This window comes from Bubalus kerabau, chromosome 7, assembly GCF_029407905.1.
Source record: "Bubalus kerabau isolate K-KA32 ecotype Philippines breed swamp buffalo chromosome 7, PCC_UOA_SB_1v2, whole genome shotgun sequence".
Taxonomy (NCBI): Eukaryota; Metazoa; Chordata; class Mammalia; order Artiodactyla; family Bovidae; genus Bubalus; species Bubalus kerabau.
The window spans coordinates 69,161,148-69,305,326 of record NC_073630.1 but is presented as its reverse complement, the minus strand read 5'-3'; positions in this window follow the sequence as shown (position 1 = coordinate 69,305,326).

The following is a 144,179-nucleotide window of genomic DNA, read 5'->3' as shown; positions in this document are numbered from 1 at the left end:
ACTGAAAACCACAATCACAGAAAACTAACCAATCTGATCACATGGACCACAGCCTAGTCTAACTCAATGAAATTATGAGCCATGCTGTGTAGGGCCACCCAAGACGAACCGGTCATGGTGGAGAATTCGGACAAAATGTGGTCCACTGGAGAAGGGAATGACAAACCACTTCAATAATCTTGCCTTGAGAACCCCATGAACAGTATGAAAAGTCAATTAGATAGAACACTAAAAGATGAACTCCCCAGGTCAGTAGGTGCCCAATATGCTACTGGAGATAAGTGGAGAAATAACTCCAGAAAGAATGAAGAGACAGAGCCAAAGCAAAAACAACACCCAGTTGTGGATGGGACTGGTGATAGAAGCAAAGTCTAATGCTGTAAAGAGCAATATGGCATAGGAACCTGGAATGTTAGGTCCATGAATCAAACCAAATTGGAAGTGGTCAAACAGAAGATGGCAAGAGTGAATGTCGATGTTTTGGCGAACTAAAATGGACTGGTATGGGTAAATTTAACTCAGATGACCATTATATCTACTACTGTGGGCAAGAATCCCTTAGAAGAAATGGAGTAGCCCTCATAGTCAACAAAAGAGTCCAAAATGCAGTACTTGAATGCTATCTCAAAAACAACAGCTTGATCTCTGTTCATTTCTGTGGCAAACCATTCAATATTGCAGTAATCCAAGTCTATGCCCAGACCAGTAATGCTGAAGAAGCTGAAGTTGAACAATTCTATGAAGACCTACAAGACCTTCTAGAACTAACAACCACAAAAGATGTCCTTTTCATTACAGGGGACTGGAATGCAAAAGCGGAAAGTCAAGAAACACCTGGAGTAACAGGCAAATTTGGCCTTGGAGTACAAAATGAAGCAGATCAAAGGCTAATACAGTTTAGCCAACAGAACACACTGGTCATAGCAAACACTCTCTTCCAAAAACATAAGAGAAGACTCTACATGTGGACATCACCAGATGGTCAATACCAAAATCAGATTGATTATATTCTTTGCAGCCAAATATGGAGAAGCTCTATACAGTCAGCAAAACAAGACTGGGAGCTGACTGTGGCTCAGATCATGAGCTCCTTATTGCCAAATTCAGACTTAAATTGAAGAAAGTAGGGAAAACCACTAGACCATTCAGGTATGACCTAAATCAAATCCCTTTTTATTACACAGTGGAAATGAGAAATAGATTTAAGGGATTACATCTGATAGACAGAGTGCCTGATGAACTATGAATGGAGGTTCATGACCTTGTACAGGAGACAGGGATCCTGTAGACCATCCCCAAGAAAAAGAAATGCAAAAAAGCGAAATAGCTATCTGAGGAGGCCTTACAAATTGCTGTGAAAAGAAGAGAAGCAAAAAGCAAAGGAGAAAAGGAAAGATGTAACTATTTGAATGCACAGTTCCAAAGAATAGCAAGGAGAGATATGAAAGCCTTCCTCAATGATCAATGCAAAGAAATAGAGGAAAAACACAGAATGGGAAAGACTAGAGATCTCTTCAAGAAAATTAGAGATACCAAGGGAATATTTCATGCAAAGATGGGCAAAAAAAGGACAGAAATCGTATGGACCTAACAGAAGCAGAAGATATTAAGAAGAGGTGGTAAGAATACACAGAAGAACTATACAAAAAAGATCTTCATAACCCAGATAATCATAATGGTGTGATCACTCACCTAGTGTCAGACATCCTGAAAGTGAAGTCAAGTGGGCCTTAGGAAGCATCACTGCGATCAAAGCTAGTGGAAGTGATGAAATTCAAGTTGAGCTATTCAGTTCAGTTCAGTTCAGTCGCTCAGTCATGTCTGACTCTTTGTGACCCCATGAACCACAGCACTCCAGGCCTCCCTATCCATCACCAACTTCCGGAGTCCACCCAAACCCATGTCCATCTAGTTGGTGATGCCATCCAACCATCTCATCCTTTGTCGTCCCCTTCTCCTCCTGCCCTCAATCTTGCCCAGCATCAGGGTCTTTTCAAATGAGTCAGCTCTTCGCATCAGGTGGCCAAAGTATTGAGCTATTTCAAAGACTGAAAATGATGCTGTGAAAGTGCTGCAATCAATATGCCAGCAAATTTGGAAAACTCAAAAGTGGCTACAGGACTGGAAAAGGTCAGTTTTCATTCCAATCCCAAAGAAAGGCAGTGCCAAAGAATGCTCAAACTATTGCACAGTTGCATTCAAGTAACATGCTATCAGTGTAATGCTCAAAATTCTCCAGGCCAGGCTTCAACAATATGTGAACCGAGAACTTCCAAATGTTCAAGCTGGATTTAGAGAAAGCAAAAGAACCAGAGATAAAATTGCCAATATCTGTTGGATTATTAAAAAAGCAAAAGTGTTCCAGAAAAACATCTATTTCTGATTTATTGACTATGCCAAAGCCTTAGACTGTGTGGATCACCACAAACCATGGAAAATTCTGAAAGAGATGGGAATACCAGACCACCTGACCTGCCTCTTGAGAAATCTGTATGCAGGTCAGGAAGCAACAGTTAGAACTGTACTTGGAACCACAGACTGGCTCCAAATAGGGAAAGGCTGTATATTGTATGTCAAGGCTGTATATTGTCACCCTGCTTATTTAACTTATATGCAGAGTACATCATGAGAAATGCTGGATGCAGCACAATATGGATCAAGATTGCTGGGAGAAATATCAATAACCTCAGATATGCAGATGTCATCACCCTTATGGCAGAAAGCTAAAAAAAATTAAAGAGCCTCTTATGAAAGTGAAAGACGAGAGTGAAAAAGTTGGCTTAAAGCTCAACATTCAGAAAATGAAAATCATGGCATCTGGTCCCATCACTTCATGGGAAATAGATGGGGAAACAGTGTCAGACTTTATTTTGGGGGGCTTCAAAATCACTGCAGATGGTGATTGCAGCCATGAAATTAAAAGACGCTTAGTCCTTGGAAGGAAAGTTATGCCTAACATAGACATCATGTTAAAAAGCAGAGACATTACACTGTCCACAAAGGTCCATCTAGTCAAGGCTATGGTTTTTCCAGCAGTCATGTATAGATTGAGAGTTGGACTATAAAGAAAGCTGAGTGTGAAAGAATTGATGCTTTTGATCTGTGGTGTTGGAGAAGTCTCTTGAGAGTCCCTTGGACATGAGGAGATCCAACCAGTCCATCCTAAAGGACATCAGTCCTGGGTGTTCATTGGAAGGACTGATGTTGAAGCTGAAACTCCAATACTTTGGCCAGCTGATGCAAAGAACTGACTCATTTGAAAAGACTCTGATGCTGAGAATGATTGAATGTAGTAGGAGAAAGGATGAGATGGTTGTTTGGTTGGATGGTATCACTGACTCAATGGTCATGAGTTTGCGTAAACTCCGGGAATTGGTGATGGACAGGGAGGTCTGCTGTGCTGCAGTCTGTGGGGTCACAAAGAGTCAGACACGACTGAGCGGCTGAACTGAATTGATGTATGGATATGTTAGTTGGACCATTAAGAGAGTTGAGTGCTGAAGAATTGATGCTTTTGAACTGTGGTGTTGGAGAAGCTACTGAGAGTCCATTGGACTTCACAGACATTAAACCAGTCAATCCTAAAGGAAATGAATCCTGAATATTCATTGGTAGTACTGATGCTGAAGCTGAAGCTCCAGTAATTTGGCCAGCTTATGTGAAGAGATGACTCTTTGGAAAAGACCCTGATGCTGGGAAAAATAGAAGGCAGGGTGAGAAGCGGGCAACAGGATGAGATGGTTGGATGGCATCTCTGACTCAATGGACATGAGTTTGAGCAAGCTCTGGTGGATGGTAAACGGGGAAGCCTGGTGTGCTGCAGTCCATGGGATCACAAAGAGTCGGACACCACTGGGAGACTCAACACCAAAAAAAAGTGATGAAAAGAAAAAAAAAATTCTGGACACCAGTGATCTATTTTATGATGATAGAATTTGAAATCATGTATGTGTTTTGTCCCGGAAAATCACTTTCTATTTCCACCTATAGATTTTTCAATTGTACCCCTAAATTATGTTGCAATTATATTCTCCTGGTTTATATATTTATTCAAAAATATTTATTGAGCGCCTAATGTAGTGTTTTTATGGTAGGCAATGACAATGTATTGGTAAATAAAACAAAATCAATCACTGCCGTCTTGGAGTTTATGGTAATTTAAGAAGAAAGAGACCATTAACCTGTATGTAAGTAAATAATTATGTACTTATCAGTGTGGTAAGACAGATAAAATGCAGAAATATTTACTATTAGTGGGTCTTATGAGGTAAGACAGTAAAGGATCACCTCCAAGATCTGAATAATGGGGAGATCAGTCATGTACAAAATGTTTGGGGAATATAGTGTTGTTAGGGAATATTCCTGCCACAACCCTTGAGACATTTGAGAAAGTAAACTGTATAACATCTTTTCCTTTTAAATATTAAAAAATAAAACTAAATAATTTATGTGTGCTGAAAAAGATTGGAAATTAATTTTTAAATATTATGGAATAAAACTCAAACACGTATGATCATACCAGTATGATACTACTGTTAAAAGGGTTTCTATTTATTTCTACTTTTCCCCCATGTTAATTCTAATCAAATACTTGTTGGTCTGATTACTCATCTCTCTCCTTTTCCTCTTCTTGCTTTTTATTCTTATACATTTAGTATTTATTTAATTTACCTTTAAATTTTTTCTCATTTATGCTACTCTTGTATGCTTTAAGTTTTTGTTGTGAGCAACATTTCATCTCCATATTTACTTTTCATAATTTTTGCAATTACTTAGTCTAAATGTTTAACTGTGGAGAAATTTAAAAATAGAGAAAATTCTAAAGAAGGAAAAATCAGTCCAGGTTCGATGCACGATACTGGATGCTTGGGGCTGGTGCACTGGGACGACCCAGAGGGATGGTATGGGGAGGGAGGAGGGAGGAGGGTTCAGAATGGGGAACACATGTATACCTGTGGCGGATTCATTTTGATATTTGGCAAAACTAATACAATTATGTAAAGTTTAAAAATAAAATAAAACTAAAAAAAAAAAGAAAAATCACACAAAATGTGATATCTGGTTGATGTTTTCAGTGTAATTTTCCAGGTCTATGACTACATATATAAAATAACATTGTTTTGTTGAGCATATGTAGAATATATTGTGTAATTGTTGTTTACTTATATAAAAGAAAGTACGAACTTATCTGTATGTAGCTTGCATATGACATTATCTTATTGTAGTTAATCACTAAGATTTTATAATCAAATGCTTTATCTTATTTATTGAAATAACTGGGCTTCCCTGGTAGCTCAGTAGGTAAAGAATCCACCTGCAATGCGGGAGACCTAGGTTCCATCCCTGGGTTGGGAAGATATCCTGGAGGAGGACGTGGCAACACACTCCAGTGTTCTGGCCTGGAGAATCCACTGGATGGAAAAGTCTGGCAGGCTGTAGTCTACAGGGTCGTAAAGAGGCAGACATGACTGAGTGACTAAGCACAGCACACCATTAAAATGTTCATTATTTTTATGTTCTGTGTCGTGCTTTAGTCACTCAGTCATGACTGACTCTTTGTGACCCCATGGACTGTAGCCCCCCAGGCTCCTCTGTCTATGAATTCTCCAGGCAAGAATACTGGAGTGTGTTGACATGCTCTCCTACCAGTTGATTAATACAAGAGTAGATTTATAGATTTTCTTGAAATAGAAATGGCTTTGGGGGTTGGGGATTGAATGTATTTATTCTTAGTAGGTTATTTCTATTTAATTTGTATAAATTTACATAGATATTTAAAATTTACAGTTCAGTTCATTTCAATCACTCAGTCATGTCCAACTCTTTGCGACCCCATGGACTGCAGCACGCCAGGCCTCCCTGTCCATCACCAACTCCTGGAGTTTACCCAAACTCATGTCCATTGAATTGGTGATGCCATCCAACCATCTCATCCTCTGCCATCCCCTTCTCCTCTTGCCCTCAATCGTTCCCAGCATCAGGGTCTTTTCAAATGAGTCAGCTCTTCACATTAGGTGGCCTAAGTATTGGAGTTTCAGCTTCAACATCAGTCCTTCCAATGAACACCCAGGACTGATCTCCATTAGGATGGACTGGTGGGATCTCCTTGCAGTCCAAGAGACTCTCAGGAGTCTTCTTCAACACCACAGTTCAAAAGCATCAATTCTTCACCACTCAGCTTTCTTTGTAGTCCAACTCTCACATCCATACATGACTACTGGAAAAGCCAGAGCCTTGACTAGATGGACTTTTGTGGACAAAGTAATGTCTCTCTTTTTTAATATGCTGTCTATGTTGGTCATAACTTTCCTTCCAAGGAGTAACTGTCTTTTAATTTCATGGCTGCAGTCACCATCTGCAGTGATTTTGGAGCCCCCAAAAATAAAGTCAGCCACTGTTTCCACTGTTTCCCCTGTTTCCCCATCTATTTGCCATGTTGCAGATTCCATATACATTTTATGGCAAAATACTGTTTATCTTTATGAGAATCTTCTGGTAGAACCTAGTAATTCCTCCATTTTTATTATTTTCATTCAAAGACTGTTATTTCTTTGACCTTTTGACATCTTACTCCAAAGTACATTTATTTAAAATTGAAAGCAATTTTATATTTTTGGCTACATTAATGGGCTTCCCTGGTGGCTCAGTGGTAAAGAATCCACCTGCCAATGCAGGAGGCATAGGTTCCATTACTGGGTCAGGAAGACTCCCCAGAGAAGAAAGTGGCAATCCACTCCAGTATTCTTGCCTGGAAAATCCCATGGACAGAGGAGCCTGGTGGGCTACAGTGCATGGGGTGACAATAGGGTCAAACACGACTTAGCAACTCAATGACAACAAACTACATTAATAGTGAAATTGTATAGAATTTACTATACACGGTGATGTGCTGGTAAATGTTTATCAATCAACTCTCCAGAAAGTGGAGGGGGGGAAGCCTTGTTTTATTGCATTAGCTCATTTCCATGGAGTAAATACTCTCACTGTGGCTGTTTTCAAACTACCAGTGTGACATCACTGAACATGCACTTGAGAAGTGATGCACGTAATTGACTTTTATGAACTTGTAGGATTCAGTTCCAGTGCAGTACTGAAACTGGTGATGCAGGAATTAGTCACTGAGAGGCTGAATGTAAGAAAAGTCTTAATATCTATAAATGGAAATGGCCTTATGCAATCAGATAGGATTGTCCATATTTCATATGAATAATTCAAGAAGCTTTTGAAGGCTTCCTCACCAAACACATTGCAGTAAAAAAGTACTGAAACAGAAGCAGGAGACCTAGACAGCAATTTCAGCTTTACTACTGACTGGTTGTTCAGTACCTGAACAGGCAACCTCTGTACTAGAGAGAAGGGGAAGTGGCCAGGGAGATTGTGTATGTATATATTCTTAACTCCAAGCTTCTGTGAGTGAGTCACAGAGAAATTTACCCCTTCATAAAGTATACAAATCCACCTTTCCTCAGCTGTTTTTTTAGAAACTATAACTACCTTTCAAGATCATAATTGAATTCCTAGTTCTTTTATCAAGCTTTCCCTGACTATATTAAATTTTCATCTTCACCCATTTCTTTATTAATTCCTGTACATTCATTCTCTCTACCACACAGTGCCACACGTATATGTCTGTGATTTACATTATTCACACCTTCATGTGTCCTGATTATTTCCCTTTCAGATAGATCCAAACCCCTCAATGATTGGAATTGCGATGTACTAAAAAATGTAGCTTAAAGAATATTGCCACATAGAGAAGCTGTCCAAGTAATAACTGTTCACTAAATAAAACATAAAATGTTACTGTGAACTTTAAAAATGAAGAAAATAAAAACAAATCCTGTGCAATGATAATTTAGACCTGTGTGGTATTTTTGAACTTGAATAGTTGCCATGTTTATTGTTGATTGCTTAATATAAGTGTCTGACAAATGATTATACCTATCATTTATTAGGGGCTTTCTACATGCCAAGAACCCTACTAGAAACTTGTATTATCTTTTTTTTTCATCCTTATAATAGCTCTAACTAGAAGGTCACTTCATTTCTTATTTTTGAAACAAAGAAAATGTGCCTTAGAGATATTAACACTGTCAAGATTATGAAATGATATTAAATGATAGATCCAGAAATCATATCCAGGTGTGCCTGACTCCAAAGTCCATGTCTTAAAGTACAGCATTACAAATGCTAAAAGTATTTGCAGAAGTTCACCTAGAAAGTAAGAGCATATTCAAATATATGGAAAAGAGAAATGAAATTATGTGGGTCTAAATAATACTAATGGTTAGTCATATAGGAAATCACAAGACAGCTCCTTAAATTTAACCTTACCCTAGAAAGAACTCTAATTCTAGCCAGCAAAATTGAATCAGCCATTAATAATGCAAGATGACGTGCAGAGAAAGACTCTATGCCCATAGAAGTGATTCATTCACCCTCCTTCCGGAAACAACGTTCCATTGGGGCAAATCAATGCCGCAAGCTGCTACTGAACACACTATCTACACAAGCCCAACTCACTGAAGTTCACTTTTATTCTTTGATTGTGATTCTAAAAGGTACTTGGCAAATACTGCAGGATGTTCTGTACAAGAAGGCAAATGGTAGTAACTGGAGAAAACTGGGTGTTGTACATGAGTGGACTTCTGAAGGATCTCTGGCATTAATTTTTTTTTATTCTCTTTTATAAGTTTTAATTGAAGATTAGCAATAAAACAATTTTTTGGAAAAATAAGTTATGTTGCCTTATATTCTAAACACAATACCTGGAGGAAAGATAAAATAAGAATTATAATAAAATATATATATACACATATATATATCTACCTTAATATATTAGTTCTATATTAATGCTATATTATACTTCCCCGGTAGTTCATATGGTAAAGAATCTGCCCACAATGTGGGAGACCTGGGTTTGATCCCTGGGACAGGAAGAGTCCCCTGAAGAAGGGCATGGCAACCCACTCCAGTATTCTTGCCTGGAGAACTCCATCATCAAAGGAGTCTGGTGGGCCACAGTCCATAGGTCACAAAGAGTTAGACACAATTGAGCAACTAACACTTTCACTTTCATATCAATGCTTAATTCCTTTGCATAAACAAAGATTTCTGTTACGCATAAGATTAGCATCAAGATTTGTTGGTCCAAATTTTTGATAAATTTTGGGCTAACAGAAAGGATGGAGTCAGTTTCACATTTGAAAGTCACTCATCTTGCCTACATGTATCCATTATTTAATACGTATTTGTTAAATGAGTAAATGTACTTCTGTTTGTGAATATATGCAATCAATTACACTGAGTAATTTTCTTGTATGGTTAAAGTGGGTGGGGAGAAGAAAAGGAAAATGAAGTTTTTTTTTTTACTTTTCTGTATCAGACACTCTGCTAGGCTTATCTGCTGCATTCATCTCAACAAATCTGTAAAGGTAGGCAACGATGTGAACTGACAGACAACTGGCACTTAGAAAAAGATGAACTGCCGGAGGTTAGATTGGATAACAGTAGAACTAGGATTCAAAGCTGTGTGTGTTTGCCTAAAAAGTTTGTTCTTCCCCTATAGCAAAGAGTACACAACAGGCAAGTATTTAGAATATTTCTAACTTAGGTTCTATATTTTAATAACAGGTGCATACAGATATGTATTTATGTCTGTGTATATATCTATTTCTATGTCTCTCTATCTATATATATAGAGAGGGTGTACACCCTCTGTGAGAATATGTGTTATTATAACTCTTCCTGTGAAAATATACACATGGAAGAGTTATAATATATAATATATCACAGTTATAATATATCCTGTGAAAATATATACATACATAGATGTATATATATGTGTGTGCACACATATGCACACATTCATGGTTATTTCAACCATTAGATTAGGGTCTGACTCCTGAACTTGACAATTTAGCACACATTCCTAGGACAATGTCTGCTGTCAGCAAAATACGTGCCATATGGGAAAAATTCAGTACGTTATCAATTTTATTTTTGACAATCCTTGGCAAATAACCTACAGTCAGCATTTATCTTTCCTTTTGTCATGACAACAGAATTTCAAACATGAAGTATAAAAGAATCCAGATGACCTCAACATTTTAATGTTATGTGCTTTGCATCTTTCAAGAATGTCATGGTGTTGTGTGGTTCTTCCTATAATGGTATTTTTGATGAAACAAATATAGTATCATGATGACATGAAAAAGTCAAGTCTTGAATACACCAATATAACTGAAATGTTATCTTCACTTTAGAATCTCAAACATAGATTATCACTTTATGGCCTAGATTTATATTGTTTATTTTAAGATACATAAACTCACTTTCTTGCTTCTTTGGTTTGCACACAACGCAGTTAAGTTCAGAAGTAATTTCCTTTTTTAATATTCATGAATTAAGTTGTTTTTATGCTAGAGTTTATGCTGTTTTTATTTTACTTTATAATACTGTGTGATTCCAGACATTCTATTAAATTAAATGGATTTGAAGAGAAATCAAATGTATAATTCAATGGGAAAACAAATATTTAAAGATAATTTAAAAGATCTTATAATTTTATGAATAAGTAGCACCCACTCCAATATTCTTGCCTAGAGAATTCCACGGACAGAGGAGCCTGACAGGCTACAGTCCATAGGGGCGGAAAGAGTCAGACAGGGATGAAGCAACTTATCACAGTACAACATAGCAGAAATTTAGAACAAATACTTACATCCTATGATTTCCATTATATAAAATTGGAAATAATATAAAAACTAACTTTAATTTTTAATTGGACAATACAATTTTTCTTAATTAATCTTTTATTATGAATAACTGTAGCATTTGTTAAGTTGGTGCAAAAGTACTTGTGTTTTCAGACCTTGAACTTTAAATCATTATAACTAGGTACAAACACATTTTTATTAGTCAAAATAGAAACCACTACAATCAACACACTTTTGCTAACAAGAAATAAGTTTGTTTATTCCTGTAGGATAAAAATCCATGCTTTGGGATTTGATGAACTCTTGGAAAAGAATTTCTGCATCATGTTGGCTGTGGAAGCATTTTTCCCAGCAAAAAGTTGTCAAGATGCTTGAAGAAGTGGGAGTCATTTGGTGAGACGCCAGGTGAGTATGGCAGATGAGGCAAAACTTTGTAGCCCAATTCATTCAACTTTTGAAGTGTTGGTTGTGTGACATGTGGTCAGGCATTGTTGTGGATAAAAATTGGGCCCATTCTGTTGACCAATATAGCTGCAGACTTTTCAGTTTTCAGTGAATCTCATAGATTTGCTGAGCATACTTCTCAGATGTAATGGTTTCACCAGGATTCAGAAAGCTGTAGTGGGTCAGACAGGCAGCAGACCACTAAATAGTGACCATGACCTTTTTGGGTGCAAGTTTGGCTGTGGGAAGTCTTTGGAGCGTTTTCTCAATCCAGTCATTGAGCTGGTCATACCCAGTTGTATAAAATCCACTTTTCATCCCATGTCACAATCTGATTGAGAAATGATTTGTTGTTGCAAAGAATAATTGACGATGAGAGTTCAGAATGCCATTTTTTTGTTTGGTCAGCTCAGGAGGTACCCGCTTATAGAGGTTTTTCACCTTTCCAATTTGCTTACTCCTTGGAAGGAAAGTTATGACCATCCTAGATAGCATATTCAAAAGCAGAGACTTGACTTTGCCAACAAAGGTCCGTCTAGTCAAGGTGATGGTTTTTCCAGTGGTCATGTATGGATGTGAGAGTTGGACTGTGAAGAAGGCTGAGCGCCGAAGAATTGATGCTTTTGAACTGTGGAGTTGGAGAAGACTCTTGAGAGTCCCTTGGACTGCAAGGAGATCCAACCAGTCCATTCTGAAGGAGATCAGCCCTGGGATTTCTTTGGAAGGAATGATGCTAAAGCTGAAACTCCAGTACTTGGCCACCTCATGCGAAGAGTTGATTCATTGGAAAAGACTCTGATGCTGGGAGGGATTGGGGGCAGGAGGAGAAGGGGACGACATTGGATGAGATGGCTGGATGGCATCACCGACTTAATAGATGTGAGTCTGAGTGAACTCTGGGAGTTGGTGATGGACAGGGATGCCTGGCGTGCTGCAATTCATGGAGTTGCAAAGAGTTGAACACGACTGAGTGACTAAACTGAACTGAACTGAACTGAATTTGCTTCAAATGCTGAATGACCATAGAATGGTTGACACTGAGTTCTTCAGCAACTTCCTGTGTAGTTGAAAAAGGATCAGTTTTGATGATGGCTCTCAGTTAGTCATTGTCACCATCTGATGGCTGGCCATCACAGTCCTTAACTTCAAGGCTCTTCTTTCCTTTGCCAAACTTCTTGAACCACAACTGCACTATATGTTCATTAGCAGTTCCTGAGCCAAATGTATTGTTGAGGCTGCAAGCTGTCTCCTTTAAGACCCATTTTAAACTTGAATAAGAAAATCGCTCCAATTTGCTTTTTGTCTACATCATTTCCATGGGCTAAAATAAATATAAAATAAACTGCAAGTATCAAGTCATTAGCAAAAACAAAACAAAATAAAAAAAAACAACAAACCATGAAGCAAGAAATGAGCATTAAAATAATGTATAATACAATTCAGTTGAGTTCATTCGTACAGTCGTGTCCTACTCTTTGCAACCCCATGGACTGCAGCACTACAGGCCTCCCTGTCCATCACCAACTCTCAGAGTTTACTCAAACACATGTCCATTGAGTCAGTGATGCCATCCAGCCATCTCATCCTCTGTTGACCCATTCTCCTCCTGCCTTCAATTTTTCCCATCTTCAGGGTCTTTTCAAATAAGTTAATTCTTTGCATCAGGTGGCCAAAGTATTGGAGTTTCAGCTTCAGCATCAGTCATTCCAATGAATATTCAGGACTTATTTCCTTTTGGCTCTCCTTGCTGTCCAAGGGATTCTGAAAAGTCTTCTCCAACATCACAGTTCAAAAGCATCAATTCTTCAGCACTCAGCTTTCTTTATAGTCCAACTCTCACATCCATACATGACTACTGGGAAAACCATAGCTTTTAATAGATGGAACTTTGTTAGAAAAGTAATGTTTCTGCTTTTTTAATATGCAGTCTAGGTTAGTCCTAACTTTTCTTCCAAGCAGTAAGCATCTTTTAATTTCATGGCTGCAGTCACCATCTGCAGTGATTTTTGGATCCCCCCCAAAAATAAAGTCTGTCACTGTTTCCATTGTTTCCCCACCTTTTGCCATGAAGTGATGGGATTAGATGCCATGATCTTAGTTTTCTGAATGTTGAGTTTTAAGTCAACATTTTTACTCTCCTTTTTCACTTTCATCAAGAAGCTCTTTAGTTCTTCTTCACATTCTGCCATAAGGGTAGTGTTATATGCATATCTGAGGTTATTGATATTTCTCTTGGAAATCTTGATTCCAGCTTGTGCTTCATCCAGCCTAGCATTTCTCATGATGTACAATGCACATAAGTTAAATAGGCAGGGTAACAATATACAGCCTTGAGATACTCCTTTCCCGATTTGGAACCAGTCTGTTGTTCCATGTCTAGTTCTAACTGTTGCTTCCTGACCTGCATACAGTTTCTCAAGAGGCAGGTCAGGTGGTCTGGTATTCCCATCTCTTTCAGAATTTTCCACAGTTTATTGTGACCCACACAGTCAAAGGCTTTGGCATAGTCAAGAAAGAGAAGTAGATGTTTTTCTGGAACTCTCTTGCTTTTTTGATGATCCAGCGGATGTTGGCAATTCAATCTCTGGTTCCTCTGCCTTTTCTAAAGCCAGCTTGAACATCTGGAATTTCATGGTTCATGTATTGCTGAAGTCTAGCTTGGAGAATTATGAGCATTACATTGCTAGTGTGCGAGATGAATGCAATTGCACAGTAGTTTGAACATTCTTTGATTTTGTCTTTCTTTAGGATTGGAATGAAAACTTACCTTTTCCAGTCCTGTGGCCACTGCTGAGTTTTCCAGATTTGCTGGCGTATTGAGTGCAGCATTTCAAAGCATCATCTTTGGGGATTTGAAATAGCTCCACTGGAATTCCATCACCTCCACTAGCTTTGTTCCTACTGACGCTTCCTAAGGCTCACTTGACTTCACATTCCAGATATCTGGCTCTAGGTGAGTGATCACATCATTGTGATTATCTGGGTTGTGAAGATCATTTTTGTGTAGTTCTTCTGTGTATTCTTGCCACCTCTTCTTAATATCTTCTGCTTCTGTTAGGTCCATACCATGTTTGTCCTTTATTGTGCCCATCTTTCCATGAAATATTCCCTTAGTATCTCTAATTTTCTTAAAGAGATCTCTAGTCGTAACCATTTTATTTTTTTCCTCTATGTCTTTGCATTGATCACTGAGGAAGGCTTTCTTATCTCTCCTTTCTATTCTTTGGAACTCTGCGTTCAAATGGGTATATCTTTCCTTTTCTCATTTGCCTTAAGCTTCTCCTCTTTTCACAGCTATTTTTAAGACCTCCTCAGACAACCATTTTGCCTTTTTACATTTCTTTTTCTTGGAGATAGTCTTGATCCCTGCCTCCTGTACAATGTTGCAAACCTCCGCCCATAGTTCTTCAGGCACTCTGTCTATCAGATCTAATCTCTTCAATCTATTTCTCACTTCCAGTGTATAATCATAAGGGATTTGATTTAGGTCATACCTGAATGGTCTAGTGGTTTTTCCCTACTTTCTTCAATTTCAGTCTGAATTTGGCAATAAGGAGTTCATGATCTGAGCCACAGTCAGCTCCAGGTCTTATTTTTGCTGACTGTATAGAACTTCTCCATACTTGGCTGCAAAGAATATAATCAATCTGATTTCTGTATTGACCATCTGCTGACGTCCATATGTAGAGTCTTCTCTTGTGTTGTTGGAAGAGTGTGTTTGCTATGACCAGTGCATTCTCTTGGCAAAACTGTGTTAGCCTTTGACCTGCTTTATTTTGTACTCCAAGGCCAAATTTGCCTGTTACTCCAGGTATATCTTGACTTCCTACTTTTGCATTCCAGTCCCTTGTAATGAAAAGGACATCTTTTTTGGGTGTTAGTTTTAGAAGGTCTTGTTCAGTTCAGTTCGCTTCAGTTGCTCAGTCGTGTCCAAGTCTTTGCGACCCCATGAATTGCAGCACGCCAGGCCTCCCTGTCCTCCTGGAGAACACTCAGACTCACATCCAGGAGGAACTCCTGGAGTTCACTCAAACTCACATCCATCGAGTCCGTGATGCCATCCAGCCATCTCATCCTCTGTCGTCCCCTTCTCCTCCTACCCCCAATCCCTCCCAGCATCAGAGTCTTTTCCAATGAGTCAACTCTTCGCATGAGGTGACCAAAGTACTGGAGTTTCAGATTAAGCATTATTCCTTCCAAAGAACACTCAGGACTGCTCTCCTTTAGAATGGACTGGTTGGATCTCCTTGCAGTCCAAAGGACTCTCAAGAGAAGGTCTTGTAGATCTTCATAGAACCATTCACTTTCAGCTTCTTCAGCATTACTGGTCTGGGCATAAACTTGAATTACAGTGATATTGAATGGTTTGCCCTGGAAACGAACAGAGATCATTTTGTCATTTTTGAGATTGCAACCAAGTACTGCATTTCAGACTCTTTTGTTGACTATGAGGGCTACTCCATTTCTTCTAAGGAATTCTTGCTCACGGTAGTAGATATAATGGTCATCTGAGTTAAATTCACCCATTCCAGTCCATTTTAGTTCACTGATTCTTAAACTGTCAATGTTCACTCTTGCCATCTTCTATTTGACCACTTCCAATTTGCCTTGATTCGTGGTTATGTATTATACAACCACACTTATTTAGGAATGTATTTCTATGTCATATGGCAAAGTTCAACAATGCAAAAACTAAAATTATGTTTGCACCAAACTAATGTAAAGCTCTTATTCTCATCATATTTTATGAATCTTTTCCAGGTTTATGTATAGTTTTCTTTAAATTTCTAATTCCAGAGTAGTAGCACTCATGCTACATCCCACCCCCATGTCTGTCAAACTTGGAAACAGTAGCATTATTATAAATATAATTAAGTGTATATCACACTGAAAGTAAGACAAAGGAAATATCAAGAAACTGAAATGAATCCTCCACAAAAGAGTAAAATACAAGGGAATAGCACCTGTACTTCTTGACTACCATTAGAAAAAGACAGCCTCTACAGGTAACTGATGTCACCTGGTTCTGCTACAAAAAGGTGCAGTTCAAAAATTTCAGACGATACTACAAAATATGTTGCAATAAACTTAATCACCATATACTTAAGAAAATCCAGGTTTATGAAAGAAGAATAAATTAAACAAGTAGAATTTGCACTTGAAGAAACAGAATAGAATAATTAGACTCTGCCTTTACAATTAGTACATTTAATGTGTTAGAGAAGCAACATGAGGACTTATACTCTTGGAAATAAAAAAAAGTGTGTTAAACATCAAAAAGATGAATCTGCCAAACAGATCAAGTCAATGCATGTAATTTTAAAAATTAATTCTTATTAGTTTTGAAGGAAATATCACAGGAAATGGTGGTCACTGGGCTTCATTCTCTTTCTTTTTATCCTTTTTCTTCTAAATTCCAAGTGTCTTTTTGTTGTTTTGGTTTTCATTATTATTTTTGCCTGAAATTTAAATCCTTTTTATTCATTCATTAGGGAATTCCATAAATTCAGATGATTACCTTGTCTCTGAGAGCTATACAGATATTGGCCCTGTTACTCTGAATTCTGAATGCATAATAAGCAAAGGTTAAATATAGCAAATTAGACTCAAATGCTTTAGGTTGAACATTCTACTTCTTATGACTACAATACAATTATCTAAATCTTTGATGTGAGCCTCAATTTTAGTAGTCATTAAAGTTCTCCATTTCTTATACTTTGCTTCTTCTGCAGTCCCCTTAAGCAGGTAAGTTATGAGAAAACAGACTCCACTTCAGACTAATTCTCACCTATGGGCTTGGGAAATCTCTATTTTCCTAGCTCAACTGCCCTGCATGCCTTCTTCTGGATAGTATTAACTCATCTTGTGGAATCAACATATTCAGTACAGACTTTGGTGCCTGGTCCTCTGGATCCTCCATTCCTACTGCATCTTAGTGCAAATGATATCTTCTTCAGTATCACTCATCCATTTAATCCTACTCTCATACAGTCACCTGTAGGCCTAGCAGTTACCCCAACTCACTCCTTTCCAAAAAAGTATTCATTGACACTTCCCCTTTTCCAGCCCCTACTGTTTGCCTTTCCAGGCTATTCATTTAATCATTTCCACAAAAACTTTTTTTTCTTTGACCTTATTGGAAATTTAAACTCTGACTTCTCATTTTTGTAATTTGCCATCATTGCTTCCCTTCTTTACTTCCTTCTGTTTCATTTAGATTGCATATTCCTCTATCTGGTTCATGCTCCTCCAAACCTGGAACTTTCCTACATCCTACAACAATTCCAACCATTCTCTGCATCTCCACCTGGGCAAATGAGCATTGCCAAAGGAATTTATACATCTAGATTGAAATGATACTATTGTCAATTTTTTTCACCGATACAAACACTGCTTAAACTTCAAAGAGTAGTCTCCTATTCAGCCAATTGTCTTACATTCCACAATAACAATTTCAGATCTTTCTATTCCACCCAGACTTCCAGTCTCTTTTGCTTCACCACAATCAGCAGAGTTATAGAAGTCTCTTACTTCCTATAGAAAATAAAAGTCAGAATTTTGGAACTCCTTCAACCTCCCACCACTAAACATAAATACCTCCCTGAATCCTCAGCCATCCTCCTTTTTCCTATGTTTAAAATAGAGGAAACATTTTTTCTCAAGAGCAACCTAGAACTTTCATTTTCTTTATATTTCCTGATTCTTTAACCCACTCCAGTCCAATGTGTTGAATTGAAAGTGATAGAGACACCTGTGTAAAACTATGCTGCCTAAGGAAACCTGTGGGATCCCAATTCACTACGCTAATTTTTCAGCAGTATGAGCCTTTGCTGTATTATATTCTAACATCTCTTTACTACTCAGCCTTGTTGCTTGGCCCGTTTTTCCTTTAAGACCTAAGTATTTCCCTCTCCTTTCCTCAGTCTGCATGCATGCTAAGTTGCTCCAGTCATGTCTGATTCTTTGTGACGCTATGGACTGTAGCCGACCAGGCTCCTCTGTCCATAGGTTTCTCCATACAAGAATACTGGAATGGGTTGCCATCTCCTTCTCCAAGGGATCTTCAAGACCCAGGGATCAAACATGCAAATCTTACATCTCCTGTATTGGCAGGCAGATTCTTTACCACTAGCACCACCTAACTGCCTCATGTGACCTCATATATTTCTAAGACTTCAATCAATATCCTCAAAAAGAACATTTCGTATTTATATGTCCAGCCAAGACCTTTTTCTGAGTTATAGATACATACAATTATTTGCTTATTTGACATTTACACTTAGATTTTTCAGAAACACTTCAAGTTTCATGTGATCAAAAGTGAACTCAAAGCTTCTTACTTTTCACATTCTCCTGTTACCTCCAAACAGGTCCTCAAGTCAGAACTGTAGAAGTCTTTATTGATACTGTTTCCTAAAAGAAAATTATCATGTCCAATCTGTTTTACTTCCCTTTTCACTGGAAGTCATCATGTCTCCCCATTTCCACATTTCTCATGAATCCTCTGAATTATCTCAACAGCCTTTCAACTAGTCTACCTTCATTCACATATTTGTTCAATTAATGAGCTAATAATTGAAAGAATGAATGAGTTCCAATTATCCCTGTTGAAACAGTTTACTCCCTACCTAGAAATTAACTCCTATTCTATGATCTGGGACCAATTAATTTTTTTGGATGCTTAACAGATATTATCACCTTCGGTCCTCCTTTTCCCGATACTATGTATCTCTTGGGACTCCTTCTGGATTGTTTCATGAATTTCTCTCTCGTAACTTCACACAGTGTTACAGTATGAGACATAGGCAATGAAATCTCTATAGTACTAGGATGGGGGCATTCAGTACTTGTCCAGGTCCACCACTCTAAGCTTTAGGATACAGTCCATAGGGTCACAAAGAGTAGGTCTCTACTGAAGTGACTTAGCACACACGCATGCCTTCTTATTTCAGAGAAATGAGTTTCAACACCAAGATTAGAGAACAGGTCCAGTGGAAACTGTTTAAGCAAATAATATCCTCTACATAAGTGTCATTTTCTCATCACTTCCAGGAATTTTCTACATAGGTATATGGAACTGATAACTTACTTGCCTTTTCTATGGAGATAACTGATACTCTTGGCAGAACATGATTCTGCAATTTGGGGATGTGGGATTTGTGTATCTCTGACAATTTGGAATTTATAAAAAATCTTCTCCTTATCCATGCCTAGCTTCTATAACTGTCTGATTTTTTTTTTCCATCTTGATTGGAGTATGCTGTCCTGAGGCAATTCTTGAAACAAGGGACCTGCTTACCCAGTCCTTCCCCTCTCTGATCAATGGAGTCATCTCTGAGGCCCACTGTGGTGTTGTGTCTGTGACACCTGCTGGACATTTCGTCCACTAAACTCCTGGCAGGCTGCCTTTATATTCCACTGTTCTGCTTGAGTTGTCTGCCTTTATTTACTGCTGGAAGCTTGCTTCGGACATTTTTTCTGGACCCAAGGATGTTAACATTATTCCTTTCATACTGAGCCTAGGTGCCAACATGAAGAGCCAATGCATTTTGCCTTTGTTTATTTCAATCTGATTAAAAAGATAGTACTTATCCAATACAGAAAACCGTAAGATCTAGAAAAGCACTCAATCACAAGTCACACAACATGAATGTACACATAAACTCACAGTCGCTTGTTAAAGGACTATCAAAATATTAAAATCTTGAATTTAGAGAAGATTTTTGAATCACCTGATGCTTTGCTATGCTTTGAATATACTGACATGCAGTCTGACATCTTTATTATAGCTGTATATTAATCAAATGAATACTATGGAAGTAATTAAATCAGCAGAGGGGAAAAAAGGGACTCACTTGGTAAACTAGTTAATAGATGGTTTATAAAATTATCACAAATATTACTCATGTTTTATCTTATTTAAATATTTTTCAACTTTGTGTTCTTTCATTTTTCACTAAATACAAAAAAAAATCTATATCTTACAAAGATGGGCTTAATAGAATACATGTCAGTAGAGTTCAAAGTTTGAGATGCAGGTAAAGCAGAATAATAAAATCCAAGTGAAAAAAAAAAACAAAACAGTCCAATATATAATCAGTTCAATTCAGTTCAGTAGCTCAGTCCTGTCTGACTATTTATGAACCATGGACTTCAGTACACTAGGCTTCTTTGTCCATCACCAACTCCCTGAGCCTACTCAAACTCATGTTCATTGAGTCAGTGATACCATCCAACCATCTCATTCTCTGTTGTCCCCTTTTCCTCCCACCTTCAACCTTTCCCAGCATCAGGGTCTTTTCCAATGAGTCAGTTCTTTACATCAGGTAGCTAAAGTATTGGAGTTTCAGCTTCAGCATCAGTCCTTCTGATGAATATTCAGGACTGATTTCCTTTAGGAAAGACAGGTTGGATCTCCTTGCAGTCCAAGGAGTCTTCTCCAACACCATAGTTCAAAACTATCAATTCTTCTGCACTCAGCTTTCTTTATAGTCCAACTCTCACATCCATACATGACCACTGGAAAAACCATAGCTTTGACTAGACGGACCTTTGTCGGGAAAGTAATGTCTCTGCTTTTTAATATGCTGTCCAGATTTGTCATAGCTTTTCTTCAAAGGAGCAAGCGTCTTTTAATTTCATGGCTGCAGTCACCATCTGTAGTGATTTTGTAGCCCCAAAAAATAAAGTCTGTTGCTGTTTCGTTTCCCCATCTATTTGCCATGAAGTGATGGGAACAGATGCCATGATCTTAATTTTCTGAATGTTGAGTTTTAAGCCAACTTTTTCACTCTTATCTTTCACTTTCATCAAGAGGCTCTTTAGTTCTTCTTTGCTTTCTTCCATAAGGGTGGTGTCATCTGCATAACTGAGGTTATTGATATTTTTCCGAGCAATCTTGATTTCAGCCCGGCATTTCACATGATGTACTCTGCTGCTGCTAAGCTGCTGCTGCTAAGTCACTTCAGTCGTGTCCGACTCTGTGCGACCCCATAGACGGCAGCCCACCAGGCTCCCCCGTCCCTGGGATTCTCCAGGCAAGAACACTGGAGTGGGTTGCCATTTCCTTCTCCAATGCATGAAAGTGAAAAGTGAAAGTGAAGTCACTCAGTCGTGTCTGACTCTTCGCAACCCCATGGACTGCAGCCTTCCAGGCTCCTTAGTCCATGGGATTTTTCCAGGCAAGAGTACTGGAGTGGGGTGCCATTTCCTTCTCAGGATGTACTCTGCATATAAGTTAAATAAGCAGGGTGACAATATACAGCCTCGACATACTCCTTTCCTGATTCGGACCAGCCTGTTGTTCGATGTTCAGTTCTAACTATTGCTTCTTGACCTGCATACAGATTTCTCAGGAGGCAAGTCGGGTGGTCTGGTATTCCCATCTCTTGAAGAATTTTCCACAGTTTGTTGTGATCCACACAGTCAAAGGCTTTGGCATAGTCAATAAAGAGAGGTAGATGTTTTTCTGGAACTCTCTTGCTTTTTCAATGATTCAGCAGATGTTTGCAGTTTGATCTCTGGTTCCTCTGCCTTTTCTAAATCCAGGTTGAACGTCTGGAAGTTCACGGTTCACATACTATTGAAGCCTGGCTTGGAAAATTTTGAGCATTACATTGCTAGCATGTGACATGAGTGCAATTGCACAGTAGGTTGAACATTCTTTGGCATTGCCTTTCTTTAGGACTGGAATGAAAACTGACCTTTTCCAGTCCTGTGGCCACTGTTGAGTTTTCCAGATTTGCTGGTATATTGATTCCAGTACTTTAACAGCATCATCTTTTAGGATTTGATATAGCTCAACTGAATTCTATCACCTCCACTAGCTTTGTTCGTACTGATATTTCCTAAGGCCCACTTGACTTCACATTCCAGATATCTGGCTCTAGGTAAGTGATCACACCATCGTGATTATCTGGGTCATGAAGATCTTTTTTGTACAGGTCTTCTGTGTATTCTTGCTACCTCTAGTTAATATCTTCTGCTTCTGTTAGGTCCATGCCATTTCTGTCCTTTATTGAGCCCATCTTTGCATGAAATGTTCCCTTGGTATCTTGAATTTTCTTGAAGAAATCTCTAGTCTTTCCGGTTCAATTGTTTTCCTCTATTTCTTTGTATTGATCACTGAGGAAGGCTTTCTTATCTCTCCTTTCTAGCCTTTGGAACTCTGAATTCAAATGGGTATATCTTTCCTTTTCTCCTTTGCCTTTAGCTTCTCTTCTTTTCTCAGCTATTTGTAAGGCTCCCTCAGACTACCATTTTGTCTTTTTGCATTTCTTTTTCTTGGAAATGGTCTTGATCCCTGCCTCCTGTACAATGTTACAAACCTTCAAACATAGTTCCTCAGGCATTCTGTCTATCAGATCTAATCCCTTGAATCTTTTTCTCACTTCCACTGTATAGTCATAAGGGATTTGATTTAGGTCATATCTAAATGGTCTAGTGGTTTTCCCTACTTTCTTCAATTTAAGTATGAATTTGGCAATAAGAAGTTCATGATCTGAGCTACAGTTAGGTAAGGTCTTGTTTTTGCTGACTGTATAGCATTTCCCTATATTTGGTTGCAAAGAATATAATCAATCTGATTTCAGTGTTGACCATCTGGTGATGATCACGTGTAGGGTCTTCTCTTGTGTTGTTGGAAGAGGGTGTTTGCTATGACCAGTGCATTCTCTTGGCAAAACTGTGTTAGCCTTTGACCTGCTTCATTTTGTACTCCAAGGCTAGATTTGCCTGTTACTCCAGGTGTTTCTTGACTTCCTACTTTTGCATTCCAGTCCCCTGTAATGAAGAGGACATCTTTGTTGGTTATTAGTTCTAGAATGAAAACCACAATCACAGAATACTAACCATTATATAATATGCCAATTCAGATGATTCAAAGGTACTATATGTGAATCTAGCCAACATGTTGATATTGTATTTTGGAGGGAGGAGGGAGGAGGGTTCAGGATGGGGAACACAGGTATACCTGTGGCGGATTCATTTCGATATTTGGCAAAACTAATACAATATTGTAAAGTTTAAAAATAAAATAAAATAAAATAAATAAAGTACAAAAAGATGTTTTGAAGTGATTAAATGGGTATGGTATCATTTTAGGAAGAAATTAACGTGAAAATGAAATAGTATTGGAAAATTTGCTTAAGGCCAAAGTTTATTTATTGAAAGAATGTTGACTTTCTTTTCAGTGCTGTCACATTCCTTAACTAACATGGCAGAAAAATTACTGGTTTATTTCCTGCATTTTCTTATAAAGTGGATAGCCTATCCCTTCTTCAGCAGATCTTCCCGGCCCAGGAATCAAACCAGGGTTCCTGCATTGAAGGCAGATTCTTACCAATTGAGCTATCAGGGTAGCACTTCTTGTAGAATAGAGAATCCAATTTTTTCCCTACAAGATTAGATCACAAGTAAGTATCAGAGTCTAAGTGATGAAAGAGGTCTGCTTCCTAATAGAAGTAGCACATATTTTATCAATCTCTCTTCTACTGTATTTTTCTTCCAAGATCCAGCTTCCTCATTACATTTTCTGGATCACTTTACTACTTATCTGCCCTGCTAAAAAATGACTCACCTATTTCTTGGGGTAAATTATATTGCCTTTCTTACTTTGTTGATGAGAATAACTGAACAGTGAGTAAAATATTGCAAATGGAGCTTTCAATTTGAACACTGGTTTGGAATTATGCCAGGTCTTTCTGAGTGTTAACTGTTCTACTAATGGTTGTTTAATTCTTTAAACTGCGGTTTGAGTTCTAGCTATTTTAGACCCACAGATAGAAAAATTCAGATTTCACAGGAATTTGGAGAACTAATTTTTCATTCTAATATGATGTGCTATATCCTAGAAAAGGAAATAAGTTAATTATCATGAGTGGCTTAATAAAACTCAAAGAAGAGAAAGGGAATGATTAATGGTATTTACACAGAAACTTCTTATAATAGTCATTAAAAATGTAGTTTGATCCTTAATTTCTTCAGCAGTTTAATTTGCCTTATCTTGCTTCCAGTCACCAGAAGAGTAATGTCTAATCCACTGCAGTTGTCTTTAGGACCAAGTTTAGTGATGGGGAAGAAACAAGACTTCTGTCATATTTGCTGGGAATCTCAGAACAGCTTCATTTGAATTCAGTCATGGTTCCAAGTTCATTTTATTTCTTTAAGACATAGAGTAAAATATAAAATGGGGCATACTTCTCTCTCAATGGAATTTTTAACAGATAGTTTAAATACCACACTACTTTTGTGTTTTCTTTTTACCCTTGGAGGAATGACCTAAGAACAGGGAAGAATCTCTTGATCTCATTAAACCCTGGAAAAGAGCTCACCATTGACCTCAGCTTTTTCCTTCTTCTTCTTCTTTTTTTTTTTTGGCTCTCTGCTGATACTCTGTGGGATCGGAGTAGAGAGGTGCCAGCGCAAAATATGACTTCAGACTTCATTTTCTCTAATGGCTTAATTTCCCTATTTTAAAAAGTAACCAAATTGCTAAAATAAAATTTAAAAAATGTGCTGACCAAGATTTGTAGCATGTTCAGCAAACTTTTAATTGATGTATGATAGCATATTAAAGATGCTGAGTACATAACCCTGCATATTTCCTTTTTCATAACAATAATATTAAACTTTAGACTGACAGAGCATTCACTTTCGAAAGCACTCAGTGTGAATCTCACCTCTTCCCAGCAACTCCACACAGAGAAAGCTGTTTTTCTACTTATCAGCTGATTACCTAACAGGCTACATATTTAAGTAGGGTGACCACGTGGTTTATTGCCCAAATAGAGACACTTTGGAGAGGAAAATGGGATGCTATTAATAATTAAACCAGATATAAATAATGTCTCAAGAAAGGCAAGACGAAATGACACTAGAAATTGGAACAAAGATAGGACAAATAAATGACCGAACTTAGATTTTGGTAAGTGAAACTTGACTTTTAAGATTACCAGAACTCTATAGAGATTAGCAACATAAAGCTCCAATTTTACTATTCAGTACTTTCAACTAATAAAAACTGTATTCTGGTTGTCAAGGAATATACCATACTTTCACTTGACACACAAGTTTTTCCTTGCTCTTTTCCAAAATATTTCTTTGTTTTGTTTGTTTTGAATCAGGATTCTGGAGGTACCATTTACATACAGGAAAATATATGCTTTTTAGGTACACAGTTGCATGGATTTTGCCACCAGCATCGTCAAGATATATAACACATCCATCACCCAGAGTTTCTTTATGCCCTTTTGTAATTACTTTCTTTTGCCTAAAGTCAGAGACTGACAACTACTTAGCTGTATCTTTTCTAAAATGTCATAGAAACAAAATTATATAGTATGCAACTTTTTGAGTCTGGCTTTTTCTGTTTATATAATGCATTTAAGATTTATCTATATTGCATGAATCAGTAGTTTGCTGCTTTTTATTGATTTTTTTTTTTTTTTTTGCTAAGTGGTACTCCACTGTATGGTCTTCCCTGGTGACTCAGCTGTAAAGTATCTGCCTACAATGCAAGAGACACAGGAGACGTGGGTTCGATCTTTCATGGGGGAAGATCCTCTGGAGGAGGGCATGGCAACCCACTCCAATATTCTTCCTGGAGAATCCCATGAACAGAGGCTACAGTCCATGGAGCTGCAAAGAGTCAGACCTGAGCTACTGACACTTTCACTTTCATAGGCGTGTGGTAGTACCTTATCATGGTTTTACCTTGTTTTCCCTATTGGTAGTAATGTTGAGCATCTTTGCATGTGCTCTTCTATCATCTACATATTTTCTTTTGCAATGTATCTGTCCAAACTTTTTGACTATTTTCAATTGTGACCTTGTTTTCTTATTGTTGAATTAAGAGAGTCTTCATGTATTTTGGACTCCAATCCTTTATAAGACGTGTTTTGCAAATATTTTCAGCAAATCTGTGGTTTGTCCTTTTATTTTCTTACTAGTGCCTTTTGAAGGGCAGGAAAGTTAGGTTTGATGAATCTAATTTATCCTTTTTTTTTTTTTCTTTATGATTCATGCTGTGGTGTCCTATCTGGGAAATCTTTGGTTAACCCAAGATCAAAAACAATTCTCTCATTTCTCAAGAAACTTTAGATTTTATGTTTTACTTTTTTGTCTGCTGCTGCTAAGTCGCTTCAGTCGTGTCCAATTCTGTGTGACCCCATAGATGGCGGCCCACCAGGCTCCCCTGTCCCTGTGATTCTCCAGGCAAGAACACTGGAGTGGGTTGCCATTTCCTTCTCCAATGCATGAAAGGGAAAAGTGAAAGTGAAGTCGCTCAGTTGTGTCCGACTCTTCGCGACCCCATGGTCTGAAGCCTACCGGCTCCTCCTTCCATGGGATTTTCCAGGCAAGAGTACTGGAGTGGGGTGCCATTGCCTTCTCCCTTTTTTGTCTATTTTCCAGTTTATGTTAATTTTTGTATGAGGTACACAGTATGAGTTGAAGTGAGTTGTTTATTTTGAATGCCCAATTATTCCAGCACCATTTGTTAAAAATACCATCTTTTCTCCATTTAGTTGCCTTGGAATCTTTATTAATTGTCCATGTATGTGAGTATCTATTTTTTGAACCCCTCTGTTCTTTTGATATATGAGTCTATGCTTTTGCTACTCTCTTACTTATAGTCTTATCCAGTCTAAAATAATAGCCATCTTCCTCAGTATCACATCTGTTCTGCTACATAGTCGTTTGGTTTTCCTCAGAGTGTATTACAAAATGTCATTATATATATATTTCACCAAGCAATGTGAAATGTGTTTATTTTTAACATGATTTCTGTGTGTCAGAAGAAAAAGAGTAATTTTTTTCACAAATGGAACTGATTACAAAAAACAATGACAAAACAAACTGGTATTTAATGTGAATCTGTGGGAACTGAAATTTCAACTCCAGTCAAAAAGTTTGTTACAATCTCTTTTAGCTTTGCATCTGACCCTTCTGAGCTCTTTTCCTTCAGTCCAGCTCCAACTGGACTGGGTGTTGTCAGACAGCGTGAATCAAGAAAGCACTCTCAAACACTGAGATCTTGCCAGACTCCAGTCTATCAAGATACATCTATACCAGTAGAGACAACAGCCACTTATTCTTGACCCGCCATGGGAAGATGCTGTGCTGGTTTCAGGAACTCACGACACACTGGGACCCAAGACTTGTGAGTGACAGCATCAAAGACTGAAATGAAATGGGCAAAAGTAGCGACTTCATGATACTGATGCAATCTGTGATGTTTGCTACCTGTTTCACAGCCCTGGTTTGGGCAGCAGACTCAATATATACAACAGACAAACCAACATTAATGAAGGCATGAATACCTTTGAGGAACAATTATGTCTCACTCACAAGAATTGAATTAAAGGTTAGAATTTTCTTGTGCACATTGATGTACTCTGATGCTGGGACAGATGCTTAAAAGGTATTTCCAGAATGAAAGAAACCAGGTACAATTCTTGGTCAAATTCACAGAATTTAAACCTTATTTTTAAAATGTATAGGAGGTTCTCTGGTGGCTCAGTGGTAAAAAGTCCGTCTGCCAGTGCTGGAGACATGGGTTCCATCCCTGGTTCAATCCCAGGAGGATCCCACATGCCACAGAACAACTAAAGCCCATGAACCACAATTATTGAGCCTGTGCTCTACAGCGTGGGAACTGCAACCACCAAGCCCACGTGCCGCAATTACTGAAGCCCGGCCACCTGGAGCCCGTGCTCCCCAACAAGAGAAGCCACTGCCGCTAGAAGCCCGCAAACAGCACCTAGCGAGTAGCCCCTGCTCGCCGCAACTACAAAAAAGGCCCCAACCCCCAGTGGGGCAGAAACACCCAGTGCAACCAAAAACCAATCAATAATTAAATCATATTAAAAAATTTGTCTTTTAAAATAAATAAATAAATTGTATAACAGCAATAAACCATCAGCTGGCATATGAATCTAATGAGTCCCTTTTCTATACAATTAATTTCCAACATTTTAAATATTCTTCATTTTGCTCATTATTGATAAAGCTGTGTCGATTTCTTTCTTATATTCATGAAATGTTTTATGCAATATACGATAAAGTTTTATATAAAACAAATTATAGAAATTTATATATATATATATATAATTTATTTATTTATTTATTTTGTGGCATGTGGGATCTTAGTTCCCTGAGAAAGGGTTGAACCTGTGTACCCTGCAGTGGATGTATGAAATCTTAACCACTGGACCACCATAAAACTTCTTACTTTAATATTATAGCTTTGTCCCAAGTGTTATTAAAAAAGTCACAAAAATAAATAGGTTCATGCAAAAATTCTTTTTTGACATGTTATTTTCTTCTTACAAATATTTAAAAGTAGATAGATTAAAGTTAAATACGTTTTAAGGCTGGACATATTTTACCCATACTACTTTCCCAAGCAGCTGTGTTTCTGTTTTTTCATCAACAATGAGTAGGAATACCTATTTCAAGGCTCTGAATAATATCATACTTTAAAAAATCTTAAAGTGATGAGGAAAAGAAATTCCTGATAATTATTTTTACTGATATATTTCATTACCACTGAAGATGAATATTTTTTCATATGCTTATTAGCCTTTTGCATTTTTTCTCTTGTAAATAATCTATTTATATCCATTGTGCCCTTCCCTATTTTTTCTTTCTATTGAACATTATCTCCTTAAAATACCCCTGCCTTGGTTTCCATAAAATCACTTTTATTGATTTTTTTCCCCCCAGTTCTTAGAAACTTACTTGTCAAGCTCTGCAAGATTGGCTTTCCTAGGGGTCAACAGTACTTGTGATATTTTGTATATGTTGGATCTGAGAGAGCATACTTGAATATGAGCCAAAAATTTCTCCCATACTCACCTTCCACATTTCCCTGGAACATGGTACCTCTTCAAATTTCAACATCTCAGGAAGAATTCATATTTTTATAATGGGAATGCATTTGAGTTTCAGTAATGACATTAAAAAAGCAAAGCTTTTTGATTTGAGAGAATTGGGATTTTAGAAATGAAAGTACTTCAAATTCTAAAATTTTACTTGTTTGTCAATCATTACGACTTTAGGAATCAGAGTGCAATGTGCATGCTATGAACTGTGCTGTGCTTAGTCACTCAGTCGTCTCCAACTCTTTGCGATCTCATGGACTGTAGCCATCAGGCTCTTCTGTCCATGGGAATTCTACAAGCAAGAATATGGAAGTGGGTTGCCATGCCCTCCTCTAGGAGATCTTCCCAACCCAGGGACTGAACTCAGGTCTCCCACATTGCAGACAGATTCTTTACTGTCTAGCCACCAGGGAAGTCCCTGGAATGAACAATGAATACCAAAGGGACAAGATAACATTGGCCAGGCTGCCTGAAATGGGAAGCAGAGACATGAAGGACATGGAAAGCTGCTGGTGTATGACTCTCAGAGGGGTCCTGTACCCTTTCTCCCTCTGGTGAAGGCACAATAAAGCTGTAAATAACGTTTACAGTTAAAGAATCTGAGACTGAAGGAAATGTGTTCCTCACTTTCTAAGGTGTGTGTGCATGCTGTCACTTTAATCATGTCCAACTCTTTGTGACACCATGGACTGTAGCCCTCCTGGCTCCTCTGTCCATGGGATTCTCCAGGCAAGAATACTGGCGAGGGTTGCCATGCCCTCCTCCAGGAGATCTTCCCAACCCAAGGATCAAACCTGAGTCTCATGTCTGCTGCATTGACAGGTGTATTCTTTACCACTAGTGCCACCTGAGAAGCCCAAGGGTTAGCTGAGAACAAAGTCAAACTTAAAATTCTTGGCCAAATAGTGCATTGTACCAGGAGAGCATCAGTGGTTACCTTAAACCCCACAGAATTCTATTCACTTCAAACTTTTGGAAGGGACAGCAGAAATATCTCTTACTCTGAAATATGGTACAGATATCAGTGGAGGGGAGAGAGAGAGATTAAAAGCACATGCTAGACCATCTTGGGCTTCCCAGGTGGCTCAGATAGTAAAGAATCTGCCTTTCAATGCAGGAGATATGGGTTTGATTCCTGGGTTGGGAAGATCCCCTGGAGAAGGGCATGGAAACCCACTCCAGTATTCTTGCTTGGATAATCCCATGGACAAAGGAGCCTGGCAGGCTAAAATCCGTGGGGTTACAAAGAGTCAGATATGACTGAGCAACTACTAAGCAATAGACTAGACCATCTTAATGTGGTGTTGTAGCCATCTCTCCTAGATTGCTTTTTCTAACATTCCCAATCTGGTTTCTTGCCCATACTTAGATAATAGCACTTAAATTTTTATTTCAATGATTGTTCTTATTTGCTGTACCCTAAGCTCATTGAAACCAGAGCTGAATTTCACTCATTTTTTTAATCCACCATGTTTTAGATAGTGTATATAACATAAGAGTTTCCCCCATCCCTCAGTGTGTAAAGAAGCTTCCTGCAATGCAGGAGACACAGGAGATGCAAGTTCGATCCCTGGGTCTGGAATATCCCCTGGAGGAGACAGGGCAACCCACTCCAGTATTCTTGCCTGAAAAATCGCATGGATGAGGAGCCTGGGGTGCTACAGTCCGAAGGATGATAAAGAGTTGGACACAACTAAGCGACTGAACACAAACACACTATAACATAGAAGGCATTTAAAGAGGTAATCTCTTAAGAGATTACCTGAGATTACTCCAGTGCAGTTTTCAGGTAAACTTTTAAGGGGAAGGGACTTCTGAGTTGACTTCTTTCTCCCTCATGAATAGCTTTCAAGGTTCTAACCTGCCTTTGTGGTAGAGACAGATTGGGAGGCAAGAAGCAGAGGATGTGTTCACCCCTTTTGGCTTCAGCTACTATTTAAAAGTTTTTTTTTTGATTGAAGAATTGTTGATTTACCTTATTGTATTAGTTCAGATGTGCAACAAAGTGATTCAATTATACATATAAAAATATATTTAGATTATTTTCCATTATAGGTTATTACAAGATATAAAATATATTTCCCTTTGCTATACAGTATATCCTTGTTTTTTTATTTTATGTATAATTAATGTGTATCTGTTAATTGCAAATTCCTAATTTACCCCTTCCCCTCCTCTTTTCCATTCAGCTACTATTAATAATCCAGTGAGCATCTTAAAACTCTCACCAATCAAACTACCAACTTCTCTCCTGGAAAAGAACTGGAAAAGGAGCAGGTAGACTAGGTCTAATGGGAGAATGTTCAGAAGAATCCTTTCCTCTTTCAATGTTATTACTCATATTTGATAGCTTAGAAGGCAGAAGAGAGGATATTGTTATTTTATCAAGATCATAATGCCATAGAATAGCAAAGTCAAAATGTAGACTCTGGCTTATCTGGTCACAAACAAAAAACTCTTTCCCCTACATTAGGGTTTCCTAATAAGTGGAAGAATAGATCATAAGTGAAATGTTATACTGATTCTCTCAGCCCTAGAGTCAGCCAACATGGCCTGGGACAACTTGAATTTCTGGTTTACTGCCTGTGACACAGGCAGTCTTATCATATAATCCCAGAATATACAAAGATTATATTCCCCTCTGTGTATTTTGATATGAAACTGACTGAGAAGTGCACTTTAAATGTATTATTTAAGGGAAGAAGCTGGAGAAGAAAAATCTGGCTGTGAAGTTTATCTTAATAGATAACAAGACAAGAGAAGGGTTGTAGATATAACATAATGAGAGCAGGTGTATATTTCAGAGATACAAAGAAGATGGATGTCAGGTTACCAGATAGCAACAAATATAAATTGAGTGAGCAGAGCACAGTGAGAGGTTGGCTGGATGAGTCTCGAATGAAGAAGTGAGAAGTCTAGGACAAACATTTGCCGAGGGATTAGGTGACAGTGATTATATTGGAGGGACAGGAATAAGATTTTCACCATCCTATAGCTAACATCAGGATCCTTAATTTCTATGTGCATGTGACTGTTCTAAGTACTAAATATTCACATTAAAACTTAATTTGCAGTTTATTTGCCTTGCAGAGTTTTCACCATCTAAGTATACAACAAAAAAACTAACAGGCTTTTTAGTGTTATACATTTCAGACGATGATGTCTCAGCAAATGAAATGTCAATTCATTTAATAATAAGCTACCTTTTCCAAATCAATTTGGGCCTCCGGTTTCCAGTGATAACACAAAGAAGACAATCTGGCTTACAGACCTCTGGGAAATTTTATATATCCCATGAATCCTGGAGCTCCCTGCAAACAGACTGGCCGCAGATTCAGTTCTGACATGGAGAATGAGATTTTCATTATGATAACAGCGAGCTTCAAGCCACCATTACAATACTGTATTCAGGCTCCCAGCAGTTATTCTGCTCCTATTTTTAAAGTAACTCTTATCCTTTGGAAAGTCATAATGCATAGTGGTCTACGCACAGGCTATAAAACCAAACTGCATGTGTCGAATACTGGCTGAATAACCCCGAGCAGATTAGTTAATCTTTCTGTGCTTCAATTTCTCATCTCAAAAGAATAATAACAATACACTCCTCATAGTGCTATTATAAAGATTAAATGGGTTAATGCATGCAATGTGCTGAGAATTGAGCTTGGCACATAGTAAACCTTCAACTAATGTTAGCTATTATTAGTATCACTTTTATAAAAAACAGATAGGGTTCTTAGCCAAAAGGCTGACTTTTAATGTTGAACCCTTGGGAAGTGTTATTTTTTTTATTAGCATTTCAGACTCTAAAGTACTAGCAATTAACTTTTAGCCTGCAATCTTTCCAGACTGCTTGGCATCTCATAATATTTAAAGTCCATATGTGTTTTTCCAATGTGTAGTATGCACACACCAAAACTCTTCAGTTACAGACCAGCTTGATAAGTTTTTCACTTTTCATATACTTTGCCCACATAAGATGGTAAACTAGAATGTCCCCAGACTATCTCTTAAAATGTGGCAATATCCAGAACATAGTAGGAGGCATCATAAACGTATACATGTCTAATATATAATATTATATATATAATAGGATATATATCTATAAATATACACACACATGGCATCATATATGCATATATGTATAATATATAATATTATAAATATAATAGGATATGTATCTGTAAATATATACACACCCATACATATATATAAGGGCTTCTCAGGTGACGCTAGTGGTTAAGATGCTGACTGCCAGGCAGGAGACATAAAAGACATGAGTTCAGTCCTTCCTTGGCAGGGAAGAACCCCTGAAGGAGGGCACAGCAATCCATTCCCGTATTCTTGCCTGGAGAATCTCATGGACAGAGGAACCTGGCAGGCTACAGTCCATAGTCACAAGAAGTTGAACATGACTGAAGTGACTTAGCATATATAAATATATAAATCGGACTAAAACTGAGGAATATCTTTAAGATATAACAAAACTAGGAGATATGAGCTTTATGAAGATACCAAATTGGAACAAAAAAGAAGAGGGAGAAAATTTAGATTCACAATCCATCTGCCTTTCAGGGAAGTTCACTCTAAATTCTACTGAATGGTGTGGCAACAACTGTTAATATTAGGTCTTTGCACTATTAATAATTCTTGACATCTATCTCATAGGATTGTGTTAAGAGATATTTTTCTTTGTTATCTAAATGTCAAGTGTTGTTGGTGGTATTCTTGAGGAAGTCATGGATGGCCCCTTGTCCAAAAACATCTCTCCTACCAATAAAACCAGCAATAATTACTTTTGATTTCATATAAGTGCATAGGGAGACAAAATAACTCTCTTTTCTAACTTTATAAAAGTGCACAGAGAGACAAATAGGCCACAGCAAACTGTGGAAAATTCTTAAAGATAAGGGAATACCAGACTACCTTACTTGTCTCCTGAGAAATCTGTGTGCAAGTCAAGAAGCAGCAGTTAGAACTGGACATGGAACAACTGACTCATTCCAAATTGGGAAAGGAGTATGTCAAAGATCTGTATTGTCACCCTGTTTATTTAACTTATATGCAGAGTACATCATGTGAAATGCCAGGCTAAATGAATCACAAGCTGGAATCATGACTGCTGGGAGAGATATCAACTACCTCAGATATGCAAATGATATCACTCTAATAGCAGAAAGCGAAGAGGAAGAAAGGTTTCTTCAAGAAACCTTGAAGAGGGTGGAACAGAAGAGTGAAAAAGATGGCTTAAAATTCAACATTCAAAAAGCAAAGATCATGGCATCTGGTCCCACCACTTTGTGGCAAATAGAAGGGGGAAAAGTAAAAGCAGTGACAAATTTTCTTTTCTTGGGCTCCAAAATCTCTGTGGGTGGTGACTGCAGCCATGAAATTAGAAGACACTTGCTCCTTGGAAAGAAAGCTATGACAAACCTTCAGAGCATATTATAAAGCAGAGGCATCAGTTCATATAGTTAAAGCTATGGTTTTTCCAGTAGTTTATGTGTGAATGTGGGAGTTGGACCATCAAGGAGGCTGAGCACAGAAGAATTGATGCTTTCGAATTGTGGTGCTGGAGAAGACTCTTGAGAGTCCCTTGGACTACAAGGTGATCAAACCAGTCAATCTAAAAGGAAATTAATCCTGAATATTCATTGGAAAGGCTGATGATGAAGTTGAAACTCCAATACCAAAGAGCTGACTCATTGGAAAGTATCCTGATGCTGGGGAAGATTGAGAGCAAGTGGAGAAGGGGGTGACGAGGGTGAGATGGTTGGATGCATCACTGACACAATGGACATAAGTTTGAGAAAACTCTGGGAGATAGTGAAGGACAGGGAAGCCTGGTGTGCTGCAATCCATGGGGCCATGAGGAGTCAGATACAACTTAGCAGCTGAACAACAATAGAGCAACAAAAGAACTTCAGGACATACTTGCTTACTTCATGGCTTTAGCTATGCATGACTTGAATAACAGGAATAAAGCTTTCTTTACTACAAACTCAAAACAGTTGACCTTGTCACCTCAAGTATTCTCATGACACCTTTGAAACAATGAAGAGCAGAGTATTTTTTTTTCTGATCGACAATAAGAGGCCTAGATAAAGTTATTACAGTGTCAAAGTCACATCACAGGATGAGGGCCAGGCAAGTACTACAACAACTGCCTGTTGGTGTTTTACTGAATTCTCTAAGAACTTCCCTGGGCCAATAATGTTTCCATAATAAATATAGAAACAAAACCTAAACCTGTAAAAGATGCGTGAAATCAAGTAAATACCCAGATGGCCATGGCTGCACTTAAGTAACTGTGAATGTCAACCTATTGGGTGAAACTTCAGGCTGTTTGTTAAATATATGTCTCATAAAGTTGTTATTGAAATCTCTTTTGTGGACCAGCTTATCCTTGTGAAGGGTTAGCTTGAGTCAGATGGTTCTTATTACTATGGTATTATAAATATCTAAATACTTATGGTATTTTTAATAATTTTTCCCAATTGCTATCACATGCATAATAATGCATTTGTTGGAAATACTCATAAGATTCAATCTCCCTAAATCAGGGAATTTACAAATTGTTTGGAGGGATTAAATTAAACACATATAATAATATCAGAATGTTTAAAACAAATATATAAGATGTATTAGAACTCCATGAATTCTTAAAATGGTAATTTGAATTAGTTATTTCATAGAAGAGAAAGATCAGTGTGTTTTGGAGAAGATGGGAGAACAGTGGACTTGGACACTGCTTTGGAGGAGTCAACCTAGGCTCTGATTAAGAATACACTTCCTGTCCCAGGTAGCTTTCTCAGAAATCTGTAACAACTTTAGAATATGACTGTCAACCCATCACTGCCATGTGCCACCTATCCTTGTTCTTTCCAAATGTGAATAATTAGTAGTATTGTCGTGTCCCTGTACTAGCATTGTCTGTTGAGTATGTGGTGGGCATATAATTTGTCATTTTAGTTCACAAATATATAACTCAAGAGGAGTTATATTTTGACCTGATATAGATATAGAATATTGTAAGATCAGTCTTTGGTCATGTGTGTCCTGTAGGGGATGAGTGTATTTTTCAGGCAGAAAGGAGGAAAGTAAGTATTTGTGACAAAGAGAGTGGACTGTACTAGACTTCATAAATTTTCAAAATATTAGCTGTTCCTCTTTATGGAAGTGTTATACATCCTAGTTCTGTTGACATCAGGCTTAGCCATGGAATTTTCTGTGCCTCTCCATATGAGGAAAAGATTCACTCCCATCTGACTGATATCAACCTTCACCAAGTGACTTATTTTGTCTAGTGAAATGTTACAATTCTGAGCAAAAGCTCCAATAGCCTCATGTTGATATTTTTGCCCTCCACAAAGTCCCAGGTGCAACTGCTTTATCAACTTGAGTTCCAGAATAGAGATCACATTGAGATAATCCCAGATATATTGAGATTGACACATTTTGATTGAGAAATGAAACTTTTTTTTTAACTATAAGGAACTAGAATTTGTTCTTACTACAGCATGCCTTAGATAAGGTGATTGATACAGACTGGTAGGATTCTCATTGGTGGAAGGAGAGACACATGTTTTGATGTTTGGCAAAACTAATACAGTGTTTCAGGTTTAAAAATAAAATAAAATTAAAAAAAATAACAATAGCAGACGTGAGTAAAGAAAAGATACAAGATGTTTCTAAGTAGCAATGAAGAGTCAGGCTTGAACAGAATGTAAGTGTTGCAAAGAACTGAATTATGGATATTTGTATATAGTTTTCTTTGGTGATCAGATCAGATCAGATCAGCCGCTCAGTTGTGTCCAACTCTTTGTGACCCCATGAATTGCAGCACGCCAGGCTTCCCTGTCCATCACCAACTCCCGGAGTTCACTGAGACTCACGTCCATAGAGTCGGTGATGCCATCCAGCCATCTCATCCTCTCGTCCCCTTCTCCTCTTGCCCCCAATCCCTCCCAGCGTCAGAGTCTTTTCCAATGAGTCAACTTTTCGCATGAGGTGGCCAAAGTACTGGAGTTTCAGCTTTAGTATCATTCCTTCCAAAGAAATCCCAGGGCTGATCTCCTTCAGAATGGACTGGTTGGATCTCCTTGCAGTCCAAGAGACTCTCAAGAGTCTTCTCCAAAACCACAGTTCAAAAGCATCAAATCTTTGGCACTCAGCCTTCTTCACAGTCCAACTCTCACATCCATACATGACCACAGGAAAAACCATAGCCTTGACTAGATGGACCTTTGTTGGCAAAGTAATGTCTCTGCTTTTGAATATGCCTGAAAACTAATCATAGGCTTTTAGACTTGATATAGTAACATTGGTGAATATTTGGGGTTTTAGGTATGAAGTCACAAGATGAAAATTCATGTGATTATAACTGATTTGGCTGTTATAGATCAGGAAAATTAATTGAGTGAGGAAGGAACATAAATCCTGGAAAAGCTAAAAAAAATGTGCTCTAATAGTAATTTAACTGTAAGTGAAATGTGGCCCATAACAATGGAGATAAGAAGAAGGTGAAGAACAAAATAATTCTTTACAAGTAATGCTGGGCTGGATGAAGCACAGGCTGGAATCAAGACTGAAGGAAGAAATATCTATAACCTCAGATATGCAGATGATACCACCCTTATGGCAGAAAGCGAAAAGGAACTGAAGAATTCCCGTTAAGCCTCTTGATGAAACTGAAAGTGAAAAACCTGACTTAAAACTCAACATTCACCAGTGTTTTATAGTTTTCTATATATAGGTCTTTAGATTCTTTAGGTAGATATATTCCTAAGTATTTTATTCTTTCCGTTGCAATGGTGAATGGAATTGTTTCCTTAATTTCTCTTTCTGTTTTCTCATTATTAGTGTATAGGAATGCAAGGGATTTCTGTGTGTTGATTTTATATCCTGCAACTTTACTATAGTCATTGATTAGTTCTAGTAATTTTCTGGTGGAGTCTTTAGGGTTTTCTATGTAGAGGATCATGTCATCTGCAAACAGTGAGAGCTTTACTTCTTCTTTTCCAATTTGGATTCCTTTTATTTCTTTTTCTGCTCTGATTGCTGTGGCCAAAACTTCCAAAACTATGTTGAATAGTAATGGTGAAAGTGGGCACCCTTGTCTTGTTCCTGACTTTAGAGGAAAACACTGGTGAAAGAAATCAAAGAGGACACTAACAGATGGAGAAATATACCATGTTCATGGATTGGAAGAATCAATGTAGTGAAAATGAGTATACTACCCAAAGCAATCTATAGATTCAATGCAATCCCTATCAAGCTACCAACAGCATTCTTCACAGAGCTAGAACAAATAATTTCACAATTTGTATGGAAAAACAAAAAACCTCGAATAGCCAAAGCGATCTTGAGAAAGAAGAATGGAACTGGAGGAATCAACCTACCTGACTTCAGGCTCTACTACAAAGCCACAGTTATCAAGACAGTATGGTACTGGCACAAAGACAGAAATATAGATCAATGGAACAAAATAGAAAGCCCAGAGATAAATCCACGCACATATGGACACCTTATCTTCGACAAAGGAGGCAAGAATATACAATGGATTAAAGACAATCTCTTTAACAAGTGGTGCTGGGAACTCTGGTCAACCACTTGTAAAAGAATGAAACTAGAACACTTTCTAACACCATACACAAAAATAAACTCAAAATGGATTAAAGATCTAAACGTAAGACCAGAAACTATAAAACTCCTAGAGGAGAACATAGGCAAAACACTCTCTGACATACATCACAGCAGGATCCTCTATGACCCACCTCCCAGAATATTGGAAATAAAAGCAAAAATAAACAAATGGGACCTAATTAACCTTAAAAGCTTCTGCACATCAAAGGAAACTATTAGCAAGGTGAAAAGACAGCCTTCAGAATGGGAGAAGATAATAGCAAATGAAGCAACTGACAAACAACTAATCTCGAGAATATACAAGCAACTCCTACAGCTCAACTCCAGAAAAATAAATGACCCAATCAAAAAATGGGCCAAAGAACTAAATAGACATTTCTCCAAAGAAGACATAAAGATGGCTAACAAACACATGAAAAGATGCTCAACATCACTCATTATCAGAGAAATGCAAATCAAAACCACTATGAGGTACCATTTCACGCCAGTCAGAATGGCTGCAATCCAAAAGTCTACAAGTAATAAATGCTGGAGAGGGTGTGGAGAAAAGGGAACCCTCTTACACTGTTGGTGGGAATGCAAACTAGTGCAGCCACTATGGAGAACAGTGTGGAGATTCCTTAAAAAACTGGAAATAGACATGCCTTATGATCCAGCAATCCCACTGCTGGGCATACACACTGAGAAAACCAGAAGGGAAAGAGACACGAGTACCCCAATGTTCATCGCAGCACTGTTTATAATAGCCAGGACATGGAAGCAACCTAGATGTCCATCAGCAGATGAATGGATAAGAAAGCTGTGGTACATATACACAATGGAGTATTATTCAGCCATTAAAAAGAATACATTTGAATCAGTTCTAATGAGGTGGATGAAACTGGAGCCTATTATACAGAGTGAAGTAAGCCAGAAAGAAAAACACCAATACAGTATACTAACACATATATATGGAATTTAGAAAGATGGTAACAATAACCCTGTGTACGAGACAGCAAAAGAGACACTGATGTATAGAACAGTCTTATGGACTCTGTGGGAGAGGGAGAGGGTGGGAAGAGTTGGGAGAATGGCATTGAAACATGTAAATATCATGTATGAAATGAGTTGCCAGTCCAGGTTCGATGCACGATACTGGATGCTTGGGGCTGGTGCACTGGGACGACCCAGAGGGATGGAATGGGGAGGGAGGAGGGAGGAGGGTTCAGGATGGGGAACACATGTATACCTGTGGCGGATTCATTTTGATATTTGGCAAATCTAATACAGTTATGTAAAGTTTAAAAATAAAATAAAATTAAAAAAAAAAAATATATATATATGTGAGGTGAAAAAAAAAAAATAAAAATAAAAAATAAAAAAAAATAAAAAAAAAAAAAAAAAAAAAAAAAACTCAACATTCAAAAAGCTAAGATTGTGGCATCCAGTCCCATCACTTCATGGTAAATAGATGGGGAAACAATGGAAACAGTGACAGACTTTATTTTTTGGGGCTCCCAAATCACTGCAGATGGTGACTGCAGCCATGAAATTAAAAGACGCTTACTCCTTGGAAGAAAACTGTGACCAACCTAGACAGCATATTGAAAACCAGAGCCATTACTTTCCCCACAAAGGTCTGTCTAGTCGAAGCTATGGTTTTTCCAGTGGTCATGTATGGATGTGAGAGTTGGACCATAAAGAAAGCTAAGGGCCGAAGAATTGATGTTTTTGAACTGTGGTGTTAGTGAAGACTCTTGAGGGTCCCTTGGACTACAAGGAGATCAAAGCAGTCCATCCTAAAGGAAATCAGTCCTGAATATTCATTGGAAGGACTGATGCTGAAGCTGAAACTCCAATACTGTGGCCACCTGATGCAAAGAACTAACTCGTTGATAAAGACCCTGATGCTGGGAAAGATTGAGGGCAGGAGGAGAAGGGGACGACAGAAGATAAGATGGTTGGATGGCATCATCGATTCTATGGACATGAGTTTGAGCAAACCCCAGGAGTTGGTGATGGACAGGGAGGCATGGCGTGCTGCAGTCCATGGGGTCACAAAGAGTTGGACAGAACTGAAAAATAAGGAAATCTTGATCATCGATATAATATAGAGATTAAAAGAGAGGAATGCATCAAAGATGGCTTTGCAATTCCAAATCTAAGGATCAGGGGCAATGGAAACACCATGGACAGAGACAGGTAAATTAAAAGGAAGGGCTAATTTTGAGTGAAAACTTTATGTTTGGAGTAGTTATGTTAGCTTTTTATACTTACATGAGCCATTCAGTGAAAAGTTAGAGCTCTCCTGCCTGGGTCAGAGATAAGGTCCCATGATAGAAATTTGTGAGTCATCTACACAGGGGTTATCTCTAAAGCCAAGAAAATGAATGAGTCCTAATATCATATAAGAAATGAATCGCCAGTCCAGTTTGATGCAGGATACAGGAAGCTTGGGGCTGGTGCACTGGGATGACCCAGAGGGATGGTATGGGGAGGGAGGTGGGAGGGGGGTTCAGGATTGGGAACACATGTACACCCATGGCAGATGCATGTTGATGTATGGCAAAACCAATACAATATTGTAAAGTAAAACAAACAAACAAACAAACAAAAACTAAAAAAAAAAAAAAATGAATGAGTCCTTTGAGACAAAATAAACAGTGAAAATGAAGGAAGTTTAAGAAAGAAGCCATGGTTAAGGGGTCAGAAGGATGCAGGCAGTTATAAAATCAAGAAGTTAGATATTCGTATACATTAGACTTATGTATTTGCATGCTAAGTTGCTTCAGTTGTCTCTGACTCTTTGCGACCCTAAGGACTGTGGCCCACTAGGCTCCTCTGTCCATGGGATTCTCCAGGCAAGAATACTGGAGTGGGTTGCCATGCCCTCCTCCAGGGAATCTTCCCAATTCAGGGATCAAACATGCATCTCTTTTGTCTCCTGGATTGGCAGGCAGGTTCTTTATCACTAGCACCATCTGGGAAGCCCTTAGACTTACATATTATCACATTATCGATTACTTTCCAAAGATAGTTCCTGAGCCTCGAACCTTCCCTCTTTCATTTGATAGGTCCTCTAAGCTTCTCTTCATTCCTGAAGACAGTATAATATAGGAGTCAGAGAAATCTAACTCTCCAAGAGATATGCGTCCAATGTGGACTGGCTTCCTGACTTCCTCATTCCTATCTAAAGTCCACCTATTGTCTTGAACACAGAAATATTAATAGTTTGTTCACAAGGGATGCTTCAGGCTGCTTTCTGTATTACTTTTGAGAACCATTTCCCTGAGGCAGTAAAGAAACTCCTGTGTAGCCTTTTCATCATTCCACCCAAGATATAAAGTATTATTTTAGCTTTGATATTGAAGATCACTGGGACTGGAACAGCATAATTTATCCCATGTTCCTATGAGTCACATATTTTAACAAAGCCCAACTTGTAATCTTTTGTCACAATGTTGTAAAAGCTTTTCTTCAGTATTGTTCTTGCTTAAGTTATTAGGAATAAATTAAGCTATAATTAAAAATAATATTTTAGCTCCCATTCTTTGAGTAGGCATTTTACAAATTATTTTTTTGTTTACTTCAGTCCAGCACTGCAAAATTACCACCAAATGTTTAGATTTTGGTCAGAACAAGATAAATTATTTATTAGGTAACTGCTGCTGCTGCTAAATCGCTTCAGTCGTGTCTGATTCTGTGTGACCCCATAGATGGCCACCCATCATGCTCCTCCTTCCCTGGGATTCTCCAGGCAAGAATACTGGAGTAGGTTGCCATTTCCTTCTCCAATGCATGCATGCATGCTAAGTCACTTCGGTCATGTCCGACTCTGTGTGACCCTATGGCAGCAGCCCACCAGGCTCCTCTGTCCACAGGATTCTCTAGGCAAGAATATTGGAGTGGGTTGCCATTTCCTTCTCCATTATTAGGTAAAAATATCCCTAAAATGAAATTCATTGTCATTTTTATTATTTTTCTTTTCCCTGCTGCTGCTGCTAAGTCGCTTCAGTCATGTCTGACTCTGTGCGACCCCATAGACGGCAGCCCACCAGGCTCCCCAGTCCCTGGGATTCTCCAGGCAAGAACACTGGAGTGGGTTGCCATTTCCTTCTCCAATGCGTGAAAGTGAAGTTGCTCACTTGTTTCCGACTCTTAGCGACCCCATGGACTACAGCCCACCAGGCTCCTCCATCCATGGGATTTTCCAGGCAAGAGTACTGGAATGGGGTGCCACTGCCTTCTCCGTTCTTTCCCTAAGACTTACTAAATAATTTAGTTTCAAAAATTAACATAACTCACATTGGAAAAACAGTCTTTGGGGTTATTTAATTAAGCCTAGATGTTTAGGTTTCATAATTGATAATATATAAAAGTGAACATCTATAAGCAAACAAGTCACAGCACCTTCGCAGAAGTCTGCTATGGCCACAGTCTGGTTCTCCAGACTCTAGCTGACTTCCCTGGAGATTGGATATGAAACTCTAGCATCATCCTATTGAAAGAGTTGATTGGAACCCCAAATAGTCCATGCATGCGTAGCATAACTCCTGGGAGAATAAAATAATCTAGATAGAGCTGAATTTGAGAAAAGCTTAGAAAATCTGAAATTATCTCAGCCTATTTAGAACCAGTTGTGAAGAGGAGATGTGATGCATGAGGTTCTTAAGTTTCTGGATCTATTCTATCCCCAAATGTTTCCTGTTACTTAGACAGCAAATTCTCACCTACAGAAACTCCTCTTTCAGCTTCAGTTGGATTAACATATCATCTTTTAAATGCAAATATTCTGGGACAATTAAAGTGTTATTGCCTTAGTGGGGAAAAATCTTTCCATCAGATTATTTTTTCCCTAACTTTGAACAAAATTCATCTGAGGACAGTTAAAGATCAGACTTCCGAGGATCTTGAAAGGCAAGCAGCCTTTGTACTGGATGTGTTAGATAACCACCACGCATTGTTTCTTTTAACAAGGGTTAAAAATACTGTTGAAGGAAAGCTAGTCAATAAGATGTCTGGAGTATGAATTAGACCATTACAAAATAATAAACAAGCATGATCTCAGACCCAAGAGTCAGTGGATTTCCCTATTCTCTGTCACAAATCTACTATGTTATCATGAACATACCAACTTATGTTTCTTAGTTTTGGTTTTATCATTTATAAAATGAGAGTATTAAGTCAGATTTTTTTAGGTTTATATATATGTACTGATTTTTTAAGTTGAGTTAGAATTGATGTATAACATTATATTAGTTTTAGCTGTATGACATCATGATTCCAAAAATGTTTATATTACAAAATGATTTCTCACAATAAGCCTAGTTAACATTCATCAACAAACATAATAGCAATTTTGTTCTTATAATAAGAACTTTTAACATCTACTCTTTTAGCAACTTTTCAATATACAGTGCAGTTTTATTAACTACAGTCACCCGCACTGCCCACAAAGAGATATTGCTTCACACCTGTTAGAATGGCTATTATAAAAAAGACAAGATATAGGTGTTGTCAAGGATGTGGACTAAAGTTATATTGCTTTAAGTTTCCTTGAATCTCAGATTATTTAAAAATCAAAATAATCTTCAGAGTAGAATCATAAAACCACAGACACTTAAAGTTAAAAGAGACTTCAGCAGTCGCTTCACCTTCTATCCAATTCTGGAATACTTTACTATCAGTGATTAAATGACCTGTAGCTGAAGATTAACCCTGAGAAGAAACTCTCCATCTTATAAAGTAGCATCTTCTATAAACAGGTGGAAGAGTGCCTTGATTTACATCTGAGTTTGAATTCCTGCTCACTAGCTGAGTGATCTTGTAAAAGTTACTTCGTTTCATTATTAGTTACAAAAATTATATTACCACATTGGTGTTACTATTATTGAGAGACTCTCTCCTTGACTAAATTTTTGTTAGGCTCCTTTGAGCCCTCTTCTCAACTAGGTCTCTGTAATCGCAGTTTTTGCCAATCCCAGGCTTACCAAGAATTCTGCTAAGTCAGTTTAGTGAGAATCTATCACTCTTAATACCTGATCAGACTCAATGGCTGATCAAATTCCTCATCCCCATTCATAATGTATAATCACTCTGGTCAATCTTCAGTAAAACTTCTGTTAAGTAAGTTTAGTAAGAATCCCTTTATTCTTGATATCTTGCCCCTTCTTAGAAATTTTCTATCTACTGATGTCCATCATTCTACTCACTGGCTATAAATTCTCAGCTTTTTTTGCTGTATTTGGATTTGAGCTCAGTCTCTCTCCCCTATTGGAATAGTCTTGAATAAAATCTTCCCTACCATTTAAACAAGTGTCAGAATAATATTCCTTTAACATCACTTCTAATTATTAGACATTCTTCTTCATGTGAGCTGAGAACTTATCTTATATCAATTCCTCCCACTGGGCCTAGCACTTTCCTTTTGGAGACATAAATAACATTTGTATTTCCTCTTTCACTTGGAAATTTTTTAAATACATGAAAAAAGCAATCATATATCTTTTTTTTTTCCAGGTTAAATATTCCCATTTTCATCAGAGTTTCATATTATTACTATTGTGAAAGTGAAAGTCACTCAATCGTGTCCAGCTCTTTGCAACACCATGGAATATAGTCATGGAATTCTCCAGGACAGAGTACTGGAGTGAGTAGCCATTCGCTTCTCCAGGGAATCTTCCCAACTCAGGGACTGAACCCAGGTCTTCTGCATTGCACCCAGATTCTTTATCAGCTGAGCCACCAGGGACACTTTTAAGATTATTAGGGAGCCCCTAAAATTATTATTTTAGCCCCTCTCATATGAATGTTTAGATATATTGCCATGACTGTTATAATACTTCGAAAGTAATCATAAAATCTTGGGTCCCAATGACATCACTCTCTTTCTTGGTCTAGGCCATACAATTCTATGGAGTTGACCTAAGATGCTGCCCATAGATACATTAATTTTTGAAAGCTGCATTACTATTTTAACATACAAATACTTATCAGGATTTTCTCTAACCTGAAATTTTTGCAGTTGATTCTTTTAAAATTAAGTGCAGGATTTAATAAAAGGATGTGAATACTCAGGATAATCTTCCCCAAAAGTGTCACTTCCAGTTGTCTCATGAAATAATGATGGACATGTGTCTTGTGAACTGAAGCTTGAAAAATGATGGACAGTATAAAAGTGAGTATTTTCTAATGGCAGGATGGAAGAAAGAAAGGCATGGAGATAGGAATTAGAAAATGGCATGTGTGTTAGAAGGATGCAAAGCACTGAGTAAAGATAAATCAGCTTTTAGCTGAGATGTTACTTCCTTTGAAAAATATTCCTTATATTCTCTCTTTCAATATTGATGGATTTATCTCCAGAGCAGCTTAGACTGCAACTATACTAGTTCTAAACTGCATTTTTGACATGTATTATTTGTAATTTTTTTCTGGAACAAAAAAATGCAATTTATCAGAAGAAATTTTAGAAGCATAGAAAAGCACATTTGGTCTGAATTATCTATAGAATACATATATATATATATATTTATGTCACATAATTACATGTATATATATATATCACAATGCACTAAATATAAATATATATAAATAACAAAAAAATTTTTTCTCTTTTTCTCTGTGAATTCCATTTCCAAGATATAGCCATTGCAATTTATTTGTAAGTGCCCTTCCCTCTTTATGCTTTAAGTTCCTTGAATATGTAAAAAGATATCAGGATTTTAAAACCTTTTTATATCAGGGTTATAAAAATTTGTGATAAAAGATGAAGTCTGGGAAGATAAGATCCTCTCAGTATTAAGCCCTACCAGGCTGCACTTCAATATGTGGTCAGTATTGCACGTTATATAAAAATCCACGAGGGTGCAAAGGAGAATTCTACCCATAGTACAATTACCAAATAAGTGGGAATATATTTTGTCTGGATAAATAGCACAAGCAATCCTGATGCCATTTAGACTTTTAAAAATTACTATGGAAAATAAACTTCAGTTGCACCCTGATAGAGAAATTTTGCTTAAAGACAGTGTTGTTAGCCTTTTGTGCATCTCAGCAGCATGCAACAGCACTAAAAATGAAAATTGGATTTAACTATAGCAACAAACATTGTCACATAGAGTAGACAGAACAAAAGTAACCAGGAGAACACGCTTCAGAGATGATAAAAGCTCAGTATCTTGGCAACCTTTTGTGTTGGGTTATTTTTAAAAATGAATAATATTGTATTCTGTTTCTAATTTATTCAGCCACTTGCTGAGTGATAACAACATTGTAACTACAGAAACTGTATGTCATCTTGACATTGTGGATATTTCTTAAATACAGTAATATTTGTTTTATTTTTTTTTCTTGTTTAGTCTTGCTGTGGTGGAAAGAAATCTTTAAAGCAGCATTTAACTTGATCAGCTCAACTATGCTGTCTACCTGACAAGTTACTATTTTGTCCAGTCAACTTTTTTTTTAAAATTTTGAGAATAAATGTCTTAATGTTTCTATTAAAGAAAGATTTGAAAAAAAGATGATTTCATTCTCCCCTTGTCAGCCAGAAATATCTTTAAAAAAACACCCTGGTATTTAATTCATTATTATTAATTTATTAGTCTGTGTCACGGATGTCTCCCTGGGATACTGTGGGGTGTCGGGGCCTTGCAGTTGTGGGGCGCTGCCTTTCTCATTGTGGAGACAGAGTTCAATAGGCTGCTGCTGCTGCTGCTAAGTCGCTCAGTCGTGTCTGACTCTGTGTGACCCCAGAGACGGCAGCCCACCAGGCTCAGCCGTCCTTGGGATTCTCCAGGCAAGAACACTGGAGTGGGTTGCCATTTCCTTCCCCAATGCGTGAAAGTGGAAAGTGAAAGGGAAGTCGCTCAGTCGTGTCAGACTCTTAGAGACCCCATGGACTGCAGCCCACCAGACTTCTCCATCCAAGGGATTTTCCAGGCAAGTGTACTGGAATGGGGTGCTATTGCCTTCTCCGGTTCAATAGGCTAATAGAGTCTTAAAGGTGACTCCGACGATAAAGCATCTGCTTACAATGAGGAAGACCCAGGTTCAATCCCTGGGTGGGGAAGATCTCCTGGAGAAGGAAATGGCAGCCCACTCCAGTATTCTTGCCAGAAAATCCCATGGATGGAGAAGCCTGATAGTCTACAGTCCATGGGGTCGCAAAGAGTCGGGACACAGCTGAGCAACTTCACTTTACTTCATTAGTCTGTGTGTGTGTGCTAAGCTGCTTCAGTCGTGTCCGACTCTTTGTGATCCTATGGACCATAGCCCCCCCCAGGCCTCTCGTGCATAGGATTTTTCAGGCAAGAATACTGGAGTGGGTTGCCATTTCCTTCTCTACAGGATCTTCCTGACCTAGGTTTTGTTTTTGTTTTTATTTTTTTTTTTTTATTTTTTTTTTTAAATTTTATTTTATTTTTAAACTTTACATAACTGTATTAGTTTTGCCAAATATCAAAATGAATCCGCCACAGGTATACATGTGTTCCCCATCCTGAACCCTCCTCCCTCCTCCCTCCCCATTCCATCCCTCTGGGTCGTCCCAGTGCACCAGCCCCAAGCATCCAGTATCGTGCGTCGAACCTGGACTGGCAACTCATTTCATACATGATATTTTACATGTTTCAATGCCATTCTCCCAAATCTTCCCACCCTCTCCCTCTCCCACAGAGTCCATAAGACTGTTCTATACATCAGTGTCTCTTTTGCTGTCTCGTACACAGGGTTATTGTTACCATCTTTCTAAATTCCATATATATGCATTAGTATACTGTATTGGTGTTTTTCTTTCTGGCTTACTTCACTCTGTATAATAGGCTCCAGTTTCATCCACCTCATTAGAACTGATTCAAATGTATTCTTTTTAATGGCTGAGTAATACTCCATTGTGTATATGTACCACAGCTTTCTTATCCATTCATCTGCTGATGGACATCTAGGTTGCTTCCATGTCCTGGCTATTATAAACAGTGCTGCGATAAACATTGGGGTACTTGTGTCTCTTTCCCTTCTGGTTTTCTCAGTGTGTATGCCCAGCAGTGGGATTGCTGGATCATAAGGCATGTCTATTTCCAGTTTTTTAAGGAATCTCCACACTGTTCTCCATAGTGGCTGTACAAGTTTGCATTCCCACCAACAGTGCAAGAGGGTTCCCTTTTCTCCACACCCTCTCCAGCATTTATTACTTGTAGACTTTTGGATCGCAGCCATTCTGACTGGTGTGAAATGGTACCTCATAGTGGTTTTGATTTGCATTTCTCTGATAATGAGTGATGTTGAGCATCTTTTCATGTGTTTGTTAGCCATCTGTATGTCTTCTTTGGAGAAATGTCTATTTAGTTCTTTGGCCCATTTTTTGATTGGGTCATTGATTTTTCTGGAGTTGAGCTGTAGGAGTTGCTTGTATATTCTCGAGATTAGTTGTTTGTCAGTTGCTTCATTTGCTATTATCTTCTCCCATTCTGAAGGCTGTCTTTTCACCTTGCTAATAGTTTCCTTTGATGTGCAGAAGCTTTTAAGGTTAATTAGGTCCCATTTGTTTATTTTTGCTTTTATTTCCAATATTCTGGGAGGTGGGTCATAGAGGATCCTGCTGTGATGTATGTCAGAGAGTGTTTTGCCTATGTTCTCCTCTAGGAGTTTTATAGTTTCTGGTCTTACGTTTAGATCTTTAATCCATTTTGAGTTTATTTTTGTGTATGGTGTTAGAAAGTGTTCTCTGACCTAGGTTTTGAACCCATGGCTCTTATGTCTCTACTGCTGCTGCTGCTGCTAAGTCGCTTCAGTCGTGTCCGACTCTGTGCGACCCCATAGACGGCAGCCCACCAGGCTCTCCCGTCCCTGGGATTCTCCAGGCAAGAACACTGGAGTGGGTTGCCATTTCCTTCTCCAATGCATGAAAGTGAAAAGTGAAAGTGAAGTCGCTCAGTCGTGTCTGACTCTTAGCGACCCCATGGACTGCAGCCTACCAGGCTCCTCCGTCCATGGGATTTTCCAGGCAAGAGTACTGGAGTGGGGTGCCATTGCTTTATGTCTCTAGCATCTGTGAAATACACTGAAGGATGGTACCGAGGCATGAGTGAACAGGGTCACTGAAACACAAACAATCATGAAAAGCTAAATTCCCTAAGTATTGAATGCCATTTCTGATCTGGGCACTGGATTGGTGGTAACTATGCATGCCCAGATAAGTATAAAAAACCCTGGCAAATAATAATCTTTTATAAGTTTTCATGATTTATATCTTTCAAAATCTTTACAAATATACTATAAAGTGAATAGTTTAAGGTTTATTTACATATGATTCACAAGTATCTGGCCTCTCCAAAGCTGTTCAGAAAGAGCAGTAATCTTTGCTAAATTCATGCATTTCTGTGCCTCCTCTTCTATCAGGGTGATGAATTGTGGTTGTGCAAAACAGCTCAAAGGCAGATCCAAAACACCCATGAAGCATGCCCCCCTCCCCTCATTCCCCAAACACAACTTATGGGTTGAGTCAGACTCTCAAAATCCTCTCAAATTCGTGAAAATTAGACCTGGCATTTTCACACGTGGCTGTGACAAATCTGTAGTGCCCTAATTTTCTGGCTATAGGTTCTTATCCTTCTGCAGTCACCATCAAGCATATTATAATTTAATGCCAGCAAATGTGTGCACTATTCACCAGCCTCTTTTTCTATGTATTTTTTTCCCCTGATGCTGGGAAAGATTGAAGGCAAAGGGATAAGAGGGAGGCAGAGGATGAGATGATTGGATAGCATCACCAATTCAATGGACATGAACTTGGGTGAACTCCAGGAAATGGTGAGGGACACGGAGGCCTGGCATGCTACAGTCCATGGGGTCACAAAGAGTCTTACATGGCTTAGTGATTGAACAACAAAAACTGTAGTAAATATTCATCAAATCTATAAATTCATGAATAAACAAATGAATGAATAATATTTCACTCTTTATGCCACCACCACCCCACCCCCCCCGACTTGAGAACATTTCCCACATTTATTGGCTATTCGCTTTTAATAATGTCCCATATTAAGCCATAGTTCTGACTGGGTGTCATCCCATTTCCTTTCTCCTATATAGCTGAGTGGCCTCAAATGCCTATCATATTGCTTAAGCTGTCTCCTCTTTTTCTCACATTTCTCATGCTTGGGAGGTGTTTTCTGCATCTTTGTAAAACATTCCATATCACAATAATTTCTAGTCACTATATAGAAACATTTCTAAAACTCTCCATTACCAATTCAATTTTATTTTATTACAGCCTCCCTTGGTATTCACAGGAGATTGGTTCCAGAATTTCTGGGGGGTAACAAAATCCAGGGACGCTCAAGTCCTCTATATAAAATAGTCTATAACAGTCAGCCTTCATGTCCACAGCTCCGTAGCTCTGGATTCAACTAACTGCAGATTCTTGTTTGGTTGAATCTGCAAATGCAGAACCACCATGTGGAGGGCTACCATATTTCAGTGCTGTCTTTTTCCCTACTCTCTAAGCCTTTGGATCTAAAAATGCTACCACAAGGGTTTCCCAGGTGGTGCAAGTGGTAAAGAATCCATATCCTGATCCAAGAGATGCAAGAGATGCAGGTTCGATCCCTAGGTTGGGAAGATCCCCTGGAGTAGGAAATAGCAGTCTGCTCCAGTATTCTTGCCTGGAAAATTCCATGGGCCAAGGAGCCTGGCAGGCTACATCCATGGGGTCACAAAGAATCAGATACGACTGAACACTGCACACACACACACACACGAAAATCTACCACAGTATTTGAGCACGTATCTATTAAGCACTTTATATAATGGCCCCATTAAATTTCCACTCTAACCTTGGGATCCTGACATAGGACTGTTTTACTGTTCTTACAGATGAAAAGAAGACAAGAGACTCCACTTGGGTAACTGGTCCTGCCTTGCAGCTGATGATTGTAAAGCCTGGTGTCAAAGGAGCTCTGAGGCTGCCAAAGCTGCTGCCTTCCCACTGTGCTGTGCTTGTGCTTCATCATCTCTCCCTGGTTTCTGCCACCTTCTGCCTTCATGTATTTGAAAGACAAAAACGTTGACTGATAAAATGCTTTGACATTGATCATTTCATCTTCTCCTGAGAAATACAGAGCCTCCTGTCATTTTTTTTTTTTTTTTACCCTTGTTCTACGAGGATGTTAAAATGACTCATCAATGAAGGAGTTGCATGCAGTTCGTGGGAGCTGTAATGTGCAAATACGATTTGGCACTTGGCAAAGCTTAATTATATGTATCCCGCATCCTAATACTTTTCAAATCCCTTATGTTTATTTTTATCTTCTATGCTATTATTTTCATTGCTTTCATGTCATTTTGCATCTTCCACCTTTCCAAAGCAAATCAAGCATCACCAGTGGACCAGCCTGCACTTTGATACCTCCAATATTATCATATCTCTCCTTCTCTCATTTTATAGCACTGTGCCTCTTGCTTCAGCTTTCCTGGAGTACCATTTATATACTTTAAATATTCTTATCTTTGATTTGTCTGCCACTGTCAAGAGGATATCATCTGCATAAGGTACCTAGGCTTATTAACCTAGCATAACATCTCTTTGTTTTAAATCATTTTCCTTTGTCTTCTCTTCAGTTTGTTATTTGTTTTTATTATCTTTTGAGAGGCTCTACAGAGAACATATGTGGGTAGTCTTGCCTCACTCTTCTTGTCACATTAATTTATCCCTCCCCCTCCCCCCCGCTTCATGGAGCATTAGCGTGTGGATCACATTGATATATAACATTCTCACATATTCCAGCAGCTTATCTGGCAAATGCTATTTTGGATCCAGATTTAAAGAAAGAATTATAGTTAATCATCAAGGCCATATTTTTAATAAACGAATTAATAATTTTCCCACCTCTCTATTTTTGGCCTGTTTCAGATCGTTTCTGAAATTCACCATCAGCTATTTTTGGATGTCTGGCATATCATTTGCCCGTGTGTCATGCTTTCTGCTAGGTTTGCCAACCCTTGCAGCAAGATGTCTACATAATTCTTGTGATCAGTGTTCAGTAGGTTAGTAGTCTCTAGATTTTAATGCTTTTCCTCTTTTTCTAATAATTATTATTGGTATTTTCCCTTACTGGCCTTTTCTCTTTTTATTCGTATATCTTTAATACAAAGGCTTTTAGATTTTTTTTTTAGAGGTAAAAAACTCAGTAGAAAACCATCAAATATTAAACCCAAGAGAAGCATCAAATTCTACCTTAATCATTGTACAATTTTTGAGTTGAATTTTTGCTATAGAATAATTTTTAACTTCTTAGTTAATATCTTGATGTTGGCATACATTACTACTCTTTTATGTGACTTATAATTTTTTTCTTAAAGGGCATTTCCTTGATTTATATTTCCTCTTTCTGTATCATCTTATTGTTTATTTTAAATATCTTAAAAACAACCCTAACCTTCTCTTCTTTATATATTCTTTTTTCTATCCTATAGTTTATTCTTGTCTGACATTTTATGTATGCTTTTTACCTTGATGGGATAAAAAAATTCTCTCAACTATATTTTGAATTTTGGTGTTTTGGCCTTAATTTAGTCTTTGTTTTATACTCTTGCTCTAGACACCAAATGTTTCTGTAGCCTTATAGAATATAGACTCTCTTCTTTGAAAGCCTCATCTTTATTCAGCCTATTTTAAAAATCATTCTTCACATCACTTTTAACTTTCCAGTCACTCTCTGAGATCTTGAAAGGGAATACGAGCTTTACTCCTTAATCAGTCCTCCTATAAGTTCTTCCTGTTTCAACATCTCACCCTCTTTTTGCCTCATAAGTCCTTTGGCTCTAAAGTCATCCTGTGTATGTTAGTTACTCAATCATGTCTGACTCTTTGTGACCCCATGGACTGTAGCCCACCAGGTTCCTCTGTCCATGGAATTCTCCAGGCAAGAATACTGGAGTGGGTTGCCATTTACTTTTCTAGAGGATCTTCCTGACCCAGGACTTGAATCCGGGTCTCCCACACTGCAGGGAGACTCTTTACTGACTGAGCCTCCAGGGAAGCCCTAAAGTCATCCTACAAAAAAACCTTATAGATTCTCTTCAAAGAAAAGATTGTCTGCTATTGGTTATAAGAGGAGGCAGACAAGAAAATTTGCCAGAAGGCAAGGGGCTGAGGCAGAGAAGGTTTCCTATTAGATTTGGCTGAAATGGTTCTCTCTGGCAAAGTAGTAGCCCACTCAAATATGTATGCACTTTATATTATGATCAGGGCTTTGGAAGATGAGTCAGACATCATCTCTTTGGCAAGACCTATCTGTAAAGGATGGAAACTGCAGCTCTAGCATCTTGACTGTTTTGTTAAATCATTGGGTTCATCCTCAACGCTTCTTCCTCCAGGTCCAGTGACGTTTACTTCATTTCTCCAGTGGACCAGATCTTACTCTCCTTCACCTTGGGAAGGAGAGTAAGAGCCTCCTTCCTTCATACTGCTTCCTTTTCCTGCAACATTTTGACCTCCTATCCCCAAATCCAGTTAGTCTGCTTTCTGTATCAGGCTTCGGTTTACATGAGCTCTTTCAGCATGGTGATTCAGGAGACAGAATGGAATCACGCCAGCTGTGACATTTACAGGCTTATGGACTCAGGAGAGTCGTTCAACTCTCCGTGCTGTACTTATTCATCTGTAAATCACAAGTATTATTACTACTTGTTTTGTAGCTTTCCGTTTGTGAGAATCAAGTGCTCAGAACAATCCTGAGTATAATTCACAGTAAATACTCTTTAAAATTTTCTATAAAGTGTAATGTAATAATAATAATCATTATTCCTATTATAATTTTTATTAGTTACAAACACATTCACAGGATATCTAGCATAAAACTGTCATAGAAATTTTCTCAATCAATGCTTGTTGAATAAATGTTTATTGAATTAATGAAAGAATAAATGATATTGAAAATACACTTGAATGAACAATCTCACAAGAGAATAGATACATACCGAAATATGTAAGAATGGGAACTTCCCAGAGGCTGGATTACTCTCTTTTCTACCATTCTGACTGGCAGATATATTAGAAAGGAACAGACCCTTCCAAATGAAACTTCACCTAAAAATAGCTGGGCACTGGTAATTAGCATGCGCTTCAGAGATATCCTTTGTTATCGCACAAAACTTCCTTTCTGGCCTTTTCCCAAATTATGCTTCTGCCAAATTTCTCAGCTTCTGAGATATTTCTGCTTTTCCATGGCATTGTAAGAAATGGGAATTTCTTTCACATTTTACAAGCTAAATTTCTTCTTACACACAAATCCTATCAATTCTGTCACATCTTCCTTTTTATTGAATTTGTTGCAGTGTTAGCATGGGCATGCAAATAAACACCCTGCAGTCCTGTGTCATTTCGGATCACTTCTAGCTGTTTCTTGTATAGATCACTTGTTGTTGCCCTCAACCCTATCACTTTTATGGGCAGGCAGCCAAAATCCTCTCAATTGGTTTTCTGCATGAAAAAACAGGGTGTTTGTACATTCTTCACACTTTCTTTTTCCTTTTGAAATATACATACACATTCATATGTCCAATTACATTTCAAAATTTCCATGAAATGAGTCTATATTCCAATATTAATTTTTCACAATCCATCTTTGTATTTCACATTCATTGACTTGATGGCTATTGAAAACTTACAATGTGGTATAAAGAAGGCATAGGCCAGAAACCTTTTAAAGAAGTATGAAGTCCTTTTATAATATTCAGTAATTTTATAATATTTTGCAAATAATAATTATAAAAAAATAACATTTATTTAGCCTTTCTTGTGTGCCAGATCTTGTTCTGAGCATTTTATAATATGTAAATAAACTCATTTATTTCTCACAATAAGCCTGTAAATGCTATTAATATCACCAATTTACACATAAGGACACTGGGTAACAGAGTTCCCAACAATTGCTTGTTATTGAACATGCATTTGTTAAATAAAATGAAAAAATTAAGCACTACATTATTTTGATGGAGAAGGCAATGGCACCCCACTCCAGTACTCTTGCCTGGAAAATCCCATGGATGGAGGAGCCTGGTAGGCTGCAGTCCATGGGGTCGCTAAAAGTCAGACATGACTGAGCGACTTCACTTTCATTTTTCACTTTCCTGCATTGGAGAAGGAAATGGCAACCCACTCCAGTGTTCTTGCCTGGAGAATCCCAGGGACGGGAGAGCCTGGTGGGCTGCCGACTATGGGGTCACACAGAGTCGGACACGACTGATGTGATATAGTAGCAGCAGCATATTTTGAACCCAATGAGGTAAAAATATTTGGTTTTTAATATAGTAGTTTATAAATGTTCCAAGGAATGAAGGAGTGTTATTGATACATGGCAGCCAGAAGTGAGATTGAATTATGGCTAGTTTGGGCATTGACAGGTAGACAAGGTTTGAAAGTGTTATGAGGAGAAAAGAAGACTAAATAACCAAAATTCACCATGTGGGAATTCTGCATGTGACACTATCCAAATATTTTACACTTATTATGTTCAAATCATGAGATAGTTCCTATTATAGTCTCTGTTCTATAGAGGAGAACATTGAGGTTCAGATGGGTTCAATATATTGCTAAGGTCCTAGACTAAGTAGTAGAGGAAAATTCAAACCAGATATTCTGACTCTCGAATTCCACTTGACCACTGCAGACAGCTCCCTTCCTGGGGAAGAATATTTCAATTAATTGGGAACCATAGGTAAGACAAGAATGGGCACAACACACACACACACACACACACACACACTCACATTCTGAAACTGAAGGAAGAAATACCACATTCAAATAATTCAGAAACTTGAAAGTACAGACACCAAAACAATAACAGTAACCTCTACAACTTTCCATATTGTTATCAGATATCAAAAAAAAAAAACCAACAAAACAATAAAATTGAGTTTTGAAACATATTTCTAGAGTTCTGTTTTCAGCTAGTGTTTCCAGATTCTTTTGTAGGTCACTGTTGGTAGAAATATATAACTGGTAGTCAGAGAATCGGAGAAGGCAATGGCACCCCACTCCAGTACTTTTGCCTGGAGAATCCCATGGATGGAGGAGCCTGGTGGGCTGCAGTCCACGGGTCACTAGAGTCGGACACGACTAAGGGACTTCACTTTCACACATTGGAGAAGGAAATGGCAACCCACTCCAGTGTTCTTGCCTGGAGAATCCCAGGGACGGGGGAGCCTGGTGGGCTGCCGTCTATGGGGTCGCACAGAGTCGGACACGACTGAAGCGACTTAGCAGCAGCAGCAGCAGTCAGAGAATAAAGGAAGGATTCCAGAGGGTGAGGAGTCAGCAGGTCACTGTCAAAATGGCCTCAGTTGAGAGTAGAACTTCAATTGGGAACAAGTTGGGACTTGATTTACCTGGGAGAGGTCTCCTCCTAACATCTCTCTTTCATTATTACATATCATTGAGATTAAAGTCCCTGAACCAGTCTAAATGAGCTACAGGGTATAGATACTCCAGAACCTCCAAATTCCTATTGTATTTCTTAATTAAAACATACCTTTCAGAGACATTTATAGTTCTTTAGAGAATCCTTTGTTTCTTCTATGTGTATAAGCTATTTCTGAGACACTTGGTTCTTTTTTTTCTTTTTGCCCTTAACTCTCACTTTCGTATCTACAAAAATAGCTTCCAGATGGATTAAATGCTGTATTAGTTTCCTATTGCTGCTGTAACAAGTTACCACAAACTTAGTGTCTGAAAATAACACAGATTTCTTATCTTGCAGTTTTGGAGATTAGAAGTCTGAAATAGACTTTATAAGATGAAAATTGAGGTGTAAATGGAGCTGTATCCTTTTTTAGGCTCTAGGGGAGAATTTGTTCCTTGCCTTTTCCAGCTTCTGCAGTCTGCCAACATTTTTTGACATAGTGATCTCATCACTATGACTTCTGTTTCCATCATTACATCTCTTTCTCATACTCTGGGTCTCCTACCTCCCTCTTATGAAGGCATTTGTGATTATGTTGGTCCTACCTGGATAATCCAAATGATCTCCCAATCTCAATATTCTTAACTTATTCACATCTGCAAAGTCTCTTTTGCCATCTAAGATAACATGTTTATAAGTTTGTGGATTAAGACATAGGCACATTTTGGATACTATATTCTGCCCCCTACAAATGGTACGAATAAAACTACAAAGGAACAAGAAAAAATACTAGCAGATATGAATTTATCTTGAGATGGGAAATAATATCATAAGCATAAGAGTGAGTGAAGAAGTCATAGAAAAGAGAATTACAGACTCCAACCAAGTTTAAAAAATTCTACTTACATGGGGAAAATATGCCACATAAAGTGAAATAACAGTCAAATGAAAAACTAGACTAGTTGCAGCACAGAGATGGCAAAGGGTACATAAAGTAACATTATTGATTAAGAAATAACTTTATCTATCTGTGAGAAACAGATGAATACCTCAGCAGAAGAAGGGGGAAAGCACTGAACAACTATTGATGAAAAAGGAAAGTCAAGGGACCATTAGAAATGTGGAAAAAACTCAACATTACTAGTTAAGAAGTGCAAACTAGTACAAGAAATATTTCCTTAAATAATCAAGCATGGCTTCAAAAATCCTACTGACCAATGATAATAAAATGGTTGTAGAAAATACAGGGCCAAGAATAGTTTTAAATGTCATCAACTGTATGATGGCCAATTTGTGACTATATATCAATGGTTCTTAAAATATTCAGCACTTTATCTCAATGACTACATTTCCAGAATTTATAAATAAATAAAAATAAAACATAAATATTTACCTACAAATATTTTTACTATAGCTGAGTTCAGATTGGACAGAAATCAGAAATTAACCTACATCTGAAAAGTAACTAAATAATTCATTATGCATATTATAGTGGACTTGTATAATGAACCATTATATTTCCATACACATGTTGTTTTCAAAGATGATTTTTCAGAGTACTTTATTAAAGGCTAAAAGTCAGATGCAGACACCACTGTATTAGATTAGGATCTGCTGCAATAATATATCAACACCTCAGAGGCTCAAAGCATAAAGATTCATTTCTCATTCATGCAATATCTGCTCTGCAAGTGGTGACCCAGAGACTCATCTAATTCCATGTGGTGGCCCTGCTAGCTCCATCTGCAGCATCAGGGTTCATCGCCAATTTTCGATATCTCACCCAGTAAACTAATCTTGCCATATGGTTCTGGGTAACAGAACTGTACATGGCACAATAGACTGGTTCAAAATTGGGAAAGGTTGTATATTGCCACCCTGCTTATTTAACTTATATGCAGACTACATCATGCCAAATGCCTGGCTGGATGAAGCTAAAGGTGGAATTAAGATTGCCAGGAGAAATATCAATAGCCTTATATATGCAGATGACATCACTCCAATGGCAGAAAGGGAAGAAAAGCTAAGAATCTCTTGATGAGGGTGAAAGAGGAGAGTGAAAAGCTGGCTTAAAACTCAACATTCAAATAACAAAGATCATGGCATCCAATCACATCACTTCATTGCAAGTAGATGGGGAAACAATGGAAACAGTAACAGAATTTATTTTCTTGGGCTAAAAAAATCACTGTGGATGGTGACCAGGGCCATTAAATTAAAAGACACTTGCTCCTTGGAAGAAAAGCTATGACAAACATAGACAACATATTGAAAAGCAGACATTATTTTGCCCACAAAGGTCCATCTAGTCAAAGCTATGATTTTTCCAGTAGTCATGTATGGATGTGAGATTTGGACCATAAAGAAGGCTGAGTGCCAAAGAATTGTTGCTTTTGAACTGTGGTGCTGAAGACTCTTGAGAGTCCCTTGGACAGCAAGGAGATCAAACCAGTCAATCCTAAAGGAAATCAGCCCTGAATATTCATTGGAAGGACTGATGCTGAAGTTGCAACACTTTGGCCACCTGATGTGAAGAGCTGACTCATTAGAAAAGACTCTGATGCTGGGAAAGATTGAAGGCAGGAGGAGAAGGGGATGACAGAGGATAAGATGGTTTGTTCGCATCACTGAGTCAATAGATATGAATCTGAGCAAACTGAGAGCTAGTAAAGGACAGGGAAGCCTGTCTTGTAGCTCATGTGGTTGCAGAGTCAGACACAACTGAACAACAATTGCTAAAGTGGTGGGAAATGTATTCCTTTTATCTGCCATAAAATGAGACAAAAATTACTAGGAATATGTAAAGTTTAAAAATAAAATAAAATTAAAAAAAAAAGTTCTAAAACAAGTAATATCTTTTGGTCTTGTCTTTTTAAATTAATTACTTATAACATGCATATATTAAAAGGATTAAATGCATATTAAAAAACAGAGACATTACTTTGCCAACAAAGGTCTGTGTAATCAAAGCTATGGCTTATCCAATAGTCATGTACAGATGTGAGATTTGGACCATAAAGAAGGCTGAGCACCAAATGCTTTTGAACTGTAATGTTGGAGAAGACTCTTGAGAGTCCCTTGGACTGCAAGGAGATCAAACCAGTCAATGCCAATGGAAATCAATCCTGAATATTCATTGGAAGGACCAATGCTGAAGCTGAAGTTCTGATGCTTTGGCCACCTGATGCAAACAGCTGACTCATTAGAAAAACCCTGATGCTGGGAAAGATCAAAAGCAGGAGAAGGGGACGACAGAGGATGAGATGGTGGATGGTATTGCTGACTCAATGCACATGAGTTTGAGCAAGCTCCGGGAGACGGTGAAGGACTGGCATGCTGCAGTCCATGGGGTTGAAAGAGTCAGACAGGACTGGACATGCATATATGTAGAGAGATGAATACAGCGATATCTACATCTACATCTATGTGTCTAAATGAAGGGTTGGCTCAATATGGCTGTCATCAAATCTGGCTGGCTGGCTATTTGACCATCCAGCTAGCTGAGACTGCTCTTTGATATGTTTGCATGGTTGTATAATACTTGGTGACACATGAAAATTGTATGAAATTTAATTTGTGTCCATAAATAAAATTGTATCTGAAACACAGTCATGGTCTTTTCTTCGCATTTGTCTCTGGCTGATTTCAGATACAACAGCAGAGCTGAGAAGTCATGACAGGAATCACATAACCTACAAGGCCTAAAATACTTACTCATTAAGTATTTATCAAAAGAATTTGTTGCTCTTTAATCTAAATAGCTAGGAAAAGTAAAAAGAAAAAGAAAACTATTATAGTAGTGCCTTAGATTTGAAATCGGAGATCATTTTCAGCTTTTATTTTCCAAAATGTCTAAAATGAATAGGTATGATAGCATATTTGTGACAAATTAATAAAAATAAAAATAACTCATATGTAGAATACCTAAGAAAATTCTTACATCATTAGTTCCAGATAACTACTTTCTCTGTGGAGGCCTCCAACCTAGCACAGGAGACAAAGGAATCACTGCTAAAGACAGAAAAATAGGGCCCTGGCTTCCTTTCCAACTTTTTTCCCCAGCCCTCTCCCCCTCAGTCTAGTCTGTAGTCACATTCCCTTTCTCTTAATCCTACAAATAAACCAAGATAATTCTGTCATCACAGCCTCTACACTTGCTTCTCCCTGGAGAGTCCTTCATCCAGATTTTCACATGGCTGACAACTTTGTCATTCAGATCTTAGCATGGATGTCACCTCATGAGAAAGCTCTGCTAAGTCCTCTGTGTAATGTTGTATACTACCACAATCAGTCTCTTATCACACTTCTCTGTCCTATTTCTCTACATATTACTTTCTGCTTTATTTTGTTTATTTATATTTTTATTGTGTGTTACTTTAGTAGAACTGAAAATCCATGAACCCATGCTCTTTATCAGTCTTTTAATGACTGCTGTATCCTACAATATTGGACATAGAATGGTGAAAGATTTGTGTGTATATATATGTGTGTGTGTGTGTGTGTGTACAATGAATGAATAAAAACCATTTCAATTATAATATTAATGTGTAATGTTATATACACACTGACATTTTACACAATCTCAATTAAAAGCGAAATCTTTTTGCTGGGGAAAGTCTCTCTAGCTCAGCAAAATGTCTGACTTTATTTTAGTCATCCAATGATACTTTAATTTTGAATTTATGTTTGCTGGTGACAATAAAAAAAATTAGTGGTTCTTGCAACTGACATGATTTATTGCTGATTGAAGGTAAATATACCACACTAAGCAAGTATAGAGAAAATAATTAAGAATTTCTTTGAAAAATAATTTGACTTGTGGGTCCACTTATAATGCTGCTTTTCTGTCAACATTCTGATGATAGAAAGATAAAATGTATGGATATATGCCCAATCAACACCAATCACATACATTCATTAGATATCTGATTTGTGAAAAGATAAGTAAGAAATGTTACTGCTTTCAAGAAATATTTAGAAAATGAAGGAGACATGTAAACACAACTGTTGCAAAGACAATATTTATTGTCAATATATTATACATTTAAAATATTTAAATATACAAATTTATAAGAATAATGTTTCAAATTCTTAACTGATAATGGGAAAAAGTTAAATATTCTTGAAGCGAAACTAAAATTAAAATTTTGTGACTAAACGTTTGCCTATGAAATTCTAAACTTTACTTTTAAAGTGAAGTGAAGTGAAAATCATTCAGTCATGTCTGACTCATTGGATTGTTTAGTTCATGGGATTCTCTAGGCCAGAATGCTGGAGTGGGTAGCCTTTCCCTTCTCCAGGGGATCTTTCCAACCAAGTTCTCCCGCATTGCAGATGGATTCTTTACCAACTGAGCCACAAGGGAAGCTCAAGAATACTGGAGTGGGCAGCCTATCCCTTCTCCAGGGGATCTTCCCAACCAGGAATCGAACTGGGGTCTCCTGCATTGCATGCAGATTCTTTACCAACTGAGCTATCAGGGAAGCCCTCTTTACTTTTAGGAAGAAGGCAAATAAGATTCCATGACTTAATCAGAGAGTTGGTTTCCTACAATCCATTATTCCTAAAAATAAGACCGGATTTCCTCCCTCAAGTTGTAGTCTTGGGAATATTGTCACTGATTCCTTTGTATTTTTTCTATATTATATTTTCAAATGATGTTTAAAAAGATATATTAACCTAGGTACAAACAGAAATTATTTTACTAGATTTGAGACATTCAGAAAAATAAAAAAATATGGAAGGAAGAAAACGCCATATTGTGCAAATCAGCTATAGAATTTTGCCCCTTTTTTGAAAGTCTTTCTGCTAAAACTAGCTTTAGGGGATTCTGTTCTCTGAAACTCAAACCTGAACCCCAAGCATTTAGCATTCCAGGAATATGTCTACAGATGTCTCAGTTTTGGACTTCAGTTTGAGAAGTATTGTATTTGATATTAAATGTTGTTCCTTTAGGGTCTCACTTGGTAAATAATACGTGATTGCAAATTTAAATTCCAAAGCAGGACCTGAAATACATTAGTATTCGATTATCAAATGAACTTTCAGATAATTCAGAAGAGGCTCATATTGTTTACTAACAAAATAACATGGGAGTTTTTTTTTTTTAATTAGTACTGTATGAATTTAAAGAAACTCAGGATGCTTCTCTTGATCCAGGATTGATAAATTCTGTTGTAAAGCATATGCTACATAGCGCTTGGCACAGTCATAAGAAAGCACTCAATCAATTGTAATAAATGTACTGCTATGGATATACTGTTAAACAACAAATGAAAATAATGTGGAGAACTTTGTAAAGTGGTAAAATGCTTTACACATTGTTGATAATGTCATCTATATATACAGCTTACATTTCCTAGTGCCATGGTGACAATGGCCCAGTGTCACAATATTGTAACTGGGGGACAATGCATCATATATTTTATCTACTAAAGATGTAATAAAACTTACTTAAAGGACCCTCTCTCTACAGAGAAGATTCAAGTTAAGTAGCATTAGCGTAAACAAAAGAGGAGTCCAGTAATGAATGCCCGTAGTCATTTTCCCTGTCAAGGCAGTGGACTATGTGTAGAGCACTTTAAATTACTGCTTCTCATATTCTTTACTTCCAGAATCTAAAGCTGCCATTGTAACACCTTTCATCAGACTGAACTTGAAATTGAAAATAAATCAATCTTGAAAGTGATTAAAATTACTATTGCCTGGCATGTCTTACTGTGTCATCCCAAAGGATGCCAGAATAAACAGTGGCTAGAGAATCTATTTTTTTCTTTCATTCTGTTGCTGTAAGAAAAAATAATTGTAGAGTCATTTTTTCCTATGAGCACTAACTCATGAATTATAAATGTTAGTATATGTTTCCCATATTTATTTTATGTATATTTTTCTGTTTAAATGTCCTTTAACTCAACATTATAATTTCCTTTGCGTTCTATTCCTTACACTTCAAAATCATAAAAATATTGTTTAACACGTTATTAGTATACATATAGATGTACAATCATCTTTTTGTCTCCATGGGGAATTGGTTCCAAGACCACCCAAGTATACTAAAATTTGTGAATACTCAAGCCCCTTATATGAAATGGCATAGTATCTGTATACAACCAACTAACAGGCTCCTGTATACTTTGAATCATCTCTAGATTACTTGTAATGCTAACACAATGCAAATGATTTATAAACAGTTTCAGGCCATGTGGCAAATTTAAGCTTTGCCTTTCAAAACTTTCTGGAAATTATTTCCTGAATATTTTTGATCTGTGGTGGTTGAATCTTCAGATGTAGAACACTTGATATAGAAAGTTGACTGTGTATATACATATACATATACATATATACATATATGTAATAGATGATCCAACTTTCATGGATAATCTTCTTGATTAATTTACTATTTTTAATTATATTCCACTTTCTTTGAATGTATTAATTCTATTTTTCTTCTGCACAACATGTATATATTCATTCTTAAACTTTTATTTTTGCCCCGACTGACTTTATTCCTTTCTGTTTTTAAAGACAATGAAGAGAGAAAGCTAATACGAGTTTACTAATAAGGGCCTGTTTCTGTTCCTCTCTTGTTCATTACTTTATATCCAAGTAATCAATGTGCTCTTTTTCTTCTGCCTCCTTTTCTCACATGTTGCACTTTTTCTCATTTACTCTGTGCCGTGCAAGTCTCATCCTTGATGCCTCACACCTGCATGAGGGCATTAGCCACCTGCCAGATTCCTGCCACAATTCCTTTCTCCACTCTCCACCTCCGCACTTTGCTCCACCAGGTACCAGACTCTGAAGGATGATTTTTACCATGCTGAAAACTTGTTCAAGAATCTATACTCATTCCTATCACCTTTTGCAAATCCCACCAAACCAATATATATATATATAAATCATATGAGAAAAAGTTCAATGTCTTAAGTGAAAAAAGGTGAAGACATTTCTTTGCCTCACAACCCCATAGAAACTATAATGTGGTTATGCTATAAATTATCATGAGGGCACAGAGTAGGTAACAGTTCCCGAGTATGGAGGGAAATGGAAATAATAGTGAAGTGAAGTCTCTCAGTCATGTCCGACTCTTTGCGACCCCATGGACTGTAGCCTATCAGGCTCCTCCGTCCATGGGATTTTCCAGGCAAGAGTGCTGGAATGGATTGCCATTTCCTTCTCCAGGGGATCTTCCCAGGAATTGAACCAGGGTCTCCTGCATTGCAGGCAGACGCTTTACTGTCTGAGCCACCAGGGAAGCCCAATGGAAATAATATTAATGCATAATATCTAATAATAAGACCGATGATTTATAGAACATCTAACCTGCAGAAAATCATTTTTAAAAACCTATTGTTAGAGCTTATTAAGCAGTTCACCCAGTTTTCAAATCTCCTCCTCACCTAATGAGTCATAGTATAGGTGGTCTTGTGATATGGTCTACAGCAGCTTGTACATTTCCACTTTAGTGATTGTGTATACTGTGTTCTCAGCAAATAATAGCTCCCTTTTTCCTTTTCACCAAATTTTGCCTATGACCGCTATGATTTAGGTCAAAATCTCCCTTTCCCCAAAATCTTTTTAAAATTATCTCCATTTTAGGTTATTATACGTTTATTTTAGAACCATAATAGGTATGCAATTTTAAAAATTCTTCCATCTAAGATTTCAGCTCAGTTCAGTTCAGTCACTCAGACGTGTCTACTCTTTGTGATCCCATGAATTGGAGCACACCAGGCCTCCCTGTATATCATCAACTCCCGGAGTTCACTCAGACTCACATCCATCGAGTGGATGATGCCATCCAACCATCTCATCCTCTGTCGTCCCCTTCTCCTCCCGCCCCCAATCCCTCCCAGCATCAGAGTCTTTTCCAATGAGTCAACTCTTCCCATGAGGTGACCAAAGTACTGGAGTTTCAGCTTCAGCATCAGTCCTTCCAAAGAACACCCAGGGCTGATCTCCTTCAAAATGGACTGGTTGGATCTCCTTGCAGTCCAAGGGACTCTCAAGAGTCTTCTCCAACACCACAGTTCAAAAGCATCGATTCTTCGGTGCTCAGCTTTCTTCACAGTCCAACTCTCACATCCATGCATGACCACTGGAAAAACCATAGCCTTGACTAGACAGACCTTTGTTGGCAAAGTAATGTCTCTGCTTTTGAATATGCTATCTAGGTTGGTCATAACTTTCCTTCCAAGGCGTAAGTGTCTTTTAATTTCATAGCTGCAATCACCATCTGCAGTGATTTTGGCCCAAAAAAATAGTCTGACACTGTTTCCACTGTTTCCCCATCTATTTCCCATGAAGTGATGGGACCAGATGCCATGATCATCGTTTTCTGAATGTTGAGCTTTAAGCCAACTTTTTCACTCTCCTCTTTCACTTTCATCAAGAGGCTTTTTATATCCTCCTATATATCAATCTCTTTTTTTTAAATTTTACTCTTCTTTTTGGAGTGTGACATTTCCAATTCTTTTATTTGCTTAGTTCTTTATGTGCGTGGAATGACTTAATAGTTGTAATATCTTTATGTGATATTTTCCTTATGTATCATTTTTCATATCTACAAACATAAAATATCTTTCTGGCTGCTATACTGAGTATGCATGCTGTCAATATCCCTGGATACATTTTAAATGGACAGTAGCAGCATAATGAGTTAACAGCTGATAGTGACAGTATGGCAACAGACATTTGCCATACTGTAAATGAACATTATTTCTGACAGCTTATGCATGACTCACAGTTATGCATGACTCAAGAAAAAACTTGCAATATTTTATAAAGGAGAGAAGGGACTAAAGGGTTTTTATCAGAGACTTTATAATTTTAATAAGTTAAGGGGGAATATCTGCATTTCAGTTCAGTTCAGTCGCTCAGTCGTGTCCAACTCTTTGCGACCCCATGAATCGAAGCACGCCAGGCCTCCCTGTCCATCACCAACTCCCGGAGTTCACTCAGATTCATGTCCATTGAGTCAGTGATGCCATCCAGCCATCTCATCCTCTGTCGTCCCCTTCTCCTCCTGCCCCCAATGCCTCCCAGCATCAGAATCTTTTCCAATGAGTCAACTCTTCCCATGAAGTGGCCAAAGTACTGGAGTTTCAGCTTCAGCATCATTTCCTCCAAAGAAATCCCAGGGCTGATCTCCTATAGAATGGACTGGTTGGATCTCCTTGCAGTCCAAGGGACTCTCAAGAGTCTTCTCCAACACCACAGTTCAAAAGCATCGATTCTTCGGTGCTCAGCTTTCTTCACAGTCCAACTCTCACATCCATGCATGACCACTGGAAAAACCATAGCCTTGACTAGACAGACCTTTGTTGGCAAAGTAATGTCTCTGCTTTTGAATATGCTATCTAGGTTGGTCATAACTTTCCTTCCAAGGCGTAAGTGTCTTTTAATTTCATAGCTGCAATCACCATCTGCAGTGATTTTGGCCCAAAAAAATAGTCTGACACTGTTTCCACTGTTTCCCCATCTATTTCCCATGAAGTGATGGGACCAGATGCCATGATCATCGTTTTCTGAATGTTGAGCTTTAAGCCAACTTTTTCACTCTCCTCTTTCACTTTCATCAAGAGGCTTTTTATATCCTCCTATATATCAATCTCTTTTTTTTAAATTTTACTCTTCTTTTTGGAGTGTGACATTTCCAATTCTTTTATTTGCTTAGTTCTTTATGTGCGTGGAATGACTTAATAGTTGTAATATCTTTATGTGATATTTTCCTTATGTATCATTTTTCATATCTACAAACATAAAATATCTTTCTGGCTGCTATACTGAGTATGCATGCTGTCAATATCCCTGGATACATTTTAAATGGACAGTAGCAGCATAATGAGTTAACAGCTGATAGTGACAGTATGGCAACAGACATTTGCCATACTGTAAATGAACATTATTTCTGACAGCTTATGCATGACTCACAGTTATGCATGACTCAAGAAAAAACTTGCAATATTTTATAAAGGAGAGAAGGGACTAAAGGGTTTTTATCAGAGACTTTATAATTTTAATAAGTTAAGGGGGAATATCTGCATTTCAGTTCAGTTCAGTCGCTCAGTCGTGTCCAACTCTTTGCGACCCCATGAATCGAAGCACGCCAGGCCTCCCTGTCCATCACCAACTCCCGGAGTTCACTCAGATTCATGTCCATTGAGTCAGTGATGCCATCCAGCCATCTCATCCTCTGTCGTCCCCTTCTCCTCCTGCCCCCAATGCCTCCCAGCATCAGAATCTTTTCCAATGAGTCAACTCTTCCCATGAAGTGGCCAAAGTACTGGAGTTTCAGCTTCAGCATCATTTCCTCCAAAGAAATCCCAGGGCTGATCTCCTATAGAATGGACTGGTTGGATCTCCTTGCAGTCCAAGGGACTCTCAAGAATCTTCTCCAACACCACAGTTCAAAAGCATCGATTCCTCGGCGCTCAGCCTTCTTCACAGTCCAATTCTCACATCCATACATGACCACAGGAAAAACCATAGTCTTGACTAGATGGACCTTTGTTGGCAAAGTAATGTCTCTGCTTTTCAATATGCTATCTAGGTTGGTCATAACTTTCCTTCCAAGAAGTAAGCATCTTTTAATTTCATGGCTGCAGTCACCATCTGCAGTGATTTTGGAGCCCAGAAAATAAAGTCTGACACTGTTTCCACTGTTTCTCCATCTATTTCCCATGAAGTGATGGGACCATGATGCCATGATCATCGTTTTCTGAATGTTGAGCTTTAAGCCAACTTTTTCACTCTCCACTTTCACTTTCATCAAGAGGCTTTTGAATTCCTCTTCACTTTCTGCCATAAGGATGGTGTCATCTGCATTTAGCATATGTATAATGTTAAAAATCAAGAAATCAAACTATTTAAGAATGAAACATATTAAAATTTTAACATTTGTTAATTCTGAGTGATGGAAATGTGAAGGATTATTGTGTCCTTTGTAAGTTTCTATATTTTCATATTTTTTCATAGAAATGGAGGTGGCAATAACCATTCTGCATAATCTACAGATTTTTTTGTGAGATATTAGCAATTTATACCTTGATGTCATTTTATTTGAATCCCATAGATATTTTGAGTCTAAAGTTTCTAAGCAGTTTTCTGTTTATAATTGCCTACCTTAGTGACCTAACTGTACTGATTTGCTGAGTTATGGTTTTCATTTTAACAAATACATTAGAATTTTGTTATATATATTGTTGTCTCTCCACTTGGGTGATATACATCTGATCCAGGCAGATAGATCCAACTTTGCACTTACATTTTTTTCATCTTTCTGAATCTCTGCAGGTGAGTCCAATTCTACAGCAGTTTCTCCAAGTATGGTTACCAGAATCATCTGAGTGAAGGTCCTAAATTTAGGTCTAGTGAATGGAGGTATTCGTGCATGAATTCCAAACATCTGAGCTCCATATTCATGTGTAGAAACACAGTTACTAGACTACTGAGTAAATGCCAACTTCTAAGATGTCTTACTATAGTCAACTACAAAAAGACTCACTATTCTGTGGACAAATTAATGCAAACTTTCCCACATAACTTATTATCAATATCAGTTCAATTCAGTTCAGTCACTCAGTCATGTCCGACTCTTTGCAGCACCATGAACCACAGTACACCAGGCCACCTGTCCATCACCAACTCCAGGAATTTACCCAAACTCATGGAGAAGGAGATGGCAACCCACTCCAGTATTCTTGCCTGAAGAATCCCACGGACAGAGGAGCCTGGCAGGCTATAGTCCACGGGGTTGCAAAGAGTTGGACACGACTGAGAACTTCACACACACACACATGTCCGTTGAGTCAGTGACGCCATCCAGCCATCTCATCCTCTGTCATACACTTCTCCTCCTGCTCTCAATCTTTCCCAGCATTAGGGTCTTTTCAAATGAGTCAGCTCTTTGCATCAGGGGGCCAAAATATTGGAGTTTCAGCTTCAACAGCAGTCCTTCCAACGAACACACAGGACTGATCTCCTTTAGGATGGACTGGTTGGATGTCTTTGCAATCCAAGGGACTGTAAAGAGTCTTCTCCAACACCACAGTTCAAAAACATCAATTCTTCTGCCCTCAGCTTTTTTTTAAGTCCAACTTTCACATCCATACATGACTATTGGAAAAACCGTAGCCTTGACTAGATGGACCTTTGTTGATAAAGTAATGTCTCTGCTTTTCAATATGCTATCTAGGTTGGTCATAACTTTTCTTCCAAGGAGAAAGCATCTTTTAATTTCATGGCTGCAATCACCATCTGCAGTGATTTTGGAGCCCAAAAAAATAAAGTCTGTCACTGTTTCCACTGTTTCCCCATCTATTTGCCATGAAGTGATGGGACCGGATGTCATGATCTTAGTTTTCTGAATGTTGAGCTTTAAGCCAACTTTTTCACTCTCCTCTTTCACTTTTACCAAGAGACACTTTAGTTCTTCTTCACTTTCTGCCATAAGGGTGGTGTCATCTGCATATTTGAGGTTGTTGATATTACTCCCAGCAATCTTGATTCCAGCTTGTGCTTCCTCCAGCCCAGCGTTTCTCATGATGTACTCTGCATATAAGTTAAATAAGCAGGGTGGCAATATACAGTTTGGTGTACTCCTTTTCTTATTTGGAACCAGTCTGTTGTTCCGTGTCCAGTTCTAACTGTTGCTTCCTGACCTGCATACAGGTTTCTCAAGAGGCAGGACAGGTGGTCTGGTATTCCCATCTCTTTCAGAATTTTCCAGAGTGTGTTGTGATCCACAGAGTCAAAGGCTTTGGCATAGCCAATAAAGCAGAAATAGATGTGTTTCTGGAACTCTCTTGCTTTTTCGATGATCCAGTGGATGTTGGCAATTTGATCTCTGGTTCCTCTGCCTTTTCTAAAACAAGCGTGAATATCTGGAAGTTCATGGTTCACGTATTGCTGAAACCTGGCTTGGAGAATTTTGAGCATTACTTTACTAGTGTGTGAGATGAGTGCAATTGTGTGGTAGTTTGAGCATTCTTTGGCCCTGCCTTTCTTTGGGATTGGAATGAAAACAGACCTTTTCCAGTTCTGTGGCCACTGCTGAGTTTTCCATATTTGCTGACATATTGAGTGCAGCACTTTCACAGTGTCACCTTTCAGGATTTGAAATAGCTCAACTGGAATTCCATCACCTCCATTAGCTTTGTTCGTAGTGATGCTTTCTAAGGCCCAACTTGACTTCACATTCCAGGATGTCTGGCTCTAGATGAGTGATCACACCATCGTGATTATCTTGGTCATGAAGCTCTTTTCTGTAGAGTTCTTCTGTGTATTCTTGCCACCTCTTCTTAATATCTTCTGCTTCTATTAGGTCCCTACCATTTCTGTCCTTTATCGAGCCCATCTTTGCATGGAATGTTCCCTTGGTATCTCTAATTTTTTTGAAGAGATCTCTAGTCTTTCCCATTCTGTTGTTTTCCTCTATTTCTTTGCATTGATTGCTGAAGAAGGCTTTCTTATCTCTCCTTGTATTCTTTGGCACAATGTAAAATTCTATATTTTAAAATATATTTTTATAAGAATATTATTCAGGGTATGTTCTATGGATAGAGCGATCTCTTTACACTGAAAGTGGATATTTAAGATTTTATTATGACTGACATGTGAGAACCAGTGAGCATTGCTCATTGTTTTAAGTATCTTGTCCCCTAGATGTTCTGTTCTAAGATTGCAGCATAAAAGAAACTATGATGGAAACTGTTCTCAGAGAAGGTCTGCCACCATGCTTCTACACAAGTACTTATCTGCTGAAGAACATACCTTAAACTATATTTAGTAGAGTGGAAATCTAGGATTTTTTTTTTCTACAAAGGTAATAAATGAGGTAATTTTATCAATAGACAATGTAGGTCATGGATGCTTGGCTTTATAAATCTTTTCAAAGAGATCCAAAACAGCATCATTATTATATTTTACATAAAATGCATTGATTTTTATTCTAAATAATCAACTCAATTCCCACACCATCTGATTTCCATGATATCTTACTTTCTTCATGATAAATAATGGAATGCCACTAGAACATCTGACTTAAGTCCTTACAAGGAAGTATTTCCATCTTAAAGATATTGAGCTTTAAAATATTTCGTGTGAGTACAAATGATCTTTTGTGAAGGAATCTATACATTTCACTCTCTAGTTTAAATTTCATGTTAGAAAACATCATTTTTTCCTCAATAAAGTTGATATATGTCATTGTTTAGAGCACACTAAAGTGAGAGTTGCAAGTCTGTCTTCTATATCTGCAGACTGGGGAAAAGTAGACGGTAAGTGCCAATGAGACCAAAATAGCTGTGCAGATTAAAGAAGACCATGATTTAAATGCACAATATTGCTCACCCTTAACACCTTACTCCTTGGAAGAAAGTTAGGACCAACCTAGATAGCATATTCAAAAGCAGACATGTTGCTTTGCCAACAAAGGTCCGTCTAGTCAAGGCTATGGTTTTTCCAGTGGTCATGTATGGATGTGAGAGTTGGACTGTGAAGAAAGCTGAGCACCGAAGAATCGATGCTTTTGAACTGTGGTGTTGGAGAAGACTCTTGAGAGTCCCTTGGACTGCACAGAGATCCAACCAGTCCATTCTATAGGAGATCAGCCCTGGGATTTCTCTGGAAGGAATGATGCTAAAGCTGAAACTCCAGTACTTTGGCCACCTCATGCGAAGAGTTGACTCATTGGAAAAGACTCTGATGCTGGGAGGGATTGGGGGCAGGAGGAGAATGGGACGACAGAGGATGAAATGGCTGGATGGCATCACTGACTCAATGGACGTGAGTCTGAGAGAACTCCAGGAGTTGGTGATGGACAGGGAGGCCTGGTGTGCTTCGATTCATGGGGTCGCAAAGAGTCAGACACAACTGAGTGACTGAACTGAACTGAACTGAACAGTAACATGAATAACCAGAAAGAGAGAGAAGAAGAAAGAGAGAAAAAGTGAGAATATATTCTCCATAAAAACAAGTACAGGCTTTTGTGGGGGTTGGGACACTAACCCTCCAAGCAGTCAAAATCTATGTGTAACTTAATAGCCCACTCTCCACTATTTCTTTCATATCCAAGGATTCAACCAGCCATCAATTGTATAGTACTGTAAAATTTACTATTGAGAATAATTCTCATATAAGTGAACCCATGCATTTCAAACACTTTTTGTTCTAGAGTCAACTGTATTTGCTATATTTACTTACATATGAATATATACATATATTTTTTTTGATGCCTGCACACAAGATGAATGTATTTTTGTTGTTGCTTCTTTTCCCTTTCCCCTCCCAATTTCTTAAAACAGGGAGATGAAACAAGTCATAATTCTTAGTCCATGGCACTATTATCACTGGTCAGTGCGAGGTCCTACTTGTTTTATGTTCCCTCTAGCCTTGAACATCATTCATTTCCTTCTCTCCTTTTCCAAAAGTATTTTCTATGATGTATTTAATACATTTTCCTAACTATATCAAACGACCAAAATCTATTTTCATTTTTTAAAGACCAATTTTATTAAGGAATTAGAGAAGTAAATGGCTATGTCTAAATAGAAAATTTATTTGGCCATGTTGATAAAACTAACCAGTTGTTAACATCCAAATCAGCATTTACCAAGACCTTACTCAAAGAAATACAGGAACCACCATGTGCTGAGAACCTCCCAGACCACGTCTGAGGTACTTTTCAGAAATTTCATCATTTAATTTTCAACATTATTATAATTCACTTTGTCTATAGTATGGAGGTGAGAAAACAGAAGCTCAGGGAGGTTGAGTAACTCATTCTAATTTAAAACAGGAAAAGGATGTGCTAATGGTAAATAATTTTATGATAATAAATCCTTTTGTATGAATAAAATAGTGTCTGTATGTACAAGTAAATGAATTAATATGACACATCATGCCCTTAATAAGCTTATATTTACAATCTGGGGAGTATTTACAATCTGTGGAATGAAGAGCAACTGTGAAACAACAGAGGGATTCAAATCTGACTCATAATAAAAGCTAAACTCATTATTTAGATTAACTTGGCTATGTGAAGGGACTTTCCCAGTGGTTTAGCAGTAAAGAATCCACTTGCAATGCCAGAGCTGCAGGAGACACCAGTTCCATCCCTAGGTCAGCAGATCCCCTGGAGGATAGCATGGTAACCCACTCCAGTGTTCTTGCCTGGAGAATCCCATGGTCAGAGGAACCTGGCAGGCAATAGTCTATAAGGTCGCGAAGAATCAGATAAGACTGAAACAACTTAGCCTACAGGCACACACAGCTATATGAAACCAGGAGAAGTAAGAGCAGTGTGAAATATTTTGCAGATCACAAACATACAGACAGCTGTGAATTTGTGAATGAAGGCTACCAGTTTAAGTTAGAAGATTACAGTATTAGAGAAAAGTCATGTTGCTTTCTTGTTTGGTTTTTGCTATATTCAACATGCACAAAGCAAATATCTGCTGATTGAAGCTCACTTATACCCAAGTCAATACAAAGTATGGCAGAACAGCAAGCGAAGCCTTTCTGGCTCAGGATGCCAATTTCATAATCAATAGCAGTTGCAAAAGCTACAGTGACTGGCATTGACAATAAAGATGCGCTGAAATGAACCATGGAGCCTGTTTTTATCTTTTGACCCCATTTTCTCTCCCTCACATACCCATGGCCTCCTGAAGTAGGTTCATTCACTATTGCTCTAGCTGAACTTAATCTTTAATAACCACCTAATCTTTAAAAATTTTGATGAAGCTATTTACAAAGACAAAAACCTGTGTACTGGGCTCTGTTATATATAAAATTTAGTCCACTTATAAACTTTCTAACAACATGCTTCCTACACAGCTTCTGTACATTGCTATGTTTGCATGCTCCTTTGTGTAAAAAAATGAAATAATATTGGTTTTGCTACATTATTATTTTTTACAAAAAAATTACAGGAAGTGTGAAAGTGAACGTGAAAGTCTCTCAGTCGTGTATGACTCTTTGTGACCCCCTGAACTATACAGTCTAAGCAATTCTCCAGGCCAGAATACTGGAATGAGAGTCTTTCCCTTCTCCAGGGGATCTTCCCAACCCAGAGATCACCCTGCATTGCATTGCAGGTGGATTCTTTCCCAGCTGAGCCACAAGGGAAGCCTGAAAATATAGGAGTGGGTAGCCTACCTCTTCTCCAGTAGATCTTCCAGACCCAGGAATTGAACCAGTGTCTCCTGTATTGCAAGTGGTTTATTTACCAACTGAATATCAGGGAAGCCCAATCACCCTCACCCTCAATGCTGCTGCTGCTGCTGCTAAGTCGCTTCAGTCATGTCCGACTCTGTGCGACCCCATAGACGGCAGCCCACCAGGCTCCCCCGTCCCCGGGATTCTCCAGGCAAGAACACTGGAGTGGGTTGCCATTTCCTTCTCCAAAGCGTGAAAGTAAAAAGGGAAAGTGAAGTCGCTCAGTCGTGTCCGACTCTTAGCAACCCGACCCCATGGACTGCAGCCTACCAGGCTCCTCCGTCCATGGATTTTCCAGGCAAGAGTACTGGAGTGGGGTGCTTTACTAAATCGAAGCAATCATTTTTAAAGATACTCAGTTTTACACCAGTTTAGAGAAGGTATCTAGTATGCAAACCTAGGGCTGAATCCTGACTATGTCATTTACTAGCTGTGTAGAATACATTACATTGTTTATTTGTTTCTTTATCCACAAAAATAATAAAAAGTTCATATGTTTTTCTTTTAGGTTTAAAAGAGATAATGCATGTTAAGTCACTTCCCAAAGTACCTGGCATAAGGAAACTTATGAAAACACAAAGGGAAAACAATAGCTGTCAAGCCCATTGCTATTCTTTTGTTTTTGTATCTATTAAACCTAGCTTATTTACAACTAATAATCAAGCACAATTTACAAAGAGATGTTTGAAATTGAAAACATTATTTGGACAATCTAGATCTTTCCATTTGAATATGAAATACAGTGAAATTGAAATAGTGGCAAAAAATAAATCAATTGTCTATTTTAATTTACTGGCTGAGACATGGCCTAACTTGGTTAAAATGTAGTCAGACAGACAGACCAAAAAATGTGCATTTATAGAACAGTTACCACTTTGGTTTTCTATTATTCATTCTCCCTCATTTGTTCTCTAGCACTTGACATGTCTTTAATATATTTTAGGTTGGGCATTTTATTAATTAAAATTTCAATTAATCTAAAGTTACTTGGGGAGATTGGAAGCTGCCAAATTTGTTTTTTTTTTTCCCCTTTGAAAACTACATTGTGCAGTAATATTCGTAGCTACACCCACTCTCTAGCAATTTTGAGTTGTGTGGAATGAGTCATACAGACATATGCATGTGTATTTTTATCTGGCTAGAAAATGTCATGCCCATCGAATTCTTGGTCTTCCAACTACATGCATTTCTGGGCTTCAGACTTTTTTCTCACATGCATGGAATGCAAGACAAGAATTGCTATTCTGTAATGTATGTAAGTTATTTTTCAATCTCCCAATAGAAGCTACTTGGTGCTTTGAAAGTATTCTTGCAATGCAACTGTTCTGTGCTTAGTCGCTCAGTCTTGTCTGTGACAATGAATAAAGGAAACCTTATTTAAATAAAGTCAGGAAGCCCTGAAGGGGGAGCGGCCAAAGTCCTAGCCTTCATGGCAGCTAACAGATATCAGCAAGAAGAGTGATTGCTCCAAGCCAGCAACAAGCTGCCTACTGCCTGCAACACAAGAACTACTACAACCCTCTACAACCTTTATAAAAACAAGACTCTTTTCCTGGTCTCTGGACTTGTTTACAATTCCCCATTGTTTGCTTGTCCCAAATTGCAATTTCTCTGCTAGACTCCCAAAAACTCATTTTGTGGGTATAATAGCTAGTTCTTTTGCTTTGGTAAAGTCAACAAAACCCATCATTGTGTTTGCAACATTTTAATAGACTATTTTTATAAAACCTACAAGAAAAATAATCGTTATTTAGAATATAAAATGTGAGGCTGCAGATTAAGTGAGATATTTTGATATTTTTGTTTGATTTCACATCTTATATAAAATAATAAAGCATGTGCAAAGATATCTTATGTTTGGATTTTTCTAAAAAAGTGAGATTTCTAAGAAAGTTGAACAGAGATTTTGATCAAAAACATTATTGATTGATAAGAAATTATTTATTTCCAAAATATTTAATGAAATTATCTAATTATACATAATAGGTTGACTTGGCTATCATCTTTCATTAAAGCAACTACTTCTAGGCCAATCTTTATTGCTTTTATATTTTGTAAATAATTATATATTGCTAGTTTTTGTTTAAAGTTCTTTCGATGCTTCCCTCACCTTGATACTTTTTCAAATCTTGCAAATACTTTGGTCTCAGAGTCCACATTAACCATTGAGCTATTTGAAGCAGGATAATCTATCTGATCTTGCTATGCATTCTAATTTCGTTAATCATGCTGATGTAAACCAGAAATAAAGACAGCTTGTTTCTTCAGAGAATAGTATCAAAACATTGTAAAAACAGATGCTGTGCCTTCAAGTTTACACGCCTTCCATCCCACCCCCTCCTCTACCAAGTCAAGCTCATTTGACTCCAGGCCAAAAGTCAAACTTATTTGCATGAAACTCAAATTCCTTTTCAGTCTGGCCAGTCCCATGTTTCTAGCCCAGTTCCTACTACCCTTTAGGAAAGATTTCCCCTTTCCTCAGACACTCAACACTTTCCAGCTTTTGCAGGTGCGTGGTCCTCTGAGGAAAATAAATGCCATCCATACCAATTGCATAGATTTCAGTTCAGTTCAGTTCAGTTGCTCAATTGTGTCCGACTCTTTGCGACCCCATGAATCGCAGCACGCCTGGCCTCCCTGTCCATCACCAACTCCTGGAGTTCACCCAGACTCATATCCATCGAGTCAGTGATGCCATCCAGCCATCTCATGCTCTGTCGTCCCCTTCTCCTCCTGCCCCCAATGCCTCCCAGCATCACAATCTTTTCCAATGAGTCAACTCTTCGCATGAAGTGGCCAAAGTACTGGAGTTTCAGCTTTAGCATCATTCCTTCCAAAGAAATCCTGGGGCTGATCTCCTTCAGAATGGACTGGTTGGATCTCCTTGCAGTCCAAGGGACTCTCAAGAGTCTTCTCCAACACCACAGTTCAGAAGCATCAATTCTTCGGTGCTCAGCCTTCTTCACAGTCCAACTCTCACATCCATACAGACCACCGGAAAAACCATAGCCTTGACTAGACCAACCTTTATTGGCAAAGTAATGTCTCTGCTTTTAAATATAGATTTGGCCATCTCATTTTACTAATGAATATAACAAAGCTACTGCTTACAGATTTGTATGAAGGTGAGAATTTGATGAAACAATATATACAAAGTTTTAGCATCGAGCCTGGCTCACAGTCAGTGCTCAAGAAATATTGCTCATTTCTCTGTCATTATTATTACAAAATCAGGTGAATTTGACAGCATATTCCCTATGAATGTCAAGACAAAAGAATAGGAAATCACTCTGACATTTTTAAGCTTGAATGTCGACTCTTAGCGACCCCATAGACTGTAGCCTACCAGACTCCTCTGTCCATGGGATTTTCCCGGCAAGAGTACTGGAGTGGGCTGCCATTGCCTTCTCCGAGAATGCCTGGAGTAAGAATGATATCAACAGAAGTTGTGAAAACAGGAAGCAAAAAAGCTGGAGAAGGGAAGATATTCAATGAATGTTTTTGTTATATCTTTTATTTGAAGAGTTGATGGGATGTCCAGGTAGCACTAACTCAGTAGGCAGAGCTGTGACCCTAGTGCTTAGGAGTAAGCTGCCAACTCACCATGTTGTAGATAGTTAGACTATGATAAGATCTGATCAGATAACTGTATTTTTAATTTTGCTTTTGACTTTTATCCAGTGGATAGTTTTCATCAAACTAATGATCATGATCAGACAGTACTCTAAGTGCATCTTTAATAAAATCTAATCAAAGAGATAAACCATTTCAAAACTAAGACTTTCAGTCTCATGGATACAGGCTCTGAGTCATTTCCTACACTTACATAATCATATTGTATGTTTATTCAGAAGAGAAATGCAAGCGTAACTTTGTGCAGTTTCATCTGTAGAAGAATGGTTCAGTTACCTTAGGAGCACTGAAGATGACTCAGGGAATGCCCCTGTAATCAATTCAAGGAATTTCCCCAATGTTGTTGACTACCAGGACTGAACTGTGCTATTTGGCTTTAGCTGGGTCCTCAGTGAAAAGTATGAGCCTCCAAGATCATTCATATCTTGGAGATTTGCCAACACATTCACAGTAATGAATATTCTAAAATGTCTTTTCTTCACCTCCACAATTCCATTCCTTTACCCACATCTTTCAGATTGCCACATTTTCTTTTCTTTTGGAAATGGAGGTATATTTTTCAACCTTGCCTGTTTTATGTAAGAAAATTGATGTGATCTCTCTTGTATTCTCCAATCTCTACCTTGCTTTAAGATAACTCACTTTAGGACTTTCTCTTCTGCCCATTTATAAAGGTAAGTGTTTTTAAAATATGCCATTCCAGAACAACTCCAAGACCTGGTCCCCTAGTTATCTTTTCATTCTAACATCTTGAATCTCATCTTCTGCTCTTAACATCTCTGATCTGTAGTTTCTGAATCATTACACAATGAAATGTTGTATGTCTCATTATAAAAAAATAGTAAATTATTTTCCTCCAAAGATTACAATGCACAAGATAACTCAGTGATGCAGCAACACAAAAAGTTATTCACATTAGCCTTCATCTCTATCCTTCGGGGAAAAAGTATTTCTTTTTTCTCTTAACATCTTTAATTTTCATTTTTCATATTCTCATAAAAGTATTGATCATAAGATAAGGATTAAATGAAATATATTTGGATCTGGGTTGCATCAAGATCTTGATTTTTAAAAGAATGTTTATAGCAACTCTGTAAGGAACCTCCAAACTGTCTTCCATAGTGAATGCACTCATTTGCATTCTCATCAAAAGTGTAGGAAGTTTCCCTCTTCTCCATATTCTCTCCAGCATTTATTATTTGTAGATTTTTTTAAACAATGGCCACTCTTACTGGCATGAGGTCATAGTTCACTGAGGTTCTAGTTTGCATTTCTCTAATAATTAGCAATGTTGAGCATCTTTTCATGTGCCCATTCACCATTTGAATGTTTTAAAAAGGGGGAGGCTTATAAAAATGAAGGCTATACATAAAGGTAATAGCTGATCTTCTATATGAACAAAAAACATTGCAACTCCCATCACCATGGTATTTTCAGACATGCAAAGGGAAGAGAAACAGAATTAACTTTATTGTATTCATTATTCTTGTTGAGGCCTGCCATCTGATTATATCTACTATCTGACTTTCACCATTCCATGAACACACTAAGATGGGCCTGCGAATTTGCCTCTTGTCCCTATCTCTTTCATAGATTGAATTTCTACCAATTGTAAAAACAATTTCTTTCCGAGGGGAAGGAAGATGGGGAGATTGCTATTCAACGGGTATAGAGTTTCAATCATACAAGATGGAGACGCTCTAGAGATCTGCTGTACCACACTGGGCTTATATGTAACACTACTGTATTCAGTTGGAGAAGGCAATGGCACCCCACTCCAGTACTCTTGCCTGGAAAATCCCATGGACGGAGGAGCCTGGTGCTGCAGTCCCTGGGGTCGCTGCGAGTTGGACATGACTGAGCGGCTTCGCTTTCACTTTTCACTTTCATCATTGGAGAAGGAAATGGCAACCCACTCCAGTGTTCTTGCCTGGAGAATCCCAGGGACTGGGGAGCCTGGTGGGCTGCTGTCTATGGGGTTGCGCAGAGTCAGACACGACTGAAGTGACTTAGCAGCAGCAACTGTATTCAGTACTTAAAAATGTGTTCAGAAGGTAGATCTCATGTTATGTGTTTTTTGTTATTGTTGTTGTTCAGTTGCTAACAGTTGTTATCCATGTCCGTTCTTTGCAACCCCATGGACTGCAGCACTCCAGGCTTCTCTGTCCTTCACTATCTCCAGGAGTTTGTTTAAATTCATTGTTCCTTGAGTCAGTGATGCTATCTAACCATCTCATCCTCTGCTGCCCTATTCTCCTTATGTGTTTTTTACCACACACACACACACACACACACACACACACAAAAGCTAGCTTCTCTGACACATGTGAGCCTTTCAGTCTTACACAACTCCCCAATAAAACACAAATGCCCATAGAAGAGCATGCATTCTATCTCCAGAATCTCATAATATGATGCTCAAAGTGCCGTCCAAAGACTGCTTCTGATCTCTGAACTATTTTTACTTATTTCAAATAAGTATAAAAATCAAGAGTAGGCATTTAGATGTTTTTAAAAGAAATACGTTGCCACAGTTAAAAATTTTATTTTACAACAGTGTACCTCTGCAACAGATCAAAGGGAAGAAGAAATAAAAAAAGGTCTTTTCTCACAAATAATTTGAGAAGGAATGCCCTACAGTGTTTCTCACTGGAGACTTGTTCCCAAGATCTTGTAATGCTAGACTTGTAGATACAGCTTGATACTTGATATTTTGGAACAAGAAAATAGAAATAATTACTTTCTATAATGGAGAGTATCCTTGTGGAATTCAGTGCCCCAGAAAATACCATAAACTTAAAAACTAAAATAGGTATAAAAGACATGTAAATAATTTTTAAGTGGCTGGAAAGCTATGCTTTATCCATAGACATATTAAATGATGGCCCAGGATTATCATTAACTTTTATAGCAAATTTTGAGGCGTTAAAGGCTCCTTTGAAAATCTAATGAAAAATACTTTTTCCTCCTGAGAAAAAATTTTAAAAGTTGGATATAAGCAAATATTTACATATAATTTGGGATGTTTGTGGCTTGAGTTGGAGGTAGTCTGATTAAAAGTAATAGACAGTATGAGAGTAGATCTTAAAATTTCTCATTACAAGAAAAAATTGTAAGTGTGTGCAGCAATGGATGTTAACTAGATTTATTGTGGTGATCATTTAACAAATATACTAATGTAGCATTATGTTGGGAGAAGGCAATGGCACCTCACTCCAGTACTGTTGCCCGGAAAATCCCATGGATGGAGGAGCCTGGTAGGCTGCAGTCCATGGGGTCGCACAGAGTCGGACACGACTGAAGCGACTTAGCAGCAGCAGCAGCATTATGTTGCACATCTGGAATAAATATGTGTTATTTACACTTCAGTTTTTTTATTTTAAGTAATACAGATAGCTTTGGGCATTCAGATTTCTACCCAGTGGGAGTTTGTTTTAAACTTGAACCATAATCACTTTCTTATCATATGGTGAACACTATGAAGCATGTCTTTTGCTACTGGGACTAGGTGAGACACAGAGGTTGGTGATTGGGAAAAAGGAAATGCAAAGATAAACAGGGGAAAAGAACGAGGCCTTGCAAATGGAGGGAAAATGCTACTGCAACAAAAACTCATGAGCAGTTTCCTTGAAAAGAACTGTCCTCTTTCCATAGTGTCTCCTCTTAATGTCTCCCCACACATCAGTAGACTCTCTCTTACATGTTCATATAATAACTTCACTTCGTTAAGCCTCATTTTCATAGGTGAGCCTTATTCATTTTTCATGACTCAGCATAATAGTGATGAAAACTATGATGATAATAACAATAATAATGACAATATTTGCTAACATTTATTGAGTATTGTTTTATTAGGTGGCAGTCTTTAAAAACGCGCACTTACTGACATACACACAAATGAAATTTACTCTTTCAACAGTCCCATAAATGATGTGCCATTTTATAGATGAAGACAGTGATGCAAATAGGTTAACTATGTTGCCCAAGATAACACAGCTGTTAAGTGGTAGAAATAGAATAGAGATATCCCCCTTGCTGTGATTTCCAGGATATGTTCATTTCCTTTCCTGTGTGCTTTCAGTGAAGCCTGTGTTGATCTCATCATAAAATTTATGACTTCGGACTATGGTCATTGTAGCTTGTAGTGCCTGGGAGCCTTCTCCAACTAGACCAGGAACTCCAAACAGGGCAGAAGCTATTTTATTTATGTTTTAAGTATCTCTAGTAATAAGCACAGAAGAGACACTCTAATAAGTATTTGTGGATAACAAGTATAAATGAATGAATAAATGCTTGGATGAATAAATGAAATTCATAATTAAAGATGGTATAATGAAAGGCTGAACAAATCTCATAATTAAAGACTATAAGTAGTAACAAAAACTTTGTTAGGAAGAAGTGACATCCTTGTTTTCCAACTTGGCTATTGAAGGTTACTGACTACTCTGGGCAGATCCCACATTCATAAATTAACAGCAACAATGGAATGAGGAGCCATATGCCATTGATCTCCATTTCCCTCTTTGTATCAACTGAAAACTCATTGAACATGAAACTCTATCAAAATAATGATAGTTTCCAAAAGAGAAAAAAACACTAAACATCTTGTTATTAATCTCCATCATATCAAATATCTTGCACCAGGTTTTCTTGAGATTGAATTGTCAATCTCATTCAAGTAAATTTAGCTCTAAGCGACAGTATTGCCTAATGATGTGTGTTATGAGTATAGCTTTTCCTCATAAGAACAGATTTTTTCAATAGCCTATTCACTGACATTCTCTTTCATTCTTCCCTTCCAGTCCTTCAACAAGATGCCAGATTTCTCCTTCAAGAAGAATGTTTTCACCATGGTATTATACTTCCCTCCTCAAAACTACCAGTAATCTTCTTACCTATGGAGTCAAGGTCAGATTTCTTAGCTTGATGTTCAAGACTTCCAGAGTCAGTCAAAATTTGTGTGTCTCTCTTATTTCTGATTCTTCTCTTACATCCTTTTTCTGCTTTATGTTCTATAGAGATACCTTGCTCTCTAGAGAGCAATATGGTTTCCAATTACGGTATCCAATAAGGTACCATGCACAAAAAATGTCACTGAAAAATCTTTCCTCTTCCTTTCTGAATCTCCCTATTGTACTTGTCTAATCAATTCAGTTCAGTCACTCACTTGTGTCCGACTCTTTGTGACCCCGTAGACTGCAGCACACCAGGCCTCCCTGTCTATCACCAACTCCCAGGGTTTACTCAAATTCATGTCCATTGAGTCGGTGATGTCATCCAACCATCTCATCCTCTGTCATCCCCTTCTCCCACCTTTAATCTTTCCCAGCATCAGGGTCTTATTTGAAAAGTCAGCTCTTCGCATCAGGTGGCCACAGTACTGGGGTCTCAGCTTCAACACCAATCCTTCCAATGAACATTCAGGACTGATCTCCTTTAGGATGGACTGGTTGGATCTCTTTGCAGTCCAAGGGACTCTCAAGAGTCTTCTTCAACACCACAGTTCAAAAGCATCAATTGTTCGGCGCTCAGCTTTCTTTATAGTCCAACTCTCACATCCATACATGACCACTGGAGAAACCACAGCCTTTACTAGACTGAACTTTGTTGGCAAAGTAATGTCTCTGCTTTTTAATATGCTGTCTAGGTTGGTCATAACATTCCTCCAAGGAGTAAGTGTCTTTTAATTTCAAGGCTGCAGTCACCATCTGCAGTGATTTTGGAGTTCCCCCAAATAAAGTCAGCCACTGTTTCCACTGTTTCCCCATTTATTTGCTATGAAGTGATGGGACTGGATGCCATGATCTTAGTTTTCTGAATGTTGAGCTTTAAGCCAACTTTTTCACTCTCCTCTTTCACTTTCATCAAGAGGCTTTTTAGTTCCTCCTCACTTTCTGCCATAAGGGTGGTGTCATCTGCATATCTGAGATTGTTGATATTTCTCCCGGCAATCTTAATTTCAGCTTCATCCAGCCCAGCATTTCTCATGATGTACTCTGCATACAAGTTAAATAAGCAGGGTGACAATATACAGCTTTGATGTACTCCTTTTCCTATTTGGAACCAGTCTGTTGTTCCATGTCCAGTTCTAACTGTTGCTTCCTGACGTGCATACAGGTTTCTCAAGAGGCAGGACAGGTAGTCTGGTATTTCCATCTCTTTCAGAATTTTCCACAGTTTATTGTGATCTACACAGTCAAAGGCTTTGACATAGTCCATAAAGCAGGAATAGATGTTTTTTGGAACTTTTGTCTAATAGGCCTTGTCTAATCAATTAGTCTTGATTAATCAATTAATCTTGTCTAATAGGCCTAATGTAAACTCCATTAACTCTACTGAGTGCTCCAAATTAGTCTACTTTTCTCTCTTTTCAGTCCATGGGACTTATTTTTGACATCATCTATTTAGCATTTGGCTTTGTACTATCTCTGACAACCTCTTTTTTTTTTTTTTTTTAATTCACTCTTGCTTTGTTTTTTTAGCTTTTTGGTCAGCATCATGAGAGCAGAGACCTCGTTTTAAATTTCTGCTATATTCCATATCATCCCTAGTTTCAATAATGAGTGTCTAATAAATACCTGTTGAATGCACATACTTACGCTTCTGGGGTGAATATTTGATGAGAGGTACTCAAAGCAGCACACAGTTCCTGACAGGCAACGTGCCAGGCTGAGTCACTCAGAAGCTGCAATATATTTGCCGGGTATTTCCTTATCTGCTTGTGAGAATTAGGAATACAGAGCTCTCAATTTGAAGCATAGTGAATAAACTTGGATTTTGTGCCTTGTAATTTAATAATGCATTTTTAGAACTATTGCTGTGCATGATTCTTCTCTTTGATTCTATACAGATAACACGATTTTGGCTGCAAATAACAAAAAAGGCTTCAATAATAAGGAAACAATCATAGCAAAACAAACAAAAAACAAATAAAAAGTTCAGAGATCAAATGCTTTCAGATATAGTTAATTTTATAAATCAAAGATGTTATCTGGGGCAAAATTTCTTGTATCTTTCTGCTCCTCATGCCTCCTACTATACTAGTGTGATTTCCCCGGGCTGAGTCTCCTTTTAATTGCAAAATGACTGTTACAGATTCATCTCTTTGTTGAAGATACCACCTGTGTTTAGTGTGAGAAAAAGAATCATTTCTTCTTCGGTAACTTGGAGTGAAGACGGCTTTTCCAGAAGCCCCTAGTAGATCTCTTCTCCCGTCTTCTTAATTGAAACTAGAATACCTGTCCACCTGTAAAGCAATAAATGGAAGAAAGAGTAATACTACTACACTGATTCTTGGCTCCAAAAGAATTCTGGTCAGTTGAGATGAACAAATGGATGTCAGAACAAAACTGAAGCTTGTTGGTAGTTCAAAATGAAAATGTCTACTAGCCAAACAGCCAATTGTTAGCCTTAGATCCAAACAGTATTAGCAATGACCCCTCTCAAAAAGGTAAGCAATGTGCCTCCTTCTCTTATTTGTTTTCAAAAGATCGAACAGGCTAATGCATTTTCCGACTCTGGAGAATTCTATCCAGCTCATCAGTTGTTGGAATCCTCTGCCAGAACATTTTAATAGTCTTAATGACCATAAATTATATATATTGTTTGCATTAAAATATTGACTATGACTAAGCCCTGAGGTTTCTCTAGGGCACCTTTTTAAAGTAATAAAATTTAGACTAGATGCCTTCTTTAGTCAACTTATAAAATAGAGAGATCTTAATGCTCAGTTATCCTTACCTTTTCCTTTCGTTTCTTTCTTTCACCTACCTAGTTGACCTCAAACTTTGACCCCAAAACTGTGTCAAAACTTACCCTTAGAAGGGTTTTCATGCCAATCAATTGTACTGGGGGATGAGTTTGAATATGTGTTCATCTACCTGGAATATACGAATGAAAATTTAATTTCTAATAGTAGGAAGAAGAGTTTTTGATTTTACATGTCAAAGTTGTAGTTATCAGCTGAGAAAATATGTACAAGAACTTTAGAGATTTTAGGACTTTTCTGACACACTAAACTACTCAATATAAGATTAAAGCTATTGCAAACATTTTAATTATTCAGTTAAATGTGTGTGTGTGCGTGAGTGTGCGTATATATGGGCACTGTGTGTGTGTGGGGGTGTGTGGAATGCAGGAAACAGTTCAAGATGCTTGTTTTATATTATAATCCTAGTTAGGTTTATTTATACTAGCTCTATCCATCAGTTTATAGAAGTTTCCCCTCAAATGCATAGACAAAGTAATTAAGGCGAGTATACACTAACAAAAACACAGAATGTTGTTCTAATGCCACATGGAAATAATTTTGTTTCTGATAGACTGCTTCTTAAAAGTAGTTTCTCAAATATTAGAAAAAGTAATGTCAGCAAAATATTTTCACTCATTTTTTCTTTCTTAAAATCTCTTTCAACCTATATCATCTGCTTAACTGAGCTGAACACTACACATTCAACATCCAAAGTCACTGTTCAGATGCTTGATGAGTTTTGTGTAAACTTTAAAAAAAATTAACTCAGAATATGTCAGATTTCTGACATGTATTATGCCTCAATGACTATATTATTCTTTTTTGACATTTCCTTTATATAGACCAACTTGAAAACTATTTGTGTCTAATATGTCAAGGGGAAAGAATATTCATTAGAATAAAGTTTTCTACAGAATAATTTATACTTTCTAAGAATAAATTATTATTCTTCATTAAGTCGATTTTTGAGAAGTTAAAAGACATACTTTATATACAGAGTTTTAGCTAACAGACTAATTTAGCACAAGAATCTTTTCTGACGTCTTCTCCAACTCAGCTGTATCTGGCTCAGTATAAGCCCTTTCCAATTTGGACCTTTATAAAATATTTATAGAGCTATTCTTCTACTATTTTACTTACCAGAGTACATTGTATTTATTTGTATATTTTCCTCATCAACAAACTTTCAGAACTCAGGAAGCATTTCTAAATAATCTCTGAGAGCTCAATATTTAGCTAAGTGTCCAGCTAGACCTGGGTTTGTTTCCTGGGTTGGGAAGATCCCTTGGAGGAGGGCACGGCAACCCACTCCAGTATTCTTGCCTAGAGAATCCCCTTGGATAGAAGATCCTGGTGGGCTACAGTCCATGGTGTCCCAAAGAGTTGGACACAATTGAGCAAGAAAGCACACCAGCTCATAGTCAGGACTCAATACCCATTAGAAATGCCTCACTCATTTTTGGCTCCTTAATTTGGACCACTCTGGTTCTTGGTTAGAATTGGAGTTCTGCTGGACCCTCCATGAAAGGGGAAACCAATAGGAAGTTAAGGCCATTTTGTTTAGGATTTTTCCTCTTTGTAGTCTAAATTAGGCACTCTAAGTGCTCTACATTCTGCTCTTTCTCATCTCTGGATTCATTCATTCAAAATATATTTATTTGATGTCTACTGTATGCCAGGCATTGCTTCAAAATCTGGGACTCATCTGTGAATGAAACAGATAAAATCCTGCTCTCAAGGAGTTTACACTCAATTTGGACAGAAAAATAATCAAATAGATATGTAATGTAGTGCCAGATAGTGAAAACTGCCATGAAAAAAAGTACAAATGATCAAAGGACAGAAAGTTTCAAGAGATTCCATTTTTAAAGTGGTCATTTTTTAAAAGTGGTAATTGTTGATCAGAGACAGAGGACATCTGGGGAAGGAATTTTCAAGGCAGAGAGCAGCAAATACAAGAGCTGGAGACAGAGCATTTGTGGTGTGCCTGAGAAGCAGCAAGAAGAATCTTGTGGCCTTTACAAAGTAAGCGGAAGGATGCATGGTGAGAATAATTATGGACATCTGACATTGTAGGATCTTGAAGGCAATAATAAGGGTCCTGGATCTTACTCTGACATATACACACATGTCCATATATTAATATATTTAGACATTATTTTATTTTTAAAAATGTTTTTACTTATTATTTTTTAATTTAAATTTATTTATTTTAATTGGAGGCTAATTACTTTACAATATTGTATTGGTTTTGCCATACATCAACATGAATCTGCCATGGGTGTACACGTGCTCCCCATCCTGAACCCCCCTCCCACCTCCTTCCCCGTACCATCCCTCTGGGTCATCCCAGTGCACCAGCCCCAAGCATCCTAATATGGGAAATCACTTATGGTTTTGTAACAGTGGACTGACTAGATATGATTTATTTTTAAAAGCATTACTCTGATTTCTCTGTAAATTGTAAATAGGATGAAGGCAAGAGTAAAAACAGGCTAATTCAAAGGCAAGTCACCTTAATCCAGGCATAGAATGATGGTAGTTCGGACTAGGAGATTAATAGTAGAATGAATGTGGAGTGGTTGCTTTCTAGATATATTGTGAAGGTGAGCCAATGGGGAATATGGAGAGATGAGCTCAAGGCTGAAAAAAGAGAAAGTAAAGGAGGCTTCATGAGTTTTGGCCTGAACAACTGGTAGAATGTTAATAATATTTAGTGAGATATATAGCCCTGTGGGACAGGCAGGAGAAAGGCAGAGAGGAGCTGGTTTTGAAGTGGACAGAGAATCATGAATTCATTCTGGGACTTTAAGTTTATGATGATTATTTGACACTGGAATAAAATGTCCTAGATTTCAGGGATATGGGTAAGATTGGTGGTTTAAATTTGAGAGTTATGAGGGTGTGAAGCCATGGCATCACTTCTTCTTGCCTAGGGATTAACTATAGAAAACGAAGGGGAGACATGAGATGGGAGGTTTTCTAATATTTACAGGTCAGGAAGAGGATGCAGCTGTTGAGGATAATTAGGAGTAAGTGAACTTCCTGATGTTCAAGCTGGTTTTAGAAAAGGCAGAGGAACCAGAGATCAAATTGCCAACATCCACTGGATCATGGAAAAAGCAAGAGAGTTCCAGAAAAACATCTATTTCTGCTTTATTGACTATGCCAAAGCCTTTGACTGTGTGGATCACAATAAACTGTGGAAAATTCTGAAAGAGATGGAATACCAGACCACCTGACCTGCCTCTTGAGAAATCTGTATGCAGGTCAGGAAGCAACAGTTAGAACTGGACATGGAACAACAGACTGGTTCCAAGTAGGAAAAGGAGTACGTCAAGGCTCTATATTGTCACTTTGTTTATTTAACTTATATGCAGAGTACATCATGAGAAATGCTGGACTGGAAGAAACACAATCTGGAATCAAGATTGCCGGGAGAAATATCAATCACCTCAGATATGCAGATGACACCACCCTTATGGCAGAAAGTGAAGAGGAACTCAAAAGCCTCTTGATGAAAGTGAAAGAGGAGAGTGAAAAAGTTGGCTTAAAGCTCAACATGCAGAAAACGAAGATCATGGCTTCTGGTCCCATCACTTCATGGGAAATAGATGGGGAAACAGTGGAAACAGTGTCAGACTTTATTTTTCTGGGCTCCAAAATCACTGCAGATGGTGATTGCAGCCATGAAATTAAAAGATGCTTACTCCTTGGAGGAAAGTTATGACCAGCCTAGATAACATATTCAAAAGCAGAGACATTACTTTGCCAACAAAGGTTCGTCTAGTCAAGGCTATGGTTTTTTCCTGTGGTCATGTATGGATGTGAGAGTTGGACTGTGAAGAAAATTGAGCACCGAAGAATTGATGCTTTTGAACTGTGGTGTTGGAGAAGACTCTTGAGAGTCCCTTGGACTGCATGGAGATCCAACCAGTCCATTTTGAAGGAGATCAGCCCTGGGATTTCTCTGAAAGGAATGATGCTAAAGCTGAAACTCCAGTACTTTGGCCACCTCATGCGAAGAGTTGACTCTTTGGAAAAGACTCTGATGCTGGGAGGGATTGGGGGCAAGAGGAGAAGGGGACGGCAGAGGATGAGATGGCTGGATGGCATCATTGACTCGATGGATGTGAGTCTCAGTGAACTCTGGGAGTTGGTGATGGACAGGGAGGCCTGGCGTGCTTCGATTCATGGGGTCGCAAAGAGTCAGACATGACTGAGCGACTGATCTGATCTGATCTGAATGTCAGATAAGTAGAAAAAGGAAAATAGCAACATCGGGAAATAACCTTTTTTGGTTTTGGTTTGAATATTTTCTTCCCATTTTATGTAAACCTCAAAAAAAATGAGATTGATCTGGTTGTCTAAACTATGTTTTAGCAATACTGAAAGTGGAACTCACACACTCAAACTCCACAACCAATAAGGGTGCAGGTGAAGGTGAAGTCGCTCAGTTATGTCCGACTCTTTGCAACCCCGTGGACTGTAACCTACCAAGCTTCTCCATCTTTGGGATTCTCCAGGCAAAAATACTGGAGTGGGTTAGCATTTCCTTCTCCAGGGGATCTTCCCGACCCAGGGATCGAGCCAGGGTTTCCTGCATTGGAGGCAGATGCTTTAACCTCTGAGCCACCAGGGAAGCCCCCACAACCTATAAAGTGATGTCTAAATGGTCCATTGTGAGAAAAGCTGTTTTATGAGTTGTTAACAAACTTACCTACACTTCAGTTCAGTTCAGTTGCTCAGTAGTGTCCGACCCTTTGCAACCCCATGAACTGCAGCATGCCAGGCCTCCTTGTCCATCATCACCTCCGGGAGTTTACCCAAACTCATGTCCATCAAATCAGTATTGCCATCCAATCATCTCATTCTCTGCCATCCCCTTCTCCTGCCCTCAATCTTTCCCAGCATCAGGGTCTTTTCCAATGAGTCAGCTATTAACATCAGGTGGCCAAAGTATTGGAGTTTCAGCTTCAATATCAGTCCTTCCAATGAACACCCAGGACTGATCTCCTTTAGGATGGACTGGTTGGATGTCTTGGCAGTCCAAGGGACTCTCAAGAGTCTTCTCTAACACCACAGTTCAAAAGCATCAATTGTTCGGCGCTCAACTTTCTTTATAGTCCAACTCTCACATCCATACATAACTACTGGAAAAACCATAGCCTTGACTAGACGGACCTTTGTTGGCAAAGTAGTGTCTCTGCTTTTTAATCTGCTGTCTAGGTTGGTCCTTCAAGGAGTAAGCTTCTTTTAATTTCATGGCTACAATCACCATCTGCAGTGATTTTGGAGCCCAGAAAAATAAATTCTGTCACTGTTTCCACTGTTTCACCATCTATTTGCCGTGAAGTGATGGGATTGGATGCCATGATCTTCGTTTTCTGAATGCTGAGCTTTAAGTCAACTTTTTCACTCTCCTCTTTCACTTTCATCAAGAGGCTCTTTAGTTCTTCTACACTTTCTGCCATAAGAGTGGTGTCATCCTCATATCTAAGGTTATTGATATTTCTCCCTGCAATCTTGATTCCAGCTTGTGCTTCCTCCAGTCCAGCATTTCTCATGATGTACTCTGCATATAAGTTAAATAAGCAGAGTGACAATATACAGCCTTGATGTACTCCTTTTCCTATTTGGAACCAGTTTGTTGTTCCATGTCCAGTTCTAACTGTTGCTTCTTGACCTGCATACAGATTTCTCAAGAGGCAAGTCAGGTGGTCTGGTATTCCCATCTCTTTCAGAATTTTCCACAGTCTCTTGTGATCCACACATTCAAAGGCTTTGGCATAGTCCATAAAGCAGAAATAGATGTTTTTCTGGAACTCTCTTGCTTTTTCAATGATCCAGCAGATGTTGGCAATTTGATCTCTGGTTCCTCTACCTTTTCTAAAACCAGCTTGAACATCTGGAAGTTCATGGTTCATGTATTATAATTTTGAGCATTACTTTACTTACATTTAGTTTGCCTTAAAACATAGGTATGGAGTTGTATTGTGGATGGCCCAGATGTTTGGACTATGTGCATTAGATTTATTCAAATCCAGTCTCTGAAGAATATTTTATTTATTAAGTTTATTTTTGCTAAAAAGTCTTAAATGCTTTGAAATAATTACAGAAAATGCTTTCTTATGTGGCCTCTTAACAAATGACTTGAATGTTTCTCATTCTTCCCTTAAAATGTATTGACTCATGACCCTAGTCAGCAATTGCTTCCAGCTATAGTCTTCTCTAGGAGAAGGCAATGGCACCCCACTCCAGTACTTTTGCCTAGAAAATCCCATGGACTGAGGAGCCTGGTAGGCTGTAGTCCATGGGGTCGCTAAGAGTCGGACACGACTGAGCGACTTCACTCTCACTTTTCACTTTCATGCATTGGAGAAGGAAATGACAACCCACTCCAGTGTCCTTGCCTGGAGAATCCCAGGGACAGGGGAGCCTGGTGGGCTGCTGTCTATGGGGTCGCACAGAGTTGGACACGACTGAAGCAACTTAGCAGCAGCAGCAGCAGCATAGTCTTCTCTTGGTAATGTCTGTGCCTTTCTACTCTTTCTTGGATTAAGATGCTTCTCAAGATAGCATTTGCTCCCAACCAATTGTATATGGCAATTGCATTTATTAGGGTAATAGTTAACTTGAAGTATTTGTAAATTGATATAATATGAAAACAGAATATACTGCATTGCTAAGTGTTGATGAATATAGGTTGCTAAAATAATTCTGAGGATTTGATGTTAAAGAGATTAAAACCAAGTCCTCCAAACTGAATTACCCTGCTGAGTTGATGATTATCTCTCTACCCAAAACTATTCCTTTTCTTGTCTCATCCTGTTCCCATCAGCATTTAAGAGAATTAAAAGAAAAAAATCAAAGAGGAGACTGAACAGGGCTCACTAGGGTACAAAAACCCCTCTGTGTTCCTTGTTTCTTGTTATAGAAAAGGGTTTTAGTCTTCACAACTTTTCCTGAGTTCCAAAAAGCAGATTCAGGCAGTTACTAACTAGGAAAGTGAGGGAACAACAAAATAAAGGAAAAGCAGTCCAGCAATCAAAATAATGATAGGTTAAATAGTTCAGGGGTAAAGCAGAGTCCTAGTTTCTCCTCAGGGGAGAGGCATAATCTGACACATGTCTTTGAGTTGTCTTGCAAAAACTAAGACTCCTACCTAGTTGGAGGACTATGGTATGTTCAGTATGGAGGTTCAGTATGGTGACTGCATACTGAACATGAACAGGTAGACTCCAGACTGGTTGGAACCAGAAGGCTGATGATTAAGATCCCAGAACATCACTCTGTTAGTTCACCACCAACCAATCAGAAGAAAGTCTATGAACTGCAACTCTCACTCTAAATGTTGACTTTAAAAATTCTTCTTTGAAAGCCACTGGGGAGTTCAGGTCTTCTGAGCATTAGCTACCCATTCTCCATGCTTGTCACCCTGCAATAAACACTATATATTCCTTCACCACAGACAGTAGATAAGTGTCAGTAGACTGGCTTTGCTGTCTACTCAGGCAAGTAGATCTGAGTTCACTTCACTAATAAGATAACTAAAATGTAGGGTGAAATTATAAAGATTAATGAAGGATTGGAACCAAGACCTGAATTGTAATAAGTTTTGAATTGAAATTAGTTTACTTGTCTCTTCAAGTTCTCATTATACTGGGAGGAAGGAAAAGAAGGCAGGAAGGAGGGATACAAAATGAAATCCATAAAGAAAGAAAAATAGATAAGTGGAACTAAATGGTATATTGAAGATATGATTCATGTAAGAGAGATAGTATAAAACTTTAAATTCAAAGAAAATGCTTCATTGGCCTCTCTATATCAAAATATTGGCAAGTAAAAGCACATGTATTTTTTAAGTTAAAGTATTTAAGAATTGTATGTATCATTTTTATTAGATGCCACTGTAAAACTAACTTTTATATCTACTACTGATTTTCTTATGGGCTTCCCTGGTAGCTCAGCTGGTAAAGAATCCACCTACAAATCAGGAGACTCCGGTGTGATTCCTGGGTTGGAAAGATCCCCTGGAGAAGGGATAAGCTACCCACTCCAGTTTTCTTGGGCTTCCCTGGTGGCTCAGTTTATAAAGAATCTGCCTGCAGTGTGGGAGACCTGGGTTCAATTTCTGGGTTGGGAAGATCCCCTGGAGAAGGGCATGGCAACCAGCTCCAACATTCTTGCCTGGAAAATCCCCATGGACAGAGGAGCCTGGCAGGCTGCAGTCTATGGGGTTGCAAATAGTCGGACATGCAAAGAGTTGGACACAACTGAGCAACTAAGCACAGCACAGCACTGATTTCTAATTATAGTGGTGTTTATGTGAATGTATATATTTGCAGCTTAGAATTACTTTATCTTAAAAGCGCATTGTTGCTGCAAAACATCCCAGACAAAAATAATTTGTTATGATGAAATTGTTTAAGAATCAGTTGACCAGTGACTTTCTGAACTTTTCATCCTATTATTAATAAAGTTTAAAGTTAAAAATATGTATGGCACACTTTAAGAATTTGGCTTTAACAGTATAAAATCAATAATATTTATGTTTCTTATTTTAATTTTGAAAAACATGATATAAATAATGTAATTTAAAATTCTTATTTAGAAAACAAGTGAAACAGCTAAGTGTTCTAAAAATAGAGAGAGGGAGAAAATCAATTCAGAAGAAGAGAAATAGAAAAAACTACAAAGAAAAATAGATGGACCTTGTTTCATTTTCAAATTCTCAAGATAAAACGTATTTGTGTCTAGTTGTGTAGAAAAACATATTTTAATTTGAAAATCTGTGTTAGCCAAGTTTTACGTGGTTTAGTGAAGAGAGAGTAGTTCAGCTCTAATCTGAGCTTTATCTGAGTCTCCTGTAAAGTAGTATTTTTGAATATTTACTCTAAGCCTGGTGCTATATTCATCCTATTTAATCCTTCTATCAATCCTTCCCGGGTGTCTCAGTGGTAAAGAATCTGTCTGCCAGTGCAGGAGACACAGGAGATGCAAGTTCAATTCCTGGGCTGGAAAGATTCCCTGGAGGAGAAAATGGCAACCCATTCCAGAATTCATGCCTGAAGAAGCCCATGGATAGAGGAGCCTGGCAGGCTACAGTCCCATAGTCACAAACAGTGGAACATGACATGTGATTTAACACTCAGGCATCAATCCTTCCAGGTAAATATCTCAAACTATCTCACTTCATCTTTTCATGTCTCAATTTCCTCCTCTGTAAATGGGATAAATTAATTTGTCTTCTACAGAGTGAGTCAAATAAAATGAAAAATGAAAAAAATATGGTACTTTGCAAATGTCAAGTAGTACTTCATATTATTATCATTCTCACAGAAAGTTGGAGAACAGTTGAATAAAACTAAGTAGAAGAGCTTGTCATAGAGAAGTGGAGTCATGCTCAGCCTTCAGTCCTGTCCAGTGGCTCCAGTCTCTCCTGTCTTGTACCCTCTGTGCTACCAGCAAGGGTGAATGAGCTGCATTTTTCTGCTTCTTACCCTTGGGTCAGAGAATTATCAGATTATCTTTCCAAACAACTTTCTTTTGTAAAGGGGAAGAACTAGAGGCTATGAGTAGCAATTCATATTTTAACAGGTGCCAGTGACCAGCTATTAGCAAGCATGGCTGTTTTTTTTCCCTCCCAAACTCAGGAGAAATTCCTGATGAAAAGAAATGATCAGATGAACACTGCAGAGAGTCATTTTACTATTAGGTAAAAGATAGGAACACTATTTTGGAAATACATTTGAATATATGCCTGGTTTTATTTAACTATGGCCTCCATGAGGAGATACTGATAGAATTCCTGAAAACAAACAACAAAACTAAGACAAAACAAAACCCCAAAACTTTTGGATTTCTATAGAAAAATAATCCTGAGTGAGAGATAACAAAAATTTGGTGTCTTTTGAATAATGTTGAATAAATTAATTTTTAAAATTTGTCACTGAACTCAATAGTTCTTGATTATATCAACAGCAAAAAACACCAGGGATTAGAAGTTAAAATGAATGGCTGGATAGAAGTGGCTTAGGGATAATTAAAATTGACATTTTACTGAGCAGCAGTGAAAATGATGGAGTGAGTTTTAGGGCAGCCAGTGTGTACAGCAATACTATGGAAGTGCTTCCTGAGAAGGGACTTAAGACATTTTTCCAGAGCATATCCTTTAGGAAACTCACTAATGAAGTAAATCTTCTTAACAATTTTTTCCCAAACATAATGTGCAAGCTTTGACTTGATACCTCAGCAATCAAATGGGCTAGAGTAAGAAAGAGGAAGAGTAAGAAATATTTTAAATAAATAATCTTAAAAAAAGAAAATGTTCAAACTCCTATCCTGCGGTGTCTGTTATCACAATGTCAACAGATGGTGTTTCTCTTAGTTTCCCACAGTATCCTAAATGAGAAAGTTTCTCAAGATACTCAGCTGGAAAAAAATCAGAACTTTTCAATCTAGAATGCAAGTCAAATTACAGGAGAAAATAAAAACCGTACTTAGAGGTGAATTTTTGTTTTATTCCTGGGTTTGATACAACAGCTAATGTAACTTAGAAAAAATCCAAGTTCCAAATCCTGGTCTTTCTATTACAAAGACTGTGTTCTTTAAATACTATGCTGCCTACCAGCCAGATATTAATCTGGGTTGGCTGGGCAATTATTGATGGAAGAGTTTTCCCTCTCTGCAGTCTTCGATTTAGAATCTTGTATTTGTGAAGCTGGCTTGATAACTTAACATGAGAATAACAACTTTAATAATGATAGTAGTAATCAGTTCAGTTCAATCACTCAGCTGTGTCCGACTCTTTGGGAACCCATGGACTGCAGCACATCAGGATTCCCTGTCCATCATCAACTCCCAGAGCTTGCTCAAACTCATGTCCATCAAGTTCGTGATGCCATCCAACCATCTCATCCTCTGTCGTCCCCTTCTCTTCCCGCCTTCAATTGTTGCTAGCATCAGGGTCTTTTCCAAGGAGTCAATTCTTCACATCAGGTGGCCAAAGAATTGGAGTTTCAGCTTCAGCATCAGTCCTAACAATGAATATTCAGGGCTGATTTCCTTTAGGATTGGAGTTGGATCTCCTTGCTGTCCAAGGGACACTCAAGAATCTTCTCCAACACCACAGTTCAAAAGCATCAATCCTTTGGCGCTCAGCTTTCTTTATAGTCCAACTCTCACATCCATACATGACTGCTGGAAAAACCATAGCTTTGACTAGATGGACCTTTGTTGGGAAAGTAATGTCTCTGCTTTTTAATATGCTGTCTAGGTTGGTCATAGCTTACCTCCCAAGGAGCAAGCGTCTTTTAATTTCATGGCTTCAGTCACTGTCTGCAGTGATTTTGGAGCCCACCAAAATAGAGTTTCTTACTGTTTCCATTGTTTCCCCATCTGTTTGCCATGAAATGATGGGACCGGTTGCCATGATCTTAGTTTTCTGAATGTTGAGCTTTAAGCCAAATTTTTAATTTTCCTCTTTAATTTGTATAAAGAGGCTTTTTAGTTCTTCTTAGTTTAGTAATAATAGTATCATGCATTTTTCACTCTTTGTAGTTGATCAAGTAATTTCTTATACAGATAATTCTTTGTTATAGGTGGTCAAATGAAACTTAGATAAATATTTTTGTTAAAAATTCTATCAACAAGAAAATAAGGACTCTAACAGGGAGGTCTTTAGGGGAACTAATTGTTAAGGGAGGAGGGATTAGAAGAAGATGGTCAAAAAGTACAAACTTCCAGTTACAAGGTAAGTAAATACTAGGGATGTAATGTACAACATGAAGACTACAGTTAACACCACTGTATGATACATAAGAAAGTTATTAAGAGAGTAGATCCTTGGAACTCCTCACAAGGAGTTTTTATCTTTCCTTTTTATTTTGTCTATATAAAATGATGGATGTTAACTAAACTTATTGTGATAATCATGTCACAATATATGCAAATCAACCATCATGCTGCCCACCTTAAACTTATACAGTAATGCATGTTAATTATTTCTTAATAAAACTGGAAACGCCTAATTTTTTTTTAAAGAAGTAGAGAGAGAGATGACTTCAGTAGAATTTTTGACACCATGAGTGTTTAAAAAAAAATTTCAGGATATAATCAAGAAAATGCAAGATAATTAAAACTTTAGAGAAAAAGAAAATACTGTAAAAGAAACAAAATGGAATAAGAATTACCCTACTTGGCTCTCTAGGGCAAAATATTTACCTAGCTATAATCATGTATGCACTATTTATTCATTCAAGTAGAAATAGTGATAAAATTAAATAGGACTGATGAGATAGACAGTAGGGTTGACTTGTAAGAGACCTATACCCTCAGAGCAGGAAATCTGTAGATAACATTTGAAATCAAATAACTGGAAAATAAGAATATGTACATTTTGCTGGAATAAGAGGGAAAACTGTTACAGAAAATAGTTAAAGGTTGAAACATTTTTGCCTCTGAGATGGAGCATCTTAGGGGTGAGAAGTAGTGTTTAACTTTCAGTACAGATCTCTTTACCAATGGAGGTTTTAATCAAATGTATATATTACTCTGTGAGGGACAGGAAACAACAATGGTGTTGTTTTAGTCCATGGGATGGCAAAGAGTTGGACACGACTTAGCGACTGAACAACAGTGGCATATATTACTCTGGTTGGAAGCATCATTTAAGTGACTTTAGGAAATAAAAAATTCACAAAACTGGTTAGAATTATAATTCTAACCAGTGTATATATGTATACAGAGAGAGAGAGATCTGGGGTCCACTCCTTATATCCTGAGATCCAGTTGTGCAGTTAGCTTAGTTTCTGAGTGGTTGGGAGGAAAGCAGAAGCACCTCTTACACAGAAATGTGGGTGTGTAGGGAATAGATGCAGAGAGGCCAGGAGAGATGTAGAGAAAACATCTAAAATTGTACCGGCAATTTTAACAGTCCAACTAATAGAATTTAGTTCAGACTAAATGGTAGAGTTAGTGAGCATGGGAAGAATTCTAGATATTTGGGGAATAAGAACAGAAGTTTTACAGATAGATTGGATGAAAGAGGCGTGGCAACAAGGACTCTGCAGTTTGGATCCAAACTATGTAAAGAATGAACTTATCCATCACGGAGCTGGAGAGGACCCTGTGAAGAACATATTTGGGGAATGACTACCAGGAGTTCAGTATTGGACATGATTGACTTGCTGTGCCTACTAAATACCCAAATGGAAATGTCAAGTAAACATAGATATAGGAGTCTGGAATTCAGGAACTGCACTAAGATAGAGACACAAACTAGAGGGTCAGTACATAGATGGTATTTAAAGCCATAAATGGGTGAGGTTACCTACAGAGTGAGCATAGAGAGTAAGGAAATACAGTCTGAGGGCAGAGTCTTGGTTAGTCTGAAGTTTGAAGGTAGACAAGATGAGAAACATTCAGCAAAGGAGACAAAGAAGTGATGGCCAGAGAAGTAGGCACTAACTAGATGAAGTACTGTCTAGAGGTCAGGTAAAGGTAGTATCCAAGGAGGTCATTGTGAGCAAGTTTCAAATGCTGTTGAGGCAGGAAGTGAATTCTGAGAGGTAACTGATCCTTACATATACCAATGTGCAGGCCATTGGTTTCACTGAGATGAGCTCTTTTTAAAAGGGCTGATACGAGTCCAATATCTATGGCCGATTTATGTTGAGGTTTGACAGAAAACAGCAAAATTATGTAAAGCAATTATCCTTAAAAAAAATCAATTAAGAAAAAAAAAACTGAAAGACAAATAATGGAAAATTTGAGGGTAGAATCTTTTCTGAAGAATATTGCTAAAAACAATACTTTGGCCACCTGATGCAAAGAACTGATTCATTTGAAAAGACCCCAATGCTGGGAAAGATTGAAGGTGGGAGGAGAAGGGGATGACAGAAGATGAGATGGCTGGATGGCATCACTGACTCAATGCACATGAGTTTGAGTAAACTCTGAAAGTTGGTGATGGACAGGGAGTCCTGGTGTGCTGCAGTCCACGGGGTCACAAAGAGTCGGACATGACTGAGTGACTGAATTGAACTGAACTGATTGCTAAAAGAGAAGCAAACTGATTAGGCACCAGCTATAGGAGAATATGGGCTTCCCAGGTGGCTCAAAAGTAAAGCACCTGCTTGCCAATGCAGGAGACACAGGTTTGATCTTTGGGTCTAGAAGATCCCCTGGAGAAGGAAATGGCAATCATTCTCATATGCTGGCCTGGAGAGTCCCATGGGCAGAGGAGCCTGGCAAGCTATAGTCCATGGGGTCGCAAAAGAGTTGGATTTGACTTAGCCACTAAACATCAAGTACATAGTAGACTAGAGAAAAATTCCCTTCTGTATTCGAGAAGAAGAGAGAGAGAAGGATTTGGGTTATTGTCTGCTTATTTTTAATGAAGTATGTTATAGTATGATTGTCTAATGGGAATAAGCCTGTATTTAGGCAAATATTCACACTCTGCAGTGCTTGGGGTAACTAACTGAAGTTGCGTCCTTGAGGATGGAACAGAGGCCAGTGTACAGGTGGAAGATGGGAGCATGTAAAAGCTCCCTCTTATCTTTTTGTTTCTATTTTCCCTGAAAAGCAACATAACAGCAGAGATTGAGGCAGACAGTGGTTGTGAGTGTCCGAGGAGAGACAAGAGGGTATGAAATATCATGGAGTAGAATGAAAGATGAAAGTTATCTAAAGAAATATAGTGAAATTGCCCTGAAACAGAGTACACTTGAGGGTTTTGGGCATGACATTTTGTGTTTCTCTCCAGGCATGTGAAACTGCTCAGTTGCCAGCACAAAATATATTGAGAGCTGCATTCAAACAGGATTGGGTTTTTTTTTTTTCCAAATTAGTTCAACAAAATAAGAGAAGGGTAAGTGAAGGGATCTAGGTAGGGCAATGGATACAAAGATACATTTTGGGATCTGAGTGAGGTAAGAAAAGTCAAGAGTGTGGTCAATGACCATTGACAGATGAATGGATAAAGATGTTGTGGTACCTATATACAATGGAATACTACTCAGCCATAAAAATAAATGCATTTGAGTCAGTTCCAATGAGGCAGATGAACTTAGAGTGTATCATGTAGAGTGAAGTAAGTCAGAAAGAGAAAAACAAATATATATTAATGCATGTATATGGAATCTAGAAAGAATGTACTGATGAAGCTATTTACAGGGCAGCAATGGAGATGCAGACATAGAGGACAGACATATGGACAAGAGCCGGGGAGAGGAAGGAGAGAGTGAGATGAATGGAGAGTAGCATGGAAGCATATATACTACAATACATAAAATAGATAGACAATGGAAATTTGCTGTAGGACTCAGGCAACTCAAACTGAGGCTCTGTAACAACCTAGGCGGGTAGCAAAGGGTGGGAGATGGGAGGGAGGTTCAAGAGGAAGGTGACATATGTATGCTGCTGCTGCTAAGTCGCTTCAGTCGTGTCCAGCTCTGTGTGACCCCAATGGCTAATTTGTGTTGCTGTATGGCAGAAATCAAACCAATATTGAAAAACAATTATCCTTCAATTAAAAATAAGTAAGTTTTTAAAAAGTGTAGTCATCGAAATGGTTCGAGGGTAAATTTGCTGCTTTCTTCAGTTGCTCAGTCATGTCAGACTCTTTGTGACCCCATGGACTGCAATGTGACAGGCTTCCCTGTTCTTCACAATCTCCCAGAGTTTTCTCAAACCCATGTCCATTGAGTCAATAATGCCATCCAAGTATCTCATCCTCTATTGCCCCCTTCTCCTCCTGTCATTGCCAGCATCAGGGTTTTTCCAAGGAGTCAGTTCTTCGCATCAGGTTTCCAAAGTATTGGAGCTTCAGCTTGAGCATCAGTACTTCCAATGAATATTCAGGGTTGATTTTCTTTAGGATTGACTGGTTTGATTTCCTTGCTGTCCAGCATAGTTCAAAAGCATCAGTTCTTTGGCACTCAGCCTTCTTTGTGGTCTAACTTTCACTTCCGTACATGACTACTGGAAAAAACATAGCTTTAACTATACAGACCTTTGTTGGCAAAATGATGTCTCTGGTTTTTAATATGGTGCCTAGGTTTGTTATAGCTTTTCTTCCAAGGAGCAAGTATCTTTTAATTTCACGGCTGCAGTCACCATCCACAGTGATTTTTGGAGTCCAAGAAAACAGTCTGTCACTGTTTCCGTTGTTTCCCCATCTATTTGCCGTGAAGTGTGGGACTGAATGCCATGATCTCAGTTTTCTGAATGTTGAGTTTTAAGCCAGCTTTTTGACTCTCCTCTTTCACCTTCATCAAGAGGCTCTTTACTTCCTATTTGCTTTCTGGGTCACTAGGTCTTCCATATCTCTGGAATGATGGGAATTGAGGTACTAGAAAAAAGGAATGAAAGGGAGGAAATATTAGCAGGAAGAGGGTATAAGAGGCTGCATACTGAAGACAGTAACTTCAAAGAAGCTGGGTTTTTTTTAACAGTAGGAAACAGAATGGCCTGGATGTTGCAGTGAGCATCAAATAGGAGTTCTATCTACCTCCAAGGTGGGATATAATAGAGAAAAATGGCCACAGTTTATAAGGGCTTTAGGCAATTTAGCCTTCTCTGTGGCAGACAGATTTCAGTCTGCCTGACAAGTAAAAGAATGCCAATGTATCCTATAATTTACTTAAAATTTCAAAGAATATGGTATAATAAACATATGTATATGTGCCTGGAAAATCCCATGGACAGAGGAGCCTGATAGGCTGCAGTCCATGGGGTCGCTAAGAGTCAGACACGACTGAGCGACTTCACTTTCACTTTTCACTTTCATGCATTGGAGAAGAAAATGGCAACCCACTCCAGTGTTCTTGCCTGGAGAATCCCAAGGATGGGGGAGCCTGGTGGGCTGCCGTCTATGGGGTCACACAGAGTCGGACACGACTAAAGTGACTTAGCATTGCATATGTGTGTATATGTGTTCTTTTCTAGGAATAAATATTTCCAATGTTTTGTAATCCTTTTCTGTAAAGTAGAAAAAGTGCAGTTTATATAATATGTGTATTTCTATGTATGCATTGTTCTCTTCTTATTCCATAAGGAAGTATTAAAAGGAAAACAGAACAGGTCCCAAGAAATATTAAGTACATTATATCTTGATTGCAAAACATACTTTTTCTTTGAATCTCCATATTTAGCTTAAATCTTCCTTTTGTCACTTGAATATTCACCACTCAGCATTTTGCAAATGACTCGGTAGTAGTTTGTTAGCAATAACTTCTTTTGGCTGCTTTGCCAAGTAGTTGATATCCAGATGCTCGTAAGCACAATAATGTGTTGGCATATTAATTATCTGCCATGTGCAACTATTTATACAACCCTACTACATTAGTAAGATAAGAAAGCGATTTACAATTCCCTTTAAATAGCCGCATGCACCTGCAGGCGGTTTTGGTTCAATAACACAGAAATGAATGATAAACATAGGTTAGGCATCTTTGTTCTTTATGGCTTTAAGAGTTTAAATGATTATGAAAAAAACATTTCCTTTTACTTTTCAGCATTACAAATGCTGTGGCAATTTTCTTTTTACATTCCCGATCTAATTTTGGAATGTCATATCTTGGAAGCAAAAAAAATGCAATGCTACAATTTACCCTAAGGTTGTTGCATTAATACACTTTTTTTTTAAAGTTTGGAAGAAATGGAAAAGAAGGTAAGGTTGGTGATTTAATAGTGATCAATATGAGGAGGAAAAGTACAAGTGCACTTTTCTAACTTACTCCATAGATCTGAGTATGAATCTTGGATCTGTAGGGCCAACTTACTTTTTAGGCACAGTAGATGTGGTGTCTATTTTAATTTTAAACTCTTAAAAACAGAAAAAGCAAAAGCAATTTAATATTAGAATAATGAAAATGTAATACTGAATTCAGCCTGGATAATTGTCTTTTTATGTATGAAATTAACAAATATTCCTTTTTAACTTATTACTATCATTTATATTTCATTTTATCCTTTTATTGAAGACAGGGCCCACAAAGGCAAAAATGCTTAGGGCTTATGGAAATCATGACGCAACTCTGGGTGGTCCTGTCACCTTGAAAGAATAACTTAGCCAGGTTGAACCTGATTCTCCTAATCTTTGAAGCAGAGCTAATATCTGAACAGGCTGTTATGAAAAACTGGTGAGATGGTCTATCTGAAGTTCTCTGAATAGTGTCATGTACAGTGCAGAGGTTTGATAAATGTGAGTTATTATTAAGTTTTACTAAAAATGGAGAACTTGGCTGCATTACTGCAGCCAAAATGAATTAAGAATCTCTGTCTCTTTCTAACTTTCTTTTAACACTGGTTGCTACATTGCTCTTCATGAAGTTAATTGAAGATTTGGCAAATTCAGTAAGAACAGTGCTTTACAAAGATAGCTGATAACATTATAAATTAACTGCTTATTTTAATTAGCCAATAAATGGAAATATCTTGGACTATACAGCCATATATCTGAACTTATGCAGAGCCCATGTACTACATGGACTAAGTATGAACTTACATTATTTTTTAAATTTGAATGACTAATAAGTGAATTAAAATTACATCTTTAACCAAATTTTTAAGACATGACTATTACTACTTGTTTTAAGTTGAAAAAAGACTTTATAAGCTCTTAGAATGTGTGTTCAGTTGTGTCCAACTCTTTTGTGAACTGTAGCCCATCAGGATCCTCTGTCCATTGGATTTTCCAGGCAAGAATACTGGAGTGGGTTGCATTTCCTACTCGAGGGGATCTTCCTGACTCAGGGATCGAACCCACATCTCTTAGTGTCTCCTGCATTGGCAGGTGGATTCTTTACCACTGCAGAAGCCCTTATAAACTCTTTACTTCTACCATGTCAAATATGATAGAATTCTTAGGTAATTGACTAATGAATATAAAGTCAGTCATAGTAGCTCCTCTTCCCTGGTACCCAGGTTATTGCAGGCAGGGTTTCAGCCTGAGGGTTTCAAAAAGAGAAGATGGAGAGTGACAGAAGAGAGGAGACTGGACATTAATTTTCTCCAAATAGACTCTGATGAAAATATTGGTCTGTGAGTAGGGGCAATGCAGACTTCCCAGGGTCAGATTGTACAACGCTGTGCTTGGTTTCCTATTCTTACAATGTTTTAGCCTTCCCAACCCTGGTTATTAACTCATTAATCATGTCCTCCTGAAAGTAGAGAATCTAATAGAATCTAATGACTTTTTTGGCTAGTAGCTTAGACTTGCTAACTTTTCATCTTCCTCTTGAACTCTGAGCCATGGCTGTAAATCTGTACTATTTCAGTTCCCGTACTACTCATGATGCCATGTGCCATGGTGAGCTTTTTCTGGGGATGGATGCTAAAACTTAAAATATCTCTGTCTTTGACTTGTATACCAACAAGTATGGTCTTCCGTGGTAGCTCAGCTGGTAAAGAATCCACCTATAATGCAGGAGACCCTTGTTTGATACCTGGGTCGGGAAGATCCCCTGCAGAAGGGATAGGTTACCCACTCCTGTGTTCATGGGCTTCCCTGGTGGCTCAGATGGTAAAGAATCTGCCTGCAATGCAAGAGACCTGGGTTCAATCCCTGGGTTGGGAAGATTGCTTAGAGGAGGGCATGGCAACCCACTCCAGTATTCTTACCTGAAGAATTCCCATGGACAGAAAAACCTGGCAGGCTACAGTCCATGGGGCCCCAAAGAGTCAGACATGACTGAGACTAAACACAATACAGTACAGTACCAACAAGCATATTCAAGAGTTGCTTTCCATATTTTCAATACGTGTTCTAGAAATAAAGCACTTTTTCTTTCCCAAGCTCTCCTGCTGCTGCTGCTGCTAAGTCACTTCTGTCACGCCTGACACTGTGCAACCTCAGAGATGGCAGCCCACCAGGCTTCCCCGTCCCTGGGATTCTTCAGGCAAGAACACTGGAGTGGGTTGCCATTTCCTTCTTCAAAGCATGAAAGTGAAAAGTGAAAGTGAAATCGCTCAGTCGTGTCTGACTCTTAGTGACCCCATGGATGGCAACCCACCAGGCTCCTCTGTCCATAGGATTTGCCAGGCAAGATTACTGGAGTGGGTTGCAATTGTCTTCTCCGCCCAAGCTCTCCTACCTATAGTATGAATTCCTTTTTCCAGGGAGGCCTTATACAAGTTCAAGAGCTTAGGCTCAGATGTGAGTAAGCTTTCTGTACCCACTCCAGCTAACTTGTGTCACTGTTGCTTCCTTTAGTATTGCTGCTGCTGCTGCTGCTAAGTTGCTGCAGTCGTGTCCGACTCTGTGCGACCCCATAGACGGCAGCCCACCAGGCTCCCCCGTCCCTGGGATTCTCAAGACAAGAACACTGGAGTGGGTTGCCATTTCCTTCTCCAATGCATGAAAGTGAAGAGTGAAACTGAAGTCGCTCAGTCATGTCCGACTCTTAGCGACCCCATGGACTGCAGCTCCCCAGGCTCCTGCGTCCATGGGATTTTCCAGGCAAGAGTATTGGAGTGGGGTGCCATTGCCTTCTTCATCCTTTAGCACTATGCCAAGTTTAAAGCCCTGGCAACATTTTCTTAAATACCAGCTGCTCACTCCTTGTATTTTTCATCTTCAAGCTCTACAGTTCCTGTGAACAGTTCCAAATTGCTTAGGCATGTCAAAAACAATTTCATCTTTAATAAAGTCAGGTTATTTTGATAAACATCAGTAACTACCCCTGGTTAGAGGCAGCTCCTGTCCTATAACTTTTACATCGGATGTTAAGCCACAATGAAAGCAAATCTTAAGCCAAAGTCTGCCCAACAGAAGATATTCTTATTATTAATAAGCAGACATAGTCACAGAACTTCTTTAGCTCAGTTAAGAGATTCACTCTTTAGCTCTCCGCTTCACAGACCAGCATCATCTATGAAAAATGCTATCTGAATGGCACAGAAGAAGTTCTAATGGCAGGATCTGCAGTCTTCATAAGTAGATCCAGTGAGAAGATGTCTCCTGGTCAAAGGCCTTAGACATGGCATGCTGGGCCATGGGCATTTGCTGGTACTGAGCATGGCCTTCCTGTGTCTTATTCATGCAAGGGCATAAGCCTCTTAAACCCCTCTTACCTTTTGATACAGCTCAAATCCCATTGCTATCATCAACAAAAGTTATTTTTTATAAGGCTTATGCAAATTAATTAACCCAAAGGGTTTGATTCATATTGAGACATTTCTTAGGCCAATTAACTCCCTCTAGAGTGTTAGTTAGTTTGACATTCTAGGAATCAGTGAACTAAAATGGCCTGGAATGGGTGAATTTAACTCAGATGACCATTATATCTACTACTGTGGACAAGAATCCCTTAGAAGAAATGGAGTAGCCATAATGGTCAACAGAAGAGTCTGAAATGCAGTACTTGGATTCAATCTCAAAAATGACAATGATCTCTGTTCATTTCCAAGGCAAACCATTCAATATCACAGTAATCCAAGTCTATGCCCCAACCAGTAACGCTGCAGAAGCTGAAGTTGAATGGTTCTATGAAGACCTACAAGACCTTTTAGAACTAACATCCAAAAAAGATGTCCTTTTCATTATAGGGGACTGGAATGCAAAAGTAGGAAGTCAAGAAACACCTGGAGTAACAGGCAAATTTGGCCTTGGAATACGGAATGAAGCAGGGCAAAGGCTAATAGAGTTTTTCCAAGAGAACGCACTGGGTCATAGCAAACACTTTCTTCCAACAACACAAGAGAAGACTTTATACATGGACATCACCAGATGGTCAACACCGAAATCAGACTGATTATATTCTTTGCAGCCAAAGATGGAGAAGCTCTATACAGTCAGCAAAAACAAGACCGGGAGCTGACTGTGGCTCAGATCATGAGCTCCTTATTGCCAAACTCAGACTTAAGTTGAAGAAAGTAGGGAAGACCACTAGACCATTCAGGTATGACCTAAATCAAATCCCTTATGACTATACAGTGGAAGTGAGAAACAGATTTAAGGGATTAGATCTGATAGATAGAGTGCCTGATGAACTATGGACTGAAGTTCGTGACATTGTACAGGAGACAGGGATCAAGACTATCCCCATGGGAAAGAAATGCAAAAAAGCAAAATGGCTGTCTGGGGAGGCCTTACAAATAGCTGTGAAAAGAAGAGAAGCAAAAAGTGAAGGAGAAAAGGAAAGATATAAGCATCTGAATGCAGAGTTCCAAAGAATAGCAAGAAGAGATAAGAAAGCCTTCCTCAGTGATCAATGCAAAGAAATAGAGGAAAACAACAGAATGGGAAAGACTAGAGATCTGTTCAAAAATTAGAGATACCAGGGGAACATTTCATGCAAAGATGGGTTTGATAAAAGACAGAAATGGTATAGACCTAACAGAAGCAGATGATATTAAGAAGAGGCGGCAAGAATACACAGAAGAACTGTACGAAAAAGATCTTCATGACCAAGATAATCAAGATGGTGTGATCACTGACCTAGAGCCAGACATCCTGGAATGTGAAGTCAAGTGGGCCGTAGGAAGCATCACTACGAACAAAGCTAGTGGAGGTGACAGAATTCAAGTTGAGCTATTTCAAATCCTGAAAGATGATGCTCTGAAAGTGCTGCACTCAATATGCCAGCAAATTTGGAAAATTCAGCAGTGGCCACAGGACTGGAAAAGGTCAGTTTTCATTCCAATCCCAAAGAAAGGCAATGCCAAAGAATGCTCAAACTACCGCACAACTGCATTCATCTCACACACTAGTAAAGTAATGCTCAAAATTCTCCAAGCCAGGCTTCAGCAATACATGAACCGTGAACTTCCAGATGTTCAAGCTGGTTTTAGAAAAGGCAGAGGAACCAGAGGTCAAATTGCCAACATCTGCTGGATAATGGAAAAAGGAAGAGAGTTCCAGAAAAACATCTGTTTCTGCTTTATTGACTATGCCAAAGCCTTTGACTGTGTGGGTCACAAGAAACTGTGGAAAATTCTGAAAGAGATGGGAATACCAGGCCATCTGATCTACCTCTTGAGAAAGCTATATGCAGGTCAGGAAGCAACAGTTAGAACTGGACATGGAACAACAGACTGGTTCCAAATAGGAAAAGGAGTACATCAAGGCTGTATATTGTCACCCTGCTTATTTAACTTATATGCAGAGTACATCATGAGAAACACTGGGCTGGAAGAAGCACAAGCTGGAACCAAGATTGCTGGGAGAAATATCAATCACCTCAGATATGCAGATGACACCACCCTTATGGCAGAAAGTGAAGAGGAACTAAAAAGCCTCTAGAAGAAAGTGAAAGAGGAGAGTGAAAAGTTGGCTTGAAGCTCAACATTCAGAAAACGAAGATCATGGCTTCTGGTCCCATCACTTCATGGGAAATAGATGGGGAAACAGTGGAAACAGTGTCAGACTTTATTTTTCTGGGCTCCAAAATCACTGCAGATGGTGACCACAGCCATGAAATTAAAAGAAGCATACTCCTTGGAAGAAAAGTTATGACCAACCTAGATAGCATATTCAAAAGCAGAGACATTACTTTGCCAGCAAAGGTCCGTTTAGTCAAGGCTATGGTTTTTCCAGTGGTCATGTGTGGATGTGAGAGTTGGACTATGAAGAAAGCTGAGCGCCAAAGAATTGATGCTTTTGGACTATAGTGTTGGAGAAGACTCCTGAGGGTCCTTTGAACTGCAAGGAGATCCAACCAGTCCATTCTATAGGACATCAGCCCTGGGTGTTCTTTGGAAGGAGTGATGCTAAAGCTGAAACTCCAGGACTTTGGCCACCTCATGCTAAGAGTTGGCTCATTGGAAAAGACTCTGATGCTGGGAGGGATTGGTGGCAGGAGGAGAAGGGGACGACAGAGGATGAGATGGCTGGATGGCATTACCAACTGGATGGAGATGAATTTGAGTGAACTCCGGGAGATGGTGATGGACAGGGAGGCCTGGCATGCTGCGATTCATGGGGTTGCAAAGAGTCGGACACAACTGAGTGAACTGACCTGAGAGTGTTAGTTAAATTTAACTTGTCCATACACATCTGCCATATCATTGATAGTGAAATATTTAAAGATAATTACAACCAGGACTTCCCTGGTGGCTCAGATGGTAAAGCATCTGCCTACAATGCGGGAGACCTGGGTTCGATCCCTGGGTCGGGAAGATCCCCTGGAGAAGGAAATGGCAACCCACTCCAGTACTCTTGCCTGGAAAATTCCATGGATGTAGGAGCCTGGTAGGCTACAGTCCATGTGGTCGCAAAGAGTAGGACACGACTGAGTGACGTCACTTTCACAACCAGGTAATATAATGAACAAACCAGCTTATTGGGTGATGGTAATGAGAGGATTCTTCACTAAGCTCCTAGGTCACTTGATAAATATAGTCAATGGAATCTTGAAGCTATTCAGTTTTATAGACCAGGCATGGTCCTAGGTAGAAGGGGGTGATGACAGGATAGGTTTAGAGGTCATTTAAGGCCCCTTGTTAATACTTGAGTCTATGATTCTCTAAAGTGAGAACACTTCTTTATCCATTAAATTTTGTCAGCCTTCTTTTTTTAAGAGGCTGGGTCCTTTATCATTGTTAGATAAAACCGTAAGAAAATGTTAAAAAATAGAATAATAAAGAAATGAGAACAGAGCTGGAAGATTCTAGCAGAATTCTAGCACAGAATTTAAGACTGTGATGGAGGTCCCAAGAAGACTAGGAGAAACAAAGCAGTTACTGATTATTTAAAGAGAGGGGATATTAAAGAGGGAACCAGAACAGGAGTTAGGTATTAAGTACCTCCCAGTTACTGAAACCAAGAATTGATTGGAAATTAATCTCAACCAAAGGACTCTGATACTACAACTAATAATATAAAGATAGAATGGAACCTCAACAAGACTGACTTGATACCTTGTACAAATTATTTTCAGAAACCTCAACAAGATTGACTTGATATCTTGTTTGTATAAATTGGTTTCAGAAGACTACATTGTTCTAGTTATTTTCAGAGCTTAGGGTGGGATCCATCCTCAGGAGCGGTTAAATAATGGATAAAAAATATTACTGAAACAAAATAGCTCCCCAAGTTTTGCTTATTCATAACTAGTGTTAAGAAGAGTTAAGTCATGGCACTGATATTTTCATGCAGTAAATCAGTGTACCTTCTGTACATTTAAAGGAACTCTCTCTTTCCATAGCCACTTTCATGTCTTGTTCAGTTACTCATGCATGTGTGTGTGTGTGCTAAGTCACTTCAATCGTGTCTGACTCTTTGAGACCCTATGGACTGTAAGCTTTCATGTTCCTCTGTCCATGGGATTCTTCAGGCAAGAATACTACAGTGGGTTGCCTTGCCCTTCTTCAGGGGATCCTCCCAAACCAGGGATGGAAAATGCATCTCTTATTATCTCCTGCATTGGCAGGCGGCTTCTTTACCACTAGCGCCACCTGGGAAGCCCCTTCAAAGACTCATAATTTTTACCAAATAATAGTGGAAAAATCAATGCCCAAGAGTTCACAATCATCTGTAGAGAGACCAATACATTAGAATTTGCTTTTGTAGACAATTGCTGGATCAGGCAGGCAATGATACCTGAATAAAGAATCCAATCTGCTCTTGATTAAATTCAATTTCACTCTGTCTCCACTTTCAGGTACTTTGATAAAACCTCAATTGATATAAATTGTTGTTATTGTTTAGTTCAGTACATTTTGTGTGTTAAATAGTAGAAATGTTTAGGACAATCCTGGGCCAAAAGACAAACTGTGCTGGCACACCAGGAAATTCCTCTGTTAAATAACAAAAACAGCTAACACCAACATGAGTGTTCATAGAATCATCAGTAAGAAGTTGTTGATCTCCACAAAACACATGTTTTCACCTCTCCAAGTCAACCTACTTCAGTATCTTATAACCAACCAGTCACTGGTATAATCATGCAGAATAGCAATGTTTATTTGACATAGCCATTTATCCATAAGTCATTTTATCCTTGCTTTCCACAAATTTTTACTGAGAACTCATTACTGTGCTACACAGAATGGGGCACAGAAATCAGTCATTCACTCCAATCCTCAGGGAGTTCACATTCCACTTGGGGAGATAGGTGAACATATTTTTGTGATATAGTGTGATAATGCAAGAAGAGGTCATAAAGGAGCACAGAGGAAGGGCACTCACTTAAATGGAGGATGCAGAGCAGACCTCTTATTTTAGGTCTTCAGTGCAGCTCTCCTGTTCTTTCAAGTTTCTTAAGGGTATCCTTGAGGGCATTCACCTTATTTTTTTCTGGCTTTAATTTTAAATAGGATCTAGGGTAGTGCTTTATATTCTATAAATTGTATATAAAAGTATCTTTCAATTTTTCTTTTGAAAAAAATATAACTGTTCAATTCACCAAGGCATTTTTTTGATGATAATTGAAAGTTATGACCAACCTAGATAGCATATTCAAAAGCAGAGACTTGACTTTGCCAACAAAGGTCCACCTAGTCAAGGCTATGGTTTTTCCAGTGGTCATGTATGGATGTGAGAGTTGGACTGTGAAGAAAGCTGAGCACCGAAGAACTGATGCTTTTGAACTGTGGTGTTGGATAAGACTCTTGAGTGTCCCTTGGATTGCAAGGAGATCCAACCAGTCCATTCTAAAGGAGATCAATCCTGGGTGTTCTTTGGAAGGAATAATGCTAAAGCTGAAACTCCAGTACTTGGCCACATCATGTGAAGAGTTGACTCATTGGAAAAGACTCTGATGCTGGGAGGGATTGGAGGCAGGAGGAGAAGGGGATGACAGAGAATGAGATGGCTGGATGGCATCACTGAATCGATGGACATGAGTTTGAGTGAACTCCAGGAGTTGGTGATGGACAGGGAAGCCTGGTGTGCTGCAATTCATGGGGTCTCAAAGAATCGGACACGACTGAGAGACTGAACTGAACTGAACTGAACTGAACCATATTCCTGTTGGAGTTATAAAAGTACTTCCCAAATGGAAATTGTTTAAGGAAGGGATGTAAAAGCCATAGGGGGTGTCACCCATGGCTCTTCAGTAAAGAAACTGCCGGCAATGCAGGAGTCGCAAGAGACATGGGTTCAATCTCTGTGTTGGAAGATCCCTTGGAGGAGGGCATGCCAACTCACTCCAGTATTCTTGCCTGGAGAATCCCATGGACAAAAGAGCCTGTAAAGCTACAGTCCATAGGGTTGCAAAGAGTCGGACATGACTGAAGTGACTTAGGATACAGGCATCTAAGAGGCATTCTGTTACAGGGCTCAATTTTTCTAAAATGCTGCTCAGATCATAAGTGTAACTCTTTGACTTAATTCAGATATTGGAAAATGGTTTCTCATAAAGAGTGAGATAGAATTCTTTTAAGTTTTGTGGTCCACATAGACTCTGCTGCAACTATTCCATCTGCCACAGTAGCACAAAAGCAGCTCTTAGACAATACCTAAATAAATGGGCATGGCTATGACCCAGTAAACTTTTATATATGAAAACAGTTGGCAGGCCAGATTTCTGCAGCAGCTCATTAATTTACTGATTCTTGAATCTCAACTGATTAGTTCATGCTAAGTTGCTTCAGTCGTGTCCAACTCTTTGTACCGCATGGACTGTAGCCTGCTAGGCTCCTCTATTCATGGGATTCTCTAGGCATGATTACTGGAGTGGGTTGTCATTCCCTTCTCCAAACTGATTAGTTCAGATCATGCTATAAACATATGTATATAAAATGTGCAATATTAATTTCATTTTATATTTATATTATGTAAAGTGTACTTCTTTGAGCATACACTTGAATTTCTAGGGATATGGGACAGATAAACAGTTCATTTCATTTAAGAGCTTGAGATTTAGTATACAAAAAGAAAATTTCCATTTGTAACACAATTCCTAGGGAAATTAATCTATTAGCAGATAACGAGAATTTTCATGATATATGAATATATAAGAAATGAAAGGCATCTTATTATCCATCCACTGCAACTACTATGTGGCAAAAATTTTTAGAATACTTATAGATCCCACATCCAGATAGTTCATATGGGGCTGCTAATTAGTCCTGCATTTAAGCTAAATAAGGATAAATCACCGCATTCTGGGCAGACGATACTAAGGTAAGATAAGGTGGGATGATGAATCCTAGAAGACTAGATCCTAGGTATCCTACATGTGGTCCTATCCTTTGTTATCAGGAGTCCACTGGCTTCCACCACTACCAAATGCTGCTGGATGAACAGAAACATCTTGCCTTATTTTGAACCAATACATGGTTATCTTTCTTATCATTTCATCTTTCTGGTGTACCTTGATTGCATTATCTCCCTCAGCCATCCCCATTCCCTGCTCAGTCTCAACACTAAGTGTCCCCTCTTCTTTTTTTCATAAATGCAGAGAGGCAGTGACATGATGCTGCACTCTTAGTCTCCTGTAGACTCTTTGTGAATGTGGCAACAATCCAAGTTACTAAACCGCAGATTTATATTTATGGGTATGAGATGCTGATTTTGAAAACAACAGTGTACATCCAATCCTGTGTTTGTTATACACGTGTTTATCCCTTTATTTGCTGCACCAACTGTCTCCATCAGGCGGTAAACTAATCGCAGCAGGTACAATACTAAGTGAAAATAAGCATGGTCTCCGAACTCATGGAACCCACAGCATGGTTGGTTGATAGATTTTAACCAAATAATCACACAGAATGATATAAAAGACAAATTCTCTAAGAGAAAGCACATATAACTAAGGAAACTAACAGAGAGAAATGGGTAGGCTATGTCAGAGAAAGCTTCTTGAGGAAGTCCTTCCTATTTTTTTTTTTTTAATGAAGGATGAATTGGTGGGTGGAAGGGGTAAGAACTTCTCAGCAGAGGAATTATCTGTCACAACGACCAATGGCAGGAAGAAAAATGGCAGTAGGGAGCCTGGTACCTTCTCAGAATTGAAGAACGCTAAGGTTGATGAAGCAGAGGAAACAATGGTTCAAGACCAGGCAGGAGTCAAGGCATCTAGGAGTAACTTTGGCCACAATAAAGATCTTGGTCTTGACCTTATGATATATATATTACTGTCCTAGTGGCTCAGATGGCAAAGAATCAGCTTGCAAAGCAGGAGACAGAGATTCATTCTCTGGCTTGGGAAGATCCCCTGGAGAAGGACATGGCAACCCATTCCAGCATTCTTGCCTGGAGAATTCCATGCAAAGAGGCACCTGGTAGGCTACAGTCCATGGGGTTCAAAGAGTTGGGCATGACTGAGTGAATCACACTTTCACTTTCATAGGAAATATGTGAAGAATTTTAAGCTAGGCAGTGACATGACCAGATCCAGATTTTGGATAGATCATTCAGACTACTGTATGGAGACCAGGCTGGTGAGGCTCAAAAATGGATGAAGGGAGAAGAGATGAGCTTCAGTGAACAACATATATGAACTCCTTAACAGAGCCTTATATTCCTCTACTAATACTTATTATGCATTTACAGTATGAGAAGCACAGTGAGGGATAAAAAGAGAGGCAAATCATAGCTTCTGGTCCCTCAAGACGAGTTTATTTTTCTTCATATGATTTGCATGTTAAATTGTTGCAGTGGTTTGTACTTGAATGATGTGGATTGACTAGCTAAAAGCAATTGGAACCTAGAAATGTTCACTTCAGTGAATTCTACAATGACAACAAAGAATTTGTATTAAGATCAGTGACTAACTTGTCTTTTCTACCTTTTTGGAAATCTCTGGAAATGGCTTTCAAATTGTCTCACTCTATGTAGGCCAGAGTCAATTTCTTCTTCTTCTTTTTTTTATGTAGTAGATATACAGAACTAGATTCCTAACATGAATTCCTCATCAGAACCAGTTTTCTTAACCACCTCTTCTTATTCACGTTAACACCTAACTGCTGTTATCCCAGTCACTGTCCTAGTCTGCCTCGTCTTCTAATCCCTTCCCTTTTGTCATTTTTCCATCCCATTTCTGGGACCTGACAAATACTTCGTATATCAGAGCTTTTACTGAAACCCACCGAGTTCAGCTTCTGCTGAACACCACGTTCCATTCCCATGAACAGCACTCTTGCCTTTGTGCTGCTCTGGGGCAGGACGGAGTGGAGGTTCAGAGGAGCTTCATGCTGCTCTGGGGCAGGATGGAGTGGAGGTTCAGAGAAGCTTCATGCTGCTCTGGGGCAGGACGGAGCAGAGGTTCAGAGGAGCTTCATGCTGCTCTGGGGCAGGACGGAGTGGAGGTTCAGAGGAGCTATTTGTCCAGAACCACTTCAGACTTTATTTCACCCCATCTGGGTGTTTAGGGGAAGAAAGAAAGCAAAGAACAATTAAAAGATGGAAATAACAAATATGACCAAAACCCAAAAAAATCCACTGGTTCAGACTTTGGCTCAGTAATTATTTATTCAAATTAATTAATTTTGAATTAATAATTAATTATTGATTTCAAGGGTTTAAGAAAGTGTCCCTGACAGAAAATATTTTGTCATTCAATATTCTATATTGAAAAGAAAATACAATAAAATGTCCTTTTCTCTTCATCCTTCATTGATCAAGAGATGTCAAGTTATTCTGTGGTTAAACACCATAGCAATTTTTAGAGTCTTAAAACACAAATATTTATTTCTAGTTTACTCTGTATGTCAGCTAGGCGCTCTGGTCTTTGTTGCCCCCATTAAGGACCCACTGAGTTACCATTTGGAGCATCACTGGCAACAACCAGATAATGGGGGATGAATGAACACAGGCTCACCCAGCCTCCATCTGAAAACTGTGTATGTTTCTTTTGCTCAACTTTCTTTGGACAGAAAAAGTTCCATTGTCATGTCTAATTTCAAGAATAAGGACATTCAGTCTGTTCCTATGTCGATGCTGAAAACTGGCACTATTTGCTGGCCAGCACTAATGTCTGCCATAACCCTCTTTTAAAATAGCTCCTCTGAAAATGTAAGGATAAATTGCTAACTCCTAACTTCTAATTCAAAAAGGTCTCTCATTTTCCTCTTCCAGCTGAGTAGCATGATAATATTAGAGATCTGTAAGTCATAAAATCAGAATAGAAACTTGTAACCATATTTTAATCTAGGGTCTGACTGGCAGGGTGGCCAGAAGCTTCTGTATTGATTAGTGTCTCTGGCTCTCTGAATGTTACACATATGGGTCTCTTTTAAACAAAAGATCCAACATGTGGCAATTTTTTTATTGCAGGAAAATCAGTAGCCCATTCAAAAAAGAATGTCACTTGACTTTTGTATTCAGTTCCTATAATGACTCACACAATACACTTGAGTGGATTTTGTAGTGTGGTTTATAGAGATCTACACACAGAAACACAGATAGAGTTACCCATACATTTGTAGCAGAGACACTCACATTTCCATTGGATGAAACAGCACTTCCTTGCCTATATGTACTCTTATAAACACACCTTCTCCATATGCTAAGACAAGTATGTGCACAAAAGCAGACTTATGCTATATATAAATATCAAGAAAGAGGGAGAAAAAGGGGACATTAGGGAACTAACAAAAGACGGAAATGCAGGCTGAGCTGGAATAAAAAGGAGGGCATGGTATACTAAAAGGAGGACAGGAAAAAAAAGAACAGAAAAAAAGAGAGAGAAAATGAGGGAAACCATGTATTCATGAGAAAAAAAATAAGGTGAGGTAAGAGAATGTGGGTATATGAGAAGGGCTCTCATTGAGTCTTCTGGGAAGGTGGGAACCTGAATGATAGTGAGAAAGAATGGATGGAAACAAGCAGGGGAAAGCTAAGAATAAAAATATTTAGTAATTCAATGGTGAAGAGTGTCAATACATCTCACCTACTAAACACTAAGGCAGTGAACTAAAAGGGCTTTCAAATACATGAGTGATATCAGCAAACACTGCACAGCGTTGTCAGTGATCCAGGTCTTGTTCTGTGCCCATGTATTGACTCAGAACATTCACACAGACCCTATGGAGTTGGTTCTACAATTACCTTTATTCTACAGGTAAGAAAACTAAAGCACAGTTAGCCTAAGAAATTTATCCACAATAGTACAGTGATTAAGCAGTACAAGTAGGATTTGAACCTAAGTGCTTAGCACCAGAGTCTCAGGCACTTAACCACTACTCTCTTGCATCTCATTTCCTCTGAAAAAGTACTGTGTCTCTTATATACTTATGAAGGCACAGATGCTCATGTATCTTCTCATTTATTCATTATGTTGTTCATTCATTCTCTGATTCATTCTTTCATTTATTCCTCAAGAATTTTCTGAAAGATTATATATGCTTGGTTAAAGATGATAAAGATGAGGCTCACAGGCATGAGATAGAAAAGTTAATAAGTAAGTCCAATGAGGTATTCCAGGTTTCATGTAAAATTCCTGTGTTAAGTTCAGCAGGGCCACAGAAGGATGGTTTGAATAATTGTTTCTGGACAAGTAAGAAATCGTTTTCAGTTTTCAGAAATAGTTTTCATGAAGTTCTCACCAGGTAGACTGTGAAGACAGCATTCCAATTGAAGTGGGCAATGACAACCAAAGCATAAAGACATGAAACTACTGGCTGTTGGGAGAAATTGAAACATTTTCCTTTGAAGGGAGCATAGAGAATGGGATGATGGTGAAAAATGAGTGCTAATTATGGATGTGTGTGTGTGTGTGTGTGTGTGTGTGTGCATGTGCTCATGTGCATGTGTGTGACAAGATGTTTGTGGCAAGACCATAGTTGAAGCTGGAGACATAAACAAGGGTCAGAAGGATCAGTTGTGATGCACAAAAGAGTTTGCACCTTATATTTTTATCAACAAAGGTTTTTAAATGGTTGAGAGACACTATCAAATTGGTTTTAGAAGGCCTTTCCGTGGCCTATAGAAAACAAACTGTAGAAAACTGAGATTGGAGACTGAGAAAGCACTTAGTTGGCTACTGTATATTGGAACTTCAGTTGTAAATGGCAACTGTATTGGCACTGCTCTTGTCAAGTACAGAGCTCAGGTGATGGGACTGGTAACGGGTAGAGTGGATCAGATGATGGGGATAGATGGGAGGTATTTTCTCATCAACAGTGAATGCTTGTGTTGGGGGGGAGTGTTGAGAAAAAAAGAGTTGAGAATGAATCCCACTTTTCAGGATTTGGGTAGGAGGCTGGTGGTCAGATAGAGAGCATCAGAGAAGAGTCCTTATGAGAAGAGAAGGTGTTGCACCGTGTACACAGTGATTTACAGTGAGTTGTGAGAGATGGCGAGAACTTGGAGAGTTACCAGTATATTATGACTACCGAAGTTCATGGCATTTTAAACTCTGCAACCAAAGCTCCCAATTTGTGTTCCAAAGTGCTTAACTCTACAAAAAACTAAGCAATTATTCATTGGGCATCTATGAGCAAGTTGCTCTGGCAAATAAAAGAGATCTCTAGAAAGGAGAAATGGTCTAAATATTACTATTCAAAATTATGTGATATTCGTATTTAATTTGCCATGGTATTATTCACTTTTTCTTAGAAATAACTGGTTTCTATTTTCTCTTTCAAGTGTCTCTGACTGACCATGAAATACTTATAGCCTGATTGTATTACACTTATTTCTTCACAATATGTATATCCTCTCTTCCTCTCATAACCAAAGAGCTTTGATGCTAAAAATAATGATATTGAAATAATCATTTGTTGAGACCAGTCTTATCCTACCTGAGATGTATGTAAATTAGGTCCTGGACTCCTCTATCTACTGATTTTGTTATTGTTACTGGATTCTTGTGCATGGTTTTGTCTGATGAGGTGTTATATTCATATAAAATAGATTTTTAAATTCTGGATTTAAACTTGATCCTTGGGGCTTCTTAAGTGGCTTGTTTTCTTTCATGAAAGGTACTTAATCATATTCTTAATCATAAGAATCTATTTGTAAACTATTAAAGGAAACAGTCCCCATGTTGCATTTTTTTTCTTATGTTGCCTGTTCCTACACAGTACAGTGAAAGTGAAAGTCGCTCAGCTGTGTCCCAGTCTTTGTGGTCCTATGGACTATAAAGTCCATGGAATTCTCCAGGCCAGAATACTGGAATGGATAGCCTGTCCCTTCTCCAGGGGATCTTCACAACCCAGGGATTGAACCTCAGTCTCCCACATTGCAGACACATTCTTTACCAGCTGACCCACAAGGAAAACCTAAGAATACTGGAGAGGGTAGCCAGAGGATCTTTTCCAACCCAGGATTTGAACTGGGGTTTCCTGCATCGCAGGTGGATTCTTTACCGAGTTATCAGGGAAGCCCCTACATAGTAAAAGTAGTATTATTTTAGAAACATAAAGTTTTTAGAGTACATGTGTAGGCTTTGGTCATTAATTTGTTTACTATCAATAGCATACATTATTTCAGGACTTTTCAATTTGATGTAAGCACCCCAGAGGGTAAGGACCATGCTTTAATCATCCTTATATCCTGAATGGTTCCTAATGGGGTTTTGTACATAGCAGACACTCAGTAAAACTTGCTAAATGAATATATGGCTGTTATTAACAGATTTACATCACTAAGAAGACACCAGCATATCAACAGTTAAGTATTTTGTTCAAAGTTTCAGTGGTGAGACTACATAAAAGAAACTCAAATTTTGGCTATTAAGGACCAATGTAGAGGTAATACAGTATAATAATTAAGCATGGAGACTCTGGAAACATTCCTTGGGCTCTACTCCTGGCTTCCCTTCTGGAGTACCCTGAGCTAGCTTACTTTTTCTGTGCCACAAGTTTTGCATCAGTGAAGGGGGAATAATACTTGTGAAGATTAATTAAGTAAATACATGCAAAGTATTTATAATGGGATCTAAGCTTTTGTATTAATGAAGACATTATAGGTTTACTTTTATTTTCATTACAATGATTATTATTTGGGGAACATGCCTCCCAGGCAAAAGCTGCAAATCATGTAGCAGTTTATCCTTCAGTGAACTGCCCAGTATATTTTCCAATGAGGGAGTTTTTGGCTTGCATTTCTGGAACATTTCCTTTGTTTTAGGAAGCAGTTGAATACCATGAAAGTTAATTCTATCTATAATTTTACAAAGAGATAGCAAAAGAATTTCCTTGCAAATTACTCTGCATATGTGTCTGATGTCAGTAGTTAGATTTTTATATCATAGAAATCACTAGGATATCTTGAATGCATGATATGTTTGATTTGCAAGTTGGAAGAAAATTTGTAAAATTATTTAATAAACACGGAGTTACTCTGTTTGAAGAAGGTAATGTGCTTAGTTTATTTTAGCTAGTATATGTGATATATTTAGCTCTAATGAAATGTGACCTAGATACATTAATGTAACAGAGTAGTCTTGGAATTATTTGTTTAGAAGGCTAGTTACTCCCACTTTCCAGCTGTCTCTTCTTGCAAATTCTTGAAGTCTAGTGGACATGTTAGAACCATCTATATAAATTCAACTTACAGGGAAAATGGAGCTTGACCAAGCCATAATTTTCACTTGAGAATTACCAAATCGGTATTTGAATCATTTTTGTTTTTTTGGACTGATAATGTGGTGAATATGTGAGAACAGACAGCACACTTTGAAATCAATAGTAAAGTATTCTGGGGAAAAGTACAGAATAGTATTTAATTCTATGATTATCCTGTAAAAACGGGATAATCTATGCTTTAGTTCCTATCTCTCACAAATACATATTCTCATTTGAATGAATGACTCACATAAGAATGTAAAATGTATATAAATTTATTATATGAAATACATGCTGATATTTTAAAATTTGTAAATATGGTGAGATGCTATTCTTGTTGAAGTACTTCTGGTATTCCTCTTCAAAGTATGTAAAAATCACTAAGATCAAATCATGTGGTCGTGAGACTGAAAGCATTTTGTGGAAATGTATTATATAAATGCTATTCTCATTAAAATCCTTATGCTTATTTTATTAATTCAGGTATCTATCTTTCTACAGATAGATATCTGTATATTTGTATGCACATATGTATGCATCATATATATGCACATGTATTATATATACACACACATATATATACACACACATTATGGTATAGAATCTAAATATTCATGATGTTCCCTATATATAGATTATGGAGTAGTAGTTCCCTGGAGCAGTAGTGCCAAGTCTCAATATAGCTGAGTCCTAAAAAAGGAAGCTCTACAAAATATCTGCTAAAAAACATGAACAGTTTTGTGAATTTTAAATTTTAAATGAATTTTAAAACTGTACAATATTGTGAGATATCAGGAAACAAATTCAGACACCATGATCTCCCAATTATTCATTTTCTTTTTTCTGTGGAAATCTCCTTAGGGATTGGGTTCTTAGGGATGGGAACTCCGTAAGAAGTGACCCCCTAAATCCATTTGATGGGAGAGTAATTCAAACACATTCAAACAGAAGGTCTGGCACAGTCAGCCTGGGCAGGGATGGATTTACTGGCTACCAATTAGTTGACACTTCTGCAGGGCTGGTTGCCTTAGGACCTGCTCCGCACACGAGTGGGCAGGAAGAGCTTAGTCATGACCTATCCAGGCTGCCTCTTGAATCATGGGCAATGCGCTTCACTCCATCACAGAGAGGAAAGAAAGCTATCAGGCTGAGTTTGTCAGATAATTGTGGAAGCTGGACAATCCTAGAAGAAATTTGGCTGAACTAGTAACACTGTGAAATATCAATGTAGATATAACAATAAAAGTAGAGGTCTGCTGCTTGCAATCAGCTTTCCTGATTTTCAGTTCCTTTATATCATAGCTATTCAGCTTCAATAAAATTGCAAAGCATTTTGTGGGGAAGAACTAAAAATCATGGTTTTATAATGAATTTTTTGAATTTGCTTTTCTGGAGTCTCTCTCAAGTAAGTGTAAATCCAATTCTATTGACTGATCTAGCATACAGGTTTTTTTTTTTTTTTTCTTTTTAAAGCAAATGGTGAAAATCATCCTAAACAGCTTGAACTCTGTGAATTTCCACATAAATGGGTATTTATGGCATTGAGATTACAAATTTACTAAGGATACCAATGGTAAAGTTTATTTTTTAGAACAAATTTCAATAAACACAAATTTTGAGTTAAAACAATGTTAAAATCCATAATTAATCATTAGCATTCAAGGAAAAGACTATAGTGGTAAGTAGGAAAATAACTTACGAAGATATTTACAAAATTGTATGTCCGTGAAAGAGAAATTTTGTAGTGCAGCAATTAAAGTTGGAAAGAAACCATGGGCTGTTCAATTTCCATTATTAAAATATAAACAATTTAGTAGTAATATTAATGGCAAAGAGATAGATTTTAATGAAGATTGACTCATAGAAATGAAAAACAGGAAAATACAGTAAGAAATGAAGTGTTCAGACCAAGTAGATGTTTAGATTCCCTAGTTGCAAGGTTTTAAATGGCATGCTTTTTATCTTTGTGAATTTCAATTAGACTCTACAATGAGCAAGTCAGGAAGGGAATATTAATGATGGACGAGAAAGCTGGGTGGTGTTCCATTCTTCACAGAGGCAGCTAACTAGAGCAAATGTTTGTTTAGGCTGTAGCTTATTAAATGGTCATTCAGAAAGTGGTGATTAATAGGTTAAAAAGAACAGCTTGAAATATTTACAATGTAAAGGTTTTACTCTCCTCACATAATCTTCAAAGCAAAGCTAAAATTTACTGTAGAAGTGCCTGTTGTTAGGAAAACTGCACCATCTAGGAAATCCACTTGAATTTTGGGTTCATAACTAACTATTGAAGTGTTTGGCATATACGGACTCTGAATGCAAAAGGACAGAAACATATCAACATATTTATCTTTTTTTTCCTTTTAAAATGTCTAACATTTATAAAAACCACGAAAAGACGAACACCTTCTCTGCTTTGCCTTAGTAGGGTGTATATAATATTCTGTCTTGATGTGCAGTACAAAGAGGAACATGTCTCTTTTGTTGTTCAAGTTGCACCTTTGAATTTGATAGCCTCAGATACTGGAAGGTAAAAAGAAATGAGGCTCACACAATGCTGAACCATACGATGGGACTGAAATTACAGCAGGTCTCTATCCAGCAAGAACCCTTAAGGGGTTCTTTAAAAACCTTAAAACCCGTCCCCTTTCCCCCACTGCAGAAAGAATTTACAGAAGCAGCAAAAGCACAGCAGGTCGCAGGTCTCTCTCTCTCTCTTTTTTTTTTTGTTGGGGGTGGAGGTGGGTGGGGTGGGAAGGACGTAAACTTCTTTTAGAGTTGTTGATTGAGCTTGATCACCAGGTGGGGAGGACGTTTGTGAGAAGATATTGGGGTAAAAGAACCGCTGAGAGTGAGCGAGTTTCTCAATAACGTGTAAATGGACTTGACAGACCAGCTCCAGGGAAATCTCCAGCCCTCAGAGATTTGAAGGGAAATTGGTCCTGATGGCAGGAGTGTGAAGGAATGAGTGGTACATCAAGGGGGCTCGGGAAATCAAAGAAACTTCCTGCTGTCTGATTCCACGCAACCTGCCTTGAACTTGGTCGGGCGTGGATGCGCTGATGGCCAAGTCCAGGCGTGAAGAGTCCCCTCGCCCTCCAGCGGGAGCCCGACCTCTCCTAGACAGACACGTCGCTCCAGAGCCAGGGCACGTTGTGGGGCGGGCGGCAGGGCGAGGCCCCGGGGATCTAGGGCCAGCCTAGACACACGGCGACCCTGACGCCGTACCAATACCGGCCGGCAGCCCCCCTGGAACCTCGGGGCCTCCAGGGAGCCCCTGAGGGCGGCCGCGGGGCGCAGTGCTGGGCGGCGCGTAGACTCCGCTCCTCCAGCGCGGCGTGGGCGCGGGGAGCGGTGCTCCCGGCGCACCCGGGCGCTAGCCGCCGCCTGGGGCTGTGCAGCGGCAGGTGCCCGGCGGGCGGCCGCGGCTCCCGGCTATCTGGGAGAGGGTGCGGGGCGGGGGTCCCTGCTTTCCCGGGAAACTCGTTAGCCCTCCTCCGGGGCCTGGCTCCTCCTCCTCTAGGCGTGGGGCTCGTGCCCGCCGCTGCCTGCGCGCACCGCGCCTCTGCTAGCGTCTCCCCCTACCCCGCCCGCTCCTGCCAACGCTTCCCCCTCCTCCTCTTCCTTCTCCTCCGCCCATCACCGCCACTACGGACGCCTTCGCCTCCTTCTACTCCTCGCGCCGCCGCCGCCGCCGCGCCTCGCGCTCTCCTGCTTCCACTAGCCCATAGCTCCCGGCTCGCCGGGTTGCTACAGTCAGTGTCTTCTCTCAAGTTTCCTATCTCTTCAAGATCAGGGCAAAGGGAGGAAAACACCAGTTCTGCTTGCCATTTCAGGTAAGGTCGCACACGCGGGTCCCAATAGGGATCTTTGCTTCCCCGTTTACCTTTGGCTTCCCGTGCATGGCTCACCTCCCCTCCCTCCACTCTCCGATGTTCCCTGGAAACCGAAGAGGTTCAGGTCGCCCCCTCCGCCCCAGCATATTTAAAAAATAATATCGATACTCCTCACGAGAAGCCTATTTGCAACTCTAATAAGATCCGAGCCGCCCGGCTCGTTAGCCTGGCTCTTTTATAGTCTTCAACTTTGCACACGGTGATCGCCGCTGCCCGCCTGCCTCGGTTGGATCTCGGAGCCTCACGCTCCGGCTCGGATTGTGGTCCTCGGCTCCGGAGCAGCTGTCAAACGCGTCGTTTCGCAGCAGTTAATCCAAACCCGGCTGCCTCCAAGATGTGGTCTTGGGCAACTGTGAATGGGCAGGGAGGGAGGTGTTTTTATTCGATTTTTATTTGAAAGGGAGTCAAGTAGTGAAGTCGTGAGAACTGCAGTTCACTGTAATGAAAGAATAATAATCGAAAAAAGTGGGCTGGCTGTCCCTTGCTTTTCTCGTGGTGAATGCGGGGGTGGTCTTGGTTGGGGGATTGTGACAGGAAGTACCCGTCTCTCCTCCCCCTTTACACTCTCCTCTTCTACCCATTCTTTTCTCTAGCTCATATGTCAGTGCAGGGTCCCGTGTATTCTTTTTACGTGGGTGACCACAAAACAGCGTTTGCTGACGATAGGGCTGGGGGAAGTTCCTGGCAGAGCAAAGTCTGATTATTTGGTTATCTTTCTGTTCAGAAAAAAAAAAAAAAAAGAAAGAAAGGGTGGGGGGGTGGGGGGGACAAACGTCCTTCAATCATCATCACATCCCATACACACTCCACTGAAATCATATCTATTGCTTTAGCTCCAGTTCCCAGATGAAATGACATTCTTTTGGGCTATTTGGATGGTATGACTGAATGTAATTTTAAGTGTATTTTGTTTTTCTTCCATGATTATACAAAGAGTGGTGATGAAGACGAAACTGAACAGCTCCAATATGCAGTTGCTGCTTTTTGTTTTCTTGGCGTGGGATCCAGCCAGGTGAGACAGTTATTTACTGTTTTGCCATTTTAAATTCAGGGTAAAGGTATGTTTCCTGAATGCCATCAATGCAGACAGAGGTGGCTTTTGAGGAGCTGAAGTATTTTGAAGGACCATTTCTAATGAAAAAAGGTAGTACCAGGAAACAGAACTGTAAAGTGGCAAAGACTATTAAAAGTTTGCGGCTTCTTGTTTGCAGCGATAAAATACAAAAGTGAATACAACATTTTCTTTAAAAAAAAAAATCACAGAAGAAAAGAATACTCTTTGGATGGCATATTTTTGCGAATAATTGAAGTGATTGTTATATGTAATAGTAATAACACCACGATTCAATAAAGAGGCCATCAATTTTCCTTTAAGCCAAACAGAAAAGCACAAGCTAAATGATTTGTGGTAACTTAATCTTTTTCTTTCTCTCTTTTCCTTTTTTGCTTAAATGGTCTCGGATCTTTTAGTCAACATAGAAAACCTAAATGATGTGTGAATCTGAAACCTCTAGGTGGAGGTAGTATACAACTTCACAATCACAAACAATAAAACAAAACCTTGATTTATTAATAACTTTTCTGTTACTGATTTAGAAATCTTTTATTCCTGAGATGGTTCTGCCATAAACAGTATTACCTTGAAAATGTAACAAATTCTGTTTTGCCTATATTCTACAAATATAAATTCTAATTTCTGTTGTTTTCAACAACTTCATCTTAATTGCAGTCTTTTCTGATTTTTATCATCAGTGGGCATCTTCTGTTTTGTGCCTAAATTTAGGATATGGTTTTCAGCATACCAGAGTAGTTAATAAAATCTAAGATTCTTATGAATGTCTATGTAACTATTCCTTTAAAAATTAGTATTTATGATTTTATAATACTTTTATTTCCCTTTTACATTTTAATTTTCCTGTCTCAGTAATTGTTAAAGAATGAAAATATTTTCTAGACTTGAGAAGAAATTTCTTTATTAAGTTGTATTTTTATTTGTAAAATAGCTCCTCATTTAATATCTTGATATTGACTTTAGAAAGAAAATGTGACATTAATTAAAAAACACATTTCAGTGAAAATCTCTAAGTGGAACTTTATGATTATCTTAGTGACTAGTTTTAAAGTTAGCTAAAGGCAATATAGAAACTTTTGAGGCTCAACATATGAAATAATTTGCTTACATAATTTTAAAATGTTTCTTTATACCACAATTTTAATATTTTCTCTGAAGAGAATATTTGTTTGAAGTTGGCTATGAATTTGTTCATGTATTTAGACTATTTTTAGCTACTAGCTGTACAATCATTTAAATGCAAATGAATTCTGTCAATGATATTTTGGACAATTCACCTTGATCAGAATGCAATTACATATATTCTTTGATTTTAAAGGAGTGAACAAACCGTGGTCAGTTAATAATCATTGAAAATCCTCAGAACTTAACCATATTTTTCTTCTACTAATTTTCTGTTCTATATTTGACCAGTAATGCTCATGCCAGTATTTTATTCTATTATATAAATGATTCTTTTTTTGGACCAGTAATTTAAATCTCTGAATCATTCTGAGGGAAAAAAATGGCAGTGAAAAGGGACATTCTGTTTTATACATCCAGTTGCTACTGCACCAAATTGCTGGATGTCACAAAATCAGGTCTCTGGCTTTCTGTTGGAAAAATAATGGAGAAAATCACTGCTTCTAACTGTCTTCCGGTGATATTTTAAGACCATTTATTCTTTCTGCAAATTTATATCACTCACACACATACACAAGCACGCACACACACATACACACACACGAAGTAGCTGGGCATGTTAATCTTTGGAAGACCTCTGTTGCTCGCTCTCCATAGAGGCCAGTTGGTCGGAAGGGTACTCCTCCAAGGCTATCTGCAGCTCTTGTGTGCTCTGCTGATCCTTTCAGAGCCCACCTCCACCTCCTGGCTACACTGGAGCCTGGAACACAGCCAGCGGAGTTTCCCTGATGTCTATATTGCGCTTGGCCATTGGGTGGAGGTATACCCAAAGTTAGAAAATCATCTTGCTTTAAAAGAGAAAAAGACATGAAAAGAAAAGACATTTCTGAGGAAGATAGAGAAATTTTGTGCTTCCAAGGAGGCGATTTATTTTCCAATTAATATTCAGACCCCTGAAGAGTTATTTCAGGAATCCCTTTGGTTTTTGTACCTTTCTAAATGCAGGATAGCATTGCTAATACTGTCTGCATGTGATCATCTCCAGTCATAATGAATCCTAGGGAATGGATTTTAGAAAGAAATGAATAGTTCACCCAGTATGCTGAGTGGTAGGAATCTGAAATAACTTTGATTTCACACTTCTGATAATCTAGTATTTATTACCCATTTACAACAGACTGTTTACCTTCCTCATTGACACACTGGTATTTATAGAACTGGAAAAAAAAAAAAGGAGAAAATGGGTGGCACAAATAGCTTAAGGAGCCTTAAAATTCAAATCAAGGAAGAAGAGCATGTTGGCACTTGCAAAACACATATATGTATATATATCAGCTTGTAAAATTATCTGTTTAGGTTGGTGCTGGCTAACATCCAAGAAGATGAGGCTAAAAATAACATTACCATCTTTACAAGAATTCTAGACAGACTTCTGGATGGTTACGATAATCGGCTTAGACCAGGACTGGGAGGTAAAAATAGTTTTCCTTTTCTTAAACACAAAGTAATGCCTTTAAAAGTTAAAGGTAATATTTATATTTTAATACATTTGATACATGAATGCCACTGCTATGTATTAAAAAACACAGATAATAGAAAATAGGGTATATGAAACAACTATCTCTGATTCCTTTTATACAGACAAAATGTATTTAACATAGCTTTTACAGAATACCTGAAGTCCTATAGAACCGAGACTTTGTGCATGAATAGTTTTTAAGTTAGTTTATTGATAACAGCTAAGTTTTTCAAACTTAGAGTATATGGAAGTGTGACATTATTGGATAGATACGCTTGCTCAGTATCTTTGATTTCCTTCAATGGATTTTGCAGATGCCTATTTTCAGATTGGTATAGATGTGTAGAAATGAGAAACATAAAAATGTAAAGGAGTGTCTGGGTTGAATTTTAGCAAATATACTTATTAGGATTCTGTGATGATATTTCTTTACACATGCATATGACTTTTCTAAGGTACAGCTTTGGTTTAGCATTCTTGAAACTTTCAAAGATATTTTGGATCTACTTGAGCTGTAGACCTAAGTTATTGGCCTGTGGCACAGTTTGAAATCAAATTTAAATGTTTTTTCTCAACTCAGAAAAACAAATCTATTTTATTTTTTCCATACAGGTAAAGGAAATTAAGCTTGGCTAACATGTTAATTTTTAATTATGCTTTAGCATAGTTGGATGATACTAAGGATATTAGGTGTAAATAGGGTAGATGTGTAATTCCTAAAAGAATTCTGGGTTAAAATAGTGTTACTCATCAGTCCTAATATGATATATATGTGTATATGTATATATATGTACATATATGTACATGTATATATATACACACATATATGTGTGCAGATATATGAATGCACACATTTATCAAGTGTTTGTTATACTGATTAGGATATTCAGTTTAATAACTAATTCAAAATTAAGACAAATTAGCTGAATGCTTGGTACTGACCAAAGATTTATATAGTTAGCCTGATTATTACCTGTTTGGCAACTTTGCCTTTTTAAATTGCTTGAAGAGATGTGTAGTGACTAAATACCTGGATGTCCATGTCAATATTGTCTTTGAAAAATATAAAAGATGGTTAATTCTATACATATTTGGCAATTGTATGATTTTCATTGCCCAGGAGTCAGAATAGTTGGAAAAGATTCAAGTTGTTTTAAGTAATATGCCATTTAATTGCTGCTAGTTTTGGACTTGAATCCTGAGTGGTACCTTGCATTTTAAGAGGGAAGTGCTGGGAAGGAATAACATCAGAAGTATGGTGTGTTCTGTCTCTCAGAGAGAATTCAATTGTTTAATATACACTTAGTCTATTAAAAGTAAAAACTAATAGAAAAAAGTATTTCCTTAGTAATTAACATGCCTAATGACCATGAATATAAGACATTACTGTCCATGTTAATATATATAGCAAGGAGCTAATGTCAAACTCATACAATAGACGTGTGCCTAGCATGAGGCTGTCATAGTTCATGATGGTGGTTTGAGAGGTAGATTGCACTAAGGCAGATATGTTTTCCAAGGTATAGATTTTATTATTTTTAAATAAATCATGTGCTGTCAAAAAAACTTAAAATATTTGAGCTAGATCTTAGATTTTGTCTGTGAGTTTTTAGGAGAAATATTTATACTATCAGCTTGTAGTTGGAACATAAAAACTACCTGTTAAAGGACATGGACATTGCCATTTATCTCTTCATATTTCTTTTTAAATACCTCTTCCATTCTTTTTACTTCCATTAGCAGCATTTGAATATAAATCCTTGTCACTCATTCTGTAGGTTAATGCAGTAGACGAAGTGGGTTGTCAGCTTCTTGCCTGGTGACTTCCTTCCCCAGTCCTTCTCTGACATTGGACTTGTGCTAATATTTCACAGTCACATTAGTCTTCTGTTAGTCAATACTTTTCATATATTACCCTCTCGTCTTGCCTACATAGTCACTCAGTCATGCTCAACTCTTTGTGACCCCATGGACTATAGCCTTCCAGGCTCCTCTGTCCCTGGGGATTCTCCAGGCAAGAAGACTGGAGTGGGTTGCTATGCCCTCCTCCAGGGGATCTTCCCAACCCAGGGATTGAACCCAGGTCTTCCACGTTGCAGGAGGATTCTTTACCTGTCTGAGCTACCTACTGGGGAAGCCCAAGAATACTCGAGTGGGTAGCCTATCCCTTCTTCAGAGGATCTTCCCAACTCAGGAACTGAACCAGGGTCACCTGCATTGCAGGTGGACTCTTTACCAACTAGCAGCCAGGGAAGCCCCTCTCATCTTGATCAAATGCCTTTTATAGCTCCCCATTGCTTTCTGTAGACAATGATGAAGAGGAAGTGGAAGGAGTATAGTCCTTGCATGCACATTGATCTAGATTAGAATTCCTGCTCCATCTTCACACTCAAAACCATCCTTGGCCTGTTTCCTTCTGTTTACAATGACATGATATATTTACCTTCTATATTGTAGGTTTGTTGAAAGGATTACATAAATAAAAGTGTATACCAAAGCAAATGCCAGGTACTAGCATTTAAACTCAATCAATTCCTTTGCTCCTTCCATAGGTTCCTATTTTGACAATCAAAACTTTTACAGTTTACTTCTCTGGCTTCATTTTTACTTTGTCACTTATGCATCCTGCACTTCAAACACATCTATCCATTTTCTCTTGATAATCCATTCACATCTTCTCCCTTGGCTGGCTTCCCTGGTAGCTCAGAAGGTAAAGCATCTACCTGCAATGCAGGAGACCCAGGTTCCATCCCTGGGTGCAGAAGATCCCCTGGAAAAGGAAATGGCAACCCACTCCAATTTTCTTGCCTGGAGAATTTCATGGACAGGGGAACCTGGCAGGCTACAGTCCATGGGGTTGCAGAGAATTGGACACAACTGAGCGATTAACACACCCTTGGCATTTGATCATATTAACTCTTTCTGGGGAATAATTCCTCTGAGGAATCATTCTTCCTCCTCCTTTCTGCTGAACTAAACTTTTCCTGTGATGACCACCTCAACATGGGTCCTTTTGAGTAGCACTCTTGATTGAATTGAAACACCCAGATTCAATTTTCTCTCTGCTGAATTTCTTTAGCAGTCGTTGGCTCTGTATCTCATTTGGTACTTATTATGTGCTATCTTGGATTATTTATTATCTTTTTATGTGTCTCTTGTTACCTTAACAAGATTGTAAACTTATTGAGGCAAGATATTGTATCATAAATCCTCTGCACTCTCAGGAACTAAATATTGATTTGCATATGGTAGACATAAAATAAATGTTGATTGCTTGATTAACTTTTCTGTGACCAGTTAATCATCTGTAAAATGGGATTACTCACATCTGGCTGACCTTTGAGTTGGGAATGTTGAGGGTATATGTTGAGCATCATGCTGCAGGAAGGTGGTGTGGTTTGGTGAAGAGAACATAACTTTAAACTGCAGAGATTTTAGGTAAATTCTCAGCTCGGGTACTAAGCAGTCCTGTGACCTTTCAGTACTTCATCTCTCTGGGGACACATCTGTTGTCTATAAAATGGGATTATAATGATTATTATTAGGGTTTTTGATGAATATTAATAATAATGATATATGCAAAGGATTTAGCCATGACTGGCCTATAGTAGAGAGTTAATACATAGTAACTGGAAGGTTTTCAAAACCTTAGTAAATACAGTGTTGTAAATTTCAGTTATTGTTGTGGTTTCCTTTCTGTTCAAAATTCTTAGCCTGGACATCCATATGTTATTTCAAATAAAAAGTTCTGGGAAATTATTTGTATCATTATGTCTCAGAAATTAATAATAAGGAGGGAGTGGGTTTGAGTCAATATTTCAAACTGAACATCTCTATTGATGAATAATCTGGATAATTAAACTCAATTATTATTATATTTCCTTAGTAATGAAATGTAAATGAGTATATAGGAAAGAGAAATCAGTTTGGGACTTACATACATGATGAAAGTTGTACAATATATTGAATGATAAAATTTTAAGATATTTAATAATCAATTATGAAGTGAAATGTTAGATGCTCAGTCATGTCTTACTTCTTTTGACTCTATAGACTTCTATAGGCAGGCTTCTCTATCCATGGAATTTTCCAGGCAAGAATACCGGAGTAGGTTGCCATTTCCTTCTCTAGGGGATCTTCCCGACCTAGGGATCAAACCTGGATCTCTTGCATTGCAGGCAGATTTATGCAGTCAGATTAATTAATCTTTTTCTTCTTCCAGTTTTATTTAGGTATAATTTACATCTAGCACTATAAACATTTAAGTTGTACAGAACTATGGTTCCTCTTTAACCTGTAGGTCCAAAGACATTACTCAGCTGCTCAAAATCCTGCAATGGTTTCTACTTCAGTCAAAATAATACACAAATGTCTTTTGATGGCCTCCAAGGCCCTGCATGATCTGTCTTCCTATTTTTGGCATCTCCTCACACCACTCTCCTTCTTGCTAAGACTACTATAGTCACATTGGCATCTTTTCTGTTCCATGAAGACACCAGCATATTCCTTGTAGCTTTTCCCCTATTTCCTCTGCCTTGGGTATCTGTTGATCTCACCAATAAGGCCTACTCTGACCAATAAAATAAATACTACAACATGTTCATCCTCTAGCAATTCTGATCCTTCTTACTCAGTTTAAGTCTTTTTTTTCCCCCTTTTTAAATTTGGCTCTTATTATTTTTTAATACACAAGATAATTTTTTAATCATTATGTTAATTGCTTATTTTGTCTCTTTTGCCAGAATTCAGGCCAATGAAGGTAGGAGTTTCGACCAGTTTTGTTATCTGGTCCTCAAGCATCTATATCAGTGCCTGAAACATAGAAAGTGTGGAATTAAATATTTCTTTAATGAATTTTAATTTTATTCTTTTATTTAGTATACTTTCATGAAAAGAATAAACTATAGAACTTACCTTATCCTTAAAATCATCTGAACAGTTTTATTTCCTTACCTTGCTGGTCTTTCATTGTCAGCATCAGCATATTAGGTTGACTTTTTGTTGAATAGAAATATTACTACACCAGTTATTCCAGCTCTTGCCTTATGCTAGTTACGATTCTGCTTTGAACCACCTGTGTGTCTTTGGATGATTTATTAATCCCATCTGTGACTTCACTAATCCCATCTGTGACTTAATTTCATCTGTGAAATTGGAGGAGAGAGTCTACTTAGCCTATTTATGTCACAAGGATAATGGCATGGTTCAACTAAATTAAAAATTTTAAGAAAATATGATGTGGGGTACAATTGATAGCTATTAGTGTTGTTAGGAATAAGAGAGGAGAGTTCTTCAAGGACAATGTCATCTTAGAAGGTAGTATCCTTGAAAGCAGATGAAGAAAATATTGGTAGGTCTTGGTTGGCTTGAAAGTGAAAGTGAAAGTCATTCTGTTGTGTCCAACTCTTTGAGACTCCATGGACTATACAGTTCATGGAATTCTCTAGTCTAGAATACTGGAGTGGGTAGCCTTTCCCTTCTCCAGGGGATCGTCCCAACACAGGGATCGAACCCAAGTCTCCCATATTGCAGGTGGATCGTTTACCAGCTGAGTCACAAGGGAGGCCCAAGAATACTGGATTGGGTAGCCTATCCCTTCTCCAATTGATCTTCTTGTCCCAGGAATTGAACTGGGGTCTCCTGCATTGCAGGTGGATCCTTTACTAACTGAGCTATCAGGGAAGCCCCTTGGTTGGCATACTTCATTGTAAATCTGGAAATATATCTATCAGGACCATATATTCAGACTAGCTAAAACTAACCACTGAATCAGTTTTTCCTTTTTTCTTCATTTTACTCATTGGAGCTAACGACTTGGGTACCACCAATGAGTTTTCACATTCCATAAGAGGCTTTCAAATTGTTAGCTGAATCAAAGGAGCAACATTTTTTTTTTTTTTGACCATGTTTATAGGGTCACTAAGAAGATGGATGTTTAGACAGGCCTCATATATTTATGACAGCTAACATTCACAGTGCTCAACAGTGACAACTATTAGAAATGACAAAGCTTGGCATCTAAATTATAGATTCAGTCTGGAAAATCTAGATTGAGTACCATGTGCTTAACTGCATTTTGATAAGATATTTTAAGGAGCTTGTCTAGATAGAATCTCTTCTCTAGTGCTTTGTTTTGTCTTCTAAAAACTTGAAGAAGCTTTATGCTAAGGCCATGAAGAACATGATGTCAGATTATACAGTTAGGATCTGAGTGTCAGGTTCCAACTTCACTCTTGGATATTTTTCCTCCGGCTGTAGAGAGATGGATGTTTCTATGCATTTTACTACTCTCGGATTTATAAAACTAAAACATAAGATATTCAGTGGACAAAAATTAGTACAAAAAAAATCTGGTCTCTCCCAGAACCTAAGAAAGAGTATGATTTCAACATTGCATAATATTACTTTGTGAAGAAATGGTTTAGGATCAGTACCTCTGAATAGCAACATCTTTGAATTTGAATTCTGTTGCCACACTATATTAACTACAAAACTTTCCACTCAACCTCCCTTTGCTTTGGTTTCTGTATTTGTAAAATGTATCTGACTTATTGGTTTGTTAAGGATTTAATGTAAACTTTTTTGGAGTGTCTGACAGAGTAGGAACTCAATACTTGTAGATATTGCTGTCATTGTTGGTTCTACTTCTAGTATGAATGCAATAGAGGCCATCAATCAGTATTTCCCTTAATTTATAAAAACTGAAACTTATAAAAAAGGATAAATGTGTGGCACATATAACCCAATATTAAAGAAAGGATGTATTTTTTGTGTTTTTTTTATGCTGTTAGTTTCATTTTGGAGCATACCTTTGTATTAATATATGTACAGAAACTTGAAAACAAAACCAGTCACAAAAGGAAATATATCATGTTGTCATGACATGTATCAATTAGACATCATCAGTTCATGATAATGAATTTGCCTGTAAGAGTAAAATTATATTTATAAAATGACGTCACTATATGATGCAGATGATGGTTTTAGGGGCATAAAACTGAGAGCATGTCCACGATCCTAGGCTGGGATGTGTCAGGAACTTGAATGGCACCAGCCCTGGGTGTTGCAGCTACAGAGTGCATGCCTGATATTTAACAGCATCTTAAGGGGTGAGGGATGGTGGAGACATTAGGAGATAGCACACTGAAAATGATCTGGAATTGAAGTGGGGAGGGGACAAGCTGGGCAGACAGCAAGGAATTGAGCCTTTGCGAAGTTCTTGTCTCAGGTGGAGGCAGGGCAAGCTTCTTGCATCAGGCCTCTGCTTGAAAGCTATGATGTTCAGCATCTCCTCCTCATTCGGCAGCTGTGATGGGGCTGATATTCTGGAAGAGGCATGAGTCAGTGGAGCATCCAGCCTCCCCTCTCTCCTGATTCAGCCTTCTGAGGTCCCCCAGAGTTGCTAGAGTAGGATAACCTTCTCAGCCATAAGATGATTTTAAAGCCTCTTTCACTCTCTGCCACCAGATCTTCTCCACCCACTTAAGTTTGGCTCAGAGTTACAGGAGACATTGTGTTTGATTAATTCAAGAATGATAAAATGAATATAAATTGGGATGGCTTCACCTAAGTGTGTAAATTTGTAAGTAAAGTGTTAGTTGCTCAGTCATGTCTGACTCTTTGCAACCTCATGGACTGTAGCCCACCAGGCTCCTCTGTCTATGGGATTCTCCAGGCAAGACTACTGGAATGGGTTGCCATGCTTTTCTCCAGGGGATCTTCTCACCCAAGGGATCAAACCCAGGTCTCCCACACACATTGCAGGCAGATACTTTACCGTCTGAGCCACCTGGGAAGTGTGTAAGTAGCTTTGGATAAATCTATAAATGATAGAAATCAAGTTATTTTTCATTTCTTCTTGACTGAAAATTATTTTGTGGGAGGCATGAAGCATAGAACACAGAAAGATACCAGCTCCCTAAAGTAGGATGCTGTTTTGTTGTTTTTCATTAGCTAAGTCATATCTAACTTTTTGTGACCCTATGGACAGCATGCCAGTCTACTCTGTCCTTCACTATCTCCCAGAGTTTGCTCAAATTCATGTCCGTTAAGTCAGTGATGCTATCTAACCATCTCCTCCACTGCTGTCCCTTCTCCTCCTGCCTTCAATCTTTCCCAGCATCAGGGTCTTTTCCAGTGAGTCAGCTCTTCACATCAGGTGGCCCAAGTATTGGAGCTTCAGCTTCAGCATCAGTCTCTCCAGTGAATACTCAGGGTTGACTTCCTTTAGGATTGGCTGGTTTGATCTCCTTGCTCATCAAGGGACTCTCAGGAGTCTTCTCCAGCACCACAGTTTGCAAGCTTCAGTTCTTCAGGATGTTGTTTGGGAGGCTGGAAACTCTGGACATGACTTTCAAAATCAGTTTCTTCAGCTTTGGGTAGGGCCTGTACTCACCCTTTTGCATAGAAATTGTGTATGCTAACTTAAACTAGACACATGGTAATGTAATATGCAGGCTTTTGGATTCTTTTTAATATTTTGAAGCAGACTAACAAACATCTTTGAGTATCTGTACACCCTCACTCTAAAGCTGTGCGTTGCTTGCCCACTCCCTGTCAGGGACTGGGGCTAAGACAGGTTTCTTCAGAAATGGTTAGAATGAGGTTCTGTAGAACTCTTTCTCAGTATGTTGCTCTAAGTGTATGTGTGTATATATATATATATCTTGTGATTATTTTATAGGAAAGGTAGACTGAGTGAGTGCATGGCAGTAATGGGTTGCATTATATTGGATGGTGGCACTTTCTTCCCAAACAGCATCTCCTACAAAATTCAAGGCAGCATCACTGAAGTGAGTGACCCAGAGACTACTTTCTCCGTTTTACTGAACTAACACTAAAGCCTTGTTTTCACCTTAAATGGTTTTGGTTAATAGCAGCTTCTTTCAGCCACTGCAGCTAGAAAGGCATTGCCCTTAATCATAATTTTGAGGGATTGTTATTTTTGTTCTTTCAGGCACAAGTATGCCTTGCTCAATGTGTTGTTTTCTCACCAGCTTTTACGCTCAGGTGCAATCAGTGTTTTTCACTCTTTCACCCCTTAATGCACATGGATAAATTGGACCATAGGCATGACTGATCCATTTGTGTTAGTGTTATTTTTTGATTGATACAGCTCAATCATGTGGTGGAAATCTATATTGGCAGTGGAGGTGGCCAAGTGAACAGCTTGGCTAGTTAGCAGTTCATTATTTCTCAATGTGTTAATGTGAAAAGAGACAAATGAAATTAGTTTGCTCCCTAACACGTGTGTTGAAGACTTATGACATGCCAGACAATCTGCAGGATATAAAGATGTACAAGGTGTAGTGTTGGTCTCCAGGGGATAAAATCCCATCAGTTCAGTTCAGTCACTCAGTCGTGTCTGACTCGTTGTGACCCCATGGACTGCAGCATGCCATGCTTCTCTGTCTGTCACCAACTCCCTGAGCTTACTCAAACTACTGTCCATGGCGTTGGTGATGCCATCCAACCATCTCATCCTCTGTCATCCCCTTCTCTTCCAACCTTCAATCTTCCCCAGCATCAGGGTCTTTTCAAATGAGTCAGTTCTTCGCATCAGGTGGCCAAAATATTGGAGTTTCAGCTTTAGCATCAGTCCTTCCAATGAATATTCAGGACTGATGTCCTTTAGGATGGACTATTTGGATCTCCTTGTTGTCCAAGGGATTCTCACGAGTCTTCTCCAACACCACAGTTCAAAAGCATCACTTCTTTGGTGCTCAGCTTTCTTTATAGTCCAACTCTCACATCCATTCATGACTAATGGAAAAACCATAGCCTTGACTAGATGGACCTTTGTTGGCAAAGTAATGTCTCTGCTTTTTAATACTCTGTCTAGGTTGGTCATAGCTTTTCTTCCAAGGAGCAAGTCTTTTAATTTCATGGCTGCAGTCACCATCTGCAGTGATTTTGGAGCCCCCCAAAATAAAGTCTGTCACTGTTTCTACTGTTTCCCCATCTATTTGCCATGAAGTGATGGGACCAGATGCCATGATCTTAGTTTTCTGAATGTTGAGTTTTAAGCCAACTTTTTCACTCTCCTCTTTCACTTTCTTCAAGAGGCTCTTTAGTTCTTCTTCGCTTTCTACCTTAAGTGTGGTGTCATCTGCATATCTGAGGTTATTGATATTTCTCCCAGCAATCTAGATTCCACCATGTGGTTCATCCAGCCCAGTGTTTCTCATGATGTACTCTGCATATAAGTTAAATAAGCAAGGTAACAATATACAGCCTTGATGTACTCCTTTCCCGATTTGGAACCAGTCTGTTGTTTCATGTGCAGTTCTAATTGTTGCTTCTTGACCTGCATACAGATTTCTCAGGAGGCAGGTCAGGGGGTCTGATATTCCCATCTCTTTAAGAATTTTCCACAGTTTGTTGTGATCTACGCAGTCAAAGGCTTTTGGCATGGTCAATAAAGCAGAAGTAGATGGTTGCTTTTTTGATGATCCAGCGGATGTTAGCAAATTGAAGTCCCTTGGAGGGCTGATAAGGTAGGTACAGTGTGATTCTCAAAATAACTTGAAACAGTAAATACATGTTCCATTATCAGAAAATGCTATTAAAATTTAGAGAAGAAATCACTTCTACTTGTACAACTGGAGTTAGCCAAGTTCTGTCTCTGTGGGCATAGTTCATTCATTCCATTTTTTCTTACCAAGGGCCAACAGTTTGCTGGGTCCTGCTGGAAATGCTGGAAACGTTCAATACTATGGCAAAGAGGACCAAGTCTTTGCAGAAATATATCACATCTTATTTTGGCTCTTTATGCCTTTTGAGTCTCTTAACGTTGGTTTCTTTATTCTTTCCTTTTAAAGAACATTGAATAATCACCCTATGTTTTTCTTTATTGGACTGTAATTCTTCTCATACAGAGAAGACAGATTTCTGATATGTTTGCTGTCAAGCTAAGAATTGTGATAGCCACAGAAAAGTGTAAGATCTGTGACTGTAGCAGGGATGCTGAGGGTATTTGTGGCAAGAGTGGCTTTCCTAGAGGTAGAAAGGTAAGTGTTAATTCCAGTCGAAACTTCTGGATATTTCTCAGTTTTCTTTTTAAACCGTTCTGCCTTATCCTAATGTTTTGAGCTGCAAATCAGTTAGCAAGTAGACATGAACTGTGAAATTAAAAAAAAAAAGACAGGAGTTGTAATATTATGAGGATTTAGTTTATTTTCTTTGAATTTTAATGTTACTGACCCAACACGGAATTCTGGAAACTTGTTTTTAACTTGCGATACCCTCGTTCCTCAAGGTACAGATCTTATGATTAGTAGTAAAGTATCATAAGAATAAAATTAATGTTTAAATCTAAGAGAGTTCATATAGAAGATTATCAAATTAAGGTTATCAATTTATAAGATACATAGAGATTCCCTCAAATTCTCCATTGACTTTTGCATTTTAAGTAACTTGTAGGGTAGATTTGATGTCTCTCTATTTGGTGGGCTGCCGTCTATGGGGTCGCACAGAGTTGGACACAACTGAAGTGACTTAGCAGCAGCATGTTATTATTATAATTTTTAAACACATTAGCATATGTAAAAGTATGAATTCATTTCTATCTTAATATGAATTCAGTAATTTCAATTTTTATTTTTTTGCATTCCTTTTTGTTTATTTAGATATTTAAAACATGCACATGAAAAACATAAGAAATGGTTTCATGTAAAATTAAAAAATACAGTACTCTATTATAAGAACTTTCTTTTTGTAATTATCTTTGTTAAGATTCAGGATGGTAGTTCCTTTTTAGGGGAATAAATGCAAAATGTAGCACAAAGATTGTCCTAGTTGTATGTGTGGCATTATTCTTTCTGTATAAAAGTATTTCAGTATTCTTAACAGGAAATGTTCAGTCAGGATATTACTGCTGCTAAAGCAAAAGTAAGGTTTTCTTTTTCTGATATAGTGTCCACAGGAAAAAATATGTCAAAAAGGAAATACTGTTATTTTCAGCTATTTTGTGGAGATGGTTAGTAATTCATAAATTCTACGAATAGTTGAGGAATATGATATAATGAATAGTACAATTGGATCTTGTCTATTGAGTAGAGGAATAGAGTTACACCTCAAATTTAAGGAAAATTGAAGAAAGGAGAAAAATTATAAATACCTCTTAAGTACATTCCCAAACCCATTGTCTAGATTATGTTTTGTAGTGGTACATAAATATTTTACTAAGTACTTGGAGGGAATTTGACTTCCATTAAGAACATAAAAGGATCAGGTGCTTTTAGAATGGTATGTGTGTTTGAAAAACTTTCCCGGACAGAAGAGAACTCCAGACTTAAATTGGAGAAGTGGTTTGGAGGAGGAAGACAAGTGACATGAAATGTTTTACAAAATGATGTGAGGCTTCCATTACTCCTATTTTCTCATGAGAAGATTTTGGATTTTGAAGCAAAAATGCTGAGTTACTACTCAGGTATTAGGGTTGGAGGGTCCACATTTTTCAATAATATGAAGCTTTTACAAGAGAATTAAGCAAATCAGCCATAGGCAGAGAATTAGGGTAAATGGAACAAATTCAGTTTTGTTAGCATGAGTGCATAGAGGACCTCCCCAGTTTCTCAAAAAAGGAAATAGTGGGCTAAAAGGCCAGCCAGGTTTGCAAGGAAGATTGAAGTTTTGGCTACCAAGAGAAAGGAAGTCTTAATTAAAAGGAAATGGAATTGTAAGGCTGGTGTTCAGGTTGGATAGAGGGGAATATGGGAAGGTAGATTTAATTAGTTATCTAGGGCATGTGAGAGGATAATCACTGAAGCAAAAAATGTGAGGCTGATGATTGTGCTTTGTAGAATAGCAAAGAAATCTTCCAACAGCTACTAGAGAAAGAGAAACTCTAAAATCTTAAGAGAATGAATGGGATGGTTTTAGATGATAAAAATATTGTAATGAATGGGGATGAGTGTAGAGCTATTTTCAAAGGAGTTGTCATTAGAGTGTTAGTTACTAAGAGAACAACATCCCTTGATAACTGAGAACTAAAACTGAGTATCCATTTATCATTTTGATTAGCTTTTGCCTTAGTAATAATTACAGAATTACAAGATCAAAGAGAACTAGCAAGAAAACCATACATTGAATCATATGATCAGTAGTACTACTATTATGGTATGCTGCCATTTAAAATAGAGTAAATACCAAAACTTGACTTGTTATTCTTAAAACATGTAAATCCAAATAATAGTCTCTGAATTCTTTTTTTTTTAAATTTTATTTTATTTTTAAACTTTACATAATTGTATTAGTTTTGCCAAATATCAAAATGAATCCGCCACAGGTATACATGTGTTCTCCATCCTGAACCCTCCCCCCTCCTCCCTCCCCATTCCATCCCTCTGGGTCGTCCCAGTGCACCAGCCCCAAGCATCCAGTATCGTGCATCGAACCAAATAATAGTCTCTGAATTCTTAAAGGAGAACAGCAGGCAGGTGAAGTAGTGAGGAGACATCTCTGTAGCAGAATTCTTTCAACTTTCATTCTTTCAAGCTTTCCAGATAATCTGAAGAACTCTTGGAGTTGTTTTTGGCTGCCACCAACCTGAGAGTCTGACTCAGCCTTAGCAGGGAGGGTCACCAAGGATTTACGTTATTATCTGCGAAATACGGGGGTGATGAGAAGCCCCGTGAGGCTCAGCTGCTGACTCAGGTTGGAGATATTTGTGTGTAGATGCAGGTCTTCTTGTTACACTGATGTGCCTTCTTTTGCCACTCTCCCTTAGCTGCTGCCACACCCAATCTAGTCTTTGTCATTTCTGGGGACAGCTTCTAGTAAGAGACATTTCACTCTCAGATATCTGACTGCTACCAGTTTTGGGTGCAGCTGCAACTTCTGCTGCTGTTGCTGCTGCCTGGGAACAGCTGGGAAGTTAAGCAAAATCTATCAACAGGTAAGGAAAAGTGTTCAGGTGCATGTTTAAGTGAGTGGATATGAAGGTTAGTGGGGCAGAAAGCGACTCTTCATCAAATTCTTTCCCTTTAGGGGATTGTTTTGCAGCTTGTCATTTTTCCAGTTTTCCCCACGTGCTCAGAGAGGGTGGTGTGACACTTTACATACTTCTGTCTGAAGACATCAGCCCAGGATATCATAATCCCAAATGACTTTTCCTAGTGAGAAAGCAATGGCACCCCACTCCAGTACTCTTGCCTGGAAAATCCTATGGACAGAGGAGCCTGGTAGGCTGCAGTCCATGGGGTCGCTAGGAGTCGGACACGACTGAGCGACTTCACTTTCACTTTTCACTTTCATGCATTGGAGAAGGAAATGGCAACCCACTCCAGTGTTCTTGCCAGGAGAATCCCAGGGACGGGGGAGCCTGGTGGGCTGCCGTCTCTGGGGTCGCACAGAGTCGGACACGACTGAAGTGACTTAGCAGTAGCAGTGTGAATTTAATGCTAATTGGAACAAAAGAAACTTTGCTCCATCACATTGGAATAAAATAATAAAACATACGTGAAAGAAGAATATCATGGTAGTTTTTATCAGTTAAGT